General features: G+C 37.1%; 1 protein-coding gene across 3 annotated transcripts; it reads right to left on the bottom strand.

Moving 5' to 3' along the window:
* Positions 1-10,685: 10,685 nt before the first annotated feature.
* Positions 10,686-114,793, bottom strand: CEP162 (centrosomal protein 162). 3 transcript variants are annotated; one of them, XM_054557825.2, is made up of 27 exons: positions 114,517-114,793; positions 113,270-113,385; positions 107,987-108,098; positions 102,720-102,866; positions 102,224-102,398; positions 99,895-99,962; positions 90,757-90,872; positions 88,553-88,583; positions 87,607-87,723; positions 81,786-81,977; positions 80,509-80,590; positions 74,867-75,146; positions 73,715-73,976; positions 63,760-63,893; positions 63,268-63,495; positions 62,586-62,726; positions 60,145-60,257; positions 57,859-57,964; positions 51,657-51,783; positions 50,259-50,422; positions 49,334-49,438; positions 43,802-44,014; positions 40,891-41,525; positions 37,903-38,044; positions 35,038-35,136; positions 12,152-12,286; positions 10,686-11,059 (listed from the first exon to the last, which is right to left on the bottom strand). In XM_054557825.2, the coding sequence occupies exons 2-27, from the start codon at positions 113,324-113,326 to the stop codon at positions 10,853-10,855; spliced, it is 4,188 nt and encodes a 1,395-aa protein (XP_054413800.2). In that variant the 5' UTR covers positions 113,327-113,385; positions 114,517-114,793; the 3' UTR covers positions 10,686-10,852. The 3 variants fall into 3 exon arrangements, with proteins under 3 accessions (XP_054413800.2, XP_024104870.3, XP_054413801.2); XM_024249102.3 differs by having other exon boundaries at positions 102,224-102,401; positions 114,517-114,734; XM_054557826.2 differs by lacking the exons at positions 90,757-90,872; positions 102,224-102,398; positions 102,720-102,866; ... (1 more) ...; positions 113,270-113,385; positions 114,517-114,793 and having other exon boundaries at positions 99,895-99,961.
* Positions 114,794-144,179: the final 29,386 nt, after the last annotated feature.

Raw genomic sequence — 144,179 nt, forward strand, 5'->3', positions numbered from 1 at the left:
CCATTATGTAATACCCTTCTTTGTCGCATTTGATCTTTGTTTAAAGTCTGTTTTATCAGAGACTAGGATTGCGACCCCTGCTTATTTTGCTTTCCATTTGCGTTGTAAATCTTCCTCCATCCCTTTATTTTCAGCCTATGTGTGTCTCTGCACGTGACATGGGTCTCCTGAATACAGCACACTGACGAGTCTTGACTCTTTATCCAATTTGCCAGTCTGTGTCTTTTAATTGGGGCATTTAGGACATTTACATTTAAGGTTAATATTTTTATGTGTGAATTTGATCCTGTCATTATGATCCTAGCTGGTTATTTTACCCATTAGTTGATGCAGTTTCTTCATAGTGTCAATGGTCTTTACAATTTGTTATGTTTTTGCAGTGGCTGGTACTGGTTTTTCCTTTCCAACTTCAGTGCTTCCTTCAGGAGCTCTAGTAAGGCAGGCCTGGAGGTGACAAAATCGCTCAGCATTTGCTTGTCTGTAAAGGATTTCATTTCTCTTTCACTTTTGAAGCTTAATTTGGCTAGATATGAAACTCTGGGTTGAAAATTATTTAAGAACATTGAATATTGGCCCGCAGCCTCTTCTGGCTTGTAGGGTTTCTGCTGAGAGATCTGTTAGTCTGATGGGTTTCCCTTTGTGGGTAAGCTGACCTTTCTCTCTGGCTGCCTTTAACATTTTTTCATTAATTTCAACCTTGTTGAATCTTACAATTATGTGTCTTGGGGTTGCTCTTCTCGAGTAGTATCTTTGTGGTGTTCTCTGTATTTCCTGAATTTGAATGTTGCCCTGTCTTGCTAGGTTGGGGAAATTCTCCTGGGTAATATCCTGAAGAGTGTTTTCCAACTTGGTTCCATTCTCCCCCTCACTTTCAGGTACACCAAACAAACATACATTTGGTCTTTTCGCATAGTCCCATATTTCTTGGAGACTTTGTTCATTCCTTTTCATTCTTTTTTCTCTAATCTTGTCTTCAAACTTTATTTTATTGAGTTAATTTTCAATCTCTGATGTCCTTTCTTCCACTTGATCGATTTGGCTATTGATATTTGTGTATGCTTCACAAAGTTCTCATGTTGTTCATGTTTTTCAGCTCCATCAGGTCATTGATGTTCTCTAAACTGGTCATTCTAGTTAGGAACTCCTCTAACTAGAGGAGTTTTTTTCAAGATTCTTAGCTTCCTTGCATTGGGTTAGAACATGCTCCTTTAGCTCAGAGGAGTTTGTTATTACCCACCTTCTGAAGCCTACTTATGTCAGTTCGTCAAACTCATTTCTCCATCCAGTTTTGTTCCCTTGCTGGTGAGGAGTTGTGATCCTTTGGAGAAGAGGCATTCTGGTTTTTAGAATTTTCAGCTTTTTGTGCTGATTTCTCCCTATCTTTGTGGATTTATCTACCTTTGCTCTTTGATGTTGGTGACCTTTGGATGGGGTCTCTGCATGGACGTCCTTTCTGTTGATGTTGATACCATTCCTTTCTGTTTGTTTTCCTTCTAACAGTCAGGCCCGCTGCTCCAGGTCTGCTGGAGTTTGTTAGAGGTCCACTGCAGACCCTGTTTTTCTGGGTATCACCAGCAGAAGCTGCAGAACAGCAAAGATTGCTGCCTGTTCCTTCCTCTGGAAGCTTCATCCCAGAGGGGCACCCGTCAGATGCCAGCCAGAGCTCTCCTGTATGAGGTGTCTCTTGACCCCTGCTGGAAGGTGTCTCCCAGTCAGGATAAGCGGGGGTCAGGGACCCCCTTTAGGAGGCAGTCTGTCTCTTAGCAGAGCTTGAACACTGTGCTGGGAGATCCACAGCTTTCTTCAGAGCTGTCAGGGAGGGACATTTAAGTCTGCTGAAGCTGCACTCATAACTGCCCCTTCCCCCAGGCACTCTGTCCCAGGCAGATGGGTGTTTTATCTGTAAGCCCCTGACTGGGGCTACTGCCTTTTTTTCAGAGATGCCCTGCCCAGAGAGGAGGAATCTAGAGAGGCAGTCTGGCCACAGTGGCCTTGCTGAGCTGCAGTCGGCTTCACCCAGTTCAAACTTCTCGGCAGCTTTGTTTACACTGTGAGAGTGAAACCTCCTACTCAGGTCTCAGCAATGGTGGACACCCCTTCACCCACCAAGTTTGAGCGTCCCAGGTTGATCTCAGACTGCTGTGCTGGCAGTGAGAATTTCAAGCCAGTAGAACTTAGCCTGCTGGGCTCCATGGGGGTGGAAACTGCTAAGCCAGACCACTTGGCTCCCTGGCTTCAGCCCCCTTTCTAGGGGAGTGAACGGATCTGTCTCGCTGGTGTTCCAGGCACTACTGGGGTATGGAAAAAAAAAAAAAAAAACTCCTGCAGCTAGCTTAGTGTCTGCCCAAATGGCTGCCCAGTTTTGTGCTGGAAACCCAGAGCCCTGATGGTGTAGGCACCGCAGGGAATCTCCTGGTCTGCAGGTCGTGAAGACCATGGGAAAAGCACAACATCTGGGCCGGAGTTCACTGTTCCTCACGTCACAGTCCTTCATGGCTTCCCTTGGGTAGGGGAGAGAATTCCCTGACCCTTTGTGCTTCCTGGGTGAGGCGAAGCCCCACCCTGCTTCAGCTTGCCCTCCATGAGCTGCACCCACTGTCCAACCAGTCTCAGTGAGATGAACCATGTACCTCAGTTAGAAATGCAGAGATCACCCACCTTCTGCATTGATCCTGCTGGGAGCTGCAGACCAGAGCTGTTTCTCTTTGGCCATCTTGATGGTGTTTTCTGTACTTAAGATCATGTCATCTGCAAACAAAAAAGAGTTTGACTTCTTCTCTTCCTATTTAAATACACTTTATTTCTTTCTCTTGCTGATTTCCCTGGCCAGAACTTCCAGTACTATGTTGAATAGTAGTGGTGAGAGAGGGCATCCTTTTTGATATGGTTTGGGTGTGTCCCCACCCAAATCTCATCTTGAATTGTAGCTCCTACAATTCCCATTTGTTGTGTGAGTGACCTGGTGGGAGGTAATTGGATCATAAGGGTGATACTTTCCAGTGCTGTTATTGTGATAGTGAGTAAGTCTCATGAGATCTGATGGTTTTATAAGGGGAAATCCCTTTTGCTTGACTCTCATTCTGTCTTGCCTGCTGCCATGTAAAGACATGCCTTTCACCTTCTGCCATGATTGTAAGGCCTCCCCAGCCACACAGAATTGTGAATCCATTAAACTTCTTTTTCTTCATAAATTACCCAGTCTCAGGTATGTCTTCATCAGCAGTGTGAGATCAGACTAATACACTTGTCTTATGCCGATTTTCAAGGGGAATGTTTCCAGCTTTTACTCATTCAGTATGATACTGACTTTGGGTTTGTCATTTATGGCTCTTATTATTTTGAGGTATATTCCTTCAATACCTAGTTTTTTGAGTTTTTGACATGAAGCAATGTTAAATTTTATGGAAGGACTTTTCTGCATCTATTGAAATAATCATGTGATTTTTGTGTTCAGTTTTCTGATGTGATGAATCACATTTATTGACTTGTGTATGTTGAACCAGCCTTGCATCCTGGGGATGTAGCCTACTTGATCGTGGTGGATAAGCTTTTTGATGTACTGCTGAATTTGGTTTGCCAGTATTTTGATGAGAATTTTTGCATTGATGTTCATCAAGGATATTGGCTTGCAGTTTCCTTCCCTTCCCTTCTTCCCTTCCCTTCCCTTCTTCCCTTCCCTTCCCTTCTTCCCTTCCCTTCCCTTCTTCCTTTCCCTTTTTTCTTTCTCTTTCTTTCTTTTTTTTTTTTTTCACGAGACAGAGTCTTGCCCTGTTGCCCAGCCTGGAGTGTAGTGGTGTGATCTCAGCTCATTACAACCTCTGATACCTAGGTTCAAGTGATTCCCCTATCTCAGCTTCCCAAGTAGCTGGTATTACAGGAGAGCACCACCACACCCAGCTAATTTTTGTATTTTTAGTAGAGACAAAGTTTCACCATATTGGCCAGGCTGGTCTTGAACTCCTGAGCACATGTGATCCGTCCACCTTGGCCTCCCAAAGTACTGGGATTACAGGTGTGAGGCACCATGCCCAGCCTGAAGTTTCTTATTTTATCTCTGCTGAGTTTTGGTATCTAGATGATGCCGGCTTCATAGAATGAGTTAGGGAGGAGTCTCTCCTTTTTGATTTTTTTCTGAATAGTTTCAGTCAGAATGGTACCATCTCTTCTTTTTACCTCTGGTAGAATTCATATGGTCCTGGGCTTTTTTTTTGGTTGGTAAGCTATTTATTACTACCTCAATTTCAAAATGTGCTATTGTTCTGTTCAAGGATTCAATTTCTTTCTGGTTCTCATGTTTGGGGGCTTATCTGTCTTCAATCTTTGAGGTTGCTGACCTTTGGATGTGGGGTGTGTGTGTTGTTGTTGTTGTTCATTTTTAACAGTTTGGCCACTCTCCAGTAGGGCTGCTGCAGTTTGCTGGGGGTCTGCTCCAGATCTTAGTCATCTTGGTTTTTCCAGTACCTGGAGGTATCACCAGTGAAGGCTGTGAAACAGCAAAGATGGCGGCTTGCCCCTTCCTCTGGAAGCTTCCTCTCAGGGGAATACTGACCTGTTGTTGGGTCGAATGCACCTGTAGGAGGTGGCTGGAGAACCCTATTGGAAGGTCTCACCCAGTTAGGAGGAACGGGATCAGGGACCTTCTTAAATAAGCAGTCTAGCTGCATTTTGGTGGAACAGTTGTGCGTGTTGGGGATCCCTTCATCCCCCAATCGATTTGGGCTCTCCAATGCCTGCAGGCTGGACTGGCTGAGACACCCAAACAGCAAAGGTGGCAGCCAGCCTCCCACACCCTGGCATTTCATTCATCCCAGGGAGAAATTAGAACTCTGAATGCTGTAGAACATGGGTGGGGGTGGCTGGAGGCCCCAGCTGGGAGGATCAGTCTAGTGAGAAAAAATGGACCTGGATCCTGTTTAAAGAAGCATTCTGGCCATGCCTCCACAAAACAGCCATGCTGTGCTGGGAAACCACCTCTGCCCTGGTCTGCTGGGACTCTCCAAAGCCCACAGGCTGAACAGCCCAGTCATCCAAACACCAAAGATGGTGTCCCATCCCTCCCCCAGGGCACTCCATCCCAGGGAGAGATCAGAGCTCTTTCTAGAATACTGGCAGGTAAGGGTGGCTGGAGGCCCTGGCTGGGAGGTCCTGCCCCATGAAGGGGAACAGATGAGTCCTCTTTAAAGAAGCAGTCTGACCACATTCTGGCAATGCAGTTGTGCTGCACTGGGGGAACCCTTCCTCAGACTGTTTGGACTGTCTAAAGCCTGCAGGCTGGAAGGGCTGAGTTGACCAAACAGCTAAGGTGGCAGCCTGCCCCTTCCCCTGGGGCCTCCATCCCTTCTCAGGCAGGCTCCACCCCGTGGCCAGTGGCTGGCTGGAATTCCAAGCCAGTGTGTCTTATCTTGTGAGAAGCTGTGGAAGTGGGCCTGCAGACTGACGCTGCTCAGAACCCTGCATTCAGCCCTCTTCCTAGGGCTGGATTTTTAGTTTCAGGTCTTAAATATATTTAAGTCTTTAACCTAAGTTAATTTTTATATATGGTGCGAGATAAGGATCCAGTTTCATTCTTCTGCATGTGGATATCTAGTGTTCTTGATGCCACTTATTGAAGAGATTATTTTTCTCCATTGTGTGTTCTTGGTACCTTTATTGAAAATCAATTATTTGTAAAAGTGTGGGTTTACTTTTGGACACTATATCTGGTCTCACTGGTCAATGTGTCTGCTTTTGTAATAATATACTGTTTTGATTATTGTAGTTTTGTAGTATATTTTGATGTCAGGCAGTATGATGCCTTGAGCTTTGCTCTTTTTGCTTATGATTGTTTTAGCTACTGAGGTCTTTTTGTGGTTCCATGTAACTTTTAGGACTTTTTTTCTATTTCTGTGAAAAATGTTATTGTAATTTTAATAGGAATTTCATTGAATCTGCAGATTACATTGGGTAATCTGGATACTTCAATATTTTTCCAATTTATGAATATGGGATTTCTTCCAATTTGTGTTTTTGTTCAATTTCTTTCACCTAAGTTTTTGTTGTTGTTGTGCAATTATTCAACACTCCCACTTTAACAGTAGACACCCTGTCAGGCTGGAAGTTTGCTGTAACTCAGCCAACTGCATGATGAGGTCTAGTGTTTATTTTCAGCAATTACAGCCTTGTGGTTCTAGGAGATCAGATTCTCTCTCAGCACACTGGAAGCTCTTAAATCATTTATGCATTGCCTGAGCCAGAAATTCAAATCCCTGAGCTCATCCTTTTAAAAATTATGTTGTCCACCAACATTAGGGGTAACCAACTGACATAATTATATTCCTTAAGTTTTCCACAAGTTTTGAAAATGTCATACACAGAATCACTAAATTACATGCCTCTTACAAATGGTTGATCAGGAGTACCCAATCCAGATATTTTGTGTATCATAATAAGCAGTTCATCCCACAGACTATCAGTGTTCCCTGTACTGTTGGAAATAGACTCCTTAGCACTTGAAGTCCAATCAGATTAGAAAGCAAATTCTAGAAACCCCAAAACCAATTAAAGAAACTCATCCTAAAAGTTCTGTTCCTCTAGAATAACTCCTGGTGCCACAAATCTGTATTAGTCAGGGTTCTTTAGAGATGTAGATAAAGATTTATCATGGGAATTGGTTGACACATGATGGAAGGGCGTAAGTCCCATGATACGTAATGTGCAAGCTGGAGAAATGAAAGCCAGAGGTGTAGTGCTGTCCAAGTCCAACAGCCTGAGAACCTGGGGGACACTGGTTTAAGTCCTGGAGTCTGAAGGCTAGATAACTTACAGTTCTGATGTCCAAAATCAGAAGAAGGGTGTCTTAGCTCCAGAGAGGGCAAATTTGTCTTTCCTCTGCCTTTTTGTTCTATATGGGCCCTCAACCATTTGGATGGTGCCTGTCCACATTGTGTGAGGATGGATCTTCCTTACTCGGTCTACTGATTCAAATGCCAATCTCTTGATCAACAACTTCACAGACATACCCAGAAAGAATGCTTTACTAGCTCTCTGGGTATCTCATAATCTAGTGGAGGTGACATCTAAAATTAACCATCGCACTAGGAGAAGATAGATCACTTCTGGGGCTTGAATTTTTATAAAAACAGTGAGATGTATCCATCTTCTGTGTTCTCATCCTGGCCCCTAAGTGCAATGATTATGGAATAGGATGTGGCTCCTGGGTTTTTAGTTGTAACAAATAGCTTTTAGAGTACTTATGGATCTTTATATATAGAACTGAAAACCTGCCATGTAAATAGCTTGTTCCAAAATAGAATATAGAATCGTCATCAAAATAGGATATACCTTTCCTGAAAGTAATTATATGATGTTTCCATGTCCCTGTGTTCCAGAACCAGGCATTGCTTGCATTTGGAATGAATGGCCCATAGACAGTCAAAAGGACACAAGAAAGGATGGGTGCAGCTATACGTTAATAGGCTCACAGATAAAAATACACAAAACACACTCAATAAAATAAATTATTTATAACTTGAAATTTCTTTTACATAAAAAATAGCAAACTGTAATACTTTTACTACCCTCTAGGCATGTGGTTACTGAGCACTTGAAATATGGCTAGTCCAAACTGGGATGTGTTGTAACTGTAAAATGTATTTTGAAGATTTAGTATGACAAAATGCAAAAACTCAATTTTTCTATCAATACTGGTAATATTTAGATAGATTATATAAATTCGTTTCACTTGCTTTTTACCTTTTTATTTTTTAATTTTTTTTTTTTACAGGCAGGGTCTTACTCTGTTCCAGGCTGAAGTGCAGTGGTGCAATCATAGCTCACTGCAGCCTTGACCTCCTAGACTCAAGCAGTCCTTCTACCTCAGCCTCCTGAGCAGCTGGGACTACAGGCACATGTCACCACACCTGGCTAATTAAAAAATATTTTTAAGAGATGGGGGCTTTCCTGTGCCATGGTGTGGTATCTTCCTATACCATGGTGGAATGAAATTAGAAATCAATACCAAAAGGAACTCTCAAAACTGCACAAGCGTGGCCAGGCACGGTGGCTCACACCTGTAATCCAGGCACTTTGGGAGGCCGAGGTGGGCAGATCACCTGAGGTCGGGAGTTCAAGACCAGCCTGGCCAACATGGTGAAACCCCATCTCTACTAAAAATATAAAATATTAGCCAGGTGTGATGGCGTGCGCCTGTAATCCCAGCTACTTAGAGGCTGAGACAGGAGAAGCGCCTGAACCCAGGAGGTGGAAGTTGTAGTGAGCCGAGATTACACCACAGCATTCTGGCTTGGGTGATAGAGCAAGACTCCGTCTCAAAAACAAACAAAAACTGCACAAGTACATGAAAACAAAACAGCTTGCTCCTGAATGACTCCTGGGTAAACAATGAAATTAAGGCAGAAATAAAAAAATTCTTTGAAATAAATGAAAATAGAGACATAACACACCAAAACCTTTGGGATACAGCAAAAGAAATGTTAAGAGGAAAGTTTATAGAATAAATGCCTACACAAAAAGACAGATCTCAAATTAACCTAACATCGCACCTCAAGGACCTAGAAAAACAAGAACAAACTGAATTCAAATCTAGAAGAAGGTGAAGAAATTACAAAGATCAAAGCAGAACTAAATGAGACCAAAAAATGATAGAGGATCAATACACAAAAAGTTGGTTCATTGAAAGAGCAAACCAAATTGACAGCTAGATTAACCAATAATGAGTAAATAAATCAAATTAGTAATAAAACATCTTCCAAAAACAACAAAAAGCCCAGGATCAGATGGATTCATAGAGAAATTCTACCAGACATACAAAGAGCTAGTATCAATCTTATTGAAACTATTCCAAAAAAACTGAAGAGGAAGGATGCCTCCCAAACTCATCCTACAAATACAGTTTCACCCTGATACCAACAATCAGTGAAGGATACAAGAAAAAAGAGAACTGCAGGCCAGTCTTCCTGATGAACATAGATGTGAAAATCCTCAGCAAAATACTAGCAAACCAAATCCAACAGCATATCCAAAAAAAAAAAAAAAAAAAAAAAAAAGCCTAAATAGCCAAAGCACTCCTAAGCAAAAAGAACAAATACAGAGGCATCACATTGCTTGACTCCAATACAAGGCTATAGTAACTAAAACAGCATGGTAGTGGTACAAAAATACACATAGATCAATGGAACAGAATAGAAAACTCAGAAATAAAGCCACATACTTACAACTAACTGATCTCTGACAAAGTCAACAAAAATATACACTGGGGAAAGGACACCCTATTCAATAAATGGTGCTGGGAAAACTGATTTGCCATGTGCAGAAGAAATAAACTAGACCCTTACCTCTCATCATATACAAAAATTAATGCAAGATGGATTAAAGACCTAAATGTAAGACTTAAAAGTATTAAAATGCTAGAAGAAAACCTAGGAAAAACTCTTCGGGATGTTGGCCTCAGCAAAAAATTCACAATGAAGACCCTAAAAGCAAATGCAACAAAATGAAAAATAGACAAATGGAACTGAATTAAAATGAAAGGCTTCTGCACAGCAAAATAATTAACTAAATAAACAGACAACCTACATAATGAGGGAAAATATATGCAAGTTATTTCTCTGAGATAGGACTAATATTCATCAGCTACAAGGCACTAAAACAATAAGAAAAACTCCAAACAATCCCATTACAAACTGGGCAAAGGACATGAACAGACATTTATCAAAAGAAATACAACTGACCAAAAAACATGTGAAAAAATGGTCAACGTCACTAATCATTACAGAATTACAAAAACCACACTGAGATACCATCTTATACCAGTCACAATGGTTATTATTAAAAAGTTGTAAAACAACAGATGATGGTGTCAATGTGTAGAAAAGGGAACATGAATACTCTCTTGGTGGGAATGTAAATTAATTCAGCCTCTATGGAAAGCAGTATAGAGATTTCTCAAAGAACTAAAAATAGAACAACCATTCAACCGAGCAATCTCATTACTGGGAATCTACCCAAAGGAACAGAAATCATTATATAAAAAAGATATCTGCATATGTATGTTTATTGCAGCAATATTTACAATAGCAAATTCATGGAACCAACCTAAGTATCTACCAGCAATTGACTGGATAAAGAAAACGTGAGATATATATAGAGAGATATATATAAATGGAGTATTATGCAACTATAAAAAAGAATGAAATCATGTCATTTGCAGCAACATGGATGGAGCTGGAGGCCATTATCCTATGTGAACTAAATCAGAAATAAAAAATAAAATATTGCATATATTCTCACTTAAAAGTAGGAGCTAAACAATGGGTACACACAGACATAAAGATGGAGATAACAGACACTGGGGAGTCCAATAGGGGAAAGAGTGTGAGAGGCAGTAAGGGTTGAAATATTACCTATTGGGTACAGTGTTTAATATTTGGGTGATGGATACACTAGAAGCCCAATTCCCACCATTTTTCAATACACCCATGTTACAACAAGCACATGTACCCCCTGGATCTAAAATAAAAATTTTAAAAACCTCACATTATCAATAAAAATGTGGCGGAGTATGTTCAATTTTCTTTTCTTTCTATTTCTAGCATACAAGTAAGACGTTCTCTGCTATAAAGGAGACTGTCCATAAATCACTTAAAATGAGACTGGTTAATGATTTTTAGTAAAATACACCATGATACTTTTTTTTCTTATTGGTTAAAGGCAATTTATTTTGAAATGTTGCTTTGGTTGTTTGCTTTCTGGAAACATATTGGAACACTTGTTTTTCATAAGCTGTCCTGACAGTGGCACAATCCCATCCATCTTTAGGCCTTTTAATAAGGTCATTATGAAATCTGAGTTTCTATTAATCCTCTGGTGCATTCATTTCATCTGCAAAAGCAACTGGCACAACCACCCCTTGCCGGTGCAGCTCTCGGAGAACATCTAATATTGAGTCTAGTTCTGTGCGGAACTTCTCCAGCTCACAATTCTTTAACTGTGCCAGTCTTTTCCATTTTTCAACTTCTTTGTTTTGCTCAGTTTCTACTACTTGGTGTGTTTGCTGTATTATCTGCAAATACAAAAATTCCACATTGCTGTTATAGTTCATAGTGGTGGGTGAGGAACATTTAACAATCTTAAAGTAGGCAAACCTGGGGTTTCTTTGGGGAACTCAGGTAAATCATAATGCTCTGCGTGGATGCAGCATTTTCTGTCTTCAAGGAGTATATACATCCCAACTGTGTTAGTAACTAAATGTTTGCGTCCCCCTCAAATCCATATGTTGAATTTCCTAACCCTTAATGTGACTGTATGTGGAGTAAGGAAATAATGAATGTTAAATGAGATCATAAGGGTGGGGACTTGATTTGATAAGAATTAGTGTTTTCACCACTAGAGACCCAAGAGATCACCAGAAGAGACACCAAAGAGACGTCTCGCCCCTCTTCCTTCCTCTGCGCACATGGTACTGAGGAAAGATCATGTTCGAGTGAGAAAAAAGGTGGCTATCTGCAAGCTGGAAAGACAGCCCTCACCAGAAACCTAACTGACCGAAACCTCAATCTGGGACTTCCGGCCTACAGAACTGTGAGAAAATAAATTTCTCCTGTTTAGCCAGCCGATTTATGATATTTGGTTATGTCAGCCCAAGCAGACTAATATACTGTTCAAACAAGTTAAATTTCAGCACCAAGGCAAGTGCCTAAAAATACATCATGCCCTTACACCTGCTATTTTTAACGTCTATTAATTTATCTGTTTATAATTAAGTATAGTAATATTACTAGTGCTAGCTATATTTTAAATCATCATATTAAAACAATTTATTTCTTATAAACATTTGCTGAAATGACTTGAATATGGAACACCATGCCTTGTTCCCAGGGTAAGATGTGTAAGTTTTTAGGAATCCATCAATAATTAAGAACATGATACAAGTTTTTGCTTTTTTTCCAGATATAAGGATACCAATCTTCAAGCACTTGAGATATAAAGTCTCATTTTCTCGTAAAAGTTATAAATTTATTAAATTTTTAACAAGATCAAAATACACTGGAAACACTTTAAGTGGTAATTTTTGCTAGGGATGACAAAACTATAGCAAATTAAAGGCACTTAAAAGTAAAGACCTATATAAATATGTAAATGTGATTTACTTTACCTGTTGAAGTTCCTGTTCTCTTTGTGCATGTCTCATTTCCATCTGCTTAATTTTCTTTTCTAAGCCCACGAAATGTTTCATCTCTGGTGTATGGTTTTCTTTGGCTTCTCTCAATTCTTCTAAGAGTTTTGTAATCTAAAATTGACATATGAAGCAAATGAAAAACTATGATCACAAGAATTTAACAGGTAATCTTGAAAATCAGAATATTTGTATAAAATTTCTTTATATAAGTAAGAGGAATCTTGGATTTTTTTTTTCTTTTTTTTATTATTATTATTATTATTATTATTATACTTTAGGCTCTATGGTACATGTGCGCAATGTGCAGGTAAGTTACATATGTATACATGTGCCATGCTGGTGCGCTGTACCCACCAACTCGTCATCTAGCATTAGGTGTATCTCCCAATGCTATCCCTCCCCCCTCCCCCCACCCCACAACAGTCCCCGAAGTGTGATGTTCCCCTTCCTGTGTCCATGTGTTCTCATTGTTCAATTCCCACCTATCAGTGAGAATATGCGGTGTTTGGTTTTTTGTTCTTGAGATAGTTTACTGAGAATGATGATTTCCAATTTCATCCATGTCCCTACAAAGGACATGAACTCATCATTTTTTATGGCTGCATAGTATTCCATGGTGTATATGTGCCACATTTTCTTAATCCAGTCTATCATTGTTGGACATTTGGGTTGGTTCCAAGTCTTTGCTATTGTGAATAATGCCGCAATAAACATACGTGTGCATGTGTCTTTATAGCAGCATGATTTATAGTCCTTTGGGTATATACCCAGTAATGGGATGGCTGGGTCAAATGGAATTTCTAGTTCTAGATCCCTGAGGAATCGCCACACTGACTTCCACAAGGGTTGAACTAGTTTACAGTCCCACCAACAGTGTAAAAGTGTTCCTATTTCTCCACATCCTCTCCAGCACCTGTTGTTTCCTGACTTTTTAATGATTGCCATTCTAACTGCTGTGAGATGGTATCTCATTGTGGTTTTGATTTGCATTTCTCTGATGGCCAGTGATGGTGAGCATTTTTTCATGTGTTTTGTGGCTGCATAAATGTCTTCTTTTGAGAAGTGTCTGTTCATGTCCTTTGCCCACTTTTTGATGGGGTTGTTTGTTTTTTTCTTGTAAATTTGTTGGAGTTCATTGTAGATTCTGGATATTAGCCCTTTGTCAGATGAGTAGGTTGCGAAAATTTTCTCCCATTTTGTAGGTTGCCTGTTCACTCTGATGGTAGTTTCCTTTGCTGTGCAGAAGCTCTTTAGTTTAATTAGATCCCATCTGTCAATTTTGGCTTTTGTTGCCATTGCTTTTGGTGTTTTAGACATGAAGTCCTTGCCCATGCCTATGTCCTGAATGGTATTGCCTAGGTTTTCTTCTAGGGTTTTTATGGTTTTAGGTCTAACATTTAAGTCTTTAATCCATCTTGAATTGATTTTTGTATAAGGTGTAAGGAAGGGATCCAGTTTTAGCTTTCTACATATGGCTAGCCAGTTTTCCCAGCACCATTTATTAAATAGGGAATCCTTTCCCCATTTCTTGTTTTTGTCAGGTTTGTCAAAGATCAGATAGTTGTAGATATGTGGCATTATTTCTGATGGCTCTGTTCTGTTCCATTGATCTGTATCTCTGTTTTGGTACCAGTACCATGCTGTTTTGGTTACTGTAGCCTTGTAGTATAGTTTGAAGTCAGGTAGTGTGGTGCCTCCAGCTTTGTTCTTTTGGCTTAGGATTGACTTGGCGATGCGGGCTCTTTTTTGGTTCCATATGAACTTTCAAGTACTCTTAACAATCCAAGAGCTCTTTTGTCACCACCAGGCCTGCCCTAGAAGAGCTCTTGGATTGTTAAGAGTAATTAATAGCTTTCATTCTCTATATCCAGAAAGTAAAGGTTCATCCTAGCTCTGAGTTGACCTCACATTCTAAGAGGTTCCAGATGAACGGACCATCTTCTACCTCCCAAGTATGGCAGTCTGGTAAAGGAGATGAAAATGAAGTTGGCACTTTCTTTAATGCATTAAGTTTCACTACAAGGTATTTGTTAGTAAGATGGTTACTTTCAGAATTTAAAAAAGTACACTTAAAGCACTCAACATAGTATAGTGCCCCATGCACAGAAAGAGTTCAATGAGTATGTATTTTTCTTCTGTTAACTCCCTATAATTCTATTTGTAATTCTCTATGGCCCTTATCACTTTATAATTTGTAGTAGTTCATTCCACAAATAAATGTATACATATAAAGTAGAGATAATGAAGTACTGAGCCCTTTCTGTGTTGGCTGCTGTCTTAGGACCTGGGGATCCAGAGATGAAAGACATAGACCCCATCCTCATAGAATGTAGTGCAGTGCCTTCATATTGAGCTTGGGAAAACAATTAATTGTATCTTCTTTATTCCATATAATCATGAAAAGAAATTCCAACAAGAATCAGATTTTGCTAATTGTTTACATCAAAAGGCAACAAAAACCAAATGAAAATGGATAGAATTAACAATAACTCTTGTTTTCTATGAAAACACCTATTACCTAATAACAATAATACTAGAAAATCTCAGTATCTTACCTACATTAGTTGAAAAACATGCAAAGATACAAGCAAATTAAATCAGAGGCAATCTATTTTAAATGTGGAGTATCCCTGACGATATCATCATTGAACAAAGAACTACACAGACTATAATTGGGATGGTTTGCAGAGAGCTCAGGGAGAGGCCTCACAGAACATGCTGTGGTGATGAGTGTTGGTTGGGCATAAAAACTGTATGTGTTAAAATAATGATTATTAGAATTATTTTTTAAAAAACTAATGACTAAACTAAGAAAGCTGATAAAGGCATAATCATACACAGAATGGTCAATTATTATTTCAATTCCTGTAACCTTTTTAATGGTTGAAAAATGATTTTGAGTTAATATTTCCAGCTGTTACTATCTTGTGATACACCTGTTTCTGGTACACCAGTTAGGAAGCTCTGGTTTTCTGAACGAAGCAGTCAAGTGAATGAGAATTCTAATATGGTGTGCTATGATAAAGAGATGGCCAATGAGTAGTGAGATAAGTGAGAACACCTAACTTGAAGAGAAGACGGGCCACAGAGAATTCCTAAGGCGGCTATGTTTGAATTGAGTCTTAAAGGGTAAGTAGTAGTCAGTCATTACACTATGATGCGCTAGGCATTAGGCTAAGCACTTTACAGATGTTGTCTCAGTTTTTATTAAACCTTATATATGTTTACTGTCTGACTCCTCACATAAAATGTAAGCTTCATAAGAGCAAAGATTTTTGTCTTTGTTCTCCTCACTATTCCTAGCACCTAGAGCTGCCCATGGCAGAGAGGTAGGTGTTTAACAATTATTCATGAATTAATTAGTGCATTCACCTTTTGATGATTAAACATTCATTGGTAAATCACACAAACTTAGAAATCTGGTTTTAGACAAATAGAGAAAATTTCCTTTTAATTGCACCTACCTAAAAGTACCTTTAAGAATATAATCAAAACTGAATATGTACATGTATTTTAAAAATCCTTGCATTTTAATGAATTATCCTCTAGAGATAACTGAATACTTAATAAGCAAACATGTATTTAAAAAATACTTCCTGCTATGTACATATTATTTAAAAAAACTGGAAACAACCTGCATGCCAACAATAGGAGATTTGTAAAATAAATTAGTAATGATTAATAAGAGCCTGAGACCTAGAGTCAGAGGCAATAGGTTCTAATGGTGGCACTTCTATATGGTGGTCGGTAAGCCTGGACAAGTTATTTCACTTTCCTTAGCATCGATATCTTCATCTAAAATGGGAATAATAGTAGTAACTACTCTTTTGGTTGTGATGAGAATCAAATAAAATAGGCATACAAAACACTTTGCACAGTTCCTAGTACACATTAAACTTTTTTTTTTTTAAGTTATACTTTGTTCTGGGGTACATCTGCAGAACGTGCAGGTTTGTTACATAGGTATACACGTGCCATGATGGTTTGCTGTACCCATCAACCCGTCATCTACATTAGGTATTTCTCCTAATGCTATCCCTCCCCTAACCCCCAACCCCCTGACAGGCCCCGGTGTGTGATGTTCCCCTCCCTATGTCACTGTGTTCTCATTGTTCAACTCCCACTTATAAGTGAGAACATGCAGTGTTTGGTTTTCTGTTCTTGCCTTAGTTTGCTGAGAATGATGGTTTCCAGCTTCATCCATGTCCCTGCAAAGGACATGGACTCTTCCTTTTTTATGACTACATAGTATTCCATGGCGTATATGTGCCACATTTTCTTTATCCAGTCTATCACTGATGGGCTTTTGGGTTGGTTCCAAGTCTTTGCTATTGTGAATAGTGCCACAATAAACATACGTGTGCATGTGTCTTAACAGCAGAATGATTTGTAATCCTTTGGGTATATACCCAGTAATGGGATGGCTGGGTCAAATGGTATTTCTAGTTCTAGATCCTTGAGGAATCGCCACATTGTCTCCCACAATGGTTGAACTAATTTACACGCCCACCAACAGTGTAAAAGCATTCCTATTTCTCCACATCCTCTCCAGCATCTGTTGTTTCCTGACTTTTTAATGATCACCATTCTAACTGGCGTGAGATGGTATCTCATTGTGCTTTTGATTTGCATTTCTCTAATGACCAGTGATGAGATTTTTTTCCATATGTTTGTTGGCTGCATAAATGTCTTCTTTTGAAAAGTGTCTGTTCATATCCTTTGCCCACTTTTTGATGGGGTTGTTTTTTTTCTTGTAAATTTGTTTAAGTTCTTTGTAGATTCTGGATATTAGCCCTTTGTCAGATGGATAGATTGCAAAAATTTTCTCCCATTCTGTAGGGTGCCTGTTCACTCTGGTTAGTTTCTTTTGCTGTGCAGAAGCTGTTTAGTTTAATTAGATCCCATTTGTCAATTTTGGCTTTTGTTGCCACTGCTTTTGGTGTTTTAGTCATGAAGTCTTTGCCCATATTGATTTTGGACTGAGATGATGGGGTTTTCTAAATACACAATTGTGTCATCTGCAAACGGACATGCTTTGACTTCCTCTCTTCCTATACGAATACCCTTTATTTCTTTTTCTTGCCTGATTGTTCTGACCAGAACTTCCAATACTAAGTTCAATTGAATAGGAGTGGTAAGAGAGGGCATCCTTGTCTTGTGCTGGTCTTCAAAGGGAATGCTTCCAGTTTTTGCCCATTCAGTATGATATTGGCTGTGGGTTTGTCATCAATAGCTATTATTTTGTGATATGTTCCATCAATACCTAGTCTGTTGAGAGTTTTTAGCATGAAGGGCTGTTGAATTTTGTTGAAGGCCTCTTCTGCATCTATAGAGATAATCATGTGGTTTTTGTCCTTGGTTTTATGTGATGGATTATGTTTATTGATTTGCATATGGTGAACCAGACTTGCATCTCAGGGATGAAGATGACTTCATCATGGTGGATAAGCTTTTTGATGTGCTGCTGGATTTGGATTGCCAGTATTTTATTGAGGATTTTTGCATTGATGTTCATCAGGGATATTGGCCTGAAATTTTCTTTTTTTGTTGTGTTTCTGCCAGGTTTTGGTATCAGGATGATGCTGGCCTCATAAAATGAGTCAGGGAGGAGTCCCTCTTTTTCTATTGTGTGGAATAGTTTCAAAAGGATTGGTACCAGCTCCTCTCTGTACCTCTGGTAGAATTCGGCTGTGCATCCATCCAGTCCTGGACTTTTTTTGGTTGGTAGGCTATTAATTACTCCCTCAATTTCAGAACTTGTTATTGGTCTATTCAGGGATTCGACTTCTTCCTGGTTTAGACTCGGGAGGGTGTTATGTGTCCAGGAATTTTTCCATTTCTTCTAGATTTTCTAGTTTATTTGCATAGAGGTGTTTATAGTATTCTCTGATGGTAGTTTGTATTTCTGTGGGATCGGTGGTGATATCCCCTTTATCATTTTTTATTGTGTCTATTTTATTCTTCTCTCTTTTCTTCTTTATTAATTTGGCTAGTGGTCTATTTTGTTGATCTTTTCAAAAAACCAGCTCCTGAATTCACTGATTTTTTTTGAAAGGTTTCTTGTGTCTCTATCTCCTTTAGTTCTGCTCTGATCTTAGTTATTTCTTGTCTTCTGCTAGCTTTTGAATTTGTTTGCTCTTGCTTCTCTAGTTCTTTTAATTGTGATGTTAGGGTGTTGATTTTAGATCTTTCCTGCTTTCTCCTGTGGGCATTTAGTGCTATAAATTTCCCTCTACACACTGCTTTAAATGTGTCGCAGAGATTCTGGTACGTCATGTCTTTGTTCTCATTGGTTTCAGAGAGCGTATTTATTTCTGCCTTCATTTCATTATTTACCCAGTAGTCCTTCAGGAGCAGTTGTTCAGTTTCCATGTAGTTGAGCGGTTTTGAGTGAGTTTTTTAATCCTGAGTTCCAATTTGATTGCACTGTGGTCTGAGAGACTGTTTGTTATGATTTCCATTCTTTTGCATTTGCCGACGAGTGTTTTACTTCCAATTATGTGGTCAGTTTTAAAACAAGTGCGATGTGGTGCTGAGAAGAATTCTGTTGATTTGGGGTGGAGAGTTCTGTAGATGTTTATTAGGTCTGCTTGGTGTGGAGCTGAGTTCAAGTCCTGAATATCCTTGTTAACTTTCTGTCTCGTTGATCTGTCTAATGTTGACAGTGGAGTGTTAAAGTCTCCCATTATTATTGTGTGGGAGTCTAAGTCTCTTTGTAGGTCTCTAAGGACTTGCTTTATGAATCTGGGTGCTCATGTATTGGGTGCATATATATTTAGGACAGTTAACTCTTCTTGTTGAATTGACCCCTTTACCATTATGTAATGGCCTTCTTTGTCTCTTTTTATCTTTGTTGGTTTAAAGTCTTTTTTATCAGAGACTAGGATTGCAACCCCTGCCTTTTCTTTGTTTTCCATTTCCTTGGTAGATCTTCCTCCATCCCTTTATCTTGAGCCTATGTGTGTCTCCACATGAGATGGGTTTCCTGAATACAGCACACTGATGGGTTTTGACTCTTTATCCAGTTTGCCAGTCTGTGTCTTTTAATTGGAACATTTAGCTTATTTACATTTAAGGTTAATATTGTTATATGTGAATTTGATTCTGTCATTGTGATGTTAGCTGGTTATTTTGCTTGTTAGTTGGTGCAGTTTCTTCCTAGCACTGATGGTCTTTACAATTTGGCATGTTTTTGCAGTGGCTGGTACCAGTTGTTCCTTTCCATGTTTAGTGCTTCCTTCAGGAGCTCTTGTCAGGCACGCCTGGTGGTGACAAAATCTCTCAGCACTTGCTTGTCTGTAAAGGATTTTATTTCTCCTTCACTTACGAAGCTTAGTTTGGCTGGATATGAAATTCTGGGTTGAAAATTCTTTTCTTTAAGAATGTTGAATATTGGCCCCCACTCTCTTCTGGCTTGTAAGTTTCTGCCGAGAGATCTGCTGTTAGTCTGATGGGCTTCCCTTTGTGGGTAGGCTGACCTTTCATTCTGGCTGCCTTTAACATTTTTTCCTTCATTTCAACTTTGGAGAATCTGACAATTATGTGTCTTGGAGTTGCTCTTTTAGGAGTATCTTTGTGGTGTTCTCTGTATTTCCTGAATTTGAATGTTGTTCTGCCTTGCTAGGTTGGGGAAGTTCTCCTGGATAATATCCTGAAGAGTGTTTTCCAACTTGGTTCCATTCTCCCCATCACTTTCAGGTACACCAATCAGATGTAGATTTGGTCTTTTCACATAGTCCCACATTTCTTGGAGGCTTTGTTCACTTCTTTTTACTCTTTTTTCTCTAAACTTCTCTTCTCACTTCATTTCATTAATTTGATCTTCAATCACTGATACCCTTTCTTCCACTTGATCGAATCGGCTACTGAAGCTTGTGCATGCGTCACGTAGTTCTCGTGCCATGGTTTTCAGCTCCATCAGGTGATTTAAGGTCTTCTCTATGCTGTTTATTTTAGGTAGCCATTCGTCTACTCTTTTTTCAAGGTTTTTAGCTCCTTTGTGATGGTTTCAAACATCCTCCTTTAGCTCGGAGAAGTTTGTTATTACTGATCTTCTGAGGCCTACTTCTGTCAACTCGTCAAAGTCATTCTCCGTCCAGCTTTATTCCATTGCTGGCAAGGAGCTGCGTTCCTTTGGAGGAGAAGAGGCACTCTGATTTTTGGAATTTTCAGCTTTTCTGCTCTGTTTTCTCCCCATCTTTGTGGTTTTATCTACCTTTGGTCTTTGATGATGGTGACCTAGATATGGGGTTTTGGTGTGTATGTCCTTTATGTTTGTTAGTTTTCCTTCTAACTGCCAGGACCCTCAGCTGCAGGTCTGTTGGGAGTTTGCTTGAGGTCCACTCCAGACCCTGTTTGCCTGGGTATCACCAGCAGAGGCTGCAGAACAGCAAATATTGCAGAACAGCAAATGTTGCTGCCTGATCCTTCCTCTGGGAGGTTCGTCTCAGAGGGGCACCTGGCTGTATGAGGTGTCAGTCTGCCCCTATTGGGAGGTGTCTCCCAGTTAGGCTACTCGAGGGTCAGAGACCCACTTGAGGAGGCAGTCTGTCCGTTCTCAGATCTCAAACTCCATGCTGGGAGAACCACTACTCTCTTCAAAGCTGTCAGATAGGGACGTTTAATTCTGCAGAAGTTTTTGCTGCCTTTTGTTCGGTTATGCCCTGCTCCCAGAGGTGGAGTCTATAGAGGCAGGCAGGCCGGCCTCCTTGAGCCGTGGTGGGCTCCACCCAGTTTGAGCTTCTGGGCCACTTTGTTTACCTACTCAAGCCTCAGCAACGGCAGATGCCCCTCCCCCAGCCTCGCTGCCGCCTTGCAGTTCAATCTTGGACTGCTGTGCTAGCAGTGAGCAAGGCTCTGTGGGCATGGGACCCTCTGAGCCAGGCACAGGATATAATGTCCTGGTGTGCTGTTTGCTAAAACCATTGGAAAAGCACAGTATTAGGGTAGGAGTGTCCCAATTTTCCAGGTACCATCTGTTACGGCTTCCCTTGGCTAGGAAAGGGAATTCCCAGACCCCTTGTACTTCCCGGGTGAGGTGATGCCCCACCCTGCTTCAGCTCACACTCCTTGGGCTGCACCCACTGTCCAACAGGCCCCAGTGAGATCAGTTGGAAGTTCAGAAATCACCCATCTTCTGAGTCGCTCACGCTGGGAGCTGTAGACTGGAGCTGTTCCTATTTGGCCATCTTGCATTTCAGATGGGGGTTTTTTCTATAAGACCCTGACTGGGGCTGCTGCCTTTAAGTGATGCCCTGCCCAGAGAGGAGGAATCTAGAGAGGCATTCCGGCTACAGCGGCTTTACCAAGCTGTAGTGGGCTCCGCCTAGTTTGAACTTCCTGTAGGCTTTGTTTACGCTGTGAGGGGAAAACCGCTTACTCAAGCCTCAGTAATGGTGGACGCCACTCCCCCCACCAAGCTTGAGTGTCCCAGGTCACTTCAGACAGCTATGCTGGCAGCGAGAATTTCAAGCCAGTGGATCTTAGCTTGCTGGGCTCTGTGGGGGTGGGATCTGCTGAGCTAGTCCACTTGGCTCCCTGGCTTCAACCCCCTTTCCAGGCGTGTCTTGCTGGCATTCCAGGCGCCACTGCAGTATGAAAAAAACACTCCTGCAGCTAGCTTGAAACCCAGGGCCCTGGTGGTGTAGGCACCCAAGTGAATCTTTTGGTGTGTGCATTGCAAAGACCTTGGGAAAAACGTAGTATCTGGGCTGGAGTGCACCGTTCCTCATGGCACAGTCCCTCACGGCTTCCCTTGGCTAGGGGAGGGAGTTCCCTGACCCCTTGCACTTCCCGGATGAGGCAACACCTCACCCTGCCTTGGCTCACCCTCTGTGGGTTGCACCCACTGTCTAACCAGTTCCAATGAGATGAGGCAGGTACCTCAGTTGGAAATGTAGAAATCACCTTCCTTCTGTGTTGATCTCACTGAGAGCTGTAGAATAGAGCTGTTCCTATTTGACCATCTTGCCAGCCTCCCCCTCACAGATTAAACTTTTGATAAATAATTATATTATAATGCCTCTATTTTGAAATGATATAATAGAAGTGCCAATAAAGATATATACTGTCATGAAAAGATCATATATATACACACACACACACACGCATACACACACATATATACTGTTAGGTTAAAAATGCTTTGAAAATCATACACATGCATACATACATGAACAAACATGTATTTGCATGTGTACACATGAGAACCATATCCACAATATTTGTATTTCTCTATTTATGAATAGAAAAAAATCTGGAAGGATATAGAGCAAAATATAACTAGGTAGTGGGATTATAGTGATTTTATACCTTCTAATTGCTAATACTAATTATTATGTATTAATAGTATAAAAACACATTGCATATTGAATCCATGCTCAACTAAGGACAGAAATAGCACCAATAAAAAGCATAAAAGCATATATTCTTTAATGAATAAAACTGTGTTATCTTTTTATTACTTTACTAAAGTAAAAAAGAGTGATTCACCCAGATGATATCACTTAAAGGTGAGTGAAGATGCTTTCTTACTGGAGAAGACAGATATCACTGACTGCTGGCAGGAGGTGGCTCAGGTGCTAGAGTTCAAACAATCTGTGCATAGCCCAGAGACTGCTTCCCAGAGAAGACATTTGTCTTTGTTCTCTTACTTGTTGGTAAGTAGATAATCTTAGAAACTACACATCTCAATTTAAACTGAACCACAAAATTATTCCTATTTTTATTACTTTAAATAAGCCTGGGCCGGTCGTGGTGGTTCACGCCTGTAATCCCAGCACTTTGGGAGGCTGAGACGGGTGGATCACTTGAGGTCAGGGGTTCCAGACCAGCCTGGCCGACATGGTGAAACTCCGTCTCTACTAAAAACACAAAAATTAGCTGGGTGTGGTGGCACAATCCTGTAATCCCAGCTACTCGGGAGGCTGAGACATAAGAATCACTTGAATGAGGGAGGCAGAGGTTGCTGTGAGCGGAGATTGTGCCACTGCATTCCAGCCTGGGCGACAACAGTAAGACTGTCTCAAAAACACAACAAAAAAATGAGCCTGGTACACTGTATCTGTGTACTTTTCAATCATGTCATGTGCCTTTGTGCTTTGTAACTATTGGCATAAGTCTTCCTGGTCACTTTGCTAGAGGAATTGTGAGTACTTACTTAATCTAGAGGGTTTAGATTCTAATTAGGCTAGCACCGAAGGAGATACTGGGCACTGTGTCTTAAGCAGCCATTCCTGCTTTCTTTGCTGACAAGGCCTTGATATTGTTCAGGTGTTCATGTGATGCTGGGGTAAATTCTGATCAGTTTTACTGTCAGTTTACTGGACAACTACTGGACAAAAACAACTGATCAGTTATAGCTGTCCAGTTTTTCTTGGCAGTGATTGCTTTACAGGTGGGCACATGTCTTAGTCTGTTTTCTGCTGGTATAACCAAATACCACAGACATTTATTTGGCTCACAGTTCAGCATCTGGACAGTCCAAATGCATGGCACTGGCATCTGGGAAGGGCCTTTTGCTGCACTAACCCATGACAGAAGGGCAGGCAGGTGATGAGACAGAGAGGGAATGAGAACCACTGAACTTATTCTTTCATCATGAGCCCACTCCTGTGATAACTAACCTATTCCTACTTTAACATCAACTAAATTTAAACATAAATTTTGGCAGGGACATTCAAACCGCAGCAGCATGTGACACAGTTCTGAAGCAAAGGCAGTTAGCGGGAGACATTATAGACTATATGTATCTGTTTGATTATTTTTCTGTCCCACTGGTTAGAATGTTCCTTGACAGCAAGGACTCCAGATGTTTCACTGCTATATCTTAAGAAGCATATAACAGGGACTGACACCTGCTCACTAAGTATTTATTAAATCAATGAATAAAAAATGCTATGAAGTTCTTATTTAACTTGATAGCTGTAAAAACTGAGGCTGAGAGAGTTTAAAGACACTAGAAGTGGCTATGTAAGATAACTTTTTTCTTCTGCATGAGAAACTGACCTTGGGTTCAGTCATTTTTCTGTGTCTGTTCTCCCCTTGATAAAGAATGGCCATTGGCCGCACACCAGGCACCTAGGCTTGGGGGACTTTGTATGAACTGAAATACTTCATAGGAAGACAGTTTTGGGCTCTCCTGAGCATGCTGACTCTTGTAACTGAGCATGTTCTTGTGGGAGCCACCACACAAGGATTAGTATAAGAGATATCGGTTCTTGTGGAGCATGGGGCATCTAAGCTAGCAAGGGAGTAAGACTCATACCTGGCAGGTGGTATGAGTCTTATTTCCTTGCACCTGTGTTGTCACTCGGATAGCTCCTGGACAATTATATGAACTGCTGTGAGAATGACTTGCACTGAAGAGAAATGTGTCATGCTGGCTTGCTAGCCTGCTGTTTCCTGGCCTGTATCCAGCATGCCAAGTGCGGCCTTATGGTGGTTGTTTGACTCTAAATGTTTACTTGAACATGCTAGCGAGCCTTACAACGGGGAGTCAAGAATTTAAACCCAGATCTTATAAACCCTATGATCTTTCCACTATCCATTCACAAAACAGCAGCAGCTAGCTGTAGAATATTTGGGACAAATTACAGTAAGAATTTTGATAATTCTTATGAGTGGGCCACAATAGTCCCTGGGGTCTTATTAGAGGTAAGTCTTAAATATTCTCTATATCTTTTATAAAATATGCAGATTAAAAAACAAAATCCCACAAATGAAAAAATCTATAATCAATAAAATGCATATCCTAATAATAGGAAAAATATGAAAATAAGCAATAATAGCATCAATCCTTAGTTATCAGTAGGGATCATGAGTAAAGATTCATGTCTTTTCTCTACAACTGCAGGGTGTGAAGAAATAAATGAACTGAAGATTTTTGCAGTCAATTAGAAGTGGAATAATAGATTGATGAATATTAAAACACAAAAGATTAACTCTAGAGTCTTAAAAATAACCAAGGATTTGAAAAATACATGCCTGAGTTAGCATCAACGGAAGAGGTGCTAGATGCTTAGTAAGATTTTCACCCTATTGCAGCAGACATAATTTTAAAAGATGTGCTTGAAAATATTTTAGGTAACAAAGGCATGAAACATAATGAAGAGTTTAGAAACATCCTTTCAGATTTCTATAATTAATATACTAAGTGGGAATCATCTTTGCTTTATGCTGAAAACTTATAAATCATTGCTCAGTTATCTCATGGCCTATAAAATGTTAAAAACACATAAGCAATCAAAAGTTCACCAATGGTTTAAAATGTATAGTGTGCTTTCATCTGTGGCAATGTATAGTGTACTTTCACTTGTGCTCATGTGGAGTCAAGGGGAGACTCCTCCTTTAAACAACTAGAAAACAGCACAAAATATTTGAAACAACTGTTTTCAGGCACTGGATAACAGCACTACAGACTGTGATTTCTGGGAGAAGGGAAATAAGGTGAGCTCTAGAGTTGTCCAGTTTATTGCCTGGAGGCAGTTTTGAAGCCAGTGGAAATAGCCTGAGCATTTCCTGGAGCTCACACAGAGGTGGGAATAGTTCATATTTCCACCAGCCTGAAAGGAAATGCCTCATAGTACACAGGATGTCAGGAGAGTCCTCAAACTAGTCTTGTCAAAACAGCTATTATATAGAATATTACACAGAATACAGCCATTATAAATAAACTCCATATTAAAAGGTAGGTATTCCAATTAAAAGGCAAGGTGTCATTACCTTTACTCAGGACACTGAGTGCTTAGCTTTCTAGTAGTTAGGCTTAAAAATCATGTGCTGTGTCTTTTCTATTTTCAAGTATTTTAGATATTCTTAAAGTAAGAACTGTCTTACCATTGTATTGCTAAATTAACAACAATTAAGTTAACTAAAACTGACTTCATTCTTTATCTTGCAAACAGGTACATATACTTTCTTTTATTGCTTTTCCTAAAAACTTTACTTCAGTTCTGAGGTTCTGTAAACTTAGTGCTTATGTTAACAAAATTTTATGTACATCTTAAACACTGAAAAGAATGTGCAATGCTGAACTAGCCTTTCAACTACTAGAACAAGATTTAAAAAACTGACACTTGCATAATTGTAGAATGTTTTTACATTGATCTTTTCATAATACAATTGGCTCTATATTTTGCCTGTGGGACTTAAATCCTTCAATAACAATAAATGATATATATGCATCAAAGAATAGGATGTGCAGCTTTCCTGGGTTTTCATACTTTTTAGAATCAAATGGATCTTAGAATCAAATGGAAGAAAAGCTCTCTATCCTCCTCTTTTTCTGCCTAAAAGTAGGAAATAAATTTTCCTTTAGTGAAGAGGGCTCTAGATGCTTATCAGCCCAGAGATGGCACCGGAGGAATCTGCAGTACTCCATGAGTTTCCTACCATATATTTACATTCCCACAGTTTCCCACCTTTGTAGCCCAAAATGGCTTTCCTCTGTCCTTTCTTTACCTACAAATTGATTGTTCTTTGTTGAAGATGATGGTTTGTAAGCCAGAGTTCTAAGCCACTGTTTTGAGTTACTTTTCGTTGAGGTTTCTCCTCTGATGTGTGCTGCACACATTAAAAAATTTGTTTTTCTCTTGTTCATCTATGTTTTGCTACAGTGGCCTGTCCCAACAGGAACTCTCATGGGTTGAGAAAGAAAATTTTTCCTTCCTGACAGTTTTTGGCAATGCAGATGGAACTTTCTGGGATATCCCATCCACTCTGGAACCTGCAGATGAAATCCTAGCAAAACTGGCAGAAGCTGGTAAAAGGTAAGAATTCTTACCAAACTCAGCTCTCCTAGATACCTGTCTATAGCAGCCAGTCAAGAAAGGAAGGTGAAATTTTTCCTGGTCCTTCTTTTTTTTTTTTTTTATTGTGTGATAAATTTTTATTTGTAAAACAATCATGAAAAGCAAACAGAAACAATTACAAAACTCATAAACTCAAAGTTTCAGAAATTTAAATTTGATTAACATATTCTAAGCAGTTAATTTAAAAAATTGTAGTAAACGTCACATAACATAAGATCTACTACCCTAACTGTTTTTAAGTGTACAGTTCTTTATTAGATTTGGTTTGAAGCAGAGTACAGAAGAATTAATATTTTCTTTGTATCTTTGGTTCACAAGATGTAACATATTAGTTGATTCATATGGAAATAAATGATACATAATACTTATAAAATAAAATTATTCAAAATACTTCATTTGAATACTTAGACAAATTTAAATAGCAGCTTAATATATGAAGAAACAAATATATTCCTAAAGAAAATGCTTCCAAATTTGGTGTGTTAACTATACAAAATCAGCATACGCACAAAAATGATGTTTATTACATCCATTTACATTTTGATTAGTCTTATAGTTATAATAAAAATATAAATAAAAGATCCAGACCATTTGAAAATTAGGATTTTTTAAAATAATTATTACACCATATCAGAAATCAAACTGGCAATTATAAAATATCGAGATAATAGTCATAATCAGAACAGCACCTTTGTGATGTGCCTCAGACTGTACTCCAAATGAATCCATATCTTAAAGCCTTTTTAATGTTAAGTAAGACAGACTTTAAAAAATAAATGAACATTTGTATGTATGACATTAGCAAAAGAGTAATTACATCAAAAGAAAGTAATTACTATAGGTGAAAGCAGGAATTAATATGTTAGAAAACAGCAAATAACATTAAAATTGATAAATACATTCAATTAAACTTTGGAAATTGTTAAGAAAATAGACAAGCAGGAGCTAATATAAATAACTGAAAGGAAAGCTACAAAAAATGATGCAAAACTAGAAGCTAATAAATAACAATATGACAAGAAATACCTGGTCCTTCTTTTCCATATTCAGATTGGTAGGAGAAAAAAATTTGTAAAATTCTTTGAATTTGTGACTCTTGTGGGTTTGGTTTTGGCTACCAAAACCAATTATTAAAAATAATAATTGGTTATTATTTTTAGCCTCCTTGAAAAGGTCATTGTTTTCCATTGTCTTTTGCATCATTTGTTGTAAGGAGGAGAATCATAGGATAGAACACAGACATAGGTCATATAAGCCTGTTGTTCCAGCCACCCTCTCAGGCTGGTGAGTTCACGGTTCTCACCAGACTGGTGTGTTCACGGTTCTCACCAGACTGGTGTCTGTTTAGACAAACCTTGCTGTGGGTCCCCAATAAGAAAAAGAAAGGATGAGGTTCACTTTTTGTCTTGTTTTATGTCCTGAGAGTTTGGCTTTTATGACCACTGAGAACACTGGTCTCTGGTCTCTGCCAGGTAGGGGGGCACAAGCGTTGGCTTGTGTCAGGCAGCCAGGTGAACAGGGTGGGAACCCAAGACACAAGTGACAAGTGGTGTTCTCTTTGTCTGATGCAGCTCAGGGGAGTTTGTCTTAATAAGCGACGCCAGTCCATAAGGAGCCTTTGGCGTTTCAAACTTTGTTGTTTGGTTGATACTGGGAGAGTCCTATCCCAGTAGTGCCTGTGTGGTGTCACAGATTAGCAGGCCTGTGACTGGAGGTGTCTCTGTGGGAGGCTTGAAACACCATTTTCACACAACTATTCTGTCTGCAGAGCAATGAAGGTCTTTGTTTTCTTAGGCTATCTTTGGGAGAAACTTTGGATATAGAGGGAGATTTGATCTTTTGCAGACTTTTTGAGGAAGCCTCCGGCAACCATGGTTAAGCTACAAAAGGCTACTTGGTTGTTTTTTTGTTTGTTTTTCGTAGAGACAGGGTCTTGGTCTGTCACCCAGGCTGGGGTACAGTGGCACAATCAGCTCACTGAAGCCTTGAACTCCTGGGCTTAACCAATCCTCTCACCTCTACCTCTTGCGTAGCTGGGACTACAAGCACATGTTACTTGCACAAGCTAATTTTTGTATTTTTTGTAGAGATGATGTCTTGCCATATTGCCCAGGCTGGTTTCAAACTCCTGGCCTTGGGAGATCCTCTTACCTCAGTCTCCCAAAATGCTAGGATTTACAGGCGTGAGTCACCTTGCCTGGCTGACTTGTTTTAAACCATAAAAAAGGCTTATTGGTCTAGAGCAGCAGTTCCCAGCCTTTTTGGTACCAGGGACTGGTTTTCTGGAAGACAATTCTTCCACGGAAAGAGGGAGGATGGTTTTGGGATGATTCAAGCTCATCACATTTATCATTAGATTCTCTTATATAAGCCCACAACCTAGATCACTTGCATGTGCATTTCACAATCCGGTTCACGCTCCTATGAGAATCTAATGCCGCCACTGATCTGACAGGAGGGGGAGCTCAGGCAGTAATGCTCACTCGCCCCCTGCTCATCTGCTGAGAGGCCCGGTTCCTAACAGGCCATGGACTGGTACTGGTTTGTGGCCCAGGGTTGGGGACCCCTGGTCTAGAATCACATTAAAATGGGTATACCTTTAAAGATTTGAGCTTTTATATCAAAAAATGATTTTTTTTTCAATTTTAAAGGGAGCATTCATTCAAAACAAATGTCTTACTGGTACTTATGGTAAAATAAAATTTAAAAGAGGGCATAAAAGAGTGTCAGGTCTAGTCTAAAAAAGAAAAATATAAACAAAAGTCAGATTAGACTTAAGACCAACGTTAACATCCACACCTGCTATAAAGTCCTCCTCACCTACCTATATCTCCTTTACTCCCAACTGCCTGACGTTGATCTACCAGAAGATCTTCCGATCTCTGGGTCCCTGACTTAAACTTCTTTCCTCAAAATCCAGTCTCAAATTCCTTTAATCCTAAAACTCCTCCAACTTCCCCAGGAAATCTTTTAAATGCCCAGCTGCCTACTAACTTGCCTTCCTCTGAAAGATTTACAGAAAGTACTCCAGCCTGATATCCAGGGCCAGGGTGTATAGGTTACTTGTGTAAATACTGCCAACCAGGAAATAAACAGAACACTGTCTCAGGGAACTGGCAGCCAGGCTGGCTTTGCTGTACCTATACTCTACCCACTTTCCAGAGCTCTATCATCAACTCCATCAGCTCCAGGCCTTCTTATATTTTGGGTCCCCAATACTAAAATATTCCTTAAGACTGTCCTGTGCTCAAGGAAAAGAAAAACTTAAAAAAAAATACCCTGGATCTTCCATAATAGAAAAATATGCCCTAAAACTCCTTCTTGGAGAAAACTTCCGTCCTTTCTCAGTCCCTCAGAGATGTGAATCTCACCATGTTTTTGAAATTTAAACATTCAAGGAGTTAACTAAAAGAACCCCCACAAACACTTGAGACTAAAAAAAAAGGCGGCCCAGAGGGAGAAGAGTTTGTTTTTGTTTTTTTAAACACACTGCTATAAAAACTCCTTTACCCCAAATTTCGTCCATACCCTCCATGAGATTACCTACAAAGGGCAAATGAAAAATTTTAAGTCTTCCTCAGAAATACCAGTAAAAAGTTTGGCCGTCTAAACAGGTAACCTTAATTTATTCCATCTGCCAAATACACAATTTGCATTCAACTATTCTTTTATAAATTAGCGAGTTTTATATTATTGTGCCGTCTCATGGCTAAAACTTTAAAATGAAAGCTATATGATCTCTGCATCTGTCTATGTTTATGTACATCTATGTGTATGTGTGTATGTATATATGTATACTTTTTTTTCTACCTTTGGACGGTATTGTCAAAAGTAATTCATAAAAGAGCACTATTTAATTGGCTTACAGAAAAAGAAGCACTTACATAAATTAAGAATTCCAAAAACTCTCAGAAGTATAGAAACTAACCCAAATACTTTTCAAGTTCATGTGTCTCAGGTAAATGTGGGATATGATTAGTTTAACATTATTGATTTAATAAAAATAGGCATGCCTTCAGAGTTGTCAACAGTAAGTATAATGCAGACATACAACCCTTATGCTACCTGGGTTTACGAATCAAATAAATATCTCTGCTAGATATTTAAAATTAAAGACCTAGGAGTTCATCCCCAAATCAAACGTGCAAGTTGGAGTACAGTATCCATTATTCCATGTATATTAAGCACAGCAGGAAAAGAAAAACATGTATTTAACTTTTGAGTTCTTGTGCTGCTTGCCTAATGTGCATGTGTTGTAAAAATAGTTAACAGGAAAATAAGATGATGACTAGCTGTTTAATGGCTCATGAATTTTCATAAGCAATCCAAGCATAATTGTTAATAACAACATCAAGTAAATATTAGTGAGATAAAATTTATAAAGTCTTTAATAATTACTATGTTTTATGTTTGTAAAAAAAAAAAATTAGTTACCCAAATCTCTTTGGTATAACTTATATCCTTGGGGTTTTGCTAAGTTAAATAATAAATATTCATTGAATATCTAGATCATTTCCAAATATACTGAAACATTAACTTATGTTTCATAGACTCATGTTGCTGAACATAATCTTATCTACCTTGGCTTCTTAATTTTTACAGAGAAACAAATCACCCGTTCTTATTGTCACATTAAGAAAACTCTAAAAATATGCTTCTAGAAGTGATGAAATGATGTTAATCTACAAAATGTTAGTATATGACAGGTCATGGCTGCTTTGTAGTTTTCATAAGAAATTAATGTTACTAAGGATTAAAAGTTCTAATATACATATATTTAAAACTACTAAAGATAAGGGAAACAACTTTGTATGCAAAATATACAAGGAAAATAAGATGTAGTTTTGGTAAGCAAAGTTATGAGGAATGAAGATGTGTTTTTGTTAAAGGAAAAAGAATAATTAAATCTGTACTAAAGTAGAATGACAGACTGTTTTAGAATGAAAAAGGAGAATGAAGAACAAAAAAATGAATGAACATAGAAAGCTTGGAGAAGGAGAGAGAAAGTGAGAATGCATGAATATCTTGTGTGTCCAAGCTGTCTAAAACAGAATATGTTTATTAGAGTTTTAAAAATGAGCCTTAATGTCAAAAGTACAGTGGACAAAACTAGAAACTGGTTTTCTCTCCTAAAACAACAAAGCTTTCTTGGAGCATCGGTCTGCTCTTGATAAGAGATTATAAAAGATTTTCTTTACCTTTAAGTTAATTTATGTAGAAAGCAAAGATTTTGTGTTTTAGTAAAATAACTTCCTGTGTTTCCTATGGTCTCTATCAGTTCTTTGATTACTTAGGAAAACTGAGTCTTCTCACTATGTGACTTTTCTGTATTTGTCTTTAGAATCTTTTAATAATCACTTTGGATAACTAAGTATTGTTTCATAATGACCTGTGATCCTATTTAATCAAATGTTTTAAACTTTTTGACATTTTTGACAACTTCCCCAAATCAAATTATAAATTATTTTGACCTCAAACTAGCTTTAGGATGTTCCAGAGGTCCCTGGAAAATCTCAAAAGAATGTTCTTTCTCCTTTTACAAATAGAGATGTCAAAGTAATTAGGCTTATTTGACATAATAAATTGTATGGGAATCATTGTCAAATAAAGACAATGTTTAATCTTCTTTGAGTTATTTTTGTATGGATATGTTATTAACAAATGTTCCAGAAGTTGTATACAATTCCTAAAAATCTGGTATGTCTTGGTATGATGTTATCAGTAATAATGCTAGTTAATATCTTAATGTTGTATTGTCACAAAAATAACCAAATTTCTATAACAAGTGCATTATAATGAACTCTTATCAGATGTTTAACCATGGCTAGTTTAAAGTCTTGTCATCCACAGATAGTTAATTGTTTTACTCTGTTACTTTCCTAAGAGCTTTTGTAAAGAACTATAAATACGAAGTATTTTATCTTCAGAAAGATTCATGGAAAGGACTCTGACAAGTACAGGCTTCTGATAACTTCAAGATCATACCATTTGGCCGGGTAAGAATTTTTCAGAATTCTAATGAAAAGATTGATTGGTTCATAGAAGTGCTAACCCAACATCAAGCAGAACAAGAATTAATTACATGGGACTAAGTAAACTGATGAAGAATTCTTTTTAGGGACTGCCTGTTTAAAACACTGCCGATTCTTTAATATTCTATAAGAGAACTTTTTCTCTTAAGCTATCCATAGCTTAGAGCAATTTGGTAAATTATACTTTTGTAAACAGAATTGAAATATTTATCTTTTTTTCCTCTATCTCTCCAGAAACAATTAGTTGAGTATTCTTATTTTCACAGCGATATAAATATTTGCATAAGTTCAGTAAGAATCTGTTCTCTTTGTAACACAACTGGAAACATCAGTTATACTACCAAGGCTTTGACTGGAATGTCATATTTCAGAATGTGCATAGAATCAGATATAATCGGACAACTTAAAAAAATACATGGACTTTCTGACGCCAATAAAGTCCCTTGGAAAAAACTGGCTTGGTACCTTACATACAAGGTTTCCTTACAGATGAATAAGAAATGTCACTTCCTGGCAAGCCCAGGAGCCTCACAATATTTGGGGGATCTCTAGAAAAGAAAGGAATTTACCTGGATCTATTGGTATTGGAGGCAAAATCTGATGGCAAGCCTTTGGCATGCGTTTCTGGCCTGGAGAGGCCAATAAAGGGCCAATCTGAGAATCCTTATTAAAAGTTCCAGCAAAACAGACTTATAAAAGAGCCTATATGATTAATCACTATTCTTGCTGCACTTTTTATGCAAATAACCAAGCCAAGTTTAATGAGACTAGACTTATTTTTGCCAACAAATTGGTTTTATTGTGATTATCTCTGATAGAAATGAGGCTGACTGCAGAGAGAAAAATACTCTGCTTCATTAGAAAACTGTAACACACCCTTGGAGATATCAGATTCTAGCCTTGTTCTTTATCTCTGGGGTTTTGTTATTTACATGTAATCTGGTCTAGATCTCTGTCTATAATTCTCCAAACTAGTATTTCAAATTTTTCTCCTACCCTCCTGGCTTGGAATCACTAAAACATTTAACTGCCCTTTTCCTGAAATCTTAATAAGCTGAAGCTGAATGACTTGATATAAACTGCAGAGAATCACCACAACAGCTAATATATGGACAATTTTCATGCCTATTGCTGCGTGTCTTCTAACTAGAGATACTCAAACTGTAAAAAATGCTTTGAGCCCAACATCTAGAACTCTGGACTAGCTGCTCTTAGATTCAGAAATTAGTATACAGACTACTCCTACCATTAACTTTTGTTTTTCTTTTGTTTCCATAGAAATGCCTCTTATTAAATCATCATATAGAGGCCTAACTTTGATGAAAGCTCACCTGCAATATCTCCTGAAATTAGACACAACTGCTTAATTGAATTGACCTATTCTCAGCACTAAGACAATGATTTGATATGGGACAATGTACTTAAATTTGTTCAGTTGCACTTGTTCCAATCTATGTTTTTCTCTTCCTTTGCCAATCTCTGATCTCACAATCTCTAATCCAAATCTCTTCAAAGCTACGAACTTGGAGAGTTCTAAGCCACCATTTTGAGTTACTTTGTGTTGTGGTTTCTCCCGCATTGTGTGCTGCACGTATTAATAAACTTGTTTTTCTTATTAATCTGTCTTTTGTTATGGGGTCTGTCTCAACTAAAAACTCATGAGGGTTGAGGAAAAAATTATTTTTCCTCCCTGACAGTACTTAACACAGAAATGGCCTTCACTCTTCAATTTTGTCTCCTGAAGAAAATAAACAGAAAACCCAAACATCTCCCATCCCATTTTCCCCACTACCCACAAAATCTCAACAGCAAATAAAAGATAGACAACTTAATGACTTAATATCTGAACTTCACCTGGGGAAAGCAGATTTTACATAAGCATGCTGCTAATATTTTCTTGACACGTGATACTTTCAGGTTATGTCTATATGTACATTTAGGTAAAAAATTTATAAATATGAATATGATTGAAATGCCTAAGAAAAACTTATTTTAGCCCAATATTTTGGCTATTTCTTACCTCTTTCTGTAGAATTTCTTCTCGAACTTGAGAAACTACAAGAGACTCTTGTTTACTCTGCAGCTCATTAACTTGACTTTGGAAATGTCTTATAAGTACCTAGGAAATTGTTAGAAGTGCTGAGTTAATAAAGCTCCTCCTTGAACACTATCTGAAAAATATAAGAAAGCCAACTCACAAAAGGGAACTCTTACATACTGTTGGTGGGAATGTAAGTTAGCACAACTACTATGGAAAAAAATTATAGAGATTTCTCAAAAAACTAAAAATAGAATTACCGTATTATCTAGCAATCCGACTACTGGGTATCTATCCAAAGGAAAAGAAATTTGTATATCAAAAGGACACCTGGCACTTGCATGTTTATTTCAGCACTATTCACAATAGCAAAGATATGGAATCAATCTAAGTTCCCATCAACGGACGAAAAGAAATGTGGTACATATACCCAATGGAATACAATTCAGCCTTAAATAAGAAGGAAATAATGTCATACGCAGGAAAATGGATGGAACTGAAGGTCATTAAGTGAAGTAAGCTAGGCACAGAAAAATACTGCATGTTCTCACTCATGTATGAGAGCTAAAAAACTTGATCTCATGAACACAGAGAATAGAACAACAGATACCAGAGATGGAAGTGGGGGGTTGGGAAGGATGAAGAGAGGTTGGTTATGGGTACAAACATACAGTTAGATAGATGAAATAAGTTCTAATGTTTAATAGCAGACCAGGGTGACAGTACTTAGCAACAATATTATGTGTATTTCAAGGTAACTAGAAGAGAGAGTTTGAAGTGATACCAAGACATAAAAATGATGAACACTCAAGGTGACAGAAATCCCAATTACCCTGACTTGATTATTACACATTCTTTGCATGTAGCAAACACTCACATGTATCCTATAAATATCTAAATCATTATATATCAATAAAAGGGGGGAAAATAAATATGAACATTTTTCATGATTAGAAAAAGTCCTTTTAAAATAAAGCTATAAAGTCTACACATTTGGAAAAAGGTAGACAATATTATCTTTATACTCTGTGGTTAAGTATGACAGTTTTTATTTAAGAACTATGGCTTAAATATAACATAAGCCTCATAATATCTGTGAAATAAATGTCAGTCTCATATTTTTAGGTAAACTGAAATATATGAACAGATACTTCCATCAAGAAACTAAGAGAAACTGGGAAAAATTTATCTTATCTCTAATGCTGTACTTTTAATGATCAGACTACGCTGATTTCTCTTTAACTCAATTTTACAATATTACATTTATAACTCTGGGAAAATAACATTTACGGCATTATGGCATCATGATACTACTTTTCCCACCTCTTCCAGACTATTCCTTACTACAAAATCACTTGATAGAATGCTTACAGTTGCCCTCTGACACCCTATTCCTATGGAGGATTAGGCCAGAGAGGTTCTCTGTAAAGCTGTATGGATTGTTACTTTTGAAAGGCACTTTAAGTATTTTTCATTAACGTAGTCAAACAGTCCTTTTTTTTTCTCAGCGATCTGAAGTTAAGTTACAGACTTCATTACATTTTGCCCCTAAATACTTCAAATGCCACTTTGGGAGGCCAAAGTGGGTGGATCACTTGAGGTCAGAAGTTCGAGACCAGCCTGGCCAACATGGTGAAACCCCATCTCTACCAAAAATATAAAAATTAGTCAGGCATGGTGGCGTGCACCTGTAATCCCAGCTACTTGGAAGGCTGAGACAGGAGAATCGCTTGAACCCGGGAGGCAGAGGTTGCAGTGAGCTGAGACAGCCTGGGTGACAGAAGGAGACTGTCTCAAACAAACAAAACCTTCAAACGCTTCAACATACATCTCTTTAGAATAAGGGCATTTCTCACAAAACCATAACATTTTATACCTAAGAAAATTTATAGTAATTTCTTAGTATCTAATAGCCAGTTCATATTCAAACTTCCCCAACTGAGGAATTTATTTTTAATTAAGATGGTATTAAATAAACTTGGTGAGATAATTCTTTCTTGATGTTTTTCTCCCTGAGCTGCTTTCTTAAAATTGAAGCCTACAGACAAGATGAACACAATAAACATTCATATATTTTTCAACTTGATAACCCAAAAGGTGGCTGATTTGCCACCTTTTCCTTTTTCTTGGATATACCATTTGAAAGTAGATTGTAGATAAAAGTCCTATTTTAATGCTATTTTAATAAGTGACAAACAGTACAGAAGACAGGCCACATGGTAATGCTCACAGATATTCTAAGTAGATATACCTATTATTCAAAAAGGAAGACACATTTACTTGAGGAAATGCTGATGAGTTGGCAGCATTCCCTATAATAATTCTTAGAAGACTATACTCCATCAGAGCAAGAGCTGTGTATCTCTCTGTTCATTATTTTATTCCAGTGCCTGATTGTCTATTGACCTGAATCATTATTTGTTAATAAAAGGTCATGGGGCAGGAAGAATGCCTAAGGATAACTGTCAGCTGGGACTTGGGGACTCGGTTCAACATCCAAGTTCAAGTACTAGGGTCCTAATCATGTTAGACATATACCTCACCACCTGTGACAAATTTAGAGAAAGACTTATTTGAGAAGTATAGGGACAAACTGTAAAAACATTTATTCATATGGTGTAGTTTTAAAGTAGAAAAATTAAATATATAGTATTATCTTCTTTAAAAAAAATTAAATACATAGTATTATCTTTTTTAAAAAAGAAATCAAGCCAATAATAGTTTCCCATTTCTATCACCAAGCTGAAAAAGTTAAGACATTTCCAAATAAAACAATGTTAACTTTAATCTCATTAAAGTCAAAACAAGTTTATTCAAGTCAAAAGATAAAATAGATTTGTCATCTACCTCTTGAGTTGCTATTTTACGATTTAGTTCAGCTACTTTGGAAGAAGAATTTTCTACTGCATTTTGGCAAAGGAGTTTCTCTATTTCTCTCTGATGAGATGCTTTGAGGGATGCAATGTGTGCTGCAGTATCTTCCTTGACCCTACAGAGCAAATGAAAGAAAACCACACATAAAAGTTGCTCTTCAACCTCTAATTCAGAGTTAGCACAAAAACAGTAGAAGAAACCTGGGAATTAAGCAAAGGGAAAATGGGCACCAATATTAACTGCACTGTATTAGGTGCTTTATACATTACTGCCTATGAGTTCTTATGACCAATCCATGAGCTACTATTTACTGAATTTTATAAGGGCAAACTTGAGGCAACAGTGATATATCTCTACTTTATCCCCAACCTGAGGCTACACTTTCTGAGGGAATCTAGGGTTCCAAAATAACTGTCTGAATTTAAAGCAAAACACTTGACATTTGATCTTTTAAGATAAACTCAGATTTCTTGCCCAGATGCTTCTTTGGAAAATCACAGCTGTTCCCTTTAGAATCTTCAATGCCTTGTAGGCAGCATTAACCAATTTTCAACCCATGCATGAGACTCCGGGGCTAGTTGCATGTTGTGAGAATGAGACAATCTTTACGGTAATTCTCAGGACATATTATGCTTGTAATATGCAATTAATTAATTTGGACTATAAGTGTGAAAGACTATTCATTTGTCTCTGTGATAAAATTTATTCAGAGGCAGTTCAGTAAATGGTTAAAATTATAAAGATTTGGTATATTTCCTACAGATAAACATTTTCTCTCTTATTGGAAAGACTTTGAAAATAACAGCATTTAACTTAAAGCATGTATTTTAGTAAACTGCTGTTGCTACATATTAATATGGTGCTTCCCAACTATAGACAAATTTATCCATTGCTTATTTCACCATATGAATATTTCTCCATGGAAACAGTGTGATTAGGGTCCTAGAAAAAGCATAAAAACCTAAATTAAAGCACATATAACTGAATGATAGTAAAAAGTCTAAATATGGGACTAGAAAAGTTTATTCTTCACTTCTCAGGCCCAGACTTATCTAAGAAACAGATTGACAATATTAACAAATTTTAAATGATGTACAGGAAAATTAATACGAAAACCTGAATTTTAAATTCTTTCCTGGAAAAAATGTGATTCTTCTTAAAGAGCTTCATGCTACTGTCATAATATTCAGGACTTAAGAAACAAGGTTTCCATTTGGTAGCAATATGACTGCCATATGGTAACAACATGACTCACTCACTGCCATGGCTGCCAGTCAATAAGCATTTGTTGGGTGTTTCCCATGCTCATTCTGCTCCTACAGCACATTGCTGTGGGGATGCAAAAGAAGCATAACCTTACACCAGTTCTCAAGGAACTACAGGGCTGTGTATGATTAATCCTTTCTTGGTACATATTAGTAAGTTATGTAGGAGTTGGGAGTAGGAGAAGGCAATTTCCTGGGAAGTTCCATGAAATGTTTTGTGAAGGTAGTACTTATAACAAGAATGAGCAAAAGGCATGAGGAAATGTGACAGATTAGGTAAGTAGAGTAGTATTAGAATGGTGATGAGACTTGAGATGCTAGGCAGAGAAATTTAGTCTTGATATTTAAGGAAGTTGGGAGTCACCAGAGAGCAGAGTGACCCAGGTATATGAGTATTTAAAGAATATTAATGATTTTTAAGCAAGATGACTGGGGAAGGTTAAAAAAAAAAGGAAGATTGGAGTGGGAAAATTGTATAATGGCAGCACTGGTTTATTAAAGTAAGGAAGACTGGAAAATGGGAAACATTTATACCCAAGAAATAACAGAGATAAAGCTGGGCTGGTAATTAAAATAAATATAGACAGGGAAGGGGAGCTTGGGAAGGGGAACTAATTTACAGGTAAAAAGGAAACTTGAGGTATTAGTGATTCCAAGAGAAGCAATCCAATAAATAGTTCTAGGTTTTACATCTGAACTCAGCAAAGAGAACAAGACTTTAAAAGTAAATCTAGAAGTCATGGTTCATAGAAACCATAAGAATGGATAAGTTTAGCAACAGAGAAAGAACAGAGAATAAACAGAAAACCAAGAGTTGAATGCTGGTAGAAAGCCAGATTTTTGGGGATGGAGAAGGAAGAAGGGTCAGAATTCAGTAAAAGAAACAGAAAAGGAGTTTTGGTCAAAGCTGCCAAGCCACGGAGGTTAAGGGAAGAAGCCATTTCAGAAGTAGTGTGGTCAACATTGTTGAAGAAAATGAGGAAGAAGAAAATGCCACTGGACTGGGAAAGGTCATTATTGAGACCAGGTTTAAAAGGGGTGATGATGAGAGCCATATTTAAGAGGAAGTGAGATAGAAATAAAAGAAAAGGCTATTTGTGAAAAACGGGTGCTAAAAGACAGGATTGGATTGGAACCTGATCAGGTGAAAAAAAGATCTGAGGATGTCAAAAGACTCAGAGGAAAGAGACAGTGGATAGCAAATGGAGATAGTGAGAAGGAAATGGATAAGTATAAAGTTCCTTAAGGCATGAATGGATGGATCACAAGGTCAATTTGAAGAGTTATTTTTGAAAAGAGGACCTTTTCCTTCTAGACTGCCAACTAGCTTTAACAATAACTGTTTTCTGAAAGCAATCTGTCTATAGCAATAATAAACTATGACATTCCTTTGCTAGAAGAGCCCAATGAGTCAGCTTATTAATACCATTTGGGTACATGCCAAAAGGCAAGACTGGCGAGCCCAAGGACACAATTTGGGTTGACACAGATGTTCAGGTACATCAGAATTTGGGCCACCAGCAGGTAGTAGACCCTATTCTGAAACAGATACATGCTCAGCAATATAATATAATTTATTAATATTCACTTATGAATTCAGTTCAGGGTCAAACTAATTATCTGGAGGAAATATATCGTATAATTTTTCAATTTTTATCTTTTTATTTTTACAAATATTTATAAATAAACATTTTACCTTCTCATGGAGTTTTCAAATTGATTCATCGCTGCTTCAGATTTCATCTTCAGTTCATTCTTCTCTGAAATTAATCCCTCTAGCTCATTTTTTAATCTGTAGTTTTCTTGTAAAACTTCTGAAACATGGGAATCAGTGAAAGTATGCGGTTGGTAAAGCTTGCTGTCCAGGGTTCCAGGGAAGGAGTTAGCATTTCCTTTACTTGAGTGCAAAACATCTTTCTTTGCCCTTTTGGCAGACATTTCCTCTCTGCCCTTGGAGTTCTGATTTGATAGTATCATTCTTCTGTCTTTCTGAAGCCTCTCCACAGTTTTTGAGAGGTCTTGTATTTCTCTCTTTTTTGCAGCCAGTTCTTCATTGAGTCTTACTAATTTAGCTTTAGCATGAGCCTGTTCCACCTGGAATTCTATAGACTGAAAATCTTTATCATCTTTATCATTTTTCTTGACGTCTAATTCAGCATTCTGATGTTTAAGAACGTCTATTTCGGCTTCAAGTTTTCTTACAGTGATCTGATGGGCTTCCTTGATGTCATCAAGTTCCTTCTCTAGTGCTTTAATTCTGGGAGAGTCATGTTGATTCAATTTGCAGGCAAGTAGCTGCTCCTGCTGCTCTAGTCTTTGTTCATACTGAATCTGAAGGAAAGAATCCATGTAATGCCAAACACCTGTTAAACGTTTCATTAGTTGCTGAAGCCCTGCACACTACTGGGTCCCACCTAATCCTTTATTCAGGTACTCATTATACATTCTGATGTCTACAATTCTGTTTCTTGAGTGAGTCAAATGTATTGAAGTCCTATTCTTTCAGGGCATAACATTATATATTCTTGATATATGTTATGTAATTTAATAATTGATATGTTGCTTCATAAATATTACATATGTTCTTACACACTCCAAAATTTATTTTAAACCTCACAATAAAACCTATTATTATGCAGTCTTCTCCATGCAAACTGTCAACACACTCTTTGAGGATAAACAGTAAAGCAACTGGGGGCACTGAAGTCTTCGGGAAACAGCACATTTTCAACCTTCTAACATCAATTTATTAATTTCATAGACAGTAAAATGGCCTGGAATTTGTATACTGGAGCTTTAATATTTTGTTTAGTATTCAGCAAATTAAATAAATAATTTCTCCTACGGAGGGAGGCACCAGCAGTGTTTGCTCATTCATTCAATGGATATTTACCGAGCTATGACCTTATGCCAGGCAATATGCAGGTTCTAGCAACAAAAAGACTCAGTTCTTATTTTCAAATAGCTCACAGCTTGGTGAGGAGAGCAACATGGCAGCAGCTACAATGTCCCACAAGTGCAATAATGGGCCTGTGAACATAGTGCAGTGAGTGCAGAGGAGGCGAGGCTGCCCTAAGTGTCTGGAGGCTTGACAGAAGGTGGGAAGACTGCACAGAGACAGCACATATACGTTTGGTCTTGAGAGATGAGTGTTAATTCAGGGTTAGGTGGAGTCAGGGATGTTTTGGAAGTAGGAAGAGCATATGCAAAGCTGGTCGAATGTTTGGTACATACAGGGAATCAGAAATGAAAGGGGGAAGAGGCAAGTAGTAAGCAAAGGCAGAAGTGGGATGGGGCAGGGGACTGCAAAAAGAAACAAGTTAGGGTGTTTAGATTTAGACACATAAAAGTGGAGTAGGGGGTTGGAGTTTACACCTGACAGTCTTATTTGGTTGGTGGAACACTAATAATAATTATAATCATTAATTGTTTGCTAGACTCCAGACATGTTATCAGGGATATCTATCTATCTAATCAATGTATCTATCTATCTATCTATCTATCTAATCAATGTATCTATCTATCTATCTATCTATCTATCTATCTATCTATCTAATCTATCTATCTATCTATCTATCATCTATCTATCTATCTAATCTATCTATCTATCTATCTAATCTATCTATCTAATCTATCTATCTAATCTATCTATCTATCTATCTAATCTATCTATCTATCTAATCTATCTATCTAGCTACCTATCTATCTATCTATCTATCTGTAAAAGAGGGTGAGATAGAAGAAACCCAACCTCCTTGATGTGACCTTAATTAACAGGCCACTGTATTTCCAGGTTATCAACCTTCTACTGTTTCTGGAATCTAATGTTCTTTCATTTGTTGCTTTTCTTGGGATATAAATATGTGGGGAATGAGATGAGCTTCCTAGAACATCTCAGCTCCCTCATCTGCAAAATAGTGTTAACAATATCTACTCCTCACAGGTGTTTGGAAGGATTATACAAGATGAACAGAGATATTTATGAAAGTATCTAGCATGAATTCCTGACAGACATGTGCTCAACAAATTTTTTAAAATAATCTATAACTGTTATTTGTCTACAAAATTTTTTTTAAAGTAAATTAAATATGTCCTGTTTCATACTTGGTCTGTTCTAGCACTTGTATTTTCTGATTCACTCCTGTTTCACAAAATAATGGAAAACTCAGAAAGTAAGACATTTCTGGAAGATGCTCCCTACCCACTGTTCCTAAAATGTATACTTCTGTCTTATTCTCTTACCCTTCTCTAGATAAATTTCAGTGAAAATATTTTCAAACATGGTAATTTCTTTTTTCCTTTTGTACTGAATACATATCAGGTGTGTTTTATTCTGCTTTTTCATGACTTAATTTCCACTAATTCTCATATTGAGAGAGGTGATGTAAAGATTATCCGGTGCTTGATTACTCTGTCAGAAATAGAAAAGTTGCTGAAAGAGGACACCAAAATAGGATGGACTTGGTTTCTTTTGCACCTATTGATACCAGTGGTAAAGGTTTCATGGGAAAGAATGTTTATAGCTATTTGTTAAAGTGAGATCCTAAGAAGTGCCTGCCCCCATTGTCCATCTCTGACCTTTATCTCCGAGGCTACTTAGCACTTACCTTCATTTTCTGAAACTGTTGTTCCATGGTACGAAGGCTTTTCTTTGCGTCTTCATCTTTGCCCTCCAGATCAGCTTCTAGCTTTTTTATCCTTTTCTCCATAAATTCCACTGTATTTTTATCCACTGTATCACCAGCTGCTGATGCAGCCAATATTAAAGCAGGTAAAGAATTGGGATATCTTCTCTTCAGAATCCCTTCCATTTCCTTAACCTATTAAAACATATTTTCCACCAAAAAACTCTTAGATTTAACACAAATAAATTCAGTAAAGTTTCAGGATACAATCTACAGAAATCAGTAGCATTTCTATATACCAATAACAATCTCACTGAGGACCAAATCAAGAACTACCTAGGAATACATTTAACCAAGAAGGTGAAGGATGTTTGCCAGGAGAACTGCAAACACTGATAAAGAAAACCGTGACACAAACAAATGGAAAAACATCCCACGTGCGTAGACTGGAAGGATTAGTGTAGATAAAATGACCATACTGCCTAAAGCAATCTACAAATTCAATTCAATCCCTATCAAATTACCAAAGTCATTTTTCACAGAATTAGAAAAACCAATCCTACAATTCATATGGAACCAAAAAAGAGGCCGAATAGCCAAAGCAATCCTAAGCAAAAAGAACAAAGCTGGAGGTATCACATTACCTGACTTCAAATTGTACTACAAGGCTATAGCAGCCAAAACAGCACAGTACTGATAAAAATAGACACATAGATCAATGGAACAGAATAGAGAACCCAGAAATTAAGCCACATGCCTACAATCAACTGATCTTGGACAAAGTCACCAAAAATATACACTAGGGAAAGGACACCCTATTCAATAAATGGTGCTGGGAAAAATGGATTGTCATGTGCAAAAGGTGTCATGTGCAAGAGGTGTCATGAACTCACACCTCTCACCTTATACAAAAATAAACTCAAGACGCATTAAAGATCTAAGACCTGAAACTATAAAAATCCTAGAAAAAATTCTAAGAGAAACTCTTCTGAACACTGGCCCAGGCAAAGGATTTATGACCAAGTCCCCAAAAGCAAATGCAACAAAACCCAAAATTAACAAATGGGACTTAATTAAATAACCCCATTAAAAAGTGGGCAAAGGACATGAACACACATTTTTCAAAAGACATACAAGTGGCCAAAAAATATGAAAAAATGCTCAACATCACTAATCACCAAATAAATGCAAATTAAAACCACAATGAGGTACCATCTTACACCAGTCATAAGGGTTATTATTAGAAAGTTAATAAACAGCAGATGTTAGCGAGGATGCGGAGAAAAGGGAACACTTGTACACTGTTGGTGGGAGTATAAATTAGTAAAACCATTATGGAAAACAGTGTGGAGATTTCTCAAGACCTAAAAAGAGAACCATTTGATCCAGCAATTCCACTACTAGGATTGAAAGGAAAATAAATCGTATCAAAAAGACACACACACACACACACACACACACACACACACACAAACACACTATTCATCCATAGAAGAGAATAAAAGCATGTTTTGAAGCAACATGGATGGAACTGGAGGCCACTATCCCAAGTGAAATAACTCAGAAACAGAAAGTAAAACTCCACATGTTCTCACTTGTAAGTGGGAGCTAAACAATGCATACACATGTATATACAGACTGGAATAACAGACACTGGAGACTACAAAAGGTGGCAGGGTGGGAGGGGGTGAGGGCTAAAAAATTACCTACCAGGTACAGTGTTCATTATTTGGGTAGTGGCTACACTAAAAGGCCAGACTTCACCACTATGCAATATATGCCTGCAAGAAATCTGCAATTGTACCCCCTAAATCTATAAAACAGTAACATTTTTGAAACATAAATATGGTCACAAATATATGTAAAATAAAGCAATTTAATGCATAAACTTAGATTATGCTACACTTGTCAAGATTTCAGAGATATTTATAGCATGTCTCCAGATTGAATCAAATGCACAGAAGCACAAATTAATTTCAAATTTTACATCCCTAGATTATCTGATGAAAAAATCTTAAAGTATATTGTCTATATTGTCTAATTACCTATGGGTTTATTTACAGAAATTCTCTTAAATTCATTAGAAATATATCTTCAGGTCTGGGTGCGATGGCTCATGCCTGTAATCCCAGCACTTTGGGAGGCCAAGGCGGGTGGATCACTTGAGGTCAGGAGTTCCAGACCAGCCATGGCCAACATGGTGACACCCTGTCTCTACTAAAAAAAATACAAAAATTAGCCTGGTGTGGTGGTACACACCTGTGGTCCCAGCTACTCAGGAGGCTGAGGTGGGAGAACTGCTTGGACCCAGGAGGCTGAGGTTGCAGTGAGCCAGGATTGTGCTCCAGCCTGAGTGACAGAGTGAGACACAGTCTCAAAAAAAAAGAAATATGTCTTCAGACTTTCAATTAGTAATAACCAGTCCTCTTGAGTACAAAGCTCTCCCCTTCTCTTTTTTCCAGACTCCCTCATATGATAGTGCTTCTACACTCTACTGATTGAAAAATTACTTATATGCACATGAGTGTGTAAACTTTTTGCAATAAACATTCAGCTTCCTAAGCACCTGACTCTGCCTGAAGCTCTACTCCACTCCAATCCTCTGGTCCAAATAAAGTTTAATCTACTTTAAAATGATTTCTTTTAATTAGAAAGCAAGGAGGATTAGATAACATTTAATGAAGTCTTCATAAAGGACTGGATACTTTTCATTTAATCTAAAAAACAATGACATATTATATAATGAAAGAAACACACCAGGGTCCACAGAAATGACAGCTTATTATATATGCCTGTCTATATACCTGCTTTTTAAAACTATTATGGTGAAGATATCTTTGAAAAACATACAAACACTAAATTCTTTGTTGAATTGTTTTCTAGCCTATGAGCATGCAACAAAATAGTGCCTGAGAGGCAGTCTAGTGTCTGGGTTAGACTGTGCCACCAGCTTTAGGACCCTGTGTCAACTAATGCCTTAATTTAAATCTCTCTTGTCTCACGGGTAAGATGGGGATGGTAACAGTAGCAATTTCAAAGGGTTGATATAATTGAGGATCAAATGACTTTCATCTTGGTAAGCACTTAAGAGTGCCCAGCATATAGTGAGGGCTTGGTAAGTGTTGGCTTTTATGATGATTTCATCTCCTAAGGCAAGATGGTTTGCTGGTGCTCAAAATCCTGTTCATATTAGGTATTTAAGGGGCATATGATTTACAAAGTTAATATAAATATTTCCATTTGTGAAAACTGCTTGCACATTTATTGATATATCATAAATTGGGATATATCCACATCTACAAATATTAGTCACTTCTTTCACCCGAAAAATTCAAAGCTTTGTTTCCTCTGATACTAGTTAACTAAGTCAGTTGTAGGTATACAAAAATACATGTATACATACCAACACTACATATATTAAAAAGAGAACTAGATTTTATAAATGTAACATTTTAATTTTAATTAATTTTAAATTAATGTATTCATTTAAAAATTTAAGAAATATTTTCAATCTGATTTTGATATCTTGAAATATACACTGTATTTTTTTGGGAAAAATGAGATTTTATTTGTATCTTCTTTAATTTTGCTTTTTAATATTATTCTTTGGTCAAAAATATCAGTCTGGTATACAAAGTAAATTTTTTTTAACTCTCATTGCAAATTAAACCATGAAATATTCCATTAAATAAAAAAAGCACAAACACAATCTAAAATTTTCATTACAATATGCATCTAATTAGCCCCATTTTTACTTATATTCTATTTAAAAATAGATAATTTATAATTAGTCTATTTAAGAATAGACTAATTATAATTATTCTGAATATATTGTGATATACCTTGATTAAAAAATATGTATTAAGTTTTAAAATATCAGGATAGAAATGCTCATGGAAACTAAATACGATCTGAAATGTACATGAGCAATCCAACTACATAGATAACTATTTTAGAAAAACATAAGATGATGAACTAATGTTTAATAAAAGTATTAATACAAAAGGGAGGTTACTTTTATAAAGTGGTATACCTCTTGCCAATATGGATTCAATTCTACGTAATTTCTCTTAAAATAAGTTATCTAATAAAGAAGTAGCTCCTTTGGTCTTTTTTCTCTCCCACTTCTGGATGGCTTCTTAGATGAGCTCATCTAAATCTTTAGCACTAAAGAAAATCCAAGCAATTCTGGACTATACTTACTTCAGAATATTTCTAGTTCTTTTTTAAAATTAATTATATATATATATATATATTTTTTTTATTTTTTTATTTTTTTATTTTTTTGAGATGGAGTTTTGCTCCATCACCCAGGCTGAGGTACAGTGGCACGATCTCGGCTCATTGCAACTTCTATCTCCCAGGTTCAAGTGATTCTCTTGCCTCACCCTCTCAAGTAGCTAGGATTACAGGTGTGCACCACCAAGCCCAGCTAAAACCATGCCTGGCTAATTTTTCTATTTTTTAGTAGAGAGAGGGTTTCACCAAGTTGGCCACCCTGGTCTTGAACTACTAGCTTCATGCGATTCTCCTGCCTCAGCCTCCCAAAGTGCTGGGATTACAGGCGTGAGCCACCGTGCCTGGCCAAATATTTCTAATTCTTCATACCACGTTTGGCTGATCCTTTCTTGGCCCTGACCCAATGTACTCAGTCATACCTTTTAATATAAAAATAGGTCTTGTAAAAGTAATAAAGTTAATTCTTTGCTTAGTTTTCCTTCTTCTCATAAAACTGGGATAATATTCAGCCCAGTAATGACCTCACAGTTTCGGATTTATGATGGAATAATACCCATGTGTCTAAGTACCATGACTTGACTACAGAATCATGTTCCCTTATGAACAAGGCTGGCAATTCATTTTGTTTTAAAATATTTAGTTATGAATATAAATGCTATATTACAGTGTTTTAAAAACAGAAGGAAAAAATAATAATCTTGCCTCCTAAAACAAATACTTAAATAAAAAAATCTTTATTTTAATAAGCTTCACTTTATGACTAAAGGTCTCCCACATTGACCACAAAATGAGTATTTCTAAGCCTGAGCGGTAAGAAAGAGCTCAAGATAATGGCCAGCTCTTTGGGAAGCTGAATGTTTTGTTTATAGGGTGTTTTGTAACATTTCCCAAGCATTACCAGCATGTTCCCAACTCAGGGATCTCCCTCCCGTACTCCTCTCTCAGCTGTCTACAGTCAGGAAGAGAAATCCTAACTCTATATCCAGAGTTCCAAAATTCCACTTCCTTCTTCCTAGATGTCTAATAGAGCTAGGGTACCAAATTACCTTTTATCAACAGGTCTACCATCTTACAAATGAGGCACATTAGTCTAAAAATTACGTAATTATAAAGCTGTAGGTATATGAAATGATGTTATTACTTTTACTAATGTAAATACTTTAAAACAAAAATTTACAGGTCAACTCCATCTCATGGGAACTCCTGAAACAAAAGAGAAAACCAAAATGCACTATATATAAAATATGCTCATGAAAATTTACCCTGAACACATACTTGTCGCTCCAGATCCTGAATTTTTTTGGCATCTGCTGCTTTATCTTTTAAGCGTATCTTCTGCTGAACAGATGGATTCCCAGATTCAGCTTTCAGTTTCTCAATCTGTCAATAAATAAATAACATGTTAAGAAGCATATGTAAATGTAACAGAAAAGCTCCAGGGGGGAAACATAATATTAGTTCACTCATACATTTATTAATTCCTCGGCAAAATTTGGGGAATTAATTCCTCAAATTCTTTGAGCTCCTCCCAAATTCCAGGCACTTCCTAGATCTGGCAGGAGATATGGAGGGCAAACGAGACAAACTAAGTCCCTGCTCCCAAGATGCTTATGCTCTAGTAGAGGGAGAGAGTTGATAAGCTAATAAAAAAAGTAAATCAAAGGGAAAATTAAATAACTTCAGAGTGGTAAGGGCTAAGAAGAAAATAAAACAGAGTGAAGGGATAAGAACAAAGAACCAGAAGTTGAGGGATTGGCAGCTACATTAGGAAAGGGAGTCAGGAAACGTCTTTTCTAGAGAGTAGATATTTGGGCCAAGAGGAACAAGAAGGAGGAGTGAGACAAAAAAGAACTGAAGCTAGAGTATTCCAGGCCAAAAAAAGAAGTGGAATGAGTCCAGCATGCTTAAGAATCAGAGGAGCTCTCATGTGGCTGGAGAAGAGTGACTCAGGGGAGTGTGGTATCCGATGACACTGAAGAGGCAGGCAGGGTTCGGACCCCATGGGGGCCTGACAGGTTGTGATAAGGAGCTTATATTTATTCTCAGTCTAATTTAAAATAGACTATATATCTAAAAGCAAACCACTGATCTTAATTAATAGTTCAGAGTAATGATGCAATGACAAAAGGTTATGTAGAACGGATATTACGGACAAAGGGATTCATCTAGAGAAGAAATACATTCTGAAATGATCTATTACCTCAAGTTCGAGCTTCTCAATTTCCTCATTTGCTTCTCTAAGCCGAAGTGCATCTTTATCCAGAAGTTCCTGATTTTCAGCATACCACTGTAATCTTTTTTGCAGACGACTGATTTCTTGTTTATGTGTTTCTTCTAAAATTTTTATTTCATATAATTTCTCACCTATAAGATAAAGTAACTCAATAACCTGCTTGTTGTTCTCCAAAATATGGAAATAAACTAAATTAAAAGATTTTAAATGAAAACCAATGCCCATCTAATGACAGCATTATGAAAAAATAAGAAGCATAAAACAACTGATGTATACAACATATAATGTCTAGCTTAATCTATTAGTCAAAGGAAATAAGAGATTGTGTTTATAATTCAAATTGTCAACCTTATAGCAAAGTTGGCTATGTAGAAATTTTTGATAAATTATTTTCCACTAACCTTTTTAAAATTATAAAAGTAAAGTTGTTTCCATGGGAAAATAAATGTTGGATTTAAGAAATAATAAAAATGAAGAACGCCCATAATTATACTAAAAAGTAACAACAACAAACATTCAGGAGTGCTTATTACCATTTATTATGTTATTTACTACAACAAACTTTTACAATGGATACTACTATTATTGTTATTACTCTATATTTTACAGATAAGGGAAGCAAATTTCATTTTCTTACAAACAGGTCAGAATGGATTTCTCTGCACATATCTTACACTGAAGCTCATAATACTGCAGAGGAAAGATCCTATCTTTTGCAAACAAGGGCTCCTCTGATCTAACTTTCTATCCCTGTGTTCTGCCACTCTAAGTTATGGAACATACTTCTGCAGCCTCTCTCCATCCCTTCACTTTCAAATTTTACTACCTGTCAAGGCCCAGCTCAAATGCCACTGTGCCCCAAAACCCTCATTTGGTATCCCAATTCCTCTCATGTTTGTTTGTAATTTTTTCTTACATTATGAGTATTCTTATCTTACTCCCCTTGGTTTTCATAGTAGGGACCATGCCACATTTATCTATGTGTTCTTTATAAAACCCAGTGCACTACTATTTATTCACTTGGCAAATACATAACAGCCTACAAAGTTTCAGACCCAGGGAAAAGAAGATAGGCCTTGACCTCAGGAAGGTCACAGTCTAGCTAGGATGACAGATTTGTGAACAACCAAACATAAATGCCATGAATCCAAAATAATTCTTGATTTTCTCTTGTCTTGCAGTTTTTCCTGTTAAACCCAATCAAATTCACACATCTTTTAATAACTAATTTTAAAAAATGTTTCTAAAATTACAATATACTTCAAGGAGTAGCATTTTGATTACACCATTCAATTTCTGTTACTTAAATTCAACATTAGAACAGTTATGATTATAAAGGTACACTGTTTCAGCTCAGTGTTTTACCTGTGACATAAGCAATCTGATCTTTGGCTTGGTCCCTCTCTTTCTTCATTTTTTCCAAGTCTACTTCAAGAGCTTGTTTGTCTTGTTTCAGTCTTTTGATGTCTTCCAATAAACTGTCTTTTTCTTTCTTGATATTCAAAAGAAATATAAAAGCAAGTTTTTTACAAACACAATAAATTGTGGCATAGTCTTTCAAACAATCCATCATGAACACTGCTGCAAAATATTTTCTCTAAATTTTAGCTCTGATGTTATTACTACTACCTGCCCCACCCCAGAATTTTTAATGGCATGCAATAGCCTATTAAAATCAGTTCTAATTATCTCCACACAGCATTAAAGACCTCTCAATCTATTGTTCTAACTTCTTCCATATACTAACCATATTGATGACCCACGAATTCTCTTGCTTGGATTACTGTAATAATCTCTTAACTAGTATGCCTCTTCTAACCTCTGGCCCCTACAGTCTATTCTCACAGCAGCCACATGAATTGTTGTCCAGTCAGTTAATGTCATTCTCCATCAAAAACTCTCTGCTGGCTAGGCGTGGTGGCTCATGCCTGTAATCCCAGTACTTTGGGAGGCCTAGGTGGGCGGATCACTTGACGTCAGAAATTTGAGACCAGTATGGCCAACAAGGTGAAACCATGTCTCTACTAAAAATACAAAATTAGCCAGGCAAGGTGGTGCCCGCCACCATGACAAACGGGATCTAATTAAACTAAAGAGCTTCTGCTTAGCAAAAGAAACTATCATCAGAGTGAACAGGCAACCTACAGAATGGGAGGAAATTTTTGCAATTTATCCATCTGACAAAGGACTAACATCCAGAATCTACAAGGAACTTAAGCAAATTTACATAAAAAAAAACATCAAAAAGTGGGTGAAGGATATAGGAAGACTCTTCTCAAAAGACGATATTTATGTGGCCAACAAACATATGAAAAAAAGCTCATCATCACTGGTCATAGAGAAATGCAAATCAAAACCACAATGAGATACCATCTCAAGCCATTAGAATGATGATCATGAAAAAGTCTGGAAACAACAGATGCTGGCAAGGATGTGGAGAAACAGGAATGCTTTTACACTGTTGGTGGGAGTGTAAATTAGTTCAACCATTGTGGAAGACAGTGTGGCGATTCCTCAAGGATCTAGAACTAGAAATACCATTTGACTCAGCAATCCCATTACTGGGTATATACCCAAAGGATTATAAATCATTCTACTATAAAGACACACGCACACGTATGTTTATTGCAGCACTATGTACAATAGCAAAGACTTGCAACCAACCCAAATGCCCAATGATAGACTGGATAAAGAAAATGTGGCACATATACACCATGGAATACTATGCAGCCATAAAAAAGAATGAATTCATGTCCTTTGCAGGGCCATGGATGAAGCTGGAAACCATCACTCTTAGCAAACTAACACAGGAACAGAAAACCAAACACTGCATGTTCTCACTCATAAGTGGGAGCTGAAGAATGAGAACACATGGACACATGGAGGGGAACGTCACACAAGGATGCCTGTCGGGGGGTGAGGGGCAAGGGGAGGAGAGAATTAGGACAAATACCTAATGCAGGTGGGGCTTAAAACCTAGATGATAGGTTGATAGGGGCAGCAAACCACCATGGCACATGTATACCTATGTAACAAACGTGCACATTCAGCACATGTATCCCAGAACTTAAAGTAAAATAAACAAAACAAAACAAACAAAAAAAAGAAAACTCTCTGCTGGCTCCTTGCAGGGTTAACCCAAAGTCCTTACCATGACCTTTAGTGTCATATAACCCAGCTTTACCCATGACTGATCACTTTTTCTATAAATCCCCACCTATTCCATTCTAGCCAGAGACCTCCTTGCTGTGTTTTGAACACTCCTACCTCAAGGGGTCTGCACTGTCTCTTCTGCTTGCAGTGCTTTGGGACCCAGATAGCCAGGCAGTTTCCTCCTTCACTTCATCAGGATTTCTGCTCATATGAAGCCCCAGAAGGCCTTCCTGACCACCCTATCTAAAATAGCAAGCCCCATCCTGGCCCCTAGGCACACGGTTTCATTTTTTTCTCACAGCACTCATCATCACCTGACATATAAAATGCAGGATTTTATTTTTCCAAACTTTGTATCATAAATGCATAAAAAATGCTTGGGACATCAAAAAATAAAAACGGAATTCTCAATATGGACTACATTCTATACTACTCTCAGTAGGTCAAAGTGTTGTGCCCCATTCCTCTGCTTGACAAAAACCATACTTACCTTTCAAAGCTCACTTCAAATTAAGCTAAGCTATTCCTGATAATCCCCTCTTCTTTCTCCCACAAACTTCGGTTGTACCTCTAGTATGGCATTTATTACTGTTTCCTATGACACTGATTCATGTATACGTAACCTCTTCTCTTTATTAGGCTGAAGGCTCTACGGGGACCAAGACTGATTTAGTACTACTTGTTTACTTTATGGTACTAAGTGCATGGCATGTATTAGATAAATGTACGCTAAACTGAACTTATGAAACTACTGGACTCAACAGCAGTCAACTCGGTATTTAAGTTTCAAAATGCCAAGTTCTTACAAACTCTGTTTTACACTATCTTACAATTTAAAATTCAGTCTTAGAAAGAAAATAAGAGCATTTGCAAAGCATTGTATAATCTTAGTTTCTAGCTGCATTGCAGATTTAACTGCATCATTTCATTGTTTAATCTTCTGTAGATGTCCTTTCAGGAGAGCCCTGAAACTAAAATTAATCTAAAAGTTGCTGAATGCTCTTTCTGCAAAAACCTGTTGCTTAATTAGTTCGATCAATTTAGAAAAGTTCTCTATCAGTGTCTACTTCATGGAATTACAGTATTTTAGAATTCAAAGAACTGTAAACATCTTAAGTTTAATCGTGCCATCAATCAATGGATGTCCACTCCAGGCTTGCATATTTCCGGCGACAGAGAATGCCTACCTTCAAGAAAGTGAGTATGCCCCATGTTAAACCTGTGGGCCAGAGGCTTTTGGCTGACAAGTACTTTTCCTCTCTCATAAGTTACCGTGCAGACATTCAGAGAGGCCTCTGCTGCTCTTGTCTTTACCCACTCATGCTTCAAAGGCCTCTAGCTTCTGGAAAGTAACAAACTCCAGGCTTTTGCATTTGCTCTTCCCTCTGGCTTGAAGCCTGAATCTTTGCATGGCTGGCTGTTCCTCCTCTTCAGCTCTCAACTCAAACATCTCTTTCTCAGAGAGAGCTTTCCTGTCCACACTATTAAATGCTGCCTTACCTCTAACTCATCACCCATTATTCTCTATTTTCATTTTCTTCAAAGCACTTCTATCTGTAATTATTTACTTGTGTATCTGGTGTTCGTCTTCTTCACTAGAACATATGTTCCTGGTGAGCAAGATCTGGGTCTGTCTTATTTACCTACTATATTTCCAATGCTTGGATGAGTGCCTGGTATATGGCAGGTGTTCAATAAAGGCTGTCTGATTAAATGAGTTGTAGTCAGCCCCATTCTCCTCCCAATCCTGGGATACTAAAAGGAAAGGGCTCAGGAACTTACCTTTTATTACATTTCCACCCATACTTTATAACCAACTAACATTTTAAGAATATACTAATTGGCACTAATTTTTAAGGTATAAAGTAGACTATACACAAATATACTTGACATGATTATTTTGTAGATTTATCCCAGTACGAATAATTTTTGCTCTAAAACTATTTAAGAATACCAAAGTAACTGAAAATAAAGGTATGTTTACATTCTATCTTGCAGTATGTGCACAAAAAAATTCCCAAATAATTTTTACTATTATTTTAAACTAAACTAACACCTTTATTTTTTTTTTCCCTGATTTCTTTTAGGCTTCCCCTGACTTTGGTAGCTTCAACATGATGGGACTAAATGTGGACTTTTACTCATTTATGTTGGGTGGGACTTACTGTGCTTCCTAATTTGAGAATTCACCTTTTACCACTTCTAGAGACTCCTCAGACATTACCTATTAAAACATTTAAATGTGCATTAGGGTATCTCATATTTCTTAATATTTGTGATACTTTACATTTCTCTATTTTTCTGTTTCACTCTGAGTTCCCTTAAATTGGTCTTTCAGTTTAATGCTTTTCTTAGTTGTTTATGATCATCTACTTAATTCTACTTTCTTAATTTCCAGCGTATTTCATTCCCACAGCTCTGTTTAATGTTCGTTTGAATTTGCCTGGCCTGTTTTGTTCTTTTTGCATACCTTCTCATTTATTTTGTATATTTAAGCACTTTAAGTCTATTTATTTTATAACTTCTATTCAATAATTCTATTGGGGTTCTAATCCTGCTGTAAAGCACCTCATGCCTGCTGATGGTGGGCTGTTTCTCTAGGTTTTGTAATTTTGCATTGTGAGCAAATCATCAGCTGGATTTTATCTGTGGGAATACTGTGTTGCCTGGGTTCAAGGGTGTATACTTCTAAGAATTGTTTCACGTTTGTTTCTTCTAAATCTACCAGAGGTTATCACTGACTCAGAACTAATGTTTATGTTATTTTTTAGTTTGAGCATTGCAAGGTACTGTCAATTCAAATACTAAACACAAATGAGGCAGAAGAGGTACCATTTACATTGAACAACCATTAAAGTATGTGCAGAGGAGACTTTTTACCTCTCTCCACCCAGAGACCAAGTTAAGACAGAAAAGCTTCCTTGACATCTCAGCTTCTTTTTTCCTAATCCACTATTTTAGTGAAAGATGTGGTCTTTGAAGGGTATTCCGTCTACACTTTGCTGTTAAAGCTCAGGCCTCTTGGTTACTAAACTTACTGCTATCTTTTTATCCCTCCTTACTTTTGGCTTCTAAAGATTTCCCTTACTTTCTTGAGAGCATGGTTATCCATTTACAAGATATTTATTATATTTTTTTCCCAGTATCTTTTGGTGTTGTTGGTGGGAGTTTTCAAATTTTCTGTCATTAAAATATGTTCAAAACAGGACTTTTAAAAGGTAAAAACAACAGCCTTTGGAACTAATGCCAATGCTATGCTTGAAACCTTACTTTGTTCCCCCAAGCCTTCATAAAATATGGTAATATTAATTTCTGCTTTAGCTTGCTGTTTTTGAGGCCCACCGAAAAGGAGGGGTCATCCAATCATTCATTTACCTTTCTACCTATCTGCCTTCCTACGTACACATGCAACCAAAGGAAGTTTCCTATAATGGATTCATATGTAAAGCTGTATTTTATATACTACAAAACCCTGTTACCTTTATTAACTATGGTATGTTTCTATTTCTTTGTAACCTAACTTTGTGTGGTAAATTACTATTAAAAAATAACTGGAATTTTTCTAATTTATATAATAATTGAAATAGATTGGAAGGGCTTTTTAGTTCAGTGCTATGATTCTGAAAGGGAGGGGTGGGAGGAAGTAACTGTACTCCACAGGCCATATTTGGAAATGTGGCAGAGTGGTTTTAATTGTTAAAATGACTGGTGGGTGCTATAAGCACATAGTTCTTAGGGACAGGGATGATAAAAATCATGCAGTGCATGAATTACTTCTGCTTAAAATAGAACTACCCTGCCTTAAATTCCCAAACTCCTTCTATTGATAAATACTGCTTTAGAAAACTCTAGGCCATATTCTTTATAATACAATTTAATAAACAAAAAAAGTTATGGAACAGCATTGCATTTCAACTTTATGTTAGGTATGTGGAATATAAATACTTGTAAGATACCGTTTCTGCTCTCTAGAAGTGCACAGTCTACCTCAGAAGACAGGTAGAAAGCTACTAACTTTTAAAGGTAAACAATTATCTCCAAATTACACTATTTAGGCTGCACGCTTTCAAATAAGGAATTTGTTTGAAATAAGGTATACGTGTCCTAAATAAAATCATGCCTCTGATATGGCTCCATGATAAATGGGCCTGATGAGATGTGACAAATGCCTGATAAGAGGCTGAATCATAAAGACAATGACATCTAAAAACAGTATTATAATGTTTCCTCTATACTAAGGTCACGTGTATACTATATGCTAATTTAAGATATTTCTCCCTAAGTTTTAAATGGTATGAAATTTATAGATTTTTTATACATTTCTATGTAATTTTTTAATAAAAATTTTTATAAAAATGGGGACTTTTATAAAACCTTTATTATCCCTAATAGTCAAAATCATTATGCAACTTACCTGTGCCATCCGTAGTTCTGCTAACAGATCTGTAAAATTCTGATTTCTTGTGGGCTCTGAATCTTCAACTACTTGAGACAGAAAACGACTTTTGTGCATCTGTTCTCTGATTTATTTTGAAAATAAAAAGTTGTTTTTCTTTCTTACCAGGTGCTCCTTTCAGTAGAAAATATTCAATTCTTAAAAATTAAAAACTAACATACATTGAAACTGTATGCATAAATGAAGGTAAAATTTTCATTTAATCTAAAGATTAAAATACTACCATACTAAAAGAGAAATATACTTTAAGGGAAATGCTTATATTTATTCTAAAAGAACTGAAACCTAAGATTATTGGTTAATTTATAATATAAAAATATTAATTCTCAATTCTCAGAGGAAAAAAATTAATGGTCCACAAAGATGCGCTGCATTTTTCTGTGGGGTTGTTAATGCACTCCTTGTCATATTGTTCTAGAATCTTTTCTGAGAGTCACCAGTCTCATACATGGAAGCTAACAAACAAAACCAAACACAGCCTAATATCTGGACTTTAGATTCAATTTTCCTGTTAGTCCAGAGATATTATAGAAGGAGTTTTGGATTCCACATAAGATCATCTAACCCTAATGTACTAAAGAAACCATTTATTTCATTCTGAAAGTTAATTTACAGCTTCAATTTTGGATCCTGGGATAGATCTTCTTTTAGAAGCCAAGTAGTACAAGATAAGATACTTTAAAATAACTTTACTGAAACATCTGGGAAAAAAAGCATAAGTAGGCCAGGGACGGTGGCTCACGCCTGTAATCCCAGCACTTTGGGAGGCCGAGGTGGGTAGATCACGAGGTCAGGAGATCGAGACCATCCTGGCTAACATGGTGAAACTCTGTCTCTACTAAAAAACACAAAAAATTAGCCGGGCATGGTGGCGGGCGCCTGTAGTCCCAGATACTCGGGAGGCTGAGGCAGGAGAATGGCATGAACCCGGGAGGCAGAGCTTGCAGTGAGCCGAGATTATGCCATTGCACTCCAGCCTGGGTGACAGAGCGAGACTCTGTCTCAAAAAAAAAAAAAAAAAATGCATTCATGCATTACAACTGTGCAGATTATCACACATGGCCTGGGGTTACACTTACCAACTTACAAGGAGAAAGAGGCTATTTTATTTATATATATATATATATATGGAGTCTGCTACCAAGTGTGCCTTTTTCTATTTTGCCTGAAAGATCAGTATGAGCTATTATTAGCAGCCCTGCCTCTTAGGCCCTAGGTTATATAACCAAAAAGGGGGAGAAGTATATAAATAAATTCAGTAAACACTCATGATATTCATGGGTCAGAGAAACTTCTGATAACAGTCCTTTCTGAGTGATTAGGTGTTTACATAAAAAGATACACAAATAGTGGTCATTTTCTAAAAGAAGATAGTATGCTAGCTTGTCCATGTTCATGGGCTTGGCTTTTTCACTTAATATGTTAAAGTTGGAATCATAACGTCCAAAAGACCTTATACTCTGAAATATGATTCCTAAGTAGGTGCTGGTGCTTCATAACCCTGCCATGACAAATGCTGGCTGAAAACAACTTACAGGTGCTCCTTTAAACCGCAGCCCCTGACCCGGCATAAAGGGCAGCCCCCACTCCTTTCCACGGTACACTCCGGCCAGTGACAGAGGCTGCCCCCTTGCCTCAAGCAGGGACCAACTCTGGTACAATCTATTCTCCAGAGCTTCTTGGGAGGAGAATGAAGCCAGTCTCCAGCTGAGACCACTATTTGCCCTCCCCCTACCTCACCGTTCCTGCTTCCCTTGCTCCCTTCTCCTGAGAGCTATCCTTCAGTATATCATCTCCACAAGGACCTCCACCATCTCAGGCTCTGCTTCTATGGAACCTGACCCAAGAAGATCATAAGTGATACTGTATGACCTTTCTTTTTTAGTATTACTAATCATATGGTTCCTTAGGAACCATATGATTCCTTGGGAATCATTAAGAATGATCAGTCATTCTTAATGACTGATATTGTATATTCAATATCCTGAAACTGATGTTTGAATCAGTTATGAACATAAATTCATATGAATTCAAATATGAATATGCTGAAAATACTATCAAGTATGTGCTAGCCATCTAACACCAAAAGAAAAATCCACTGAGTATTAAACATATAAATTGGAAATGAGTGTACAAATAAAAATAAAATTTTACTATGTCTAAGTAAAAATAAATGTATTATTAACATAATAAGAAAATGCTTGAAATAGTATATTTGATTTTAAGAAGTTCAAAAGCACTTACTTTAAGGAAGCTACCTCATTGAATAAACTTTGGTTTTCCTTAAACATTTGCTCCTCATTTTTCTTGTTTTGTTCTTGGAGATCTTTTACTTGATTATATAATCGTTCATTTTCCTTTTTAGAAACAGAAAACTGCATTTTAGTTAAAAGTCATTAGTACTTATATAACATAATATATGTGCTCATAATAGATTAATCCTTTAAACGGCCTTTTAAGTTTCTTTAGCTTTTGCGTATGTAAAGTCTTTTTTAAGCTTTTTATATTATATCTGAAGAAAATTTGGTGTCTAAAAACAGTTCTTTCCATAACATTTAAAATGGCTAATTGAAAAAATAATTTGCAAAAATTCCCAAAGCCAAAGGGCCTAAGGTCAGTTTAATGCACTGCATTTCACAGGAGTTAAGTGGGAGAGTAGCTGAAGGAATCAGCACATCCAGACTGTGTGGACCCGGGTGGAAAGACCCAGTGAGACCCTTTACATTCTTTTCTGTTTCTGGCTTGAGAGAGGGGGAAAAAAAAAATCACTGCTGGAGGAAGATTCTGGAAGTCTGGCTGTCAGTGGTGAGGTAATCAGATGTACCTACGGGTGCTCATACTTGTATCTGCTACTGACTGTAAACAGGGAGTTAAAGACCGGTGTTTCTGAAAGTTGTCAGGACAAGGCAGAGCAGAGGACAGACCCAGTTCACAAGGCTTGAGCTAAAGAGCTAAAGAGTGACTCAACCAGTTGAGATCAGAGGGAGAAGAGATGGTGCCAATCTGCACTTAGATGCCCTCCCTGGCTTATTAACCTGTTTGAAATTAAAAATAAGATGCAAACCAAGGGCTTTGAGTATCTAATGCAAACTATAGACTGTTTTACCATGTCTGGAATAGTGCCTGGCGACAGTCTGTGCTTAAATACATGCAGAATTAATGAACATTTCCCCCTACTATTTAGACACATAAATTTTGTGTTGTCTCTGTTGGAGGGGTTGGTTGGCATACTTATGGGTCTGTTAAATTTTCTTAAAAACCCCTGTTTTTTAATGGCAAGATCAAACTGGCAGAAGAATTTGAATGGTTCCCAGTAACTGAGGGCAGTGTGTCCTGCAAAATCATTCCAATTCAGTTACAGCAAACATTGTAATCATTGATGGGGCAATGCTTTTGATGATGTCCCTGGGTGATAATGCATGTTACTAAGGCTCAAGGTTCAAGTTACAGTTGTCAAAAGAGAAGAATGTAATGAGAGACAAGAAAGGAGAGAGGTAAGAAAAAAGGGTGTGGGAGGCACAGAACAAAGATAAAGTCTTATGCTGAAGATCACTAAACCTGTCCTGGTTGACTGTCAGGCTAGCAACACCAAGATACCAAGATGTCATTACACATTGCAAATATCTGCCTCTATAGGACCCACAGATTTCTTGCATTAAATTCAAAATTTTTTCACCCTCAGGGCATTAGCAATTAATTTCAGATTCATATTTCTGAATATAATAGCAAAACCAGCCAATACTGTCTACTGAAGAGCATTACAGAAAACTAAGAAAAGATAGGACAGTTTTTAAGAAACTGGCTATTAAAAATAACAGGTAACTTTCATTGATTGATTGCTGTGTGTCACACTGAGAGTGTACAGATGCTCCTCAACTTGCTTGCCCCACAAATAGCTATATCCCAATAAGGCCAAAAAATAAGTAAAAAATGTCCTAAGTTGAAAATGCACTTAATACCCTGATAAACCCACTGTAAAGTCAAAAAATAGTAAGTAAAACTTATGATGAGGTTACATCCTGATAAGCCCATCATAAAAGTTAAAACTTTGTTAAGTCAAACCAGTGGAAGTTAGAGATCCTATATATTATTATCCCCACTTCACAGATGAAGAAACTGGATTAGAAAGATTAAGTGATGCTCAAGGCACACAGCAGGTGGTAGAGCTAAGACTCAAAACCAGATTTTTCTAATCCAGAACCCATGCTTTTACCATTTAATTCTCCTCATGAGAAATATATAGACTAGTCAAATTATTATCTCCTATTTGCCAGGATTACCATTATCTGTTAAATAAGCACAGAAGTATTTTAATATACCTTATTTATTTTTTTTTTGAGACAGAGTCTCACTCTGTTGCCTAGGCTGAAGTACAGTGATGTGATCTCAGCTCACTGCAACCTCTGCTTCCTAGGTTCAAGCGATTCTCTTGCCTCAACCTCCTAAGTAGCTGGGATGACAGATGTGTGCCACCATGCCCAGCCAATTTTTTTTTTATTTTTAGGAGAGATGGGGTTTCACCATGTTGGCCAGGCTGGTCTCGAACTCCTGACCTCAGGTGATCCACCCGCCTCATCCTCCCAAAGTGCTGGGATTACACGCATAAGCCACTATGCCTGGCCTGCCTTATTTTTATAACTAAAAGATCAAGAGTAAATTTGCCATATGCTGAAGAATTGCCATACCTGTTGATATCCTTGAAGAAGTGTCTCTTGTTCTTGTATTTCTTTTTGGATTTGCTTCAACTTTTCTCCAGTGACAGGATCAGCTGCTTCTCCAAAATGTAACCACCTTTGTTTTTTGTTTGTTTCTTCAAAGCTGCTTAACTTGGAGAAATTGCAGAAATTGTTTTATTTGGGGAAGGAAATGATAAGGTGAGAAGTGAGAAAGAATAACAGAAAACTCCTATTTAGATCGAAAACTGTCTTATAATATTGAACATATTGGAATGTGACATAACTACAGTTAAATCAGCAAAGTGCTGTTTTGTGCTGATGGTGCTGGTTGAGTAAAGTAACTCACAAATGCTACACAATGTCATCCTCTGGGTCTATACCTTCTATAGCAGTTCTTGCTCAAACTTTGATTTCTTTGAAGGTCAAAATGAACTGATTTTCTTTAAAAAGGACTGCTAACAGAAGAAAACCATAAAAATGAGCCAATTTAAATTTAATTTTCTTCCCCAAGGGTTCAAAATTTAGGCTGTCATGTACAGAATCACTCTTGGAACCATTCTATATTTTATACAGCAAATACATCAAGTCAAACATCTCTAGGAACCAAGGATGACAATGTATTTAGCAGGGAATTCAGTTTTTTTTTAAAAATAAATATAAAAAAAAAAAACCAGAACAATGTGTCTAGTACCTTGGCTTGAAGAATATAATTATCTTGATTCAATTTGAAGAGTTCTTTTTCCTGTTGTTTCTTTAGTTCTTCCAACTTATTTTCTAGTTCTTTCTCCTTTTCTGAGAATGTGGCTTTAATTTGCTCAATTAAGGCTTGTGCACCCCTCCATTTTTCCTCTGCTTCCTGAACTCTTTTAAACATAAGTAATTCCTTCTCCTTGTTCTCACCACAGTATCCTAAGGAATCCTTTCAAGAAAAAGCATTACTTCATTACAGCAGACTTATGTATAAGATTTGAACACAGGTGGTTAATTAAAAAAAGAATAAAAAGGACATGGTTAATAATGTTCTATTATATAAGAAAATTAACTGTTTAGTAAGAGTGATTACAGTATCACTCAAAGGAAAAGACATTTTAGTCCTTATTATATTTTGTTATATATAATTTAGTTTTAATATAATTTTAGAACATAAAACATTATGATTATTAATTTTGAATTTAATACCTACAGTCTGAAACTGAATACAGGAATCAGTTTCTGTGGGATTTTCAGACTTCTTAGGAGTAGACAGGCAACTTTCAGTTTTGGGAGTTGGTTTATCCAAAGCTGCAGGCTTGATGAGTTTTGTTCCAGATAAGATTTCTAAATATTATAAACAATATATAAATGCACCACAAATGTAAAGTTAAATGTGTACTCATCAATTGTGTCCAATAACTAAAAATACAATGGAAACACAAAAATGAGGATCTCAAAATAGGCTGATGGACTACACTATAACACAGCTGTTTCACTATAACTGATTGCATTCAGAAAAATTGCCACTCCATAATCAACATTCTACTAAATTTGACACAGATGGCCAATTAACCCAAGACTCATGTCAACTGACAAATGGAGCTAAATAAATGTGAGAATGTGGATAGAAATAACTTTCAGAGTTTATTAGTTTTAAATAAATTCTTCTGTTAAATGTTCATAGCAATAATCAATCAAAATTTCTAAATGACAAATCAAGGAGCAGCTGATAACTTTATGAAACATTTTGGTGCGGATTAAGTGTGCTTTCGGAGCACATTTTTTATAAACAATGTATATCATGATATTATAGTATCAATGGAATAATATAAATTGCACAGAGGATTTTATAATTGTTAATCTAAATCAGATTTTAAAAGATTAACACTGCTATAAAAACTTGGCAATATATATTAAATTATAAAAAAAGTGATTAATATATATTCTGTTCCAATTTTCAGCTTTTAAGGTAACTTGTAAATTCTTAAACAAGAAATCATTCTAAGGCTAATATAGTATTCAGTTAATAATAAACAATGTTGAAGAATAGTACCTAAAAGGGATCCTAAGGTCCATATTCAAATACTACAGGTCCTGAGTTCAATAAACAATATCTGATTGCTTTAGAGATAAATTAAGAACTTCAAAATTTAAATTTTTAAAATAATTTATTCAAGACGCTTTTTAAATGTAGAGTTTACTTTTTAATTACAAATGTTATACATGATTATTAAATATTTGGAAAATATAGAACAGTCAAAAGAAAAAACAAATTACCAATAGTCCCTCACCAAAAGATTTCATTTCAACTATTTTTCCAGGTATGTGAAGGTTTTCCTTATAGAGTTATGGTCATATTTAATTAGACCGATGTAAGTTTTCTGGAGAAATTTCTAAAAGTGTTCATGAAGAGACTGTTTTAAGTCATTATAAAAGCAGGCTTTCAAAACTTCCAAATCACTGGAGGCTCATTAAATGAATGGGGTGTGATCTGCTAGCACATGATTCTCCTTAGGACAAGGCAGCTAGTACAGGTGGAACGTCCCAGATCAGAAAATCCAAAATCCAAACTGCTCTAAAATCTGAAATTTTTTGAGTGTCAACATGACGCTCATAGAAAAATGCTTACAGTAAGGTTTAGGATTTTTGATTTTTGGATTGGAGATGCTAAACTAGTAAATATAATGCAAATACTCCAAAATCCAAAGAAATCTGAAATTTGAAACACTTCTGGTCCCAGGCCTTTTGGATATGTAATTACTCAACCTATCACATGTTCTTGTTCATGGTTGTAGTCTGCCAGTCCTTTTATGCCAGAGTTCTCCCTTCTTGAATTCTTAATTTTGACTTCTCAGTGGACTAAAGTATCAAGTAATTATTATTTTTTTTTTAATTTTTTTTTTGAGACAGAGTCTCGCTCTGTTTCCCAGGCTGGAGTGTATTTTTTAAAAATTTTAATAATATTTATTTAACACAATATATCCAACATATTAAGATTTTGACATAAATGAATCATTAAAAATAGGGATATTTTATGTTGTTTGTTCATACTACATCTTAGAAGTACAAAAGGTAATTTATTTACAAGACATCTCAATTCAGACTAGCTACATTTCAAATGCTAAATGGTCATGTGTGGCCAGTGGCTGCCACAGTGGACAAGACAGTTCTCACCTCCGCCCATCCTCCAGCCTCATCTCCTCATCCCCCTTCCCAGTTGATAGGATAACTACATTGACTATTTATTGAAGGATTCCTAAGTGACAATCACTGTACTCATATTTCCTCATTTTATCCACCCTTCCCTGCACCCCACCACTATATGCATACAGGAAAAACTTTCTGGGTTTGGTTTTCTTTCATTTGCATTTCAGAGACTTGGAAACTGAGACAAAGAGAGATTAAGGAACTAATCTCAGCTCATGTGGCCTGTATGTGTCAGGGCTCCAGGCCAGATCTGCTGGATATTTCCTCTCAATACTGTGCTGTCCTGCCTCCTACCCGGAGGCTCACAATAAAAGCATGCTGAATAATCTTTATTTATTTATTTTGAGACAGCATCTTGCTTTGTCGCCTAGGCTGGACTGCGATCTCGGCTCACTGCAACCTCCGCCTCCCGGGCTCAAGCAATTCTCCTGCCTCAGCCTCCCAAGTAGCTGGGATTACAAGCATCCGCCACCACGTCCAGCAAATTTTTCGTATTTTTAGTAGAGACAGAGTTTTACCACGTTGGCCAGGCTGGTCTCAAACTCTTTACCTCAAGTGATCTGCCCGCCTTAGCCTCCCAGATTGCTGGGATTACAGGCGTGAGTCACTGCGCCTGCCCTGAATAATCAATTTTAGTTCAACACTCTCTTTTTAAAAGTATGAAAACTGCAACTGGACAAGTTGAGTGAATAGCCCAAGGACACACCTTTATTTGGTGGCCCAGTTGAGATTAGGAAAATAATTGTATTGAATTAACAAAGTAAAGGCACTTAACAATGCTGTCCAAATGAGGGAGCATTATTTTATTATGATATAATATTATTTCTGCACTCTAGGAAAAGTCAGTATGTGAGACTTAGAATTTGTAGCAGTCTAGATATTTGGCTACTGTCAATCTTTTTATTACATTTTTAAATATATTTGGATCCTGAATCAAATAAACTGTAAAAAGTTATGACATTTATGAGAGATTCGGCTATTTAAACTTGACTGGATATTTAATAATGTTAAAAAATTGTTACGTTTTTAAGGTAAGATAATAGTATGGTGTTTTTTTTTAAGTCCTTATCTTTAAAGATGCATACGGACATATTTGCAGTTGAAATAATATAATGTCTGGGTTAGCTTCAAAATAAAAAGAGAATAGCTGGAAATGAAGATGAAACAAGATTGAATAGGAGTTCATAATTTTGAAGCTGGGTGAGGGATTAATGGGATTCATTAACCATTTTATTTAAATTTGCATATGTTTACTTTTTTGGTAATAATTTAAATTTTTTCAATAAATTTATTCAACCATTGAGCATCGTTGCAAACTTTTAAAGTATGCTTTGATTAATACAATTTTGAGGAACATCCCTAGGGGATGTGGTAAGGGGTAACCTTTGCTTAATACCTGTATGTGCAAGATGCCAAGCTAGCCACTTTGCAAACCTTATCTTTTTTTTTTTTTTAATTTTTAATTTTACTTTAAGTTCTAGGGTACATGTGCACAACGTGCATGTTTGTTACATATGTATACATGTGCCATGTTGGTGTGCTGCACCCATTAACTTGTCATTTAAATGAGGTATATCTCCTAATGCTATACCTTCCCGCTCCCTCCAACCCCACGACAGGCCCCGGTGTGTGCTGTTCCCCTTACTGTGTCCAAGTGTTCTCATTGTTCAATTCCCACCTATGAGTGAGAACATGCGGTGTTTGGTTTTTTGTCCTTGCGACAGTTTGCTGAGAATGATGGTTTCTAGCTTCATCCATGTCCCTACAAAGGACATGAACTCATCCTTTTTTATGGCTGCATAGTATTCCATGGTGTATATGTGCCACATTTTCTTAATCCAGTCTATCATTGATGGACATTTGGGTTGGTTCCAAGTTTTTGCTATTGTGAATAGTGCCACAATAAACATACGTGTGCATCTGTCTTTATAGTAGAATGATTTATAATCCTTTGGGTATATACCGAGTAATGGGATGGCTGGGTTAAAAGGTATTTCTAGTTCTAGATCCTTGAGGAATCATCACACTGTCTTCCATAATTGTTGAACTAGTTTACACTCCTACCAACAGTGTAAAAGTGTTCCTATTTCTCCACATCCTCTCCAGCACCTGTTGTTTCCTGACTTTTTAATGATCGCCATTCTAACTGGTGTGAGATGGTATCTCACTGTGGTTTTGATTCACATTTCTCTGATGGCCAGTGATGACGAGCATTTTTTCATGTGTCTGTTGGCTGCATAAATGTCTTCTTTTGAGAAGTGTCTGTTCATATCCTTCACCCACTTTTTGATGGGGTTGTTTGTTTTTTTCTTGTAAATTTGAGTTCTGTGTAGATTTTGGATATTAGCCCTTTGTCAAATGAGTAGATTGCAAAAATTTTCTCCCACTGTGTAGGCTGCCTGTTCACTCTGCTGGTAGTTTCTTTTGCTGTGTAGAGGCTGTTTAGTTTAATTAGATATCCCACAGAAATACAAACTACCATCAGAGAATACTATAAACATCTTTATGCAAATAAATTAGAAAATCTAGAAGAAATGGATAAATTCCTGGACACATACACCATCCCAAGACTAAACCAGGAAGAACTCGAATCCCTGAATAGACCACTAACAGGCTCTGAAATTGAGGCAATAATTAATAGCGTACCAACCAAAAAAAGTCCAGGACCAGATGGATTCACAGCCAAATTCTACCAGAGGTACAAGGAGGAGCTGATACCATTCCTTCTGAAACTATTCCAATCAATAGAAAAAGAGGGAATCTTCCCTAACTCATTTTATGAGGCCAGCATCATCCTGATACCAAAGCCTGGCAGAGACACAACAAAAAAAGAGAATTTTAGACCAATATCCCTGATGAACAATGATGCGAAAATCCTCAATAAAATACTGGCAAATTGCATCCAGCAGCACATCAAAAAGCTTATCCACTATGATCAAGTGGGCTTCATCCCTGGGATGCAAGGCTGGTTCAATATACACAAATCAATAAACATAATCCAGCATAAAAACAGAACCAAAGACAAAAACCACATGATTATCTCAATAGATGTAGAAAAGGCCTTTGACAAAATTCAACAGCCCTTCATGCTAAAAACTCTCAATAAATTAGGTATTGATGGGACATATCTCAAAATAATAAGAACTATTTATGACAAACCCACAGCCAATATCATACTGAATGGGCAAAAACTGGAAGCATTCCCTTTGAAAACTGGTACAAGACAGGGATGCCCTCTCTCACCATTCCTATTCAAAATAGTGTTGGAAGTTCTGGCCAGGGCGATCAGGCAGGAGAAAGAAATAAAAGGTATTCAATTAGGAAAAGAGGAAGTCAAATTGTCCCTGTTTGCAGATGACATGATTGTACATTTAGAAAACCCCATCGTCTCAGCCCAAAATCTCAAGCTGATAAGCAACTTCAGCAAAGTCTCAGGATAGAAAATCAATGTGCAAAAATCACAAGCATTCTTAAACACCAATAACAGACAAACAGAGAGCCAAATCATGAGTGAACTCCCAATCACAATTGCTTCAAAGAGAATAAAATACCTAGGAATACAGCTTACAAGGGATGTGAAGGACCTCTTCAAGGAGAACTACAAACCACTGCTCAATGAAATAAAAGAGGACACAAACAAATGGAAGAACATTCCATGTTCATGGATAAGAAGAATCAATATCGTGAAAATGGCCATACTGCCCAAGGTAATTTATAGATTCAATGCCATCTCCATCAAGCTACCAATGACTTTCTTCACAGAATTGGAAAAAACTACTTTAAAGTTCATATGGAACCAAAAAAGAGCCTGCATTGCCAAGACAATCCTAAGCAAAAAGAACAAACCTGAAGGCATCATGCTACCTGACTTCAAACTATACTACAAGGCTACAGTAACCAAAATAGCGTGGTACTGGTAAAAAACAGAGATAGAGACCAATGGAACAGAACAGAGCCTCAGAAATAATACCACACATCTACAACCATCTGATCTTTGACAAACCTGAGAAAAACAAGAAATGAGGAAAGGATTCCCTATTTAATAAATGGTGCTGGGAAAACTGGTTAGCCATATGTAGAAAGCTGAAATTGGATCCCTTCCTTACACCTTATACAAAAATTAATTCAAGATGGATTAAAGACTTAAATGTTAGACCTGAAACCATAAAAACCCTAGAAGAAAACCTAGGCAATACCATTCAGGACATAGTCATGGCCAAGGACTTCATGTTTAAAACACCAAAAGCAATGGCAACAAAAGCCAAAATTGTCAAGTAACTACTTTAAATAATGGCACATGAGCAGTACTTTATCCTTTTACACATGAAAAAAATTTGCTTGAATATGAAATTTAAACATGAAACACTGCAGAATTTGGAACCCATGAAACCTTCTTGAAATAGCAATGCATAAGAAAATTCAGTCAAAAAAGAAACCAATCAAAATAATTCTAGAATACAGAAACTATGGCTAAGAGACAAGTGAAAAGCATTCAGTCTCTTTAATAATCAGAACCAAGAATTAAATCCAAAAGCTGAGGGAAATTAAGGTTGTAGGAGAGACTATATTAAATATAACTTAAAAACAAAATAAAAATGAATAGGAAGCATGTAAGTTGGGTATATAATATGCTTTATATTTCACAGAAGGGAAGGAATCGATTGGTAATGTCTAAAACTGAAAAAGTTAAGAAACAACACTACAGTTATGGCAATCTTTGAGTGTTTTTCATAATCTCTTTCCTTAAAGATTTTTCATAATCTTTTCCTTGTATTTTCAGATATACAATTTCTTAGGAAGAAATTTCTTTTTCTTCTTATAGATATAAATAAACCTAGATTTAATATCCTATTTTAAAACAACCTGTAAAGTGTAATCTCATTCTTATAAAATATTTTGTCCATTTATCCACATCTGCATCTCTCCTTCCGTCCATTCATTCACATTTCCTTCTATTATATAAGTATATACATAGTGAGATGCATGGAATCTGCTCACCCAGCATAACAACAGTTGTTTCTGGCTAAATCATTGCTTTCTTCTTTTACTTTTCTGTAATTTTGAATTTTAAATAATAAGCATATATTAAGAATTTTTAATTCTTAATAAGAAAAGACAATAATAAGAATTTTTGTCCTTTCATGACAAAAAACTTAGTCTAAAAATAAAAACACAAGATAGAGCCAAAGAAAATTAATCAAAACTAAAAAGGAAAACAACCACATGGCTGGTACTGCTAACTGCCAACCTTCTCTTCCTTCCTATTAATAAATATCTAATTCTGTCCTGAGCAGCAACGTACATAAACATACTTGACCCCCTGAACTCCATGCAACTGATGGCCACAAGATCAAAGGTCATTAAGATGGATGCAAAAACTTTCCTGATTAGGAAGCTGATGATTTGGCTGGCATCTACCTTTTACCTTTCACCCTACCTCATGGACAGGGTCCGGAGGCAGAGCAGCCATTGTGACAGTTAAGACAAAAGTCACATACTAGGGATTTTGCATCAGGAAAGACAAAGGGATCTGGTTCCTTGCACAGCTTTCCAGCCATGAACTGCCTATCTCTGGACTCTGTTACATAAAAGAAAAGATGCCTTTAATTTGGTTAAGTTCTAGTAGTTGGGCTTTTTCTTCATCCTAACCAATGTCGATTTTAATTTTAACTGCATTCTGTATATTTTCTGAACAGTAATCTCATCTCAAACTCTGCTTCTTGGAGAACTCAACCTTTGACAAGTAACCACTATCCCAAAGGAATTACAGTTCCTCTGAATAAAACTAAAACTTCTCTGGGCAATTCTTCAATAAAAAACAGAGGTTAAAAACATCATACTTAATAGACAGTCTAATGAGAAAAAGTGGTTCAGTAAAAAACATTTATGGTCCATCATTATACTTTACTATAAATTTTAATAACGTGTTTTATTTTTATTTTGGATGTCACAAATGCTATAAAATTTTAAAATATGAAAAATGAGTTTAAGAATATTATTTCACTTTACTCATAAAAATATTAGTCTTCATCTAGCAGCCTCCTCATCATTCCTCTCATTTCTTTTTCACTCACTGTGACATTATCTCTGTCTTCATTCTTGGTCATTTCAACATACTCACAGGTGATCCTTTCAACTCCCTGGCTTTTGGTTCCTTGAACTTCTTTCCATCTCAGATACTCACTCCCACTGGCATAGTTTAGGTCTTTCCTAGACTATTATCAGTAATGCAATCACTCCCCAGTCTCATTCCCTCATCTAATCACCTACTATGACTATCATCTTTGTTTTCCCACCTCACACCTTCTGGTACCCAGATTCCAATAATCCTTTGACCTCACTAGGACTCACAGTTGATGGATCGTACCTGTTGCACATTGTGTCACACTCCCTTGATGCCCTTTCTTCCTTCATTGCTCAACTTAAATTCCATGGTCAACCATTTTAATCACTTTTACACACATCATCAGCTTCACTTGGCAAAAATGTATTTCTTGGTAAACCCAACTGTTTTACCAAGTACACTTGGTTTAACAGTTGGTTAAACAAGTTGATTATTTAACTTGTTAAATAACAACTTAATTGTTATTTAAATTTAAATTCATGATCACTAACTTTAATTAGACTGTCTTGGCTCCTGACAGTCTAACTCTCCTAGATGGCTACTCTGTATCTTCTCTTTTCTCTTGTAACCTCCAAAACACCTTTGCCTAATCCTCACGTGCATCTAATGATACTACTTTCTATTTCTCAGAGAAAACTGGAGCTATCACAAAAAGCATTCTCTCCTCACCACATCTAACCACCTGCCAGCATATACTCTCCCTTCCTATCTGCCTCCACAGTTCCTAGAATGCAGGAACTAGCCATGTTACTGTCTAATGGTAACCCTTCTTCCACTGTGCACCAGATTCCATTACAGCTCCTCTACTCAAAAACATTGCTAAAGCAATTCTTCCCTCACTCTCGTACATTGTCAATTATTTTTCTTTCTATCAAATCTTAACATCATACAAACAAAACAATCATTTATTTCATAAAAACAAAGCAAAGCAAAAATGTTCTTGGTCTCACCTTCCGTCTCAGCTACTGGCCCATTATTTTGCTGCCTTTTACAGCACCTATCTGCAGCGTGGTCTATAACTTAAGGCACCATTCCACTCCTCCTATTCCCGCTTACTGCCATTTAATTTGCCTTTTACAGCCACCTCTCCATGGAAACTGCTTGTCCACTTTATTGATCACCTCCTCCTTGCTAAACCCAAAGAGCAGTTCTCAGTCCTCATCTATCTTAATCTCTCAGCAGTAAATGACAGAGCAGTCCTTCTTAATATACTTTCTTGACTTGCAGGATTCCACATGCTCTCAGGATTCTTCCAACCTCACTCTGTTTCCTTTGCAGGTTCCTCCTCTTCTGCCTGATCTCTTCAGGTTAGCATGATCGGGGGCCTCAGGCCTTGGCTTGCTCCTTTCCCTCTCTCTATGCTCACTCTTTTGGTACTCTCAATCAGATTTCAACAACTCCCAAATGGTATCTATAATCCATATTTCCCTCCTGAACTCCAGACTTTTATATCTAACTGCCTCCTTGTCACTTCTGCTTGCATGCTGAATAGACATCTCAAAACTATCATTTCAAAAATTAAACTCCCAGTTTTCCCCCAACTGTCAAATCTACTCAGTCACAGCTTTCCTCATTCCAGCTGAGTGTAACTCCATTCTTCCACTTGCTCAAGTCAAAAATCTCAGCAACCAAAAACCAATTCTTCAGATTCTTGGTTCTACCTTCTAATATATCCTTATCTAACCACTTTTCATCACCTCTACTGCCACCACCCTGGGTCAAGCCCTGTTGCCCCCTGCAAATTGAATCTTACAAATGGAATATGGTACCTTAATTCTCTTCCATGGAAGCAAAGAAAGTAAAACAATATACTAAATAAAGAGTACATGATTACCTTTTTTCCTAGGTTGACTGGAGGTGGAAATCGATCTCAAGTTTTTGCTTTTTATAATTTCCTCTGAAGTTTTCTTTTCAAGAGTAGAAAACATCTTGAGTGGTGAACTGGGTTTGCCATAGCCTGAGCTCCTAACTGACGCATATAATCCACTCTGGGGTTTCCTTTTAAGTAAAGGAGGTGCACTTCTGGCCTTCTTGTATGGTACCTGTTTACCCATTACAGCCCCTTCTTCTTCAGAACTAAGTTGAGATCTGTAAGTCTGTACACAACAAGCAAAAGCTCTTTAGTACCTAAATAAACTTTAACTATTGTTGTAAAAGAATATTTAATAGATGGCAAAACAACAGTGATTATCAAGTAATGTAGTTTGTAAAAGGCAAACTACCATAGTTAAGTTCTTGAAGACTAATGCATCAGAATTTTAGTATTTTGAAGCAGACCTTCAAAGTTAGCATTGAAACAAAGTAAAGCAAAACAATAAAGCAAAATTAGCTTGCCAGAAACCAAGATGTGTAATTGCTTGAATGAACACAGCAGAAAGAAAGAACATATTTTGAAATGACGTAAAATCTTATTTGTTATCTGAACTTCTCAAGATGCTTTAAAAATTTTTATTAATACCTTGCCTTATTCCACAAAGAACTGGAGATGACTTAAATACATAATTCAAAATTATAAAATACAAGTAGAATGTCTGAATATGGCAACTAGAAAGCAGAAGAGATCCAGACTACAGGAAAAAGAATCAGTAAAAATGTAAATTTCTTCACAGATGTTAACTGCTTTCCTATAAAATGTCAACTTAAAAAATACAAATGACTGGAAAGACTGAACAGTGCATACTACAATGATGAATAAACTTTTTCTTATACTATTTAAATTCTGGACTATATTTTATTCAAAAAAAAAGGAAAAGAAGTATAAAGAATGGCTTCCAAAGGCAAGCTAATGTTATAGTGGTATTTTTGAATTTGGGGATTGGCTAGCATTGTAATAAATATCACTCACAAATCTCCACGATCTACTGTGGAGGTTAGTATATAATCAATCCCACTAGTTTAAAAAGCACACACCTACCAATAGTACTTATATACTTTATATAACTTCGGTTCTCAATATCTCAAATCAATTTAGATTATAAACACTTACTTTACTAATTTTGTCATCCTGAGATGATGAAGAATTAACAGATATTTTTTTCCTCAAAATATTAAGGTACATTTTATCAACATGTTCTTCTGTGGCAGTTACTTGTGGACAGCTGTCTTCCATACTCTCATTTGTGGTCTTTTGTAAAATCACATTCTCATCATTTTTGTCAAAAAAAAGGTTCACATGTTGTGAGTCTTGAGATATAATATTTGGGTTCATCTTCAGGGGTAAAGAGCTAAAAAATTCAGTTTCTTTTCTTTCGGCCACTTTCTCAGAGCTATAAAAGAAAACAGGACACAGATAATGAACCCTATGTAACAGCTCTTCAAATATCAGTAATAACCACATGTGCGTGTGTACACGCAGACGCACTATATATATGAGTTGTCAACTATTCAAATTAAGTTACTGATGTTAAATACAGTATTTATAATTTTGATTAACAGAGTACACTCACGTAGTGTAATTGCTTTTAATTTCGGATAATAATTTTAATGCAGTATAATGCAAAGGATTATAAAGGTGATGCTGAGATCTATTTTAGAGAAAGACCAAACCAAACAAGACTGAGACGGCTTTTGTAGAAGAAAAGTAAAATATAAATTTCTAAGTGAACTTTTTGTAATATATCTTTTATCTACAATTTCTTATAAAGTCAACATGCATTTGAAACAAGAAAAACATTTTTAACATTTCTAAAAGAAACTAAAGAAATAATCATAAATTTATATTAAGGAGGCATAGAGTATAAATACTAAAAAAGCATACATTTAATCACAGGATAGGACAAATTTTAATGTAAAACAAAAATCACTAGGCTTTGAAAAGAAAATAATTTCTGTGGTTTAAAACACTTAAATGTAACAATTCAATTAGATATTAAAAATCTAGAAGATACAACGTAAGGAAATGTTTTAAATGCGGTTAAATATTGGCAAACTACAGGGTCTCCAAAAATATGGGAACTGTTAGTCTTAAAATATTTAATCATGTGTCAATTAGGCCATTTAATTTTATAATTTATAAAATAAGATTAAAGAATGTTTAAGAGGCTACCATTTTCATATAATGTAGATTGGCTTCTTGGTAACTGCTAGTAGCTAGAATCATCAGAAATATAATAGTTCTTTCCTTCTTCATAGCAGCAGAACCTGGCTAGATGCTAATCAAAATTGTTTCTCATTCTTGCTGGGTACCAACTAACTACATTTCCTTGCCAACTTCTATCTAGATAGGACCATTTACTAGTTCTTCCCTTTAGAATGTGAGTGCTATGATGCTAAGAACCCAACTTATTTGTTACTGGCTTAGTTGTCAAGCTTAGGATGGCAGGAAACTGATAACTAGAGTCTGGAGAGACAGCAGCCTATGTTTTACGGTGGCAAAACATTGCTAAACTGTCATCTACAAAAGTTTATAAGGCAGACCACATGCCAGCCGACCATGGAGAACTAAGAGAAATGACTGGAAAGAACAAGGAGTTAAGTGCTGGCTACTATTAGCTTCTTTTGACAAGATATTACCAAAAAACTGATGAGCTCAACACAGAATGAGCTGGTTTGTAAGCAGAATTTAAAGAGAATAGAAAGAATCTAGAAACTCTAGAAATGGGTTCTCTCTCTGTAGACTCAATCTGTAAGATTCAGCCTTGAAGAATGCTATGAAAAAGCAAGATTTCAAGAGACTTCTTGGTTGAAAAGAGTGAGTGACACAGTCCCTTAGCAAAGATCATATTAAGAGTGTCATCCAGAGCGAGACTCCATCTCAAAAAAAAAAAAAGAGTGTCATCTTCACATTTAAGGTTTTGTTTCCCCAAATATCCAGAGAACTGCAAATAAACGCAGAGAAAAAAATTAGACGGACAAGGAATCAAAGAATAAAGCAGATTTAAAACCTTTGTCTAGCAAAGAACTTTTTTTTTTTTTTTTTAAAACTTTTATTCCAGGTTCAGGGATACGGGTATTGTTCACGGGGATTTGGTGTTCAGTCTATTTCACACCCAGGCAATAAGCATAGTACCCAATAGGTAGTTTTTCGTTCTTCACCCTCCTCCCAACCTCTCAAGTAGGCCCCAGTCAGTGTCTGTTGTTCTCATCTCTCTGTCCATATGTACTTGATGTTTAGCTCCCACTGATAAGTGAGAACATACAGTATTTTGTTTTCTGTTCCTGCATTAGTTTGCTTAGGATAATGGCCTCTAGCTCCATCCATGTTGGTGCAAAGGACGTGATCTCATTCGTTTTTATGGCTGCATGGTATTCCATGGTGTATATGTATCACACTTTCTTTATCCAGTCTACCACTGATGCGCATTTAGGTTGATTCCATGTCTTTGATCTTGTGAACAGTGCTGCAATGAACATATGCATGCATATGTCTTTATGGTAGAACAATTTACATTCCTTTTGGTATATATCCAATGATGAGATTGCTGATTGAATAGTAATTCTGCTTTAAGTTCTTTGAGAAGTCGCCAAACTGCTTTCCACAATGGCTGAACTAATTTACATTCCCACCAGCAGTGTATAAATGTTCCCTTTTCTCTGCAACCAGCATGTTTTTTTTTTGTTTGTTTTTTACTTTTTAATAATAGCTATTCTGACTGGCGTGAGATGGCATCTCATTGTGGTTTTAATTTGTATTTCTCTAATGATTAGTGATGTTGAGCATTTTTTCAAATGCTTGTTGGCTGCATGTCTTCTTTTGAAAAATGTCTGTTCGTGTTCTTGCCCACTTTTTTTTTTTTTTTTGAGATGGAGTCTCGCTCTGTCACCAGGCTGGAGAGCAGTGGTGTGACCTCGGCTCACTGCAACCTCTGCCTCTTGGGTTCAAGCTATTCTCCTGCCTCAGCCTCCCGAGTAGCTGGGACTACAGGCACAGGCCACACACCCAGCTAATTTTGGTATTTTTAGTAGAGACTGGGATTCACTATGTTGGCCAGGATGGTCTCGATCTTTTGACCTCATGATCTACCTGCCTCAGCCTCCCAAAGTGCTGGGATTACAGGCGTGAGCCACCGTGCCCAGCCTACTTTTTAATGAAGTTGTTTTTTGCTTGTAAATTTGCTTACGTTCCTTATAGATTCTGGGTAGCAAAGAACTCTAAGTTTCATTACTGGCACATGGAATTCACTGGGACCAAAGCGATTACTAAGTTACGAAACTTTCTGAAAGAATATAATGTGAGAGAAACCATAACCTTGTTCAAAAGAAAAAAAAAAAAAAGAAACCCAAAAGCCAGTGACTGGGAACCTTAAAGCTACCTGTAGGCAGGAAGTGGATTGAGAAGGGAGTGTATCCCCCAAGATGGGCATACCCCTCAACCTAAAATTCACTTCAGTTGTAGCCAATGGTGATAACATACAAGACAAATCCTCCAAGGAATGGAATGAGGGGCTATATAGAATAACTGATTTAAGGTAGCCCCTTCTTAATAGAATAATAACCTAATCAAGGAAAATCCCTATTCCCAAGGTAGGGGGCCTTTACAAGTTCTTTCCAGTGGTTCTCAAAGTTGTAACATTGATTGCTGTGTTTTCCTCATACTTTTCCTCGCTGAAAGGGCATATCTACTGCAGTTCCACCATTATATATTGGGATGGGGGTGAGGAAGTATATAACCCTGTCTTTTTAATTCATCCATTGGTAGACAATGAGAAGCGTACTCAAACCTGATGGAGAAGATTGCGCTTCACCTGGAAATCCTGGCCTTTCAGATGCATATAGTCCTGAATGGGACTTGGGGCTGCCTGCTTGGGGAAGGGGATAAGTTGGTCTGTGTATGAAGAAGAGTGAAATTGATATTTTGTTATTAGAAAGGTATATCCTGGCAAAGACTGACTAGATACCGACCAAACTCATTTTTCTTTCTTGGCACAGAAACAAACGACATTTCACAGCCTCCTTGTACCTAGTTAGCTAGATGTGCTGGTTCCTACCAATGGAATGTGAACTGAAGTGATATGAAACTTCTGTGTTAAGGCAGTTAAAAGAAAGGACGCAAAACCATTCTCTTTCTTTCCTTACTGACTGGTTGGATGATGTCATAACAATCTTAAAACTATGTGTTGATGACAGAAGCAGCCTGGGTTCCTAAATGACTGTGTGGAGCAGAGCCCGAATCCAACCCCACTGACCCACAAGGGATAGTGATGTGAGCAAGAAATACATTTTTGATGATAAGCTACTAAGATTTCAAGGATTATATTATAGCAGCTAGGGTCATTTACTCTATAGTTTACTAAAAAATTTTTAGGTATGTGTACTAAAGTTCATATTACTGACATTTCTATTACATATGATTACAGTTATACCTTCAGTATATCTGTTTTAAGCTTTTAAACACAAATGTAAAAATCTGTTTCAGAATTCCTATTACTGAAATGGTTTTACCTATAACAACAAAGATACAAGACATGTAAGAAAATCTCTTTAGTTACCACTAACATACCCCCAAACAGCAATGATGAGTGGGCACAATCTCTCCTTTAAAAATACTAATTAGCATTACAGATCAATGGAAGACTACTACACTTAGCATTGAAGTGAATGAATTTTAGTGTAAGGTTCACTGCATCATTTTTTTCTCAACTCACACAAATGCAGGAACAAGGCCAGGAAATCATCACATGTGGATTTACATTATGAGGATACAGTACAGGAAGGGGGCTCAAAACATGTCTGTTGAAGACACAAATGAACAAATGACAACATGAATGGATGACAGGCTATTTCACAGAAGTATTTTATGGAGATCAAAGACCTGACAATATAAGTGGTTAGGCACATGGATGGCCTGTGTTCCTGGTCTACAACTATATGACCTTGGGCAATGGCTTTATTTATTTTAACCTCTTAGGCTTCAATCTTCTTGTCTATGAAATAGGGATAATAATGGACTATAACCCATGGAGATGCTGTAAGGTTAAACGAAATAATATATGTGAAGTATTTGCCCAAAGTAAATGTGAAAAATGTTAGCTGTTATCATCTACCAGTAAATTGAGTTCATCTCAGTTTCATTTCTTGAATTATGGGCATAAAGATGTCTTCTCTACTTGTTATGAGGATCATGTGGGAGACTGGACATGACATTTCAGTGCTACATAAAAGCAATGCTGTCTATGACAAGGTTACTGTGATGTGTTACTCTGTGTTGAAGAATGACAGTGGGTCACACATACTTCCACTAAACTGTATTGGACCTGAAGCATTTTAATGAGGACCATTTCTCTTGTGGCTACAAAACTCACCCTTCGAGATGACGGCCAGTCTGTGACTAAGTCAAAACTAACTGATTTATAAAGAAGGAAATCTATGACTCATAAACAGAATAAAATTCACTTTCTCCCTCATCCTGAATGAACTGTTCCGGCACTATTTAAAGCTGAGGAGACTGTATTTTTCTGTAAAAACCTTTAGGACTATTTAGTGGCCCCAGTTTTTTTATAACATCTATTTATTTTTTCATTTAGCCCTAGAATTTTGATGACTTAAGGACAAATATAAAAAGAAGAGAGTTATGACTCACAGGTAGACTCAAGCTAATATTAGTCATTAATCATTCACTAGGAATGATTACATAGAACAAATGACTATAAAAGTTTCCAATGACAAAACAATAAATAAAAAAATTCATACCTGACAGGTTGTAAATCAAAACCACTGATCCCAAAGGAATCTATTCTGATAGGTTTCATCAGCTCCTCTACTGTGGGCAGATCTAAGAGGCGGAAAAAAAAGTAGAAACAAAAAATGTTATGTAGGTTGCTTAATTTACATGTGTAATAACACCAAAATTATATTTTCTCTGACACAGTTAACAAAACGGTACATGCAATAAACCTAGTTTTCCGTCTTAAGTTTCCTTATACCAGCAAAACTTCCTTTCTTATGAAATATCAAATAAATATCTCAAATATCAATATCAAACATATTTATCCAAAAATATCTATACACACACACACGCTAAGTACATATTTGGTTGATCCTGAAATACTGTTCTCTAACAAAATACAACTTTAATATATGTACACGCAAAAGAGTAAAAAATGTCCCTTTAAGTGACTTCTTAATTTGATCAAGGCATATTAGAAAAGAAACTGGGCTGGGCACGGTGGCTCATGCCTGTAATCCCAGCACTTTCGGAGGCCAAGGCGGGTGGATCACTTGAGGTCAGGAGTTCGAGAGCAGCATGACCAACATGGTGAAACACCATCTCTACTAAAAAGACAAAAATTAGCTGGGCGTGGCAGCAGGCACCTGTAATCCCAGCTACGCAGGAGGCTGAGGCAAGAGAATTGCTTGAACCAGGGTAGCGGAGGCTGCAGTAAGACGAGATCGCGCCATTGCACTCCAGCCTGGACGACAGAGCAAGAATCCGTCTCAAAAAAAAAAAAAAAAAGAAAAACTGAAATTTTGTTTTGTGTTTGGCTCTAATTTTATAGTTAAGCCAAAGGTTCCTGTATTTCATTTGAAAAAAATCTTTTTTTTTTTTTTTTTTTTTTGAGGCAGAGTCTCACTCTGTTGCCAGGCTGGAGGAGCAGTGGTGCAATATTGGCTCACTGCAACCTTCGCCTCCCGTGTTCAAGTGATTCTCCTGCCTCAGCCTCCCGAGTAGCTGGGACTACAGGTGTGCACCACCACGCCCAGCTAATTTTTGTATTTTTAGTAGAGATGGGGTTTCACCATGTTGCCCAGGATGATCTCAATCTCTTGACCTCGTGATCCACCCACCTCAGCCTCCCAAAGTGCTGGGATTACAGGCGTCAGCCACCTCACCTGGCTGAAAAAATCTCTTTAATTAAGCTCAGAGACTGAGAAACAGTCACTATAGCAAATTCTATTTTAATTATATTACACTAAAAACTCTTTAGAAAGGATATCAAATAATTGAAAAATTCATCTATAAGTTTTACCAGATTCCATAGTAGAGATGTTTTTTGAATTCTCTTCATTTTCTTGAGGATGACCTTTCACTGTGCTCTTGATATCTTCCACTGTGTTACTCTCAATTTTTTGTTTGTCTTCATCTCCCAATGAATGGGCTATATGACAATAAGCTTGACGTAGGGCTTCAATGTCACTACTGCTTTGTCCATAAGAAACACCTGTTGAAATAAATGTAATCACCAGAAATAATTACATCACAAATACATGAGAACTATAAAACACTAATATCATTCCTTAACCTGTTAGGAATATAAAAGTAGAGATAAGTACTAACTAGGTAATTTGCAGCTATGGCCTACGAGCATGGATTCATAGCAAGCTCAACAACTCTTTTGGCAAATTGAGGCGTGTCCTGATGTGGTAAGTATAAAATCTGCCTTCACTCGTCATTGCTCTTTCTCGTACTATTCTTAATCGACCCCCTCTGCATAACTATTCTTAAGTTTCCCAAACTGAAAAATTCCTTTGAAGGATTCTACCTCTCCTTTACCATTAACATTCTCTCTGCTTCTCTGTACCACCAAGCATCCTGTCATCTGCACTTTTTCAACCACAATGAATTCACTCTTCCAACTTTGCAATCCAATGTATTCCAACATCCTGCTAAAGCTGCTATGATCAAAAGCAATTTCCTAATGACCAACTCCATTTGTCTTTAGTTCTCTTCAACTATGTGAGACATCTGACATTATCTTTTTCACTTTATCTTAGCCAAAAGGCAGAGAAGTCATACATTGTTTTTTTCCTGGTAACCGTTTCTTCTGCATGCCTTCTTCTTTTTGTTATTACCACAATTTTGATGGCAATTTTCTATCTCTTATGGTCTATAGTTATTTCAGGGCTCCATCTTCAGCCCTCTTCTTTTGAATGCCTCACTTACTAGTTTTTTGACCTGGCTAACTTCATGAAGACTTTTAGCTTCAACTATTACCCATATGCTTATGACTCCCAAATCTATGTCTTGTGTCCTTATAACTCTTTTCTGAATATCAACTTAACAGACATCTAGATTGCCCCATATCACATCTACATATTCCCCAACTGAATTCATTATAGTCCCTACTGAAACTTGTTCTACTACCAGTATTTCCTAATCACATCACTATTTACTCAGTCAAAATAGAAACCTTGATGTTATCATTCACTCTTCCTTCCCTATTAGCCTTCTGACATGGTTTGGCTGTGTCCCCACCCAAATCTCATCTTCAATTGTAACTCCCACAATTCCCATGTATCATGGGAGGGACTTGGTGGGAGGTGATTGAATTATGGGGATGGGTCTTTTCTGTGCTGTTCTTATGATAGTGAATGAGTCTCATGAGATTTGATAGTTTTAAAAACAAGAGTTTCCCTGCACAAGCTCTCTTTGCCTGCCACTATCCACTTAAGATGTGACTTGCTCCTCCTTGCCTTCTGCCATGATTGTGAGGATTCCCCAGCCATGTGGAACTGTAAATACAATAGACCCTTTTTCTTGTATAAATTACCCAGTCTTGGGTATGTCTTTATCAACAGCATGAAAATGGACTAATACACCTTCTCTTTCCACCAACTGACAAATTCTAGAAAAAAGAATTCATATAATTTAATGATAATAATGATTGCACATTTTTGAGTACTTTCTTACTCATTTTGTAATTTTCATTACTAACAAGTGGAATTTTCAAAATTAGAGGAAAATAATTAATCATGGAAGAGAGAAAAAAAGAAGAAAAACAGGTGACTAATCTCTTCTCTTCATACCTATGGTTAATTAACCAGTTATTAAAAACAAAATAGTATATATAGTCTCATCTTCCTGTATATACAATGTAAGTTGTGTATATACACAGCTTCTAAACAGAAGAGATAGCCAAGTGCTACATTTAAGATTGTATAAGAATGCCTTACAATGAGATGTCTTTCTAGCTAGTGCTTCAGGTCCCCATGGCTACAAGAAGTATACCCAAATAACAAGTTTGCTTAAATAAACTAAAAACAGAAGAGGATACTGCTAAGGAAGAACTGTCAACAGTTGAAGGGTAGAAATTTTCAAGATGATATGAGGAAAAAGGTCTTGCTTGTAGCATGAATGAAGGGAGGTCATTAATTTTCAAGAAAAAAGGAAAAGCACACGGTGTCTTCTTTTCCTCTATAGAAATATCAGGTTGAGCAAGTATCTGCTGAGCATATATAAAAGAAATGACTTCATTGGTAAAGACCATAGTAGTATCAAATGCTCATACCTAATTTAGTAGGTATGAGGTGTCAGAAAGAATAGGTTCTAGGCTTTTAAGCAACAACAATGGAAACATGCAGAAAAACAAATGACCTAAAAGTTAGAAATGAGAAATGAAAAAAAAAAAAAAAAAAAGAGGTAGGAGAGGCTGCTCAAAAAATGGCAGGAAAATGTATTAACCTAAGTCATATTAAAATTAATTTAATGGTTATATAACTTTTTTCCATGCATATCATGAAAAGGGGTTCCTTATCTGCCTTTTACATTGAAAACAGAAGACTCTGTAGTTATTTTATGTATTATTATTACAAGTCAAAAGCTCCCATATTTTTCAACTTTAGAAAATTGAGGCTAGGCATAGTGGCTCACACCTGGAATCCCAGCACTTTGGGAGGCCGAAGCAGGAGGATCACCTGAGGTCAAAAGTTCAAGACCAGCCTGGCCAACATGGTGAAACCCCATCTCTACTAAAAAAATACAAAAATTAGCCAGGCATGGTGGGGTGCACCTGTAATCCCAGCTACTCGGGAGGCTGAGACAGAAGAATCACTTGAACCCAGGAGGCGGAGACTGTAGTGAGTGGAGATCATGCCACTGCACTCTAGCCTGGGTGACAAAGCAAGATTCTGCCTCAAAAAAAAAAAAAGAAAATTGAGAAGTGCCAAATACTATTCTGCAGAGGAAAGGGTCTAGTTTCATGGAGCAACACTATCATCCTGTGACAACTCCAGTAATGCAGGCACAGCACAAAATGGTACTTGCCTGTGAGACAAATGAAAATAAGTGAAAGGTTAGATTTAGCTTGGTGTTAGGAAACCTTAAGTTTTATATTTACTAACCTCTTTGATACAGCAAAGCACAAAGAATTTCATAAATAATATTTTTAACAAAAGAGAATCTTTGACAACATTTAAAGTTAGCCAATGTTTGAAAATTAACCAATGTTTGTTAAAGTTAGCTGCTTAATACATGAAGTGGCATGGTAAAACAAAACAAAAACCCCACTGAACTTTTCAGTTCTTAAACCTAGTTCACATACTCACTTGAAGATTTTCAAGTATATATTTTATTTTACTTTATTTATTTATTTATTTTTTGAGATGGAGTCTTACTTCGTCGCCCAGGCTGGAGTGCAGTGGCATGAACTTGGCTCACTGCAACCTCTGCCTCCCAGGTTCAAGCGATTCTCCTGCCTCAGCCTTCCACGTAGCTGGGATTACAGGCATGTGCCACCATGCCTGGTTAATTTTTTGTATTTTTTAGTAGAGACCAGGTTTCACCATGTTGGTCAGGCTGGTCTCGAACTCCTGACCTCAGGTGATCTGCCGGCCCCGGCCTCATAAAGTGCTGGGATTACAGGCGGGAGCCATTGCACCTAGCTGAAGACTTTAGAGTATATATTTTAAATACCAGAAATTCAATATCCCACAGCCAACAAGTGTTTATACTGTATAACTCTAGGTTCTCTACTATAGCATGTATTATTAACAGAGGGTTGATATAAATAATGACGATAATAACAACAACAAAGTTGTAACTGTTTAGTGAATCTTAAAAATGTACTATGTACTATATATTCTCTCAGTTGACCATCACAAGCGTTCATTTTAAAGTAAAGAAAACATGCCTAGAGGTACTCATTATCCAATGTCACACAGCTGGTAAGTGGCAAGCTTTAAGTTTTAAAAACTTAACATTATAATAGAACCTAATCTGCATACTCAAATATACCATTTATGTAACTGTCATAATCTGAAGACATTATGTAATTATAATATTTTAAATAATTTTTGCTTTGTTTTTTACTTGTTTTAATGCACATCTCAAAATAAAGTTTCTCTGGTCATCCTGAGCACATGAACTTCCTATAAAATACTGTCAATCAGAAAAGTTGTAGCTGTACAATGGCCTTTTAAAAAAATTCATGTCTGCCTACTAAAAACCGTGCAAGGGGATAGACTATCAAAGCACGTATGTGACATCATTCCTTAAATCAACAGCAGTAAAACTAGGGGACATGCACTCAGCACATGCTTACATCATGGTGGAATACTCAGTTGGGCAACAAGTGAGTAATGTGTCTCGATGGGAAAATTGTCTTACAGCTGTAATTTTTTTACCTTTATATTTTAAAATGAAAGCGGATGTAACAAGTCAAAATAGTGGTGACTCTTGGAAAGACAGTGACTAGAAATAAGAGGTGTGATGGACATTGTGGTTTAGGTCCTCTTGTTTTTTATCTGGTTGCTGATTACATGGGTGTGCTCAGTATTTCAAAATTCACTGAGTTGCACTATTGTGATACCACAAACTTTTCTATAGGTACACTATCATTAAAAAGTAAAAAGCAAAAAAAAAAAATGAAATGCAAGCTGATGATGGTTAGCGATTTCTGAGTTGGTTAGTGATTTCTATTACTCTTTTTTATCAAGTGTCTGAATTGGTTTAGTTAACCAGTATCCATAGACTGCAAAGCAAACTGATTAAAAAGTTCTCATTTGCAGCTATTTATGTGATAAAATAAGAATATTTTTATACTATTCAAGAAAAACAAAAAACACAAACACACTGGAAGGCTCATGGTGATATGAGACCGTAACAAATCTCAACAGTTTCTAATTTCAAAAATTCCAAAAGACCATTACTGTCCTCGCCTATTTTACGAACAAACGGAACAAATATAAGTTTAAATATTTATCCTGATAAATTATCATTTTTACCTATGAGAGAGTTCTACATAAGATTTCAACTGGGCCAGGCGTGGTGGCTCACGCCTGTAATCCCAGCACTTTGGGAGGCCGAGGCGGGCAGATCACGAGATCAGGAGATCAAGATCATTCTGGCTAACACAGTGAAACCTCATCTCTACCAAAAAAATACAAAAAAATTAGCCAGGTGTGGTGGCGAGCCCCTGTAGTCCCAGCTACTTGGCAGGCTGAGGCAGGAGAATAGCAAGAACCTGGGAGGTGGAGCTAGCAGTGAGCTGAGATAGCGCCACTGCACTCCAGCTGGGGTGACAGAGTGAGACTCCATCTTAAAAAAAAAAAAAAAAATAGATTTCAACTGAAGATCTGAAGATGTGCATTCCACTGCTTTAAAAAATTTTGAAAAGGCATTATCTCAAAGACCTTTATAGGCTTTAGGAAAGTCTAGTTGGTCTCAGGTATTTCAGAATTTGGGGATGGGGTGTAGCTTTTTCCTAGAGAAAGAACTATGGAAAAGCACAATAAGACCAAAGTCTCATTTCTCCTACACATGGCAGATTTAACTGAATACTCTGGAGAGGCACAGAAAATTAGTTAACGTTCACCTACAGTGCTACACTATTATCAACAGCATTTATTCATTTATAAATGAATATATAAAACCTCACTTTACTTGGCCTACTAGCATTGTGTCACCATTAGCAAGTTCCAATTATTTCAATTATTATATATGGTAGAAAAATGTCAGATTTAAAGTTTTCATTATCAGTATAGTTATTATATATGTATTTCCTTAGAAATGTAGTCAATTATTCATAAAGCATTCCATATTTAGAGAACAGTCAGATTTCTAAACATTTTTACCTGTTTCTGTCATTTCATTCTCAGTCATTTCTGGTAGGCCCCTTGGCTTAGGTGTTATTTTATCTTGTTCATCAAGACTGACCTCTGCAACAGAGTCCAATGAATCAAGCAGCACAACTGGAAGAATATAAAAGAAAAATATAAGGAATGTAGATAAACTCAGTGATTCTGTTGATCTAATAAAATTATTTGAAACATATGCAATGCAGGCTGGGCACGGCGGCTCACGCCTGTAATCCCAGCACTTTGGGAGGCCAAGGCGGGCGGATCACGAGGTCAGGAGATCGAGACCATCCTGGCTAACATGGCAAAACCCCGTCTCTATCAAAAATACAAAAAATTAGCCAGGCGTGGTGGCAGGTGCCTGTAGTTCCAGCTACTCGGGAGTCTGAGGCAGGAGAATAGCGAGAACCTGGGAGGTGGAGCTTGCAGTGAGCCAAGATCGCACCATTGTACTCCAGCCTGGGCAACAGAGCGAGACTGTGTCTCACACACACACACACACAAAAACAAAAAAAATATGCAATGCATATTAAAATGAAGATAAATGCTTATATACAAAGAATATATAATCTTATATATGTATATATGTAACAAGCATGTTTTGTCTATGTGTGTGTATGTATGTATATAACAAATATGATTTTCTTCCGATGTAGAAGACAGTAGGCTAACATCAACATACATATCTATGCTTATGTACAGCCTAGTATACATGTACACATGGAAGGCAAAGGACATAAGAAAAATAACAAAAAAACTTAAATATAACAGAATGGATTCAAGATAGGCATAAGAAACATATTATTGAGAAAAGCTAGGAACTTTAATTCCTTAGAAATATTTAAAAACAAACACAGATAGTGACTCATTCAAAATTACTTAGGTGAAATTCTGAACAGACTAATTTTTTGCCAACTAAAACATGAATATAAATAATATTTACCATTAGCAAGCATGCCAGTTTTTTCTTCTTCCTAAATTAAAAAAGGAAAATGATTATCCGTTTTGAAACCAAAATTATGTAAAATGACCACAATGCAAATAATAGCAAAATCTGAAATCCAGGGCTTTTTACTCCACATTGAAAAGATCAGGAACTGTGTTTTCTAGGCTTCGTTCACCAACCACTCTCATTTATCAATAATTCTTCAAGACTAGCTCTGACAGAATGTCTAAAATTCTCTTCTGAACCTTGGCAATTACCAAAATTAATTTAGACCTTAAAAATCCTTGCTTAAAGCATTTAAGTTCCATTTGCTCATCTACCTTGCTCAAGAATTATCTAGTTTTTTTGAATGTCAAGATAACAGAGCTATTTCACACAACAGTTCTGCAGTTATAACATTGCCAGTCTATTTTCCCTTATTGTTCAAAATTAATGACCAAATCTTGTACTCATTATTTCATCTATGTTTCAAGACACAACTTTCAGAAAGACAGGCCACCAAACAGCAAGACAGATGAAGTTCTTTGATATTAGAGGTTCCCTTAGAAGAACTTTTCCTATTAATATCACGTATATCTCCTACTTGGGTAGGCAGTTTGTGGGATCTTCTGATAACAGAGCTTTAATCCCTTCCTATTTTGATTCTTACCCAGACAGTGCTCTGAAGCGTCCACAGTTAGGCTGATACATTTTTATGCATATGGTACACTTTCTAAATATACCACACTATTATGCCTCGTACTGACCTATTCATTTTTCTTTTTTTTTTTTTTTGAGACAGGGTTGTGTTCTGTTGCCCAGGCTGGAGTGCAGTGGCTCAATCTTGGCTCACTGCAACCTCTGCCCCCGGGGTTCGAGCGATTCTCCTGCCTCAGCCTCCCGAGCAGCTGGGACTACAGGTGCATGCCAACCATACCTGGCTAATTTTTTGTATTTTTAGTAGAGAAGGGGTTTCATCATGTTGGTCAGGCTGGTGACTTTATTCATTTTTCAATAAAATATTGTAATTGCCATATTCCAAGGATAAATCTCATTAAATTTCTATAGATATTCATCAATCACATTAATTTCTATGTTATTTCTAAGGTCATCTAGTTTTTTCCTCAAAACTGAGTGACACGTGGACACCCCAGGACCAAATACTAAGTAAACTTAAAAATAAGAAGATTTATATATACCTGAAAAGTGTTTCTTTTATCTTGAGTCTATGTTTTCGTTCATGTTAAAACATCTAGTCCTAACACACAGTACCAAAGAGACTGTGCCCAGATAGAGACCAAAATAAAAAATAGTAATAACAAATAACAAAACAACAATATTAATTGTTCTACTAGCTACTATTAGATAGCTTCAAAGATAAGTTCTATAAGGTAGGCAAGAGTAGTAGCCCTGAACAATTCTTGGTAAGAACTGGGAAATGAGAGAATTAGAGTATGAAGCACCACTGAATGTGAACGGAATCATGTAGTTCCTTATCTTAGCCAAGTAAGTTTCAGACATTAATGTTGTAACTAGCATAAATATTAGGGAGGGACATTTACTATACTTCATAAACGCAAGTCATACCAAAGAAAAAGTATAAGTTAACATACTTGTTTAAAAATTAGTTTTGAATTTTAATTAAGCTTACAATTTCTAAAGCTTAACTTAAGCTTATTTGCCAAAATAAATCTTTTTTTGTTTGTTTGTTTGAGACAGGGTCTCACTCACCAACCAGGATGGAGTGCAGTGACACGATCACAGGTCACTGCAGCCTTGACCTCCCTGGCTCAAGTGATCCTCCCACCTCAGTCTCCTAAGTAGGTGGGACTACGGGCATGTGCCACCATACTTTGCTAATTTTTTAAAAATTTACTTTTTGGAGAGATGAGATCTCACTGTTTTCCAGGTTGTCCTTGAGCTCCTGGGCTCAAACAGTCCTCCTGCCTCAGCCTCCCAAAGTGTTGAAATTACAGGCGTGAACCACTGTGCCTGGCCAAAAATCTCTCATAAAATCATCAATTGTCATAATTTTTTTCATGAAGATTTACATTAATTTAATATCTTGAGTTAAGAAAATGTTTGAGTGTTAGGAGACCTGTAAGTTTACAACAATGAGCAAGATTATGAAGAACTCCATTTTTTGAGCTCTTCATATAGCAACAGGCAGCCAGGTTGATGAAAAAAGTTGCAAAACTGTCAAATATATAATTGATATATACCTGTTTGGGTACAGTTATTTTTTCTGATTTGGAATTCTCTTTGGAAGGCGTCTCTTCATCTTTAGTAGTCAACGGCGCACCAACATACTCATCTTCAAAATCATCACTGTAATTTTCTGAAGAAAGTAATTTTTAAAAGTACAAAGACCACATTGTCAAACAAGTCAAATTTCAGGAAAAGGCTGTTGATTTCCAAAGGAAGAAGTCTGTCTAAGAATAGTTTATTGAAATAGTAACATAAAGATGTCTTTAGAGAATCTACAGAACTCTCCACCCCAAATCAACAAGATATACATTCTTCTTAGCATCACACCACACTTATTCCAAAACTGACCACATAGTTGGAAGTAAAGCACTCCTCAGCAAATGTAAAAGAACAGAAATTATAACAAACTGTCTCTCAGACCACAGTGCAATCAAATTAGAATTCAGGATTATGAAACTCACTCAAAACCGCACAACTACATGGAAACTGAACAACCTGCTCCTGAATGACCACTAGGTAAATAATGAAATGAAGCCAGAAATAAAGATGTTCTTTGAAACCAATGAGAACAAAGACACAACATACCAGAATCTCTGGGACACATTTGAAGCAGTGTGTAGAGGGAAATTTATAGCACTAAATGCCCACAAGAGAAAGCAGGAAAGATCTAAAATTGATACCCTAACATCACAATGAAAAGAACTAGAGAAGCAAGAGCAAACACATTCAAAAGCTAGCAGAAGGCAAGAAATAACTAAGATCAGAGCAGAACTGAAGGAGACAGAGACACAAAAAACCCTTCAAAAATCAATGAATCCAGGAGCTGCTTTTTGAAAAGATCAACAAAAGTGATAGACTGCTAGCAAGACTAATAAAGACGAGAGAAGAATCAAATAGACACAATAAAAAATGATAAAGGGGATATCACCACCGATCCCACAGAAATACAAACTACCATCAGAGAACACTATAAACACCTCTACGCAAATAAACTAGAAAATCTAGAAGAAATGGATAAACTCCTGGACACATAAACCCTCCCAAGACTAAACCAGGAAGAAGTTGAATCCCTGAATAGACCAACAACAGGCTCTGAAATTGAGGCAATAATTAATAGCCTACCAACCAAAAAAAGTCCAGGACCAGACAGATTCACAGCCAAATTCAACCAGCGGTACAAAGAGGAGCTGGTACCATTCCTTCTGAAACTATTCCAATCAATAGAAAAAGAGTGAACCCTCCCTAACTCACTTTATGAGGCCAGCATCATCCTGATACCAAAGGCTGGCAGAGACACAACAACAAAAAAAAGAGAATTTTAGACCAATATCCCTGATGAACACTGATGCAAAATAAAACACTGGCAAACCGAATCCAGCAGCATATCAAAAAGCTCATCCATCACGATCAAGTGGGCTTCATCTCTGGGATGCAAGCCTGGTTCCACATATGCAAATCAATAAACGCAATCCAGCATAAAAACAGAACCAAAGACAAAAACCACACGATTATCTCAATAGACGCAGAAAAGGCCTTTGACAAAATTCAACAGCCTTCATGCTAAAAACTCTTAATAAGCTAGGTATTGATGGGATGTATCTCAAAATAATAAGAGCTATTTATGACAAACCCACAGCCAATATACTGAATAGGCAAAAACTGGAAGCATTCCCTTTGAAAACTGGCACAAGACAGGGATGCCCTCTCTCACCACTCCTATTCAACACAGTCTTGGAAGTACTGGCCAGGGCAATCAGGCAGGAGAAAGAAATAAAGGGTATTCAATTAGGAAAAGAGGAAGTCAAATTGTCCCTGTTTGCAGATGACATGATTGTACATTTAGAAAACCCCATCATCTCAGCCCAAAATCCCCTTAAGCTGATAAACAACTTCAGCGAAGTCTCAGGATACAAAATCAATGTGCAGAAATCACAAGCATTCCTATACACCAATAACAGACAAACAGAGAGCTAAATCATGAGTGAACTCCCATTCACAATTGCTTCAAAGAGAATAAAATACTTAGGAATCCAACTTACAAGGGATGTGAAGGACCTCTTCAAGGAGGACTACAAACCACTGCTCAACGAAATAAAAGAGGACACAAACAAATGGAAGAACATTCCATGCTCATGGATAGGAAGAATCAATATCGTGAAAATGGCCATACTGCCCAAGGTAATTTATAGATTCAATGCCAACCCCATCAAGCTACCAATGACTTTCTTCACAGAATTGGAAAAAACTACTTTAAAGTTCATATGGAACCAAAAAAGAGCCCGCATTGCCAAGACAATCCTAAGCCAAAAGAACAAACCTGAAGGCATCATGCTACCTGACTTCAAACTATACTACAAGGCTACAGTAACCAAAACAGCATGGTACTGGTACCAAAACAGAGATATAGACCAATGGAACAAAACAGAAACATCTGAAATAATACCACACATCTACAACCATCTGATCTTCGACAAACCTGACAAAAATAAGAAATGACGAAAGGATTCCCTATTTAATAAATGGTGCTGGGAAAACTGGCTAGCCATATGTAGAAAGCTGAAACTGGATCCCTTCCTTACATCTTATACAAAAATTAATTCAAGATGGATTAAAGACTTAAATGTTAGACCTAAAACCATAAAAACCCTAGAAGAAAACCTAGGCAATACCATTCAGTACATAGGCATGGGCAAGGACTTCATGTCTAAAACACCAAAAGCAATGGCAACAAAAGCCAAAATAGAAAAATGGGATCTAGTTAAACTAAAGAGCTTCTTCAAAGCAAAAGAAACTACCATCAGAGTGAACAGGCAACCTACAGAATGGGAGAAAATTTTTGCAACCTACTCATCTGACAAAGGGCTAATATCCAGAATCTACAAAGAACTCAAACAAATTTATAAGAAAAAATCAAACCACCCCACCAAAAAGTGGGAGAAGGATATGAATAGATACTTCTCAAAAGAAGACATTTATGCAGCCAACAGACACGTGAAAAAATGCTCATCATCACTGGTCATCAGAGAAATGCAAATCAAAACCACAATGAGATACCATCTTACACCAGTTAGAATGGCGATCATTAAAAAGTCAGGAAACAACAGGTGCTGGAGAGGAGGTGGAGAAACAGGAACACTTTTACACTGTTGGTAGGAGTGTAAACTAGTTCAACAATTGTGGAAGACAGTGTGGCGATTTCTCGAGGATCTAGAACCAGAAATACCTTTTGACCCAGCCATCCCATTACTGGGTATATACCCAAAGGATTATAAATCATGCTGCTATAAAGACACATGCACACATATGTTTATTGCGGCACTGTTCACAATAGCAAAGACTTGGAGTCAACCCAAATGTCCATCAATAATAGACTGGATTAAGAAAATGTGGCACATATACAGCATGGAATACTATGCAGCCATAAAAAAGGATGAGTTCATGTCCTTTGTAGGGACATGGATGAAGCTAGAAACCATCATTCTGAGCAAACTGTCGCAAGGACAGAAAACCAAACACCGCATGTTCTCACTCATAGGTGGGAACTGAACAATGGGAACACTTGGACACAGGGTGGGGAACATCACACACTGAGGCCTGTCATGGGGTGGGGGGAGGGGGGAAGGATACCATTAAGAGAGATACCTAATGTAAATGACGAGTTAACAGGCGCAGCACACCAACATGGCACATGTATACATATGTAACAAACCTGCATGTTGTGCACATGTACCCTAGAACTTAAAGTATATATTAAAAAAAAGAACTTTTTCTTTTGCAAACATTTAATGAGAGTTCAATTTATAAGACTATCTTTGGTTTATGTCATTATGGTACTTTCAAATAGTTCTCAGGGTTTTATATTTTTAGTCTTTTATATTATTAACCAAATAAAAATTTCTAGAGCTGCCTAAAGGATCTTGAATTACCTTTAAAATAAGACTTTAATATTTATTTGTAAAAGACAAACATGACCAATTGATTACTTATAAAAGGAAGGATTTTTATGAATCTTGCCACTTTTAAAAAGGTTGGATTTTGTTTTTTAGGTTGATTTTTTTTTTTTTTTGGTCTCTACAGGTATCTCTACTATAAGTCTTAACTAGTACTTATGAAAGATCTCTGATCCTTCCCTTAGGTAAATACTGGCCTTATATGACCTTTGCTGTTTTCCCAATCCCGAGTGCTTCTTATCTAAAGCCTCCAAATTATATCTCAATGACTCTGTGCAGAAGGAAAAGGTGTCTCCATGTTAACTGAGGCATTCAGTCTACTTACGGGGAAGGTTGGACAGGAATTATTTGGCCAGGATCTCTTCTTCAATTTTTAGCTTGTTCACAGTATTAATTTAGATCTGTAGCTATGAAAGGGGAACATCTTTTCAGAGTGGAACTGATCATTTTAGAAACAAACATGGTCTAATCTGTATTTCAAAAAACTACATCACACTGAGAAACAGGATGGCCTGATGGGAAAAAGACTACATAAGGTACTAGAGTCTACTTCTGGAATGGCTGTTTTTTACTCTTTTCTTAGAATGAAGACGAAGACAACTTGTGTGTAATTAACACTGGAAGTTAAGAAATGAATTTGAGAGGGTTTGGGAGTGAAACAGGGATGCTTCCAGTGAGATCTGGCTACAGAAACATCTACATTTTAGTTCATAAGAAATATGAGCTTGGAACAGCATGTGTATTGTAACTTAGGTAGATAAACTAGGTTAGTTGGTTAACTATGTCAATATTTGTATTCTGAGGCTGAGAAGTTCACTTTTGTTTCTCTTCCACATGAGAAAGAACACTGCTTGGGATTTTCTAATATCAGTAGACATATAGTTAAAATCACAAGACAGTTATAAGTAATTACTTTGTATTAGGCACACTTCTAAGTGCTGAGACCAATACAAGATGATTAAGACTTTAGTAGTCTAGGTGGGAACCACCGAATTTTAAGTGACCCTCGAGATTAGACTTGCTTAAGAAAAGATGATGAACAAGGAAAGAGGAGATATGGGAGAATATGACATTGAACTTGGACAACTACTTAGGATTTGGGAAATAATGGGAGGCGCTGTGGTGTGTGTGTGACTGCGTAAAGGAAGTGTTAGAAACAGTTCAGGCAGTATGGTATAGTGCTTAAGAGCATGACCTGGAGCCAGAAGGCCTGAATTCAATTCCTGGTTCCACTACTTTCAGCTGTAGAGCCACTGGCAGGCCACAAACTCCCTTTGCTTCACTTTTTCCATCTGTAAATTGGGGATAATAGTACTTTTCTCAAAAGATTGCTGAGATGATTAAGAGTTAAAGTGTTCAGAACGGTGGCTGATATGTAATATGCACTGTATATAAGTGTTAGCTATAATGTTTATAGTAATTATTGCTGTTAATATTATTATAGCTACTTTTTTTTTTTTTTTTTTTTTTTTTTGAGACAGAGTTTTGCTCTTGTTGCCCAGGCTGGAGTGCGATGGCACGATCTCGGCTCACTGCAACCTCTGCCTCCTGGGTCCAAGCAATTCTCCTGCCTCAGCCTCCTGAGTAGCTGGAATTACAGGTGCCCGCCACCAGGCCCGGCTAATTTTTTGTATTTTTAGTAGAGACAGGTTTCACCATGTTGGCCAGGCTGATCTCAAACTCCTGATGTCAGGTGATCCACCCGCCTTGGCCTCACAAAGTGCTGGGATCACAGGCGCAAGCCACTGCACCCGGCCTATTATAGCTACTCTTGTACTTAATCTAAATCAAAAGTTAATACAGCCAAGTATTATTTCTGATTGGGAAAAGTGCCAATCTAATAAGCATTCATCAAAACTACATTTTATTATTTTCATTTAGTAACTAAACAGCTTACAGGCAAATACTAGCATCCAGCACATGAATGACTGACTTCCTCCCCAGAAACCTGTCATGAATAAAGTATGTTTGAAGTAAGAAGGAAGTGTCATTAGTAGACACAGAGACAAATGAGAGACAAGAAACAAAGAAAGGGAAAACAGCACATGTCAGAGATTTCAGGAACAAACATCAAGGCAAATTAAGTTTATATAAAAATGAAAGAGTAAAACTAATTTGAGAGGGTGATTCTTATATGAGAAACATCAGAGATAATATCTAGGCTCTTCTACATTGTTCGGAAAACAATCAGAATATTTACTTGTACCACTCTGACCTTTTTCGCAGGTAGATGTTACATATTCAAGTTACTGGGTTTCTATGGTTCTCTATCCTTGTAACTTCAAAAATGTTATTTTCAGAAATAAAAATGTTCTTAAAGCTCAGATAAACCATATGCCATGTAAAAGATCCTTTTGGAAGACATTTTTCATCTTTTGTTGGCAAACTTAGCTGCAAATTTTTAATTTTTTGCCAATCTAGAGGACTCTCTCCTCTGCCATGTTGGAGTTAAAGGGATTGTACTTTCTTTGTAAACAACACAATATATAAAACAACTATTTTCAGATATTAGACAACTGGCAGCAAAAAAATGTGCTTCCTAAGAAAACAAGTGAGCTAGCCTACAATTACCTGAAGGCACATACATTCTGAAGTACTGAGCAGGGGCAGGGAGATTGGGACAGTCTCACTGAGTAGAAGAGAGCGAGATAAGTTCAGAAAGGCTGAGGCAATTTAGAAAATATAAGACAGTAATCAAGAGAGGAGGTGCCTAAGTAAAAACAAAGCCCCAGAAATCTGCATAGGGTGCCCTTGAGTCTTTGCTGAATACTAAGCTGTTAATGCATAAAACGAGCCAAGAACAAGCGGGATGGTGTAAGTTAGACAATTCTCACAGTTCATACAAGACAGGGAGACTTTCGAACTCTAATCTGTTTAAGTGGAGAGTCCTCATTGATCACTAGCGGCATTGGGATGTGCCTTAGCAGTAGGGTTAGAGGTTACTAGAGCTACTCTAGACTTCCGCTAACAAAGCATAAGAAACGCCTTGAAAAAAATCAAGTGGTAGCATCAACTACTTACCAGACAAGGCTCAATAATACTCTTCAAAAGAAGAAAATAAAATCCAGACACTGAATAACATAAAATTCACAATACCCAATATCCAATAAAAAATTGCTAGACTTCTAAGAGGCAGGAAAAAGTGTCACGAAACTAAATAGCCAACAGAAAAGAGCCACAGAAATGAACAAATACTGAGATCTGTAAAATATGTTTAATATTAAGGACTTGAAACAAATGAACATAATGAAGAAAAATACTAAAGAATTTTAAAACAAAGATCCAAAATGAACTGTTAGAGTGAAAGAAAAAAAAGAATGGATGGGATTGGGCCAGGCATGGTGGCTCATGCCTGTAATCCCAGCACTTTGGGAGGTCAAGGCGGGCGGATCACGAGGTCAGGAGATCGAGACCATCCTGGTTAACATAGTGAAACCCCGTCTCTAATAAAAATACAAAAAATTAGCCAGGTGTGGTGGCGGGTGCCTGTATCCCAGCTACTCAGGAGGCTGAGGCAGGAGAATGGCGTGAGCCCGGGAGGCGGAGCTTGCAGTGAGCTGAGGTTGCACCACTGCACTCCAGCCTGGCTAACAGAGCAAGATTCTGTTTCAAAAAAAAAAAAAAAAGGGATTAATAGCAGATGAAAGAAAGGAAAAAGACCAGTAACTTGAAGAAAAACAACAGTGATAGGAACTGTTCTATTGTGAACAGTGAAGCACAAAAAGAAAAAAAGATTTTAAAAAATGGAATAGTCTTAGTGACCCATAAAACAAAGCTTAGCATTCTAACATAATTAGGGTCAGAGGGCAGGAAGCGGAAAGCAGCATTATTATTAATATTTTAAGAATTTATGGCCAAAATATTTTTTATTTTGATGGAAACTATAAATCCATAGATCAATGATGCTCAACCAACTCTGAACAGAATAAATATAAGAAAAGCATACCATGACACACCATAGCCAAACTGCCAAAAAACAAGGATAAAACCTTGAAAATAGAGAAAAAAAAGACATGATATATACAAAATCACAATAATAGGAATTACCAGAAACTTCTCATGAGAAATAAGGTCAAAAGACAATAGAATAAAATCATTAAACTGCCCGAAGGAAAAACAAACACTAAATAAAATTCTATATCAAGTAAAAGTATTCCTCAAAAACAAAGGCAGAGTATATTTTCAGACAAACAAAAGCTGAGAGAACTTGTTCCTAGCAGTAACCTGCACTACAAGAAATGTGAAAGGAGGCTCTTTGTGTTGAAGAAAAATAATTTGAGATAAATTCAAATATACGCAATGGAACACAAAACACTGGGAATGGTAAATATATGGATAAATACACATTTTTACATAAATATCTATTTATTATATTCCTTAAAAGTACTTTTAAATGATAATTGATTGCTTTAACAACAACAATAATAATGCACTGTGGTGTTTTTAAGACATGTAGAAGAAAAACGTTGACAAAAATAGCAAAATGGTTGAGGAGAGTTTATTGTTGTTAAAGTTCATATAAAGATAGTGATATAACGTTATTTGAAAGTAGACTGTAATAAGGTAAAGACATATATTGTGACTCACAGGGCAACTAAGAAAAAAATACAATGAAGAATAGCTAAAAAGCCAAAAGAAGAATAAAATGGAATACTATACATAATACAATAGAAGGAAGGACAAAAGCGACAAAAACAAAGAGATGAAAAGAGAACAAATGGCAAAACAGTAAACAACTATATCAATAAATACATTGCTGTAAAGGGTAAAAACACATCAATTAAAAGGCAGAGACTGTCAGATTGAACAAAAATGCTAAAACCAGCTATATGCAGTCTATGAAAAAAACATTTTAAATATAAAAACACACATGCATTAAAAGTCAAAAGGTGGGAAAAGGTACACCTCTACACCACCATGCTTTGGAGGTCTCTGCCCTGTCTTCAGAGATGCCCACAATCCTGGCACAAAAATCCTTTTTTCTTTCTTCCCAAGTGGTTCACTGCCCACTCTCAACAAATGAGGCAGTTCACTTTTAACAATTTCTTAGCAGCTCAGTTTATAACACAGGCAAACCCACTCTATCTATTCAAAGCTCTGAGACAATATGATTTTCCTTTTAATTATTTTTCTTATCAATGTCTTTATTAAAAGCTATATTATCTTTTCGAATATTATAAATTTAAGAACCAATGAAATTACCTGCCAGTTCTTCATGTTTCGATTCATTCTCATGTTCATCATCAGTTAGTTCTGTGTTGGCTTGATTACTGGAAAAAATATTTATTTAATTTAGCATTACATGTTAAAAACATATTCTCATGCAATTCTTTCTGTATACCTTTTTTAAAAATCCCTAAAATTATACATGTCCTCTCTCAAGTCCTCTTGTTCTATCAAAAGCTAAAAATTTGGGAGCTTTAAGGAAAACGTTTTGAAAATAAAGCATCTTCGAAGCATATGATTAATTGTAGCTTAAAAGTAATACAAAGGAAAAAGATGCCCTATTTCTTAAATATACACAATTTTATTACTACGTGCATTTACATGTACAAATATTATCTTATGACCCTAGATATCCCTTCTACACTAAAGATTAGAAATTGATCACAAGCTATGAGAACCAGTGAAGTCCATATGAAAGCCAGAAAAAAAATGCTAAGGTCAGCACTTACATGCTAATAAGCAATTTAACCCTGAAACAGAAGCTGAATAGGAGCCTTAAAACAAAACCTAAGCAAGGGGACAAAGGAGCTTGAGTATGATTTAATTATACTGGATGTATTAGTTCATATACTGCTTTCTCTCAAATCAGGAATCAGTTCTACCTTTTCAGTCTATCAACCCTCTTTAGTGAGATCGTCAGAGAAACTATAAGACTATATAATAATGATGAGAGCTACAAACACCTAATATTGCATGTTCAATGCTATTCTGTACTTTGGCCTGTTCTACAGCAGAAATATCAATAGTTAAGAATACTGTTAAGAAATAAGAAAAAAGTTAAAAAATGTAGCAAAGTGGCAAAAAGTTGTGGCCCACAAACCCGCGCATGCTTAATCTGTATTGACACAGTTGGGAGAGGCAATGACCATAGGCCCTGAGTGTCCCTGCACATTCTTGCTGAATATGCCAAGAGTGCAAGATGCTGATCATTTTTCACCATGCCATTTGGGTAACATTTCCGACCAAACAAAGAGCAGGCTTGTTTCCACTTACTATAAAATATATTTTCACTGGGCGCGGTGGCTCATGCCTGTAATCCCAGCACTTTGGGAGGCCGAGGCAGGTAGATCACAAGGTCAGGAGATCGAGACCATCCTGGCTAACACGGTGAAACCCCGTCTCTACTAAAAAATACAAAAAATTAGCCGGACGTGGTGGCAGGCGCCTGTAGTCCCAGCTACTCAGGAGGCTGAGGCAGGAGAACGGCGTGATCATGGGAAGTGGAGCTTGCAGTGAGCCAAGATCGCGCCACTGCACTCCAGCCTGGGTGACAGAGCGAGACTCCGTCTCAAAAAAAAAAAAAAAAAAAAAAAAATAATACATTTTCCAAGCTCAGTGTTCCTCTTCTGTAACACAGCCCACTGTGTGTGCATACATTCATTATGGATCCTTTGCCTTGCCCTCAGCATAATCATAGGGCATGGGGAACCAATGCGAACAAATGTGACACTCAGGTACTGCTTTTGTTCTTTAATTCTGATCCAGGAATATTCTGTCTATTGTCAACATCATAAAACAGGAAGGCTAGCTTGTTAGCTTACCAAGTAGGGTAAAAATCTCAGACCCCGCAAAGTTCATGACGGTAAATGCATTTCTTTATCCACTGTCTATAAAAAACTAATCATCCTGCAGAGCCTAGGCACTCTAATAATCAGAGATTATGATTCTCCTGACCCTTAATTATACCTTTGTGATCTCAAAATCCTAAATAAAATTGTAATCTGCTTTCCATTCATAATTTTAAGAATTACATGGATAACTAAATAAGGGCATTAAAGACCTCAGGTTTCAAAGGTCTTGAGAATGGCAATGGTCTAGTGTAATAAAGAGAGGACCAGCTCAGTGAACTAGTGGGATTTCTAGAATAAATGAGGTTTCCCGATAACCATCAGGGTCAACCATACAGAGGTTAAGACACAGATCAAACTTGTCTTTGCTCCTTGGTTCCCACTTCTCTTTCTGTTATTTTTTCCCCTAAGTTTACAATAGTAACCTAGACTGTCTTATTTGTCTGTGGAAAATGACTTAATAAATTACTTTCCTAGTAAGGACTTCTTGGCAATGTACCATTAGTCTCAATAGCATGAAATTTCAGATTGTGGAGGCAGCATGGGCTCTCAAATACAAAGAAACATATTCTATTCACACATAAGAAAAACCCTAACTATAAAATGAACAGATAATAGATTTAAAAAATAAGATTTAATTTTGCCTGTTATGTTTACCTATTTAAAATCACACATATATCAGCCTTCCAAAAACATAGAAATCATAAAAATCATTAATAGTTTACACTGTACTTTACCTATGTAAAGCTTTAAAATGTGTAGAGTCATTAGAATCCAATTCCTTATTTAATCTCGAATAATCAATGGAAGATGTCAAGCCTTTCTCAAGCCTGGCAAAAAATTGTTCTTTCTCCTCTTGTTCTTCTAATGTGTCCAATCCCACTCCGAGAATACTATGGTTGAGCTCAGAAACTACTAGTTTTAAATGGAAAGCACAAATATATTTTAGTAATATACAGAATTTTGAAAACATTGATTTGAATGATGCATTTATTGACATTATGTAGTAAATTTAAAAAATTTTACAAATATTTACTCTCTCACTCATCAAATATGAATTCATATTAATAATATGTAAGGTTTAAAGCTTCTCTAGAATAATTCTAAATCTCTAGGAAGATATTAAATCTGTCTACCTGCTTCAATAAAGAAGGCTTCAAGATAGTTAATTTTTGTAATTCTGAATATAAGCATAACAATAATTTACCAACTCATATCCCTTGCATTTCTTACCATTTGTTTCTAAGCTATCAGTACTTAAGAGAGAGGTTCCACTGCTCTTAAGAAATTGAATCTTTTCAGCAGATTCCTCTTCTATTTCCATAACAGGCTGAGAAGTCTTCTTTGTTTTCAAATAGCTCACATTTGTTCCAAGCAGTCCTAGGAACACAATTTAATACAGATGAAGATTTATGTTCAAAGAATTGTTTTGACCACTATGACAACACAATAATAATGTTATGCTAATTTTGTGCACATAGCTACAAAATAAATCTGCTCTATTAAATAAAAATCCATCAGACCTAACACTCACAAAAGAAAGATTATAATTCTATTTGGTGGCACTGTATCATACTAAATAGAATACTTCAAAGAGTTGCACCATGAGACAAAATGTTTTAAAATTACTTTGAAGTAATTACAAGTACTTAATACAGTATACCATGCCACTTTAAAGAATATCTTCTGCCTTATTCCCTCTGTTCTTTACATTTCTCAGAGAGTTTTTGGTGCTGAACTCTTAACACTATTGGAAATAGACTGTGGGTGGCATGAATTAGTATAAAAAAATACAAGGGGGCAAAGTAGGTACAATTAAAAACCTACTAGGTTAGACAGAAGCCTTTGTTAGTGTAAATATCATTTCAAAAAATAGATGGAAATAGTAAAAGCTCTTTCAAAGTCATTATTTCTAAAATAATGGAATCAGTGGCTCACTGCAGGAGAGGTTCTCATGCCAGGTTATGTGCATATTGTTGGGGACGGGAGGGTATTATAGTCTCTCACAGCATTCAGGAATTTGAAATTTTCTCTAAGGCTAATATATATTAAGCATATTAAAAGTGTTTTATGACTGATTAGATATTTGATGATACTAGGAAATTATTATAGATATTTCTTAGAAAATATTATTATGGTTATATTTTAAAAACAGAGTACTTATTTTAAGAGATACTTTGAAATATATGTGGAGAGAACTGATATGCTGTTAGAGATTTGTTTCAGTATAATCCTGAGTGTCAGAAAGTGGAGAATAAGAGAGAATATTCATGAAAAATGATTGACCATGAGTTAGTAACAACTGTTGCAGCTAGGCAATGGGTACATGGGAGTATGTGGTACTTATGTATACGTTTGAATTTTTTTATAATAAAAAGTTTCAAAAATGTTCTATGAATCCTGGGTAAAAAAGTATAACTTATGTTTATGTAGCAACGGTTCTGAGTATTATTTATTTTATTCAAATTTTTTGACGAACCATGTGCCTAGAACATTGTTAGTGCCAGCTATACAATGAAGTCCTTTACCATCACGAAGGTTAAAATCTAACAGGAAGAGACAATCAACAGCAAATATTTATGGGTGCCTGCTACACACCAGGCATTGGTCTAAATGCTGAGGCTTTATCAGTGAACAAAAAAGACAAAAATCCCTGCTCATTCATGTGATTTGAGGGCGGCAATAAGTAAAATAAATAAGCACATTGCAATTAAATAGTACATTAGAAAACAGTTAAGTGCCAAGAAGAAAAATAAAACAAGAAAGAGGAACAGAGAATGCAGGAATGGAGGGCACTACAACTTTAAACAGGATGGTCAGGAAGGCCTTCACTGAAAAGTTAACACGTGAGCTATGGCTTGGTCGGGGTGAGGGACCAATCCACATGAATACATGGGGGAAGAGTGTTTAAGGAGGAGGAAAGCAGTGTATAGCCTCTAAGCCAGGAAAATGCCCAGGCATGTGTGAAGAGAAAGGAGGCCAGTGTAGTGATACGGGCATAAGCAAGGGAAAGGTAGTCTAAGTTGGGAGGCCAAAAAAGTCAGGGTGCAGAACTGGCATGGGTGGTAGCTTGAAGGTCATTAGCTTTTATAACAAGTGAAATGAGAATCTATTAGAGGGAAGAGGTGGCTATGATGTGGCAGGCAAGATTTTTTGGTGTAAAGAAGTTTAAGGAACTCAGAAGTCATGTTATTAGAGGCATTAGCTATGTAGTTAATGTAGTCACCAATAATTAGACAAGAGAATTGGAGACTCACAGTGAAACAGAAGTTAAAATCTTTGAGGAATGAGGAGGAATAACCCGGAGTTCGGTAGATAACTGCAACAAAGAGACATAGTAGATAGGTGGTCTGATAGCAAGGTTCATAAGGAGATTGGAAGGAGAATGGTCTAGAAACAGCAATGAACAATAACCTACTCCTTTTCCAAGTCTAATGGAACAAGAGACGGGGCAAAGAAAATAGTAACCATTGGAGGTTACTAGAGAAGCAGCAGTGTTCACAGAGCAAAGTTAAATGTGAATTACAACTCTGCTTTGAAGGAATTATATAAGGTTAATTGGGGGGTATACCAAGACAGGAAAATCCAAGAATATTTCCATGAGGAAGTAACATTTCTGCTAAGGTGTGAAGAAAGACCAGGAAATAATTAGGTGAACTAGGCCAGGGAGACCAATACAGGCAGGGGACACAATAGGTACAGAAGTGTGACAATGGGAGGGGCAGGCCACATTTGCAGATGCAAAAAGGCCAGTGAGGCTGGACCCAGATGGTAAGCGTAAGCCTAAAAGGAAATAAGCCCAGAGCAGGAAGTCAATGGTTGGACCATGCTCGTCCTCATAGGCCAGGCACAGGGTCTTGCTCTGTATTCCAAGAGCACTAGAAAAAACTGGTAAAGTTATACAGTATCAAAATTTCCTTATTTTAATAGTATATGTTTGTTGTAAAAAACTGATATATGGAAAAGGTTTGTTTTTTGCTTTTTAATATTCTTTTGTTCTTTGTTTTCTTCAAAAACCAGAAGACTGAAAATGTGTGCTATATCTTCATATTTATGAAGATTAGAAAAAATATCACTTTTGGTAGAAGGAAGCCTTATTAAGAAGTCATGAATTTTGACTTCAATTTCCTAATTAGTGTCCACTTGGAAAAAGCTAAGAATCAATTTATTTTATGCCTTTCTGTGAATAATGGTTTTACTGGATCAAATAATAACCTCCCTAAGTTGTAAAAAATCAAGACAGAGATTCATAGACGCTTCAAATGAAAAAGTATATGCCAAGGTTGGTGTGCTGTGGTGGCAACATGTCCAGGGTCTCACCCTGGCTCTAAAGCATGACTTGAGGTTGTAGCTCACACTAACCAAGCTCACAAGAGATTAATGTAACAGAAACGAAGATCCAGTTTAGTTATTTACAATAAAGAATACAATCAGCAAGAGGATGAGATAATTTCACCTTCTAAGCCGAACATTTTATTCCTATGGCAACTGGGAAATAAGCAAAATTATAATGTAAAAGTTGCTCACTGTTGATGTTTAATGGTACCTGTCTTAAGATTAGTAATGCATTCCTCTTCTCAAGAGGAGTGTTGAATTCTCCCTGAGAAGGTTCTACACTCTTGATACAGGAATCATGTCTTGCCTTTTTATGCTAATGCCTAGTATTTAGAACATAATACAAACTCAGTAAACATTTGCTTGAATCAGGGACCAGGTTATTTCCGTGGGCAGGGAAACCTCCCTCTGTTTAAGCTGACATTGCCAAAGTTTGCTTCTTGACTATCCTTCTTTACTTCTTTTACTAATCAAATCTATTTTTGATACATTTAAAAAAATTATTAATACCATCAATCAGGTTACATGTGAGTATTTTTGGTCTAGGAGCTATTCTTTTCCTGTAGGATTAGGTTGTATATATCTGCTCTGATTCATTACCTTCTAGACAAAAGGCTTTGTGTCCCAAATCTTTGTCAACAATTCCAACAGTACTTCATCTTATAATATCCTTTTCAAGCATTAAAAGCAGGGAGAGAGTCTAAAACATAATTCTTCACTACAAAGTTCAGCATATTGCATAAGAATTTCTAAAAAATGCATTGAATTTTTCAATAAGGAATTTCTTTAAACTACAGTATTAAAAAGAACAGAGACGTAACTGTCAAATCTACTTTAACATGCATTTATTAAACAAATTTATCACTTAATGTTGAGGGTCAGGGGATACCAGGACAAAGAAGTGTTTCCTACCCTCGCAAATCTCCCAACCTCAGGAGTTGTCCTATAAGTTACAACTATCAACACAATGTGTAAGTGTCACTATGGTGTTCTGACATCAAAATGAAGGAGAAACTACTTGATGACAAGAGAGCTAGAAGACAGAGTGAAGGACTGCAAAAAGTGGTGATGCTAGGCTTTATTAGGCAAGAAGGATGGATGAGAGGAAAGGCATTCTAATGGCAAGGAAGCATGAGATAACGCATAGAGGCAGGGAGGCCTATGGTGTTTCCAGGAGATGAGGAATGATTAACTATGGCTAGAGCACACGAGAAGGCAGGGTTCCAGTCAGATCATGCAGAATCTTAATTATGACATGAAATCAGGCTCAATTTTCATGAGGGGGGTGAGGAACCAAAAGCCCATATGCAAATTTTTTCCCTAGAGATACAGAAATTCTATCATTTTACAAAATTGTGCTTAACACTGATCCACAAATGGTGTGAATGTAGGTACTGAAATAGAAGCAGTCGGGGTTGTTTACAGATACGGCAGTATCATGTATAGTAAACCTATCAGGCCAGGTGTGGTGGCTTATACTTGTAATCCCTGCATTTTGGGAGGCCAAGGTGGCAGGACTGCTTGAGGCAAGTTCGAGATCAGCCTGGCAACATAGTGAGAGACCTTATCTCTACAAGAAATAAAAAAAATTAGCCAGGCATGTTGGCATGTAACTGTAGTCCTAGCTACTCAGAAAGCTGAGGTGGGAAGATTGCTTGAGTCCAGGAATTTGAAGTTACAATGAGCTATGATTGTGTTACTGCCCTTCAGCCTGGGTATATCATATACATACATATATGAGACATATATACATATGGCAGTAAATTTTTTTTTACTACTGTCATTAACAAACTGTGATACCAAAGTCTATAGGTTAAACTCTTCCCAACACAATGACATTAATATACTGCCAGAATGTCTTATTAAATCACCTTAAATCAATTTATCATTAAACATGATAATAAATATACCTGAATTGTCACCTTAATTTGAGTAAATATAAATTATCTCCATGTAAAATAAGCTGATAATGTTATAACACAGATTTTCAATTACATAATAAATACATAATAAAGTACTGGTTATATGAAATCAATTCAAACTTCAAAAATCCACCCTATTAGTATTATTTTCTGTGTATATTTATAGTGAAGTAACAAAATCCAGAAGTCTTGACTGACCCCTTGTGGTCAAATAATTTGAAACTAAAAATCAGCAACATTTACCATCTTTAAAATCATCTTCAGTTATCCACCAAGGTACTGTATCTTTCTTCTTCATCTCTTTTTTAGATTGTCTAGCTGTTTTGTCTGAATTTTCAAAAGAATCATCTGAAAGCTGAATTAGATATAAGATATTGAATTTGAAAATACAGTGTAAATTCAAGAATCTCAGATTCATCATTAAGCATGTTTCTATTAGTTCGCTCACAGTTCAGCTACCACATAGATAAATAACATTCTCATCAATAACATATAATTTCACAGCTACAAACATATTTGGCCAAAATAACTTAAAAATCAGACATACATCTCTGAGCATCAATTTCATAATTAAGTAAACCAGGAGAATAACAACAAAGACATAAAACTTGATCAAGAATTTTTTTCAGCAAAGAAAAAACAGGAGGATACAATCCTGTCTTCTAGACATTCTCTAGGGTTTAAGAATAAATAATCGCTGAACAAAATTGCATAGCACCACTCTAGAAACAGAATTTCAAGATAAGGAAGAACTGAGTTTCAGGGTGTAAAGAGGAGGATGAAATTGACCAAGAAAAATCAGCATTTTTTTTTTCAGTGATTGATAAACGCTTATTTGCTTTTTTCTACTCTTCCAATCCAAATTTTACTACAATCCTAAATCCCATGCTCTAACCTCAATACCACCCCCCACCTTAGCCACCCACCACCTTAGCCAATAACTTGGTCACCCTTTTCTCTGAGAAATAAAAACCTTCAAACACTACCCACCTCACTCCACCATTACACTTACTTGTGAAGGCACTTCTTTTGTCTCTTAGACAACACAATTCTTTCCACCACTCCAAGCAGAACTTCTCTAGGTTCTTCCTTCCTTGGTTATCCCATTTGATGTCTGTATCTTCACTCCTTTCTCTCTCTATTCCCCTCCCTTCCCTTTGATTATACACCTGCTCAGCACTGCATCTCCAGTGCCTAGCACAGTATCGGGCACAATTGTGGAATGAAAAAATGAGCATTCTACTCAACTTTGAAAAAAAAAGTAGAACAAAACAAAAAAATTCCTTATCCCTACATCCCTTTTACTCTACCTATCACATTTCCTTGATATACCAACTCCTTGAGTTCACTTAACCCTTTATAATCTGGTTCCCATCCAAAACAGCTCTCCTCCAGGCACCAAAGGCCTCCGAAATGCCACGAATAAAATACCACTGTCAGTTATCCTCCCTGATCACATCATGGAATTTGCTACTGGTGATCAACTCTTAAACTCTTACTTCTTGAAACTCTCTACCTTGACTTTAGTAGCATCACTTCCTCTGGGTTATTCTTCAGATCTGTGGCTACTCCCATCCATCTATTTTAATAGCTTTTGGCTTTTTGCCCATTTATTTAACAGGAGACTTTTCCTGCTCTTGATCCTTTTTCAATCTCATTCTACATTACTTTTTCTGGAAAAGAAACCAACATTTACTACATGCCTGCTCTATGTCAGGATCCACACTCAGGTTAACTCACTTAATCTTTAAACAACCCTGCAGAAATTTACTCATGGTGAAACTGAAGCTCTAAGAGGCTAAGCAACTTGCTCAAGTTGCTACTGTTAGTAAGTGTTACAAAGTGACAAACCCATGTGTGACTAACTCCTGTCCACTTTCCACTATACTATGTAGTTCCCCAACTAGAATATTGTTATCTGAGTGACCTTTTAAACTTCTAAAATGACAGCGCGCGTGCACACACACACACACGCACACACTCTTCCACTTGCCAAACAAAAAACTCTACCTCAGTGACTTGAAGAATGTCAATTTAAAAATGTTCAAGAAGAACTTACTGTCTTCACTAACAACCAGGTAGGAAGACAGGAGGGAAGAAAAAATATTCCTTATCTCACCTGAATTTCTGAAATTAGTTAGCTGCATAACTTTTCACTTACTCTCTAAACTTCAATATCACCTTGAGGTGTTCCATTTCTCTTTCCTCCCATTTTTTCAGTTTATTTATCTGTAACATAGATATGTTGACCTTGTAGGGCCATGACAAAGAAGATAAAAAGAAATGAAGATTTCTAATACGTGATAAGTGTTCTTACTTTAAACAACCTTCCACAGTGCTTCCCAGCACTTTCATTAAATATTTTTAATGAATATGATTCATTAAAAATAAAACAAAACAGGCCAGGCACGGTGGCTCACACCTGTAATCCCAGCACTTTGGGAGGCCGAGGTGGGCGGATCACGAGGTCAGGAGTTTGAGACCAGCCTGACCAACATGGTGAAACCACGTCTCTACTAAAAATACAAAAATTAGCTGGGCGTGGTGGCATGTGCCTGTAATCCCAGCTACTCAGGAGGCTGACGCAGGAGAATCACTTGAACCCGGGAGGCAGAGGTTGCAGTGAGCCAAGATTGCACCACTGCACTCCAGCCTGGGTGAAAGAGCAAGGCTCTGTCTCAAAAATAAATATATACATAAATATAAATAAAAATTAAATAAATAGAAATAAAACACAACAAAAAAGCTGATTCTCAGATACAACAGTTGTTGGCAAGGATATGGAGAAACTGGAACTCTAGGCTGGGTGTGGTGGCTCACACCTGTAATCCCAGCACTTTGAGAGGCCGAGGCGGGCAGATCACTTGAGGTCAGGTGTTTCGGACCAGACTGGCCAACATGGTGAAACCCCATCTCTACTAAAAGCACAAAAATTAGCTGGGCGTGGTGGCAGGCGCCTGTAATCTCAGCAATTTAGGAGGCTGAGGCATAGGAATTGCTTGAGCCCAGAAGGCAGAAGTTGCAGTCAGCCAAGATTGCACCACGGCACTCCAGCCTGGGCAACAGAGCAAGACTCAGTCTCAAGAAAAAAAAAAAAAGAAATTAGAACTCTGATAAACTAATACACTACTAGTGGAAATGTAAAATAACACAGTCATTTTAGAAAATAGGCAAACACACAGCTACCATATGACACGGCAATTTCACTCTTTGGTATATACACAAGAGGAACAAAAACACATCCACACAAAAACTTGCACATGATTGTTCATGGCAGCATTGTTCGTAACTGCCAAAAAGTGGAAAGAACCCAGATGTCCATCAACTGATAGGTGGAAAAACAAAATGTGGTACATCTACACAATGAAATATTACTTAGCCATAAAAAGAAATGAAGTGTTAATATATACTACGACATGGATGAACCTCGAAAACATCATGCTAAGTACAAGAAGCCAGACCCAAAGGGCCCCATAATATATAATACAATTTCTATGAAATGTCTGTAACAGGCAAACATTTAGAGACAGAAATCAGATTAGTAGTTGCCTAAGGCTAGGGAAGGGGGAACAAGGAGATGGAGTAACTACTAACAGATATGAGATTTCTTTCTGGGGTGATAAAAATTCCTATAATTGATTGTGGTGATGGTTACATAACTCTGAAAGCACAGAACTGCACATTTAAAATGGGTGAATTAAATGGTATGTGAATTATGTCTCAATAAAGCTATTTTTAAAAAGCTGGTTACCACCACTGTCCTAAAAAATAAAGATATATAAACTATGTCTTTGAATAAATTGTTTGAACAATAATTTATCAAAGTGAGAAAAGTTAGCATGACTCTAAAATCATGACTTTCACAGTAAAATAAAATGACACATTGCAACTGAGGATGGATATAAGAGGAAGAGAGACAGAGACAGAAGGGTGGGGGAAGGAGAGTGTTGGAGAATGTGTGTGCTGGAAGGGTGGTAAATGAGGGAAGAATAAAAACATATTCTAAAAGGCCTGTTCTGCTATCTTTTACGATAAAAATCATTCCTATAAATTTAATTTTCAAAATGTGTCTGTATTTGAAATTTTAAAAAATCAATTTTTCAAATGGTAAATGAAACTTATTCCAAGCGCCTATTACATCTTGGCAATTGGTAGATGCTTTTTTTTAATCCTTAAAACAATTCTACAAAGAAGGCATTATTTTTCCATGAGACAGATAATGAAAGTGAAGTTTTTTGTACCACATTAAACTCCCTTTTTTTTTTTAACAAGAATGTATGACATATAATAGCTTAAAATGTGACTCTCTTGAATGCTCTACAAGGCCCCTCCATTTATATAAATAGAGTTTTATGCATCGCTTAATTATGGGGATATGTTCTGAGAAATGGGATTTCATCATAGGAGCATCACAGAGTGTATTTACACAAACCTAGATGGCTCCATGGTATAGCCTACTCCACACCTAGGCTATATGGTATAGCTTATTGCTCCTAGGTTACAAAGCTGTTCGGCAGGTACTGTACTGAATCCTGCAGGCAACTGTAACACAATGGCAAGCATTTGTGTAACTCAACATAGAAAAGTAAACATATAGTACAAAAGATTAAAAAGGTACACCTTTATAGGGCAGCCCCATTATAATCTTACGGAACCATTGTTGTATATGTGGTCTGTTGCTGACCAAAACATCTTTATGAGGTGCATGACTGTACAGAGAACGTGGTATAACCATTTAATGTACTCATTCAAATATTTATTAAGTATTTATTAGGTACTGTAGATACAGTAGTGAACATGTTGATATATAATAGCAATGAACATAGAGTCGTCACATTACAGAGCATACATTCTTATAATGGGAAGCAGAAAACAAGACCCATACAAGAAAAATAATTAATGTGCTAAGTGCTATAAAAAGAATTAAATACATGCTAGATTAAGAAGTGACTTTGTGTTTACCTTTTACTGGATAAACAGAAGAATCCTCTCTGAAGTGGTGATATTTAAGTTAAGATTTTCACCAGCCAGGTAAAGAGTAAGGGAGGAGCATTATTGGCAGAGGGAACAGTGAGTGCAAAGCTCCTAAGGTGAAATGAGCTTGCAATGTCTGGGAGAGAAAAAAGGCCACTGTGGAATAAATAAAGTGGATGAAAGAGGGATATGAAGGCAGTGAGATATGTAAGAGTGAAATCATGAAAGGCTTTAAAACCATGGTAAGGAGTTTGTTATTTTTGTTATTTTTTTCTACACGTGGTGGGAGACCAATAGAGTCTTTTACTGGGGAGGAACAGTCTGACTGCAGTGTGGTGAAAGGAATGCTGGGCCATGAGTTGGGAACTGCTGCCAATAGCCCAGCTGAGGTGATGGCACTGAACTAGCAGTGGCAGAAAAGGGACAGAGCTAGAGGGATGATGGGAATTCAGAGTTTGGTGATGGACTAACTGTATCTTCAAGATGACAGAATTGAAGGATGAGTCTTTTGAGACAAATTTGACAATATAGCTTTTAAAAATATAAACTTACCTCTTTCATAAACTGTTCAAACTCTTCATCTAGCTCTTCTTGGGAATAGTTAGCCATAGTCAACAATTTTGACCTCCCAAAGCAAACATTCTAAAGTATCTCAAACATTGGAAACACTAAATGACAAGAGACATAAACATCTTTTGAGGAAATCCATCACATCATGAACAAGACCAGACTTAAACTTCAGACATTTGTTATGATTCAGTATATATGTACAATTTTTTTTTTTAACCAGTAAGAGCTGGTCAAGAGATTCCTAATTCAGTAAGCAAACTGATTTGGAAAAGCAGCTTTGACAGGATGTCTTGTACTCAACGTTCAGAATTATGTTTTCATCTGTTAACATCCAATTGTTAAAGAGTGGTCTCTACAATATTTCCCAAACCTATGTTTGTGTGCATGTGTTAATTAGTACCTCTCAAACACAAACCAGGTCCTCACAGGGAATCTTAAAAACTATAAGTTAGCAAATCCAAAGGACTGTTTCTTTCTTGCAAAGCACACGACAGAGTTTGTGTTGCCTTATCACTCGGCTCGTTATTTTACCAATCCATAGTAATAGTTTCGTAAAGCAGACTGCATAGTTTCGTAAAGCAGACTGTATCCAGACACGGGGATGTTTCAAAATATACACAAATAGAATTTAGTAAGAATTAGTAATTTAGTCAAAATACGTAAAGAATACTTAAAGTTAATGGAGTACACAAATCAGTACTATGTTTCTTTTGAAGCGAGGGAAGACCGACAAAAGTTATGCGCTGAACACAAGTAGAATCCAGTGATTTGCAACGGAAAGCGTTCCCCTAGACATGTAATGAACCCAACCTTGGGTCGACCCCCAGCTCCTGAACTCCCTAGAGCAGCTCAAATCCCAGCTTTCTTCTGTAGAGATGGGGGAGGGGAAGAGGGCTTGCAGACCCGGACAATACCCTCCCCATTGTGCAGAATAACACCTCTTCCCCTCATTAGCACTTTCGATCAGTTCAGGGTAAGTGCGGTTAAGGTCTTGGCCTGAATAGCTTGGTCAGGGTGAGCTCCACTAAAAGCTTCTCAAGCCTGGCTGCGACCCCGTCCCCAGAAGCGCGGGTTCGGCAATTGGAGGGAAGACAAAGACGCATTTGCCGTGGGCTCCGGGCGGAGAAGGGGAATGACCTGGAAAACTAAAGCCCTTCGCTCGAGTATGAAGCACGGCCTCGACCAGGGCGATTTGGGTGGGAAACCAGCGTTCACACCTTACCACCTACCTCTGCCTCTGAATTCCGCGCTTTCCCGGAAGGTGTGCGGGTCCACTAGTTGTCAGAGTAACAGACTTCAGCTGCCGGGTTCTGGAGTCACATGACCCGGGATGGTCACGTGGGCCGTGGGTTTCCCAATGCCTTTACAAGCGAAGGTCGGAATAACCACGGCTCAGAAAGACACTCTAGTGGCTAAACCTTCGTTGCTGCAGTAAAATGCCTTTCCTTCCCTGGCTTTCCCTACGTTCCTTAGAAAAGGGGACAGCGGCAAACCGGTTCCTGGAGAAGCGAGACGGAGGCTTCCAGCGGACTTGGGGGGCGCGGTGGTTGTAGGCCAGCCCGTGGCTTTCTGGGAAATGTAGTTTAGCTCCCCTGGTCCTTGTGTTTCCGCACTCCGCATCTTCGCCTCCCGCCTTCCCCACACTTGTCATTCGAGCGCTCTGTTTTTCCAAGGGGCAATTTTGAAGAGATTGAATTTCTTGGATTTCTTTGGCCTGCAAAGACCTGTGTAGGCGTTGTGAGAGAAACACAAACCTGTGAGGAAAAAAACTCTCGTTTAGATGGGGACTCTGTTCCACCACCTAGTGGGCAAGAAATCGAAAATACGCAAACAGCAAGATTCTTATTAAGTTATTGCTCCTCCCGCTACCCCTACTTTTCAAAACTGCATTCTTTACTGGCATTTCACAATTACTGACTTGGATTTTGTCTTCTATTTCTTTTCTTTTTTCAAAGCATACAACATTAGCTGGAGTTTCAGAGGACAACATTTAGCATAGTGTAAGTAAAATCTACAACAGCTGCAGGTTTTGCTGATGGTAGACTTAGTTCAGGACCTCATCTTTAGCTAGAACTGTTTATTCATCAAGTCTTTTTTGCAATACAAATATGTACAAACCAGGAGCTGTGGACTATGATGCAAATATGAATAATAAAAGAAATATCTTAAGCTACCATTTATTGAGAAGTTGACTTCCTGCCACCTTCTATCAAAGACTTACCTTCCCACATATGATCTAGAGCCTTTACCCATTCTTCTTCTCACTGATCTTGTTCCACTGGTCATTTCCCCTTAATCCTGTATCTTCGACTTCTGGCTGGCTGTGGGATTTTTCCTAACAGCATTTGAACATGCCTTGACATCCCCACCTAAAACATCACTTCTGACACATTCTCTTCATTCTATTATTTCCCAGTGGTTGAAATGATCTCTCTCCTCACCTTACTTGCCAATCTTTTCTGAGGAATTATTTCCACTTTACCTCCCTTTTGTCAAACCTTTTAATCCTGTCTCTGTGTGTGTAAGTGTACATATATGACAGCACTTTATTTGATCTCCCAATACTATTTGATACACTTGTCCCTTCTCTCTTTCTTGGTTTTTCTTTCACATTTATAGCCTCCCCTCAAGGGTTTTCACTGTCTCTATCTATCCTAGCTGACTTCTAAATGTTAGAATTTCTTTTCTTCTTTTTCTTTTCTTTCTTTCTTTTTTTTTTTTTTTTGAGACGGGGTCTTGCTCTATCACCCAGGCTGGAGTACAATGGTGCGATCTTGGCTCACTGCAACCTCCACCTCCTGGGTTCAACTGATTCTCCTGCCTCAGCCTCCCGAGTAACTGGGATTACAGGTGCCCACCACCACACCTGGCTAATTTTGTGTTTTTAGTAGAGATGGAGTTTCACCATGTTAGTTAGGTTAGTCTTGAACTCCTGATCTGCCCACCTTGGCCTCCCAAAGTGTTGAGATTACAGGTGTGAGCCACTGCACCTGGCCAATGTTAGAATTTCTTAGGGCTTATTTCTGGACTCTTATTCTGTCACACTTCATGGTACTTCCATACACCTACTCATTCAAGACAGAAATCTGGGAGTTCCCTCTCTCCCATATTTTATTCGTCAAGACTTGTTGGTGCTACCTCCAAAATGTGTCTCTATTCTGTTCATTTTACATCTTAATTACTAATGACAGAGGCATCTTTTCCTCTTGTCTGAACTGCTTCATTAGCCTTCTAACAAGTTTCTCTATTTCTACTCCTATCCTCATCTAACCCATTGTCTACACAATAGAACATGTGATAATTTGAAAATGTAAATCAGGTTACTCCATTGCTGAAAATCCTACAATGATTTCTCTCTGTATTTGTACTAAAATCCAAATATCTACAAGGACTTGCATGGTATGGTCGGCACTACTCTCTTCTACAGCCTCTTCTCATCCCCACTCACCAAGGCATGCAGAATTATTTGCAGCTCTGGTACAGAGTTCAATCCTATTGAGGTTAGAATTGGAGCTTTGGTATAAGGAGTGGAAGATGAATGTTACTGTGTCTAAAGAGTGAATAATCATTTTGTCTCTATGCATAAACCTACAAAATTTATGCTTGTAGGATCCAAGAGTTTGTTATGCTGAATTGTGGAAGGGATGTCACTAAATTTTTGGTACTCAATTGAATTGTTATACATTTTTCAAAATAATAGTCATTAAAAGAATGATTAATATTTTTTGAGAGTTTACACTGTGCTGTATACTATTGTATTCATTTTTATAAAATGAATTGATCTCATGACTCATAATTTAAAACACCGTTTAATACTAGCTCTCATCATAAATATGTATCTAAAATGTCAATGAAATGGCTACTTTGGTAGTTAAATCACTCTGGGTAGCATCAAAGTTTCCTACTTTTAGATTCTCCGTAATTGTTACAGGTTTCTCAATCATTATGTGTTTCTTTTTGTGTTTCCTAGAATGATATGAAATTTGATTTATATTTGGTGTTTATCCAGCTCTCTAGTGAGGTTCTAGAAGGGGAGACTGTACCTCAAGCCTTATATTGCCTTTTCTCGTAGCAAACAGTACAGTGTGAGAACTCAGTCAACATTAACAGTATAGTTGTAGCCAAGACCTGCAACGGTAATGGGGTGTAAACTTAGCACATTGTGGGAGTGGATTAAGGAGAAGAACTGAATCAGATACAGTTACATAATAGTTCCAGTTGCTTGCTTCTTTACCTCTAATTTTCAGAAGGGGGCATTCTCTTCACTTATGTGGATAATGAGGAAGACACTGAAGGAATCGTGTCATTCTAGTCATAAGAAAATTAATGGTTTTTTTGTTATTGCCATCGTTATTTTGTTTGTCAAAGTAATTGTTGACTTCTGCTCATTTGTCCACATCTGACTGCTTTTGACTACTTAAAATTTTTCTTAATTGTTTTATATATGAAATGTAGTAGTCAAAGTTTAAGCTATTGTTATAAGTTGTTCCCAAGAAAAAGAATAATAATTCATAGTAGAATATTGAGAAATTATACAGTCATATTTACAAGTATTTAAATGTTTCTAAAATACAGGAAGATGCTCTTTCCCTAGGGTGTGCAGAGCTGCCCATTTACAATTATATCATGAACTCATGGATGGTGATTTAAGTCATGAAATTGTTTTTAAAATAATTCTTTAATAATCCAGTAAATGGCCACTGAGGATGTCAGTAATTTGGCTATGCTTCTAAATAATATAATTAACAACATGGTTTTATGATTATTATCAAAATGTAAAAACACAAAAATTGATGAATCAAGGAAAAACTCAGCCTATGAAGACCCTGTAAGAGGAGGAAAAGACAAACTAAAGACTAGGATGAAATATTTGCAAACCACATATCTGACAAAGGGCTTTTATCTAGAACGTATAAAGAATACTAGCAAAATAGTAAAAGCAAAATACACAATTAGAAAACGGACAAAAGACACAAGTGGACATTTCACCAAAGGGGACATGAGAAAGGTATATGAAAATGGTGAATAAGCACATGAAAAGATGCTCAGCATCACAAAGATATTCCACATCATTAGGGGAATGCAAATTAGAACCACAATGAACTATCAACTGGGTGACTGTAGATACGAAGAGGTAGCATAGGACATCTTTGTAGTGATGGAATTGTTCTGTATCCTGATACAGTAGCAGTTATAGCAAGCTACATGTTGATAAGATTGCATACAAATGCACACACACACCACACATATACAAGTGAGTGCATATAAAATTGGTGAAATCTAAATGACCTCTGTCCCATTTTCCCCAACTTTCTGTCAATCTGTTACTAGATAGAATAAGATCATAGGTTATATATATGTTTCAGAATCCTTTCTTCTAGGAAAATCTTGTGAGAAGCACAATGTATAAAACAAATAAAGCAGAGTTGCAATGGTTGGGAGGCAGGTGAAGGATGGTTTTGAGCTCTCTTTCTATGCTTTTTTGTTGGTCTTGAAGGGACCTCTCTCAAGCTCCAGAGTGCTGTCTAAAACTGATATTTTAGATTATAATTCCATAACCCAGATAATCACATAATTTCTACATGTCTATTAATATAAAATCAATGTAATACATATATGAATTCACCAGCAAGTTAGAGAAATAAGTATAAATATGTGTTTTTCGTATATATACAAAATTGTGATTTTTGGCACATCTAAAATATGGATTAAGCTCATCTGATTATTAACAAATTATTAAGCTGTGTCTATGTGATAATGTTAGTCTAAAATTAAGTTTTTTTTTATTCACATACCTTAGATGATGGGGAGGTGATTGGATATAAGAAGAAAATATTAGAATTTATTTTCAATTTATTTTTATCTCAAACTTAATAAATTAAAGTTTGACTAATATTGCAGACTAATTGCTCTAAATATATTAATTTATAAATAAATATTCATAAAGTGAGTGTGTTTGCCTCCAAATAGTTTTACTGACAGGGCTATATGGAACATTACTGATTTATTGAATGGAACTCTTAGAACACAGAATTACTTCATTAAAATATGTCGATAAGGTAGAAATTTGAAGTTGTGCTTATTATTTCTTAAGCTAAATGTTTTGGATTACGAATATCACTATTTTGTTGTATTAAGAAACTCTAATGAAGAAAAATGATTATAATATCTTTTAGCCAGAAACAAGTATTTTTCCAGTCACAATCTGCAGTCTTAAGCATAAATAGGCCATATAGAGTCATTTTCTAACCGATGGTCCTTTATTAGTTCCAATTTTGATGGCTGATACTCTATTTTTCTGTGTGCTCCATTGGACTGTCTTATATCACATTCACATGTTCATGGCCTCGTCTTTTACTCTTGTCACTGCTGCTGGAACTAATTTTGCTCAGGCTTTGACTAGCTTCACAGATTAAGTCAAAAGTGTGCCTGCCTTAAGCCTGCATGTGAACCTCTTGCTTTCTACTCCCTGGGGTTTCTCTGATACTTAAGGGAACCCATTCAGCACTCAAAGCTTGCACATTGGAAGTGTAAGGGACTTAACTTCTGTGGGCTAACCCTTGACCAGTGCGGGGAGGAACTGATGAATAAATGCCTTCTGCTTTTCACCCTAGGGTAGACAGTATTGATACACATTTCATAAGACTTTTCAGAATGTCTGCTGTGATTTGGAATCAGTTGTTCACAGCAGTGGTTTGATGATAAATTCTTGTATTGGCTCTCTCTCTCTCTCTCTCCCCCTGCCCCGTCACTGTCCTTATTCATCACTTCTACTACTTGACAACTTATTTCCAAATACATTACTTTCATTCAAGTCTATGTTTAATGTTATCCTTTCAGGGGAACCCTGGGAAAGACAGATAGTGTTAGAGTTATCCCTAGAAAGCAGACCATTAGGATAGGATTTGGAACTGAAGAACTCATCAGTAAGATGGCAATGAAGACCCCATTGCTGAAAGAAATGGAGTGGTGATAACCAGTGGAATGCAATTGCTAAGATTCTCACATGAGGTTGGTTAGGCAGAGGTACAGGTGGAATGTGAGGGGTTACTCATATAGTATGATGGCAATGGTAATTATTAATATTGTAGAATGACTGGATTTTACTAATTGCTTTGGATGCCTTGAAATAAAGACAATTAATGGCTCAGGTCAGCCAAAATCAATGTGCATTATAAAAGTCAAGGGCTTATATCAGCATTTGAGGGAATCATCCTTTCCTGCAGCTGCAGTAGAGTATGTGGTGAAAGTCATGCCCAAGATCAAATTGTAAGAGTGGCACAGCTGCAAAGGGAATTGAAGCAACAACCTTTTTGGGTCTTCTGAGTCAGGGTTCTGGTAGCAAATAGTGGAACACTGAACTTGGAATATGGACATTTGGGTGGATAAGTCTGGGAGTCTTGAACTCTCAGATTTCCCTGAACCCTCAATAATGACAGAAGCACTCCCATTCTCCTTATTAGAGCAGAACATCCTCTTCTTGCCTAGAGACCTTGAAAAGACCTAAAGACCCTTATATGAGGGAGGAAACTCACAAGATGATGCTTGCCCTCCTCAAGATCTGTCCGGTCACCATTCATTGTCCCCCTTCCAGTAGCTTGGGTCAGGTCTCAAAACACCTGAGCCAGGAAATATACTTCTTTCTCCAGGAAGAAATGGTTTATAGGAATTGCAGGTCCTAGATTATATGTACTAAAAGAAACCAGGGAAATACATGTAGGGTGAATTTTGAGAGTGTTGACTGGTGAGGGAAATAAAATAAGGCTGAACAGGGAAGATTTTATTGACATGAGAGCACTCACTCCTGAACTGGAGCTCAATGTCCTAGTAAGGACATCTGGAGCTGGTCTTAATATTCTTCTGGGAAGTTTCCTTGAAGTCTGCATGTGATGATGGCAAATAGGAAAATGAGACAGAAATGCTGAAATTGCTTTGGCTGGTATTAACGAATATTTGAGAAGGCTCATGAAGATAGGGATGTTAGTGCGGATTCATTATATGATCTCTAGCATCTATCACCTGACTTTGTTCCCTGAGAGGATCCAGAGGACTTACCCTTCAATAAGGCAGAAAACAATTCGCTGGTGAGGGGAACATCAGAATCTGAAAAACTTGGTGATGTCTATCCTCCACAGGTCAGGGTTAGTAACAGGAGATGCTGCTTGAAACTAGTCTCCCTAGTATTGGTGAAGGTATGGGATTTCTCAGTGAAAAGTATATGTGGTGATACTAAACTGTCAGAGGCAAGATGGTTGCAATTACTGAAATGGGCAGAAGTCTATAGTAGCAGTCCAGCTGTCTTGACCTGCAGGAATCTGTGGCAATGGCTAATAAATTGCGGTTTGAGGGATGAGGTACATGGACAGCTGACTGGGCAATTTGTGTTTGTATGTGTGTGTGTGTGTGTGTGTGTGTGTGTGTGTGTGTGTGTGTGTATGCAACAACAACAACCAAAATATCTTCATGTGATCTGCTCCATCAGAATATAAGAAGAATATGAGCATCAGCTATCACAATGGAAAATCTAGGTCCTTCATCCAGCTTCTAGATTTATGTAATTTTGTAGACCTAGATCTCATTGGTTAAAAGGCAGGGCGAGTGCTCTTAAGGAAAGACCCTGCATTGTCACATGAATAATTATAAACATTCTCCCTATCTTTCCACAAAGGGACCTATGACCATTTACTAGGGTAACACTGCACTGAGGAAATAATTATAGTTAGATTTTTTTGAAGACTGTTGAATAAGGAGTATGAGCTGACCCTAATACTAACTGCTTTAGAGAGCCAGGAAAGCTTCCATGGGTCTCTAGTTAGAGTGGGAGTGTTTGGAGGCTAGATGAAAACTGGAAATAAGAATAGTTAGACTTTTCAAGATTTGTTGGATAAAAGGTATGAGCTAATACTGATGCCAGGGAACCTGAAATGCTATCATGGCCTTCCAGTTAGCATGAGGGCATATGGAGGAAAGGTAAAAGAGTCCTAGCCCAAGTATGTCTCACAGAGGTTACAATGGGTCTGTGGCTCACTCTTTGATTCTTTCTCCAGTCTATAAATAAATAATTTATAAAATTTCCAAGTATGTAACTGAAAGGAGTCTTATGTTGATTCCAGGATCTGTGGAGCCATTATGGTAGGAAGTACTAAGTGGAAGTCTCTGAAAACATGCCACCAACATCTAAGTGAGTAAATCAGAATCAAGACCTCTTCATGGGAGGGATGGCAGAGACTAGCACCTCTATGTATCTGGAAAATATTGTCTTTTATATCACCTTTGGAAAAAACATCAAAAGCAGTTGGTATGCAGTTGGGTAGGATAATAGTTTACATTCACTATTGCCCCCCATGGCTGTATTAACTCTGCTGTTCTGTATCACAATGTAGCCTGTAGGAAACTTAATTGGCTTGTCATTTCACAACATCATGATAGTCTACTATATTAATGGCATCATGATCATTGCACTAGATAAGGAAGAAGTGGCAATTATTCTAGATGCCCTAATTAGGCACATGAACACCAGAGGGTGGGATATGAACCCTGCAAAATTTTAGACTACTGCCATATTTTTGAAATTTTAGATGATTACAAAAGATAAAGATGAAAAACAAATTGTTACACATTGGAACCTCCCACCCAGAAAAAGACATAGTGCTTCATGGGCCCTAGTAGATTTTAAAAGCAGCAGGTATACTGCATTTGAGAGTATTGTACTAACCCATTTATTGGACTTTAGTGTTACCCAGAGCAATAGAACGGTCTGTAACAGGTCCAGGTAGTAGTGTAAGCATGCTGGAAGCTTGGTTCACATGACCCAGAAAATCTGATGCTGGCTAGCAATATCCATGGTAAATAGGGGTGTGTTAAACATTCCCTAAGCCTCAGTTGCATAGTCAGAAAACAGATCAGTAGACAGTGAAGAAGATCATGTTTTCTGCTCTTGAAAACTACTTGCCAATTTGAAAAGTTTTTAGTGTGTTACATGGTCCTGGTAGAGGCTGAGTGCTTGACCATTAGTGTTTTAAAACCCCAGTGCAATAAAATTAGAACTCAGTATTAAGAAATTCACTCAAAACCTCACAACTTCAACTTCATGGAAACTGAACAACCTGCTCCTAAATGACTACTGGGTAAAAAATGAAATGAAGGCAGAAATAAAGAAGTTCTTTGAAACCAATGAGAACAAAGACACAATGTACCAGAATCTCTGGGATACAGCTAAAGCAGTGTTTAGAGGGAAATTTATAGCACTACAAACCCACAGGAGAAAGAGAGAAAGATCTAAAATCGACACCCTAACATCACAATTAAAAGAACTAGAGAAGCAAGAGCAAACAATTTCAAAAGCTAGCAGAAGACAAGAAATAACTAAGATCAGAGCAGAACTGAAGGAGATAGAGACATGAAAATCCCTTCAAAAAATCAATGAAACCAGGACGTGGTTTTTTGAAAAGATTTACAAAATAGACTGCTAGCCAGACAAATAAAGAAGAAAAGAGGGAAGAATCAAATAGACACAATAAAAAATAATAAAGGGGATATCACCACTGATCCCACAGAAATACAAACTACCATCAGAGAATACTATAAACACCCCTACGCAAATAAACTAGAAAATCTAGAAGAAATGGATAAACTCCTGGACCCTTACACCCTCCCAAGACTAAACCAGGAAGAAGTCAAATCCCTGAATAGACAAATAACAAGTTCTGAAATTGAGGCAGTAATTAATAGCCTACCAACCAAAACAAGTCCAGGACCAGATGGATTCACAGCCAAAATCAACCAAAGGTACAAAAAGGAGCTGGTACCATTCCTTCTGAGACTATTCCAAACAACAGAAAAAGAGGGAATCCCCCCTAACTCATTTTATGAGGCCAGCATCACCCTGATAGCAAAACCTGGCAGAGACACAACAAAAAGAGAAAATTTCAGGCAAATATCCCTGATGAACATCACTGCAAAAATCCTCAATAAAATACTGGCAAACCGAATCCAGCAGCGCATCAAAAATCTTATCCACCATGATCAAGTTGGCTTCATCCCTTGGATGCAAGGCTGGTTCAACATATGCAAAACAATAAATGTAATCCATCACATAAACAGAACCGATGACAAAAACCACATGATTATCTTAATAGATGCAGAAAAGGCCTTCAACAAAATTCAACACCCCTTCATGCTAAAAACTCTCAATAAACTAGGTATTGATGGAACAGATCTCAAAATAATAAGAACTATTTATGACAAACCCACAGCCAATATCATACTGAATGGGCAAAAGCTGGAAGAATTCCCTTTGAAAACCAGCAAAAGACAAGGATGCCCTCTCTCACCAGTCCTATTCAACATAGTATTGGAAGTTCTGCCAGGGTAATCAGGCAAGAGAAAGAAATAAAGGGTATTCAAATAGGAAGAGAGGAAGTCAAATTGTCTTGTTTGCAGATGACATGATTGTATATTTAGAAAACCCCATCGTCTCAGCCCAAAAACTCCTTAAGCTGATAAGCAACTTCAGCAAAGCCTCAGGATACAAAATCAATGTACAAAAATCACAAGCATTCCTATACACCAATAACAGACAAAGAGAGAGCCAAATCATGAGTGAACTCCCATTTACAATTGCTACAAAGAGAATAAAATACCTAGGAATCCAACTTACAAGGGATGTGAAGGACCTCTTCAAGGAGAACTACAAACCACTGCTCAAGGAAATAAGAGAGGACACAAACAAATGGAAAAACATTCCATGCTCATGGATAGGAAGAATCAGTATCACGAAAATGGCCATACTGCCCAAAGTAACTTACAGATTCAATGCTATTTCCATCAAACTACCATTGACTTTCTTCACAGAACCAGAAAAAACTACTTTAAATTCCATATGAAACCAGAAAAGAGCCCGTATAGCCAAGACTATCCTAAGCAAAAAGAACAAAGCTGGAGGCATCACGCTACCTGACTTCAAACTATACTACAAGGCTACAGTAACCAAAACAGCATGGTACTGGTAGCAAAACAGGTATATAGACCAATGGAACAAAACAGAGGCCTCAGAAATAACACCACACATCTACAACCATCTGATCTTTGACAAACCTGACAAAATCAAGCAATGGGGAAAGGATTCCTTATTTAATAAATGGTGCTGGGAAAACTGGCTAGCCATATGCAGAAAACTGAAACTGGATCCTTCCTTACACCTTATACAAAAATTAACTCAAGATGGCTTAAAGACTCAAAGGTAACACCTAAAACCATGAAAACCCTAGAAGAAAACCTAGGCAATACCATTTAGGACGTAGGCATGGGCAAAGACTTCATGACTAAAACACCAAAAGCAATGGCAACAAAAGCCAAAATTGACAAATGGGATCTAATTAAAGAACTTCTGCACAGCAAAAGAAACTATCATCAGAGTGAACAGGCAACCTACAGAATGGGAGGAAATTTTTGCAATCTATCTATCTGACAAAGGGCTAATATCCAGAATATACAAAGAACTCAAATTTACAAGAAAAAAACAACCCCATCAAAAAGCGGACAAAAGATATGAACAGACACTTCTCAAAAGAAGACATTTATGCAGCCAACAAACATATGAAAAAAGCTCATCATCACTGGTCATTAGAGAAATGTAAATCAAAACCACAATGAGATACCGTCTCACACCAGTTAGAATGGTGATCATTAAAAAGTCAGGAAACAACAGATGCTGGAGAGGATGTTCAGAAATAGGAATGCTTTTACACTGCTGGTGGGAGTGTAAATTAGTTCAACCATTGTGGAAGACAGTGTGGCGATTCCTCAAGGATCTAGAACCAGAAATATCATTTGACCTGGCAATCCCATTACTGGGTATATACCCAAAGGATTGTAAATCATTCTACTATAAAGATACATGCACACATATGTTTATTGTGGCACTATTCACAATAGCAAAGACTTGGAACTAACCCAAATGCCCATCAATGATAGACTGGATAAAGAAAATATGGCACATATACACCGTGGAATACTATACAGCCATAAAAAAGGAAGAGTTCATGTCCTTTGCAGGGACATGGATGAAGCTGCAAACCATCATTCTCAGCAAACTAACACAGGAACAGAAAACCAAGCACCACATGTTCTCACTCATAAGTGGGAGATGAATAATGAGAACACATGGACACAGGGAGGGGAACATCCCACACTGGCTCCTGTTGGGGGGTTAGGCACTAGGGAAGGGATAGCATTAGGAGAAATACCTAATGTAGATGACAGGCTGATGGGTGCAGCAAACCACCATGGCACGTGTATACCTATGTAACAAATGTGCACATTCTGCACATGTATCCCAGAACTTAAAGTATAATTTTAAAAATGTGGAAAAAAAGGAAGGAAATTCATACAACATGAATGAACCTTGAAAATATAATGCTACATTAAATAAATCAGTCATAAAAAGATAAATATTATATGATTCCACTTATATAGGGTACATAGAGTCATCAGATTAATAGAGACAAAAAGTAGAATGGTGGTGGCCAGGGACTTGGGGGAGGGAGGAATGCAGAATTATTGGTAAATTGGTATGAAGTTTCAGTTTGGGAAGATGAAAAGGTTCTGGAAATGGATGGTGGTAAAAGATGTAATATGAAAAGTACTTAGTGGCACTAAACTGTACACTTAAAACTGGATAAGATGGCAACTTTTATGTATTTTTTTATCACAATTTAGAAATATATATTTAAAGCATTTAAGGATATAACAGAAGAAAACTTTCCTGAAATAAAGAAATATAAAGCCAAAAAAAAAAAAAAAGAAAAAACCAAATGGCAAAGTGATTATGTGACTAGAGCTATGTCAAACTGAGAATTATCAACTTTATCAAGTCTAACGTCAAATAGGCACAGCAGAAATCCACTCTGTTGTGGAAATGGTACAAGGCCTGAGCAGGTACAGAACATAGAAGTAATGTACTTTACCTGAATGGATGAACAAGACTCCTATAACTACCCCTTTCACACTATGCTGCTTCCTGATTCACACAGGAATTCCTCTTCCTGTTACCTCATGGGCATATCCTATGACCAACCAATGAAGGAGAAAATACCCTGGCCTGGTTCATACATGAATAAGGGTGATTTGTTGATGCCAACCACAAATAGACTGTTGTCAGTCTACTGCTACACTCACAGGTATCCCTAAAGAAATGTAGTACAGAGAAATTCTACCAGTGCAAAGAGCTCTAAGCAGAGCACATTTTCAGTTACTTACATGGAGATAGACATGGCCTGAGGTATTATCTATAGCATATACATAGACTACTGGGTAGTGACAAATGGCTTTGCTTCTTGCTCAGGGGCCTTGATAAAAAAAGATCAAAAGATCAAAGACAAGTGTATCTGGGGAAAGAGGCATTATGGATGGATTTATGGAAGTAGGTACATGGCATGCACATTTGATATAGTTCGGCTGTGTCCCCACCCAAATTTCATTTTGAACTCCCATGTTGTGGGGGGCACCTGGCGGGAGGTGTTGAATCATGGGGCAGGTCTTTCCCATGCTAGTTTCATGATGGTGGATGAGTTTTGTGAGATCCGATGGTTATAAAAAGGGGAGTTTCCTTACATAAGCTCTCTTCTCTTGCCTGCCACCATGTGAGATGCGCCTTTCATTTTCCATCATGATTGTGAGGCCTCCCCAGCCACATGGAACTGTAAGTCCACTAAACCTTTTTCTTTTGAAAATTGCCCAGCCTTGGGTATGTCTTTATCAGCAGCGTGAAAATGGACTAGTACAGCATTGCTATGCCTCATGTTTAATGCTCACTAGTGAGCACTCTAAATAAGAGGTACTTGACAACAAATAACACAGGTTAGGTTTCTCTGTGGATATGAGCTGTACTCTGTTTTCACTTTTACATATCTCACTGCTTGGATCCTTGGTTTGTGAACAAATTTGCCACCACAGCTGGAAAAGAGGCTATTAATGGGCACAGCTCCCTAATGATGATCTAACTACTGCCTCCTGCTGAATGCCCAACTTGTCAGTAGTAGAGGCTGGTGGTGAAACCTCAATGTGAAATTGTCAGAGTCCAGCCAGTCATTTCATATCAGATTAATTTTATTAGATCCTTTCCACCATGGAGATGGCAACAATTCATCCTTGCTGGAATTAAAACCTACTGTAGTAATGGATTTGCATTCGCTGCCAGTAAAGCCTCCACCATCACCACCAACTAAGGGCTTGCAGAAAGTGTTACCTATTGACATGGCATGTCTCACAACATTGTTTGTGCCCAAGTAGCTCATTTTATGGCAAAGGTGGTTCAGCAATGGGTGCATGATGATAAAATCTACTGGGATTGCTAAATACCTCATCACCTGGAAGCTGATGACCTATGGTAAAATAGCCTGTGGAAGACTCAGCTGAAGTTCCAGGTTGGGATAGGATGAGATACAGGTATGTATTATATCAGTGGCTGATATATGGTGCTGTGTCCTTTAAGGTAGAATACATGGATTCAGGAACCAAGGGGTGGAAGTACAATTTGTCCCTTTCACCATTACTCCCAGGTGACTTATTTGTAAGGTTTGTGCTTCTTGTCTTTGAAACCTTAGGCTTTGCTGGATTAGAGGTCCTGGTTCCCAGGAGACAGAGCACTTCTGCCAGGTAAGAGTGCCACAGGAATTGACTATCTCTTGCTGACTATCTCTTTGGGCTCTTCATTCCAGTGATTGGACTCCTCATTCCTGGATCAGCAGGCAAAAGAAAATTAATATAGTTGAAAGTCTAGTCTATCCTTACATATGTAAAGAGCCATTGTAACTGGAGGCAGAGAGGACTATCCAGTGACTTGACTGATGCATCTCCTGGTGTTTTCATGCCAGGTGATAATGGTGAGTGGGTGGTTATGGCAGCTATGACCTGATAAAGGAAAAGCAAGCCTTGAGAAAAAAGGTCTGGATTACTCTACCAGGCAAGAAACCTTAAATCAGCTGAGATGATGGCCAAGGGCAAGAGAAATCTAGCATTGGTAATGGAAGACAGAAATATTGCCTTTCAATAAAGTCTGGGGACCAGCTGTAGCAGGGGTTGTAGCTAGTTCCAGAAACCCTCCTGCAGAGATTGTGGCTGGCCAGCTCCTTAAAAGGGACTCTGAGATAGATTGAACTTGAGGAAGTGAAAAGATAGATTTGAGTAGTGCAAAGGATCTACTGCATCAGATAACACTGTGTGCATCACTTCAAATCTTCTTGGTGCCACATCTTACTGCAGTCCTTGTTTCAACAACAAATTCTTGTAGACTTTGACCAGCTTCCTGCAGGTGCAGCTGAAGAGTGCCTCACTTTTAGCCAAGGTGTGAGCTTCTCACTTCCTTCCTTGGAACTTTTCTGACATTGAAGTGTGAAAAGTTCATTGAAATGCCACACATACACAAGTTGCAAGTGGTTATGTGGTAGTCAAAGTCCCAGGAGCCACCTTCACTCATGGGGAGTGGAAGCCCATGGAGAAATGATACTCCTTTCTTCATGCATTTAATTAGGGCTTCTCAAAAGATCTTTGAATCCAGCACAGGTTAGTCATAGCTGCAGTCATGTGACAATGAATTCTTGTTTCAGCTTTCTCATTTTCACTGTTTTTATTCCCCCAATCACATAGCTGCTCTCCGGGTCCATGTTCCCAGATAAATTCCTTGTGAGGAAGCCTTTTTGGAAGAAACTCAGGCCTAGACAACAATCTTATTAACTAAATTGAAACAATAAAAGAATATAAAGAATTGAGATTTTAATATGCAAGTCTGCTTTCTTACTCATAACTACTGAGACTTAGGAAGAGTAATGATTTTGTAAATTAAAATATTTGTTTCAACTTATCTAAACTCTATTATTTATTCAATTTACATTTGAGAGTGGGTAGTCATGGTAAGCTGCTATATCACTAAAATGTTCATTCTGCTATGTAAATTGCACACATTATCAGAGACAAGCTGTGAATAAGAAGGCGTTTAAAAAAACACTTTGGAGTAGTATGAAATTGTCCAACATTACTTCCATATTGTTGAATAATTGATGCTATTACGTTCTCAAGGTAAATAAATATGAAAAGGAGGAAGTTCTTCAATAATAAGGTAAATGGAATTTGTGGCATTATTTCTGATAGTATTTGTAATGTCAGTTTACACTTTCACCATCAGAGGTCATGAAAGGACAGTTTAGAGCAGAAAATATGAGCTTTGTTGAAAATAAATCTGTTTGAAATTTAAACTGAAACTTATTCTTACAAGGCCTTTTAAAAAAAGAAGTCACAATCTACTTAACGCCATTTATAAATGAAGAAAAATAATTTTTAAGAATAAAATTATCTGGTGGATTCCCAGGACATCCAGCTAATTATTGACTTTAGTGCTCTCAATTTATATTTTAAGAGCAATTTTAAAGCGCAAAGTATTGTTGACTACTTGTCTTTCAAATATAAATATAACATTTAATTGCAGTTGGATTTGTGGGGTCTATAATTGATAAAAGTATTCTATTTTTTTTTAAAAGGAAATAAACTAAGTGAAATGAAAATGTAGAAGTGCCTTGCAATATATTTCTTAGTGACATAGCGTGGACTTCATAAATTTACCTCTGAGAGCCTGATGATGCAAAATGTATCTGTTATCTTATCAATAATAATAAACTACATTTAAAATATCTACTATTAATATGTATTTTGGCTAAGTCATAGGTAGCATGTATTGATTTAAAACTTCTTTTGCTCTAGATAAATTATTAGACATGCAAAAAAACCAGTAAGTTAAAATAATTTACATTTGGGTTTTAGAAACACAAAGTCATCAGTTGCCATTGCTTCTTTCTGTATATATTTAAAACCTCCTTATAAAATGATAAGTTTTGCATTAACATAGTCTATGTTTTAAAAAATACTGTAGCACATGAAATAAGTGAGTCAGAAAAAGACTAATACTATCTGATTGCACTTATATGAGGTACCAAGAGTAGTCAAATTTATAGAGACAGAAAGTAAAATAGTGGTTGCCAGGGGCAGGGGATAGGAGAGAATGGGGAGTTATTATTTAATGAGTGTAGAGTTTCAGTTTTGCAAGATTTCTGGAGATTTGTTGCACAGCAATGTGAATGTACTTAACATTAGTAACTGTATACTTAAATGATTAAGATGGTAAATTTTATGTTACTCTATATGTGTTTTGCCATAATTAAAAGAAACAGGGATAAAAAATACTGTGACCCATGAGTTGACATTAAACAATCAAAATCCTCTCCACTAAAGTTGGAGTGCAACTTTACCAGCATTTGTGGTCAGCCTCTGCTGCCTCTTGACAACACTGGGTCTGGCCAGCCAAAGGAGCCACCAGTGGGCAAAAGGAACCCCTGCAGGGCTGAGGCCTGGTTTAGAGAGATTATATTTGATTTATACAAAGAGTTTATACTAAAATGTGGCACCATCCATCCCAAATTCTTCAGTCATTCAATAGGTACAACAATAGCTTTTACATTATACCACAGCGTTGTGAGAGCTAAATGAGTTAAAATATATACAAATATTGAATGGTGCCTTGTACATAATAATGCTTAATACACATTAGCTGTTCTTATATGTTCTTTGTGAAGCACATCCTATGGCATACGTAGCAAACAATGATTTGATACCTATTATTATTATGGCCATTATTATGTGTACTTTCCTTCCAGCATAGAGTATGGAAAGATGTTTTTCATTTGTCTCGTAGTGCCCCAGGAAAGGGTTATCAAAACTATCAGAAAGTCTTAAAAATAATAAAAACATAACTCCATGACTAAGTAGAGGAATCTATTTTTATGGACTATTTGTTTAAACAGCCAAACCTTAGTCTTCACAAAAGTCCATACAATTGTCCCTCCCCTCAGTTGTCTTCTTTTTTGAGTCAGTTCTATCTTACTTGGTTTACTGTCTGATTTTCCTGTGGCTCTCACATTTAAGAAGCCTCCATGAGGCTACTAGGTGCAGCCTGCTGCTATCTGATAGCATTCTCTTTACCTGCAGGGACCATGGTAAGGAGGCGGGGTTGGCAAGAAGTTGGATGAGCACCTATCAGGAATTGGAGTTTGAGAAATTTTCACCAGAGACTTTGTTATTTTAATTAATGCTCCTTTATGGACTCTAGTAACTATTCTAAATTAATTATTTAGGTATTAAAAATAGTTTTGGACTTTTGTTGTTCACTCTTGTTTGATTCATTAGTGTATTTGGGGTTTTAACATAAAACACAGCATTTAGACATGAAAATAGATTCACTACCTGTGCAAAACCTGCTACTTGTGCAAAAAAAAAGTGTTCTGTGTGTTGAAAATGATTTCACTCAATTTTTTGTTTTTAGTTATGTATCAGGCTTAACAGGAAAAATATAAATTAATATTTGATATGAAATGGGAGAAAATTTTAATTTTTTCATAAAGTCTTTCTTTGAAGAACTCCTTTATCTAGAAAGTCAAAACACACATACATTTTCTAGTCACCATATAAATCTCATTGATGAGAAACAAAGTTTCTTTGAAAGAAAAAGAAAATATAAAGAGACTGTTTCTACAATTCTACCAAACCTTTCACCAATGCTTCCAACAAGTTCCAAAATGAATTTCAGCCTCATCCCCTCCCTTGTTTGCCCTCTGCAGGAGGTTTTAATGAGCAAGGGACTGCTTCTAAGGGTGAAAACCAAAGGAAAGAAAATCCTGAATAATCCACCACCTGCATTATTTCACATGTAATAATAAGAATATTGAGAGTAGCATTAGTTCTGTAACACTACTGCCTTATTAAAGAAACCTATTCAACTTTATAAAAACTGCAGAAGGAGCAAAAGAACCATCCAATTCAGGTTTATTTTATGTTCACACCCAAGTCTTCAGTGACCTTCTAATATTTTAAGTTAGGAACAACAATTTTTCTTAATTTATATATCTAGTAAGAAATGTTATCTTATTTACTTTTAAAATTTTATTTATTTATTGATTTAACGTATGCTCTTTCTCTTTTTCTTACCCAATCATAAAGTCTTTGAGGTTGGGTGTAGTGTTATTAATTTTTATGTTACACCAATGTGTGGTTGTTAAAACTATTGGCTCTATTGCCTATTGGTCCAATTTATTATCTAATGATTTAAGTCAAAACTTAAGACATCTTGAATGTTTAACACATCTTGAATGAATGTCATGTGTATGGGCGGATGCTTCTCTCCCTCTCAATCCCCACTGCCACCTTCTAACCTACCTGAATGTATTAGGTTAGAGAAATTGTTCTTTGGTCTGAGCAGCAGCAAGCACATTATTTCCAGGCAGGAGTCCAATTCCAATAGATATAAGGTGATCTTCTATTGCTCTATCTAATTTCAATGATAGAAATGATGACAAATGTCTAAGGTAGTACAATGAGAGATGTGGGAAACTGTGGCATCTCCTCTACCAGCTCAACAGTTACTCAGAGTTCACCTGCATGTTTTCTTGCCTCCCAGGGTCTAGTAAATTGATGAATAAGTTAATTCTTTTAATTTGGATAAATATTGCCTCAATGGGAACATTCTTTCATTTTGGCTCTCCATTCTGAAGGGCTTGGAACGAATAAAATATCTTGACTAATTGCCTACTGCTGCAGAATAGTGTTCCTCAGAGAGAGAATGAGCATTTGTGATGACCTTTGGGTTAGGGACCTGTCCTTCTGTCTTTGGGAAGCTGGAGGAAGCCTTGCTATTTTTACCACATTTTTCTCATAAGTTAATATAACCTTGAAAGTGACTTTCTTTAGCAATTTCATTTCCTTCCTCTTATGCAAAAAATTCATTTAGACTTTTTGCCTACTCTGAAAGCTATTTGCAATATATAGGTAAAGATGTAGGTTTATGTTCCTCTCTTCTTTTTCCTCCAAGGAAGAGAGATATTAATGATTTATTTTTCTTTCTTTTCTTTCTTTCTTTCTTTCTTTCTTTCTTTCTTTTTTTTTTTAAAAAAAACATTTTTAGTTTTGGGGGTACATGTGCAGGTTTGTTGTATAGGTAAATCACACATTGTGGGTGCTTGGTGTACAGACTATTTTGTTACCCAGGTAATAAGCATGGTACTCAGTAAGTAGTTTTTTGACCCTCACCTTCCTCCCGCCCTCCGCCCTCTTATCCTCAAGTAGGACCTGGTGTCTATTGTTCTATCTTTGTGTCTGTGCATATTATTTTTCTTAAAAAGGAGAATAAAACCCATGAGAATCTGACCTCCATATCCTAAGGTTGTTTCTGAATCTTAATGCTCTTCCAAAGGAGATAAATTTCATCTAATTTTAGTTGAAATTGAATCTTTTGTTTAAAAATATATAATAGGGATACTGCAAGCAATAAAGAAGAAAAAAAGTCATGTATTAACATTACTAACTTTAACCTGGGGTTTTAAAAACATGGTTTTTTGTGTGTAAATCTAAGAAGAGGTCATAGGCTGATTTAAGATGAAGGGCTGGTCTCAGCTGCGGTTTAACTATGGAGGTGAATCTTATTTTATAGAGCTTGGAAATGTCACTATCATGAATATACTTTGTTTGAACCAAAACATCTAGTGGATTTGTTCTGATACTGGGAATGTGGTAGACAGGCAACCAGAGATGTCTACCATCATGGAGGATTAAGTTGGAAGGTCTGAGAACTCCCAGGCCTCCCTGCAGTGGAGCCACAGCCTGGTGAATCACATGGGTGGGGAGGCAGGGTTGGCAGGGACTAACAGGAAATGAAACCATTTAGGAACAGGCAACTGAGAACAGTAGCATCTGAACATTGGAAGAGAATTGTATACTTTTGGGTCACATCAACAGCCTTTTGATTTCTGGATAACACAACCAGAATATACTACTAATTTGAGTTTGTTTTACGTTTTTAGTTCTGGCAACTTTTCAAGAACAAAAGGCTATTTTCTTTTCTTTTTTTGAAAAGTTCCCTGGTCTTTTCAGATGAAATCTTTGGATATGATAGAATTTCAAAGACCAGATTTAAAATTGTAATTCAAATTTTATAAAATATTTATATATAAGCACATAGAAAAATGCATAGGACACACATCAAAGATGGATTGGGGGGACCAAATTTGATTTATTTTATTTTCTTTATATTACACTTTATTATATTTTCTAGTTATTTCTATTGAACATGTAGTCTTTTCTGAAGTTTGAAAGAAAAATAAAAAGACTAATATATGAAACACCAAAGTATGCACCATCCTTGCATGCAATTTGTTATTTTTGCTTGAGATTTATTTTTGAAGAAATAAATTATTCAAGATAAAAGTTTTATATTCTATTTCTATTTTAAAATTCATTTATAATCAGAAAAAAGCAATAAAATCTTTAATTTTCTGGGAAGTTATTGTCAACATAATTGCATTTTACGTTTATGTCTACCCTAAGAATAGTTCTTATGTGAGAGTTTTCTATTTTAAAAAATTCAGAATATGGAATAATAAGTAAACTTACAAGAATATTTATAGTTTAAATGAAAATAAAGTAAGTTATTTTATGTTTGTAATAAAGATTTTATGTTGTGAAAGAGGTCTAAAATAATAATGCTCTAATAATAAAATAAATATCAAAATAAGAATGTCAGAGATGCAGATTGAGACTTGTAACAAATTTCTTCTTTTCTTTGTTATTTATTTAATAAATCCAAATCTTGTTCCTAAGGCTGGAAACATATATTATTAGATTTTTGGGTGTACTGGACCAAACGCAAGGACCCACGGTGAGAATGAGAATGCAATTTAGAGAAAGAAGTAGGGAAAGGAGTTAATCATCAATGTAGTCAAGCCAATAATACATTTTAATAGTTTCATAAAAATACTGTTCACATATGAACTAGCAGAACGTGTTACGACAGAACCCAAACAAGACTAGATGGAATTTAAAGTTTTTCAAAAGTCCAAATTAAAAAGTTGTATCAAAATAAATTTCTGAGAACTCCTGGAGTTCCAAAGAGTCCCAGGAACACAGATGAAAACTGTAACTTGGGGAATGAAACAGTGAGTCTAAGTGTGTGTAAAAACAATATATCACCAACTCTTACACCAATAGAACAATGACATTTTCCCCTGAATTTAAGTATAATTATTCCTTACACAATTTTACCATTTCAACTATTGTGTCATTTACCTTTCCAAAGTTATCTATTTCAGTTTAACTTCCTTTTAGCAAGTTTGGCTCAAGTTGGTGGAATAATTGCCGTGCCCAGTATCTCTCATGTCAAAGGAATAATAGTTCTATGTGTCTCCAAGGGCATCCAGATAACAATTGACAATCGTGTTTGTTGAAGAATCATATTGCTTTAAAAATCTCTAAAGCCAGTGAACATTATTCACAAATGCTGTGACTTCTAGTTAATATTAGTAATGTATATTGTATGTTATCTTCTATTATTGATAAAAAATTCAATCTTGACATCTAATTTATTATCTTTAGATTGTAATATCTATAATACATGCTGAAGATAATCCTGTCTTTATATTATTATACTGACATATAGTCCAATATTATTTTAAAGAGTTTCAAGAATTTTGTCTCATTTGCAATCTGTGAAAGCTATGTAGAGACAATGGGCTGTTTACTGTCTCCATAGCACAAAGAGGACAATGTTGATTTTGTAAGTATGAGTACTATTCTATAGAATTTAAATACTCTTGAAATTGCTTTAACCATCACCTGTGAAATAATGGAAAACTTTTCACAAGATTGCTACAGTACCCAGTTCATAACTAGTTCAGGCAGTAAAACAACTGCACATAAGCCTTGGTATAGATGTAACCTTAGCAGAATGCTAAAAGTCGCATCATAATGCAGGTTAGAACTGAGAATGGAGTTGGGAGACGCTGACTATAAGCCTGATGGCCAATGTTCATGCCAGGAAAGTCTTCCGGTTTGCAATTGTCTTGTGAAGTTCTGGGAGTATCTGTTCCTGTCACTGGGCAAGAGAAGGAAGGTGCTTCTGCTACTGACAGTCGAGGCCAGTGTCTTCTAGGAGTCTCCCATAGACTTTAACACATTCTTCCAAGGGGAGCCACAAAAATTATTCAACAAACTTTATTGGAGACACATTTTGTCCCTGGCACAATGCTTGACTCTGAAGGCACAGAGATAAAAGACATAGTCCCTGCCAAGAGAAACTTACTGTTGAGATGGGAAACAGAATTGTGAAACGACACAATAATAACTGCAACACACCATGAGAAATGCTACGATAAACTGTTATGACTACAAAAAACAAACAAACAAACCAAAGAGGCACCAGTTCTGCCTAGAGGTGCCAGCCAGGTGGCATCAGACCAGGGAAAGATAGATGCCCCCTTATTAGAAAATAATGAAGATCTTTTCAAATGTAGAAAACAATGTGTTTGAAGAGGCAAACACAGCAAGCTCTTCTTTGGAGCATGTTGCGTAGCCTGAATAGCTGAAGCATAGACCACACTCCTATTGCTTTATGGTGTCCAGCATCTACTTTCACTTTTTATTATGGCCTCTCTCTATGAAGCTAAAAGGTCCACCTCTTGTTTTTTCAACCCCTATCACCTCCCCATTTCTGGGCTGGGAGTGGACCTCTAACTTCAGCTGGGCCAGTTTGATGGGGAAAGGGAAGTAGAAAAAACATTGAGTGGGAAATTCTTCTGGTGTTCACTGCATCACTGAGATTGCAATTTCCAGGGACAGTAGCAGCTGTAGGACCACTGTCATCTCTAGCATCCAGAGACAGTGTCAAGAGAGAACAGTGGTGGTATTAAAGCATAGGACCATTATTGTACAGTGACAGTAATGGTAGATTTAACTAGCTTGGTTCTGTAGTCGGCTATTGGCTGTGGTTCTTCTGCCTAGCTTTTCCTTCCTTCCTTCCTTCCTTCCTTCCTTCCTTCCTTCCTTCCTTCCTTCCTTCCTTCCTTCCTTCCTTCCTTCCTTCCTTCCTTCCTCCCTCTCTTTCTTTCTTTCTTTCTTTCTTTCTTTCTTTCTTTCTTTCTTTCTCTCCTTGAGATGAAGTCTTGCTCTGTCGCCCAAGCTGGAGTGCAGTGGTGCGATCTCGGCTCACCACAACCTCCACCTCCCAGGTTCAAGCAATTCTCTGCCTCGGCTTCCCAAGTAGCTGGGATTATAGGCACCCGGCACTGCACCCAGCTAATTTTTGTATTTTTGGAGGAGACAGGGTTTCACCATTTTGGCCAGGCTAGTCTTGAACTCCTGACCTTGTGATCCACCCACCTTGGCCTCCCAAAGTGCTGGGATTAGAGGCGTGAGTCACTGCGCCCGGCTGCTTTTCTTTCTTTCTGACTTTTCTGAGTTCAGTTTTTCAACCTTTGAAAGATTTCTGTGAACTACTCAGTATACCCTATCATAAATTTATTTCTGCCTTTTCAGCCACACTTCTTGCTACTAACAGTCATATCTAGGTCAATGTTCATGTTTGAGTTGGAAAGGTTAAGGTAGAATGTGAAAAGTTGTATATGCCATGCCTAATATTTTTTTGACTGAAGGATTTCAAAGAGAGAGATGATATAATCATATTGCATTAAAAATTCTGTTATCTGTGTAGAGATTGGTAAGGAGGAGAGAAAGATGACAAGGAGTTCAGGTAGGAGACTATTGTGGTGGTCAGGCAAAAGAAAACGAGGGCTTTAAAATAAACGGGCCATGAGGAGAGAGAGAGAAAAAGATTTGAGAGATTGTCCAGAAGCAAAATGAATTGATCAGGTTAACCTAGGAGTTGGGGTAGAGGGAGAAATTGATGATAGCTTTGAAGTTTCTAGCTTGGATGAATAAACGGATGGGTGTTGGAGCTGTTGACCAAGTAAGCTAAAGAGGTTTAGGATACATTGAGTTATTGAATTTAAGGTGCTGTTGAATATGTCCAGTAGGCAGGTACATACGCAGAGCTGAATTTGAGCAGAGAAGTGAGGGATGAAATGCTATGGAGTGCCCCTTAGGCGGTCTCAGTGAATGAGATAGCTTTGAGAATTGTAGATAGATAAATGGCTTCCTAAAAAAAAAAAAATCCTCCAGATTTATCAACAGCAACCCCTCTTAAAGCTACTCTAAATCTTCTTTCATCCATTACTAGTTTTTTTTTTTTTAAATTTTTTGTATAACTTGTTAAAGGGTATTCAAACTCAATTTGAATTGGGAGAAAAGAGGTACCATGGTTTAGTTTTCTAAGTTTCACTTTTCAGGCCACAGAATATTTTCTTCAAATGACATGTTGCATGGATCCCCAAATTATAAAACATTTGAATTTAGAGGGGATCCGAGTGAAACAGGCATGAAGATTCGGAGAATAACTGCTAAGCCTCCTACTCAGTTATCAAAATACCCTCCTGAGAATCCTAAGTGTCCAGGTGTAATATACATGTCTATCTATCTATCTATCTATCTATCTATCTATCTATCTATCTTAGTGAATATACACAGCCTCCCTCCAAAGTGTCCCCCAGTTCCTTACCTGTGCTCACAAATGGGACTGCCTTGTTCCTCATCTGCTGCCCTGCCCTGGCTTTGGTTTATCTCTGGTAGCTTATTGCAAAGCCATATGAAGGAGGTACACAGCTGTCAATGTCCAGAATGAAAACACCACTGTCCACAGCAAAGGTGCTATCTCAGGGTACTTTAAAAGTTCCCTAATAAGGGATACCAGAACATCTGAGGGCCCAACACAGATGGGCATTAGGGGTTTCTCTCCCATGCTCTTACATACTTTTCTGTACAGCCCAAAATACATTTGAACATTTCCATCTGCCTATGGTCATTGCCCTTTAAATAAATCCAGTCTACGGATCCACATGGGAAAGGATATCATACTACCCCTTCCATCTGTACTTTATTTTACTGGCCCTCACACTGATATAAAACAAAAGCAAATAAGTGGAGGCAAACCTATGTTTGTAAAAGTGTGTTATGTGGCTATGTGTATGTATGAGTCTATGTGTATATAGGGAGGGAGTGGATGCAGGGGATATCCAAACTATCAGTATCCAGCCAAAAGTGCCCTGATACACATGGAACACAGCTTAAAGACCACTGGCTGTAGTGGAAAGAACTATGTCTTGTCACCAGAACAAGGTCAAAATCTTATTTATAGTGGAGTGGCTTGGATTTTAAGTTACTTCACCTCTTGAAGCATCAATTCCTTTATCAGTAACATGGGAATAACAATAATACTTATCTATCAGGATTGTTAAGATATAAGATGGTGTCCCTAATGTACTTGGCAATAGTAATTACTGCTAAGTATTCTTGGCAAATAATTAAGAAAATGGATCTGATCATTTTCCTAAATATTTGAAATGGGTCTACTCAGCATATGCTTTCTGAAGTGACTTTGTCTTTTACATTGAAAATATACTCCTTCTGTAAATGTGTACACGTGCATTTCAGCAGAAATATGAGTATGTGTAGATACACAGCAGAGAAAGATTTTGAATATGTGAAATCATTTAATATGTTTGAGTAACTTCTGTTTATTACAGAGATAAAACATTAACAATTTTTTCGTGTGTGCAAGATCCCACTTAAAAATGACTTAAACTGAATAAAATATTTTCAAAATATTCCCAACTATCAATCTGTCAGCAAAAGCAGAACTAGGGGAATATTTGCAAAAGCATTTGTGCCTTTTGTTCCCAAACACCTAGCATGGCTGCAACCAACTTTTATGCTTTATAAGCATTTTTCAGCAAAACAAGCTATTGGAATGAAAATAAGCACTAGAGCTATTGAATAAGGCAAAAATAATGGAGATGTTGATCATTTTCATTTTTAAAAATGTTGTCAGTTGCTTGTGGCCTATTTGTACCATATGCTCTTCTCTTTATCCCACTTTATATCAGACACAGAATGATCCTCAAAGAGATTTCCTCCTCCTTGCTAATCCATTCATCCTTTCTTTCTCTTAAACAAAGCTTTGCCTGGAGTAACTATTTAGTAACAGAAGGTTTCAGTTTTGCACATAATGGCTTAAAATTTCTATTTCACTGTTTGCAAAGTTTTAGATTGGAAAAGTATTTCAGAGTGACAGGGAAAGTAAAATGTTATCAATGCTCACAAATTTTTGCATTTTTCTGGTATTTCTCACTTAAAATGTCACTGGAAATGAGAACATCTCTACTCAGGCTGTTTATACATTCATTCTTTCATTTATTTATTCAGTAAATATTTCGTGAGCACCTATTATGTGCCAGCAACTGACAGGTCCTGGAGGAGAACTATAGATAGAGATGGTCCTTCCCCTGGTGGAGGTTAAAAATGGTCAGAATTGGAAAAATTTTTCCTCATGGAGAACACAAAATCTATTCCAGTGAGTTTGTGGTCCGGTGTGGGAAGCTCGAAATACAGTGGAAACAATACTCTTCCTGTTCCTGTGTGCTGTCAGTGTTACTCATTGCTCTCCCACCTTCCACATAAGAAGTCAATTTTATTATTCTGATTTATTGATTGCAACTTAGCTTAGATACTGTATATGAAGCAGTTTGTCTAGTGAACCTGATGACTGAATTCAGCTATCTATATTTGTATTTTATACTTAAGTTGACTTACTTATCATTACAATTTCCGTGTTGCATGCAAAAGCTTTCCAGTAACAGTGGTGTTTTTAGTATTATCCTGGAGAGTTGCCTGTTTTTCAATTGCTTAGTTTCGTAAAATGGGATTATCACTGTGAACACGACAAAGAAAGCAGTTTGAACAAAGTTCTTAATTCACCACTGTTTCTTTGCTTTTAATTCAGTATGAAACTGTTAACCTTTACAAAAAGACAACTAAAGAATATGGCTAAATATTTATTTTCATAATCTCTAGTTTCACATATTTGTAAGTCCAGAGCTGAAATCCTATATCTCCTCCGATGCCCTAGCAGCAGAGTTAATGTACAAACTCCTTTTTTGAACTTTTTCCCTTGACTTAGTCTCTTAATTTTTTATGGCTCTAAAAAATAAAATGTGAAAAAGCAAAGCCAGATATATTTTATCTTTCATGTCTGACAGATGTTCCCTCACCCATGTTTCATGGGCATAATCTGTCTTTAGGAAACATGGAGGTGGATGTTTCTGCCAGCAAAGCTTCATGAAAAGAAGGCTGTTTGTCTTGATTAGCAAATCCTTCATAATGAGTTTTAGGGTCACATATTATTCAAGTTTCTGGATGAGATTCTACATTGAGTGGTAAAACAATTAGCATAGGACTAAAATATAGAAAGTGGCTATAAGTAGACAAATGGTGATATCGGACATTCAGATAGACCATGTTCTATTGGTGCCATTTGAACATTTACTATTAAAAAAATTATTAGACACACAAAGGTGAAAGCCACCATGACTCAAGAGCAGTTTTATTTTTAGGATAGTCACGGAAGCATAGGTGTTAATATGGATATTTTTAATGAAAAATAAGAAAAAAATAAATGTGTTAAATGTGGACATGAAACAAACCAGAGGCTCTAGCTACTGAACTGGTGTCATTACGATTTGCTTTAATTGTCATGGAAGAACAGAAATAGACTGTCTTTTGGTTAAACCTGATCCTATCTCCTTATAATGCTGGCAGATAGAGCAGTTTTGCCTTTCAGATTTTCATCCAGTTATTTTTAGTTCTCTGAAGCCTGGGAAATAAGAAATATAACCTCCTTGAAAAATCCAAGTGGGCCAACCATAGCAGGGCCTCTGAATCTGATTAGATAAAACAACAAAGAGGTTCTGTTGGAGCAGAGGCAGGAAGAGCCAAGGTGGGTGGCAATCTCTGCTTAACTCAGGGGAAATGGAGCCTCAAAGAATTCAAAAGTGGGTGAAAAAAATAACATAAGCAATAGACAACTTTCCCACATCTCAGGTCACTCTCTAAATACAGCTAGAAAAATTTTCCCCACGCTAAACTTTTTAAAAAATTTTTGAAGTATAATAAACAGTATGTGAATGTATGTTTATCCTAAGCACCACACTGAGAGAGATATTCACTCTCTAGTAACGTTTATGCTCAATATTAACCAGTTCTCATCCCTCTTATGAGTTTAGAAGGTAAATGAGAACAACATTTAAGTTATAAAAATGGATATTTGTTTTAAACTTCAAAGTACAATACCAAAGTTATAATTTAATGCAGCCTTTTTCTTCAGTTATTAAAATGGAAGTGTATCATGGGAGTAAGAGAGTGGGTCGAAGTCCTGCCTCCAAGTAGAGTTAAGAAATAAAGTCTGTTCCACTTCTGCCACTTGGTTTCCTGGAATCAGTTTGCCAGATTTTAGCTTGGTGAATGCCAGGCAGAGTCTGACCAGAAAAGTGGGAGTGGCTGATGTGCTGACAGTTGTCATCAATAACTTTCCACAGAGCTTGAATAAGTGACTTTATGCATCCCCAGCATCGCCACACTGCAAAAGAAAACAAATAACAGGGGGCTGAACACTGAAATACAAGATAGTGAACATCTGGCATCTCTCCTGTGCATTAGAAGTCACTGAAATACCCTGCAGTTTAGTTTCACTTTTTAAAATGGGATAATTGCCTTACATCTCACATTCATTTGGTAACTTGAAAAATCACTCCAAACTCTTATCCATTTCCTCCTAATAGTGCCAATGTCCATGGTTAAAACTGCAGAAAAGCTACAAAGAGTCAAATTACGATAAGGCATTTAATTTATTTTTTAGATACAAGTAAAGTCAGCCCTGCTAAATTTCCTTTTTTTTCTGTTTCTCAACTTCTCTTTTCACTTATCAACACCATGATTCTTCTTTAACATGTCACAAACAGCTGAGAGGTGCTGTATCAGATGCTAGAGAGAGTTTTAGTGTAGGAACTGGAATGGTCTTGGGCCAGGGAATCCTACAGATTGTTCAGAGGGCTAGGAGTCATTCCAGGCAAAGAAG

Source organism: Pongo abelii, chromosome 5 (assembly GCF_028885655.2).
Source record: "Pongo abelii isolate AG06213 chromosome 5, NHGRI_mPonAbe1-v2.0_pri, whole genome shotgun sequence".
Lineage (NCBI taxonomy): Eukaryota > Metazoa > Chordata > Mammalia > Primates > Hominidae > Pongo > Pongo abelii.

What these genes read in the sequence shown, in the direction of transcription:
- CEP162 (XM_024249102.3), bottom strand. Translation starts at nt 113,326, where the DNA reads ATGGCTAACTATTCCCAAGAAGAGCTAGATGAAGAGTTTGAACAGTTT. An exon ending in AATGAGGTAGCTTCCTTAAA is followed by an intron (nt 57,965 to 60,144) that starts GTAAGTGCTTTT and finishes AAAATAAATCAG; the next exon opens with AGAACAGATGCACAAAAGTC. An exon ending in GTAAAATAGCAACTCAAGAG is followed by an intron (nt 35,137 to 37,902) that starts GTAGATGACAAA and finishes ACAATTTCCTAG; the next exon opens with GTACTTATAAGACATTTCCA.